General features: G+C 35.6%; 1 protein-coding gene and 1 pseudogene across 2 annotated transcripts; one reads left to right on the plus strand and one right to left on the minus strand.

Annotated features, from left to right (window-relative positions):
• Positions 1 to 461: 461 nt before the first annotated feature.
• Positions 462 to 109,482, minus strand: FOXJ3 (forkhead box J3). Of its 2 annotated transcripts, XM_016139996.2 has the most exons (13): positions 109,301 to 109,482; positions 89,649 to 89,709; positions 70,042 to 70,366; positions 59,362 to 59,436; positions 36,877 to 36,960; positions 29,492 to 29,593; positions 23,314 to 23,442; positions 22,103 to 22,277; positions 18,931 to 19,347; positions 15,486 to 15,587; positions 14,916 to 15,107; positions 5,445 to 5,552; positions 462 to 3,459 (listed from the first exon to the last, which is right to left on the minus strand). In XM_016139996.2, the coding sequence occupies exons 2-13, from the start codon at positions 89,690 to 89,692 to the stop codon at positions 3,344 to 3,346; spliced, it is 1,869 nt and encodes a 622-aa protein (XP_015995482.1). In that variant the 5' UTR covers positions 89,693 to 89,709; positions 109,301 to 109,482; the 3' UTR covers positions 462 to 3,343. The 2 variants fall into 2 exon arrangements, with proteins under 2 accessions (XP_015995482.1, XP_015995483.1); XM_016139997.2 differs by lacking the exon at positions 29,492 to 29,593 and having other exon boundaries at positions 109,301 to 109,481.
• On the plus strand, positions 86,076 to 86,195 carry LOC118606779 (annotated as a pseudogene).
• Positions 109,483 to 128,865: the final 19,383 nt, after the last annotated feature.

Raw genomic sequence — 128,865 nt, forward strand, 5'->3', positions numbered from 1 at the left:
ACTGTTCTCTTGCCTCTCACTTCCTGCTATACCACCCTGTTCCTAACATTGGCTCTACCACTTGCCAACGAAGGATCTGGGTAAGCCACTAGACCACTATCTGCGTTGTTCCCACACTATAGGACAACAATATCTACTTAGCACAGCACCTGGCACATACTAGTACTTTTCTATGTTCCAGGTGTTGTTCTAAATGTTTAAGTGCATTAATCTCATTACAACTCTAGGAGGTAGGTATTATCCTCATTTTAGAGGCACTGTAAATGAGAAAAATGATAGAAATTAAAAGAAGTCCCTAAGTTCACAGAGCTAGTGAGATGTTCAATAAATAGCAACAAAGACTATTCTGAGGCAGCAATACATGAGACAGTCTCTGAGACCCCAAGGACTGACTACGGGGACTAGCTCCAATCTTGTCCCCTTAATTGCAGCAAATGACACAGACAAATCAATGTTATAAATAGAGTTAACATAATATATTTATTTTAAGTGCCATTCATGCATATCAGTTCTGGCAGCAACAATCCTAATGACACTTGGAGTATTTCTTTACAGCACTAAACAGTTACAAAGAATGGGTGCCGTTCATCATAGAGGCAAAATATGAAATCGTGCAATAGCAAAACTGTAGAAACATTAAAACACTGACTGTCCAACAGCAGTACAGAGAGCAGGTTGTGTTTGCACAAAAAGCCAATGCATTTTCATCACATATATACAATATAGATATGTACACATCACCCTCTGAATGAACAATATCAAAATACTCTATTCCATTTGAAATAATCCCCGATTGATTCCCTCCCATTTCAAAGGACATCTGAGAGACATGTATTTACAAGAACACACATGAATACATTTACATTTCGAAAACTGCCACAAATGCCAGTCGGATTATTCTCCTGGACAGAGTACTCCCATTTGATTATATGCATTTATTATTCTTTTCCCCAAAAGTCTCCAGTCAATTTAAACCCCAAATAGAATGTACTCTGCACTAACAACTACCAACTGAAATGGCCACCAGAGGGATGCTCTGCACCTCACCAGGTAGCCCTGTCTGGCTGGAGCCCACTGAGAAGACCTGTCCTGGGCTCCCAGGTCATCTGAATCACAAGAGCGAGATGGGTCTGGATAGAAGCTCTGCCTCCAGGGCCATTCTTGGTAAGTTTAAATTCTGATAAAAATATTGATCACTGCAAATCAGTAAATGATTGCTAAATAGGAAATCAGCTTCACACAATTTATAAAATCTTCATTAGGGGTTTCTACTCAAACCATTCAATATGAGACCACATATCAATGTCCAAATTATTTAAAGTGCACATTGCTACCCAAGCAATTAGAAGTTTCAAAATGATTATTCTGGTATCTAGAGAACAGTGACTTAAGCAGACCATTGAAAATCACCCACTTTTTTTTTCAAGCTTTTACTCTGCAGGCTATCTCATTTTGCCTATGTTATCCATCTAAGAGGGTCCTGTTGGCTACCTTTCCAGAATCCTCTGATTTTCACCGATCCAAGGGGCTGGAACTGAGTTTCCTTTTTCATGCCAAGCAGGGTCCAAACAACAGGAACAAAAAGCCCTTCCTTCCTCCCCAACCTCACCAGCCTTTACCATGGCTGGATTCCCAGTGATTCATCATTCAAGGCAACACTCCATTAAAAAAAAAAAAAAAAATGCCCATACACAAACGGTCTCACATACACATGTACAGAAACAAAGATGTCTGTTTAGTTCAAGTAGAGATTTACTAAGAATCACTAAGGCTAATTAAAGTGATTTAAATATGGCTGATAGAGATTACAGATGCTAAAAAGCAACCAGCGAGCAGTTATTAGTTATTACTCCTTGATTTGATGGAACATATTTATTTCCCTACTAGAACTGAAAGAAATTCTACTTTTTATTTGGTCTAAAGAACCAATTTGAAATCTATTCATTTTTTAAAGTCTCATTTCTTTTAGTTTTATTATAAAACTAAGACAATCAATCCATGCAAAGTAACTGTGATATGATATGAAACAATAAACAAACTACTACTAATAACCCCTAAGAAGCAGGCTGCATTCCAAAGAAGAAACCAAATATCAGGCAATCACAAAAACACAGGACAACAGAAACAGTAGGCCACGTAACAAAAACTGCACTGAAGACTGAGGCAAATAAAATCTGTGTTGCTCTATCCTCCTTTGAGTGCTTCCTAAATGGAAAGAGAATGAGTGGGGAAACTTGCTTTATAGACAATGCCTTTCCATTCTGTTGCCCAAATGAACTCTGATTTAAACTCCAAAAAAAATCCTATTTAGCTAATAAGTCTCAATTAGCAGGAATGCTAAGATAGAGAAATATAATCACATGGTATAAAGAGTGACAATAAAGAGAATAACAATCTGTCTTGCCTGTAAACTCTTTATCAAGAAAAATAATTCTGTGCTTTCAGACACTGCATTTCTCCTTAATGAACCCAGTAAGAGCTGAGCATTCACAGAAAGTAGCAATAAATACTAAAATAACACTTTTGAATAATAAATATATAAGTGAAGTGGAGACATTGACTTGTTTAAAGGGCCACGCAATGCTCAGCTTTTAATCAATCAAATAAATTTTAGAGTTGTGATAAGGCAGATAAGGCAGATTTAGGAAAACAGACATTGATAAGATATAACATAAACTCTATAATCCCCTACCATCAAAAAAAATTTGGTCAGTTCTTTATGCTGCTCAGGAACAACAAACCCCTTTGGATTGTTTGGAGAGTAACTCTGGGTTCTTTGATTTACTGGGTAGAACTCAATACCCACATTTCTGAAAAAGATCAAATAAGGGGAACTGGGCTTTGAAAAAAACTATTTCTTTCAGTTGCCTACATCAGTTAAAAGCATCCTGCAGAAAACAGCCTAACGAGGAATAAAAACTCACGGTAACTTTCAAGATGTAATAATCCAATTAGAAAAAAATTGAAGCCTTTCGGTAAATTTTGTACATATATTTACACATATGTATCTATAAACTGCTTGCAGCAAAATAGGCTCTGTCTGAAAAAATCAGTCTGGCACTTGTGGTCAACATCAAATTGACACAAATATGCAAAAGCTGTTCAAATCACACAACAGTTAGGAGCTACAGAGGGCAGCTGGCAGGGAGACAAACATGTAGTACTTGTCTGGGTCAGATAAAAGCAGTAAGTTATCCAGCTAAAATCTTTTTGATTGTCTTCAAAAGAAATTTCAATAACATTGGTAAAATGATTAGCAACTTTCTTAACTGGATTCTCTTAAATTTTCCCTTCACTGCACAGAAAGGTGATGCTGTGGTCTGGTGCCTTGCAGAAACAAGTTCTACACAATTGAATCCCAATCAAAGTCATCCTGGATGTCATCTGGAGGCAGAGAGCGCCGCATCTGGAAGGCTGGGGAAGGCATCATGTGCTGCTGGTTCATGGCTCCGTGATGGCCTGGAAGAAGGCAATGTCGGTAGTGACTCAGCAAAAAAGAAAGGGAGAAGTAAACAAAAGCCTATATAGAGCACTTTCTATGTGTCAGGCACTCAGGGCACGTTATCTCACTAATACACTCAGAAGCCTTCAACAAGACGTCTTTTATCATCTTCATTTCATAGGTAAAGATGAGCAAGTTACACGAAGTCATATAATTAGTAAGGGGAAGAGAAAGGATTTGAACTCAGTTCACTTGACTCTAAAACCAACACTCTTTCCACGAAGCCTGGCTGCAGCAAAAAGGCCATAAAAAGAATGCTAGAGTACCTGATGGCTGATGCAACCATTTCTCTTAGTCTGTTCAGCTTCAATACATGTTTCAGTAACATGAATTGGCTCACATGAGACTGATGTCAATGTACCACTGAAGTCACACTGGGTGGTCACAGTGAATTTTCCCTGGCAAGTTCATTTTTGTGCCACCAAGTAGAAGCAGGTAAACATAGAGACCATCTACACAGCTGAGTGCTGTGTAGGAACAGGAGGAACACAGCAGACACAGGATGCCGACTCTCCCCATGCTCCTCTTCTTGGATTAGTGTGGCATGTGCTGTTTGCGTTCCCCAATTTGGTGCCTTCTATGATATCTCCATAGCTCTGACAGACCCCCTTCCAAACCAGATTTGATTTAAAAAGAAATAATGATCTTAATTTGTAGAATTTATCCTTTTATTAGGAATTAAACATATACTTTTAACTGTTGTGGAATTTTTACTGATTATAGTTTTTGTTGGTACTCTGATTACAAAGATTCAAGAAATATGCTGCTATTTTTCTCATAAGTCCTGAAATTTTTAATGTACAACTATACAAAATACTAGTAAAGTTTTTTGTATATCACAGTACAGCAGAATTGCCTGTATGTATTTTTAAAAAACATATAAATTCCTTATTATGTGCCAGGCACTAAGTAAGTGATTTATATAATTCTCATTTCTTTTAACCACCTTGGTTGTTAGGTATATTTATTAGCTCCTTTTTAAAGACAGGGAAGCTGAAATAGGAGAGTTGGGCAGTTATTAAGTGTCAAAGCACCAGGATTCAAACCCTAGGAATCTGGCTCCAGAGTCTTAATCACTGTGTCTTGCCACCTGCAAGTTACTGGTGAGTACTGAGGACAGATAACATTTATCCTTTCCCTTTCATCAAAGGACATGTCACTTGATCCCAACTCTTCATTCACTACTGCTTGACACACAGTTCTTTTTAGGGTTTTAAATCTACTCCTCAGATCACCTGCTGTCTTCTCAAACAGCCTAAGTAAAAAGTAGCATAGTACATGAGAAAAATACACTCTGAATCCAGATGTCAAGGCTTAAGTCTTAGTTTGGCCACTATACCAAACTGGTGGCTCCAGGCAAGCTCTCTCCTTTTCTGAGCCTCCGTTTCTTCACCTACATAATCCTTAAGACCCCTTCCAATCTCTAACAATGTGTCTCTGCTGCCCTACTAAATATAACATCTTACATTCAGGAACCTAGGGGAAAATACTTATCAACTAGTAACTCCTGAAACTTACGTCCTGTATAGGTACTTCTCTGGAAACTATAGCCAGAGGAACTTCATCAGAATGACTATATAGGAGCTAATCAAAGTAGGTTTTTGAAGCCTGTGGAAATCCTATCAAAGTCAAACAGACTTTACCTAAGACCCCAGGACAAGCTCTATGTACCCTACCTCTTGGAGAGACAGGACAATAATTAGAATCAAAGATAGCATCATGGGCTAAAATAGACTTCAGGTCATATGGTTCAAACACTTATGACACTTAAAATCCCTTCACCAGGACTGGAGCCAAGTAGCTGTCCAGACTTTTGTACCCCACCTCCCTTTAACAGAGAGTTCACTCCCTCCTTAGGCAGCTGCGTTTACTGTTGGGACACCTAAAGCTTTTCAATATTAAACTCTGAGTACCAACTTCAACATACCACACCCCAAATTACCTGTAATTGTCGTTCCTGGAGTGCTGAGTGCCTGTGGGATGTGAGGATAACCGGGGGGTGGCATCACCGAAGGAGGGAGATTTTGCCTAGAGTCTATGTACAAATTTCCTAATCAAATTAAAATGCAGAAAAAAAGAAAAACATAAGTAAAACAAATCAAGCAATAAAATCTTAATAGAACTACTACCTAAAACTAAATTAAGCAAGTAAAGTAAGGAAGAAAGGGAAGGAAAAATTACTCCTTTCAGATGCTAAAACTGCCAAAAAGTAGTGCTGGCTTTTTGAACACAGTGCCAGGCTGGGTGTGAATATAATGGTACTAATTCTGGCACTGCCTCTAACTCTCTGGAAGCTTGCAGGCAAGTTATATCTATTACTGCTGTTACCTCATTACAGTTCAAGAGCATTTTTATCACTTCATCTGAGCCTCCCACTAAAATCACAATGAGGGCAAGACAGAGATTATCCCTATTTTATGTATAAGGCAACTGACGCTCAGTTTGACAGGGCTAGGGCTAGAACCTAGCTCTCCTAACTCATGGGCTCTTTCTATTAATGGTTGTTTCTATATTGTCCTGACTCTCTCAGCCTCAAAGTAGACCTATGTGGGCCCAACAAACTGACTAGGGGCATGAAGTCATAGGAAAGATTTGCAGAAGGTAAAAGAGCTATATATACCAAGCAAAGGTGATTAAAAATGTATTATTTAGAAGTGTGGAGATGGGAAACATAGACCTCATTTAAGTGGTACTTCAGAAGGTTCTTGAATTAATATATTTTTGTTGACAGGAGCCATCAAGTGTAATAGCTCCAAAATGTCAATTATGTTGCATCCTAATGCAAAATAAAAAGGGAGGGGAACATACATCATTGGCCTTCCCCCAGTAACTCCTGGTGCATATTAACACTGGTGCATATTATACAGAGCATCTGGAATGCTGGAAAAGCTGTTGAGTTTTATACAAATTACACACGCATTCTAGCAATGCTGTAATCAAATTAGAAAAGAACAACCATTTTCCCAGAGGAAAAGTAAAAAGGGGAGAAAAATATTCCTATTCCTTTTGCATTCAAGGCAGGGCACACTGCTGGCACATTGGGCTGGTCACAAGTTTTTACTTGCAACTGGAAAGTCAGACTGTCCAAGCTTGAGATAGATAGCCTCAGAGGTCATCTAATCCATACCTATCTCTAATCATGTAGATGAGGAAATGAGACCAGAGAAAAAATGAGACAGAAGCAGGAACAGAACCCAAGATTTAACTTCCAGCCACTGCCTCCTAAGATGACATGCTTTTTTATAGTACAGTTTAGAGTCAGAACTGAGCTCTTTGACCAATTTACCATACGGAAGATAAGGAAAAAAAGAACAGAAAATTAACTAAGTAAAGTTATACTATGCTACAGCTCTAGTATATTCTCACCAGGGGGTAGAAACGGGGAATCTTGCTCCCCAAGTGCTTATCAGTCTTAACATTTGTGGCTGTTGTACATTCTAAGGGCTGCACCACGCTGGAAGGGTCACACTCTGAGTAATATGGTCACACATTAATCAACAACTTCCAAGCCTCTGTCCTGAAAAATCTTAGCTCTCTTTTACAAATCATCCTTAGAAGCTCAAATTGCAATCAAAAGATAAAAACTGATTTTTATTGGTGATTAATTTATTTTTTCATTTCTCTTTTTTGGCTTAGTAATTCTTACCTTAAAGGGAGAGAATGGGAAATACAGAATTATGAGAATAAACAAGGATTATGGGAATAGATACCCACGTTAAACTGTCGCACTGCTAACACTTGTCCTTTCAGATAGAACTTTTCATTACGCCTCATTTTTCCCCCCACATTCTTATTATAGTCTGAATAATGGGAGTCCAGCTAAACTCTCTAAGCAAGATATTAACTTCCAATGCAGTTTCCAGAGATTTTTGAGATCTTGTAACACTTAGAATGTAGTTATGAGAATTTAAAAATTTAATCATTTATTTAAAGCAGATATCTGTCATATGACTTATTCATTCAACAAGTATATTATGTGCCAGGCCCTGCTCTAGCCACCAGGGATACAGAAATGAAAAATCAAAGTCTCCGACTTTTTTGAAGCTTATTCTTGGGTGGGGTAGGAAGTGGAGGGAGGCAAACAAAGTACATTAAGTAGTATGTTACACATGATATAGAGAGAAATAAAGCAAGGAGAGGGGACAAGGCCTGCTGGACAGTAGGTGTCATTTAAATAGGATGGTCAGGTAAGACACATCACTTGAATAGGTACTTTTTGAGAAAAAAATTGAAAAGGATGAAGACATGACTCCTGTGTATACTGAGAGAAAAGCAAAGGCCCTGAGGTAGGTAAAGTGTACCTGGTATGTTCAAAGAACAGCAAGGAGGCCAGTGGTGTGGGAGCAGGAGGGTGAGCCGAAGAGGAAAAGAGACAAGGTCAGAGAGTAATGGGGGACCAGACTGTGTAGAGCCATCCAAGGTACAATAAAGACTTTGGTTTTTAAAAATAAAAATGGGCAATCAATAGAGGGTTTTGAGGAGAGAGGGCCAATGATCAGACTTTTCTGTCTTATAAAATCCCACTTATCCCAAAAAGTCCAGCTTAAATGTGCCTTCTTCTACAAAGATTTTCTATTTCCCCAAGACCATTAAGCAAGCCTCTCTGTCTTACTTCTATTGCCCTACGGGAGAAGTGCAGTCCTCATCATACTATATTTCTTGATAGACCTGTTTCACCTATCGGGCTATGAGCTCGAGATTAGGGGCTATTTTGGAATCATTTCTTTATTCCTAGTGCCCAATACATAGTCAGGCATAGGAAAGGTATAAATAAATGTTTGCAAAGTGAATGCATACCTACCCTTATTTACTGACCTTTAACTGAAGCATAAAATGAAGAACATAGCTAGGGGACTTAAACTCTACTGAACAAGGCAAATTGTAAACACAGATTAAACAATTTAGGAAGAAGAGGTAATACTGTGTGCAATAACATCCTTTTTTTCCTTCCCCTTTCCATACTAACACATTACAACACTAATGTCTGGTGTCCCTAAGGAGCTCAAAGGAGTATTTACCAAAAGGGAAGTCTTGAAGACAGAAGTATGACAGAAGGTTTGAAGGATATAGAGAGGCTATATTCTAGTAGTTAAGAATTACACCCAAATGAACTTTGTGATTTTAAGCAAGTCACTTTCTTTCTCTGGATCAGTTTCCTTATCTGTTAAATAAAAGGATAAAATCAACAGCTCTCTGAAGAGTCCACTCCTATACTACATTTCTAAGAAAATGTGGCAAAGAATTACTGAGGATACAGATGAGGGAAGTGAGATATGAGGGAAGTGAGATATCTGAATGAATCTGATATAGAGGAATGCAAGAAGGAGAATAAAGAATGACTGAAAAAAGACTAGGACTTAAACAAAGAAAGTAGGCTGAGCATATTTAAAAAAAAAAAAGATGTTTGTGAACAGACATCAATGGGGTATGAGGTGATGAATAAATACTTAGAGCACCAGGGTTGATCAGAAAAAGTGTCAACAGAGGCCAACATGGCTTGGCAGGCGAGGGCTGGCTGAAGTTCGTTTGACTCAGAAGAAAAAGACTAAAGGGGAAGGGGTTGGGAAACTAATAAAACACTGAGGTAAAACTACAGTTCTTCTGCATGTGACAAGCTGTGAATGAAGTAGCACTGAGAATCAAGAAGGAGCTGTGGTACTGGCAATAAAAAGGAAAAGGTGGCAGAAAAAAATTAAGAGAATCACAGAACACTAGAACCAAATAATCAAGGTCAAGGATCAAGAGATGACCGCAGAAGTCTAGTAACAAACAACTTTAAGAAAATAACCCAGGATCTCTGTCTAGAGAGAATCCAGAACAGTTACTTGGCCACTCTGACAGAGGACAGCAGATGTACAATAACTTTTTCCATGAATGAGGGTACCAAGTTCCAAAACTAAAAGGTATACCTGGACCTTTTTTAAAGTTAGGTCACAAAATTGAAGAAAGTCTTGTTTCACTACACGGCTTTAAAATTCCAGAAAGGGGGAGCTACTGGCTCTTGTGACTGGTCTACAACTTCCTCTACTTGTCTTCCTAGAACTCCCTAATCCTATGGAGGCAATAATCTGTGAGAAATAAAGGTACGCACCCCTAAACATATATGGCATACTGATGTACATATAAACCACTCATATTCAGTTAGCACGTTTAAGGCTCATTGGTTATGTGAGATAACAAAGTACAATTTTGGTTGAATAGGAAAAGAAAACAGAGAAGGAAAACCAAGGGACAAAGTGATCTAAAAAAGAGAAAAGTGATGTATCCAGAAGGGGAAAACTATGGGCTTAGAACCTACCAAAGGATCAAAGAAGATAAGCTGTCCATGTAGAAGAGATAAAAATGAAATGGAAGAAGGCAAAAACATGAAAATACAAGACAAGTTATACAAAGCTTGGTACTTAAAAACGAATAAGGGAGGATTCTGGAAGATAGTAGAGTAGGATACACCAGGTATCTGTCTCCCAACCTAGACAAAACTGCACTGGTGAAGGCTAATGTTAACTACTTTGGAATTTTGGAGACTATTAAGGGTTTGTAACTTGCAGAGAAAGACTTGGATAGTAGATTGCAATTAATTTTGGTCAATTCCAGCTCTTAGCATAGGAGTAGCTACCTATCCCTTACCCCTGCCCCCGTAGCAGATAGCTATGCATGTTCCTGGACAAGTTTACACACAGCTTACAGGGCAGAAAGGACAATGTCCTTCAAACCAGTGGGGATCTGTACTCTGATCAACAATTGTTGCTTCTTTTCCAGAAATGCAGATAAAAAGGATAGTGAATAATGCTGTTGCATCTCCCCTCAATGCTGCAAGCCCCTCACCTCTGAATGAATTGATTCCCAGGGGACTTAAAGGGCTGGTTGGTACCCCTTTTATCCCTTCTGTCATTTCTATTTTTTCCACTTCGGGAGCCAGACATTAAAGACCAGGACATTGTAAAGCAACTACACATAAAGGGAAAATTGGAAAGTGACTACCCATGCCAAGAGAAAAGCACAGTTCAGAGATGACCTGAAGAGACCTTAAGTTTAAACCTTAGGTCGAACCATGGCACAAGGACAGCCTACAACTGTTGGGGGGTGGGGGTGGGGGATAAAAAAACCTATATAACGAAAGCCAGCAAACCCTGTGGAAGGTAGAGAATTTGATACCCAGAGGTACATTATTAATTTAAGTGTCTACCTTTCAACAACAAAAAAATCACAGGGCATACAAAATAAGCAGGAAAACACAGCTCATTCAAAGCAAAAACAAATCAACAGCAACTGTCCTTCAAAAAGATCTAATGGCAGATCTTCAACAAAAAGACTTAAAAACGACTATCTTAAAAATGCTTAAGGAGTAAAGGAAGATAGGGAGAAAGTTAAAAAAAGAAAGTACAAACAACATGGAACTATCGGTAAAGGGATAGAAAATCTAAAAAGAAACCAAAATAAATTCTGAAGATGAGAAGTACAATAACTAAAATAAAAAATTCACTAAAGATAGTCAAAGGTAGATTTGAGCAAGCAGAAGAATCACAACAAAAATTATCAAGGTTAAGTAACAGAAAGAAAAAGATTGAAGAAAAGAAACAGAGAGCCTATAAAGGAGACTATGCAATGGAGGAGTCTCAACGAAGGAGAAGAGGGACAAAAAGGGGCAGAGAGAATATTTATGAAATAATATCTGAAAACTTCCCCAATTTAATGAAAGGCAGGAATATAAACATCTAAGATGCTCAACTAATTCCAAGTATGATGAAGTCAATGATACCTACACCAAAATGCATTATAACCAAATTTTCAAAAGATAAAGAGAGAATCTTGAAAGCAATAAGAGAAGTAACTTGTCACAAAGGATCCTCTATAAGATTATCAGATTTCTTATCAGAAACTCTGGAGGCCAGGGGGCATGGGCCAATTTATTCAAAGTGCTAGAAGAAAAAATAGTGTGGACCAAGAACACTATCTAGCAAAATGGTCCTTTCAAGAGTGAGGGAGAAATTAAAACATTCCCAGATAAACAAAAGTTAAGGGATTTCATTATCATTAGACCTGCCATGCAAGAAATGCTCAAGAGCGTCCTGCAGGGTAACATGAAAGGACACTAGACAGTAACTCAAAGCCATATGAAAAAAAAAGAGAAAGGTCTCAATAAAAGTAAATACAGGAGTAATTATAAAAGTCAGTATTATTGGAACAACAATTATAACTCCACTCTTTATTTTATACATGATTTATAAGTCAAATGTACTTTCTAAAAACTATTAGCCTAAAAGCTAGTATTTTTGTAACTTTTGTTTGTAACTCCTCATGTTGTTTTCTATATAATTCAGAAGAATTATTAGTGTTATGTTTGGGGGAAGCACATGATGTATACAGATGTAATTTGGTAACATCAACAACCAAGAGGGGTAGGACAGAGCTATAAAGGAGTAGAGTTTTTACATGTTATAGAAGTTACAAAGATACTCAAATCCAGGTGTTAAAACTTTAGAATGTTAAATGCAATCCCCATAGTAACCACAAACAAAAGAGCTATAGAATATATACAAAAGGAAATGTGAAAGGATTTTAAACATTTCTCTACCAAAAAAAAAAAAAATCAACTAAACACAAAAGAAGACATAATACAGGAAATTAGGGACAAAAAAAAAAAAAGCTGTAAGGCATATAGAAAAGAAACAGCAAAATGACAGAAGTTATTCTTTATCAGTATTTACTTTATAAATGTAAGTGGATTAAACTCTCCAATCAAAAGACAGAGACTGGCTGAATGGATAAGAACACATGATCCAACTATATGCTGTCTATAAGAGACTCACTTTAAATCCAAAGACACAATAGATTTAAAGTGAAAGGATGGAAAAAGGTGTTCCACACAAATAGCAACCAAAGGAAAACAGAGATTGCTATATTAACATTAGACGAAATAGGCTATAAATAAAAAAGGTTCCAAAAGACAAAGGACATTCTATTTATTAATAAAGTTCACTACAGCAAAAAGACGTAAGTATTATAAACATGTATGCATCTAATAACAGACTGCAAAATACATGAAGCAAAAGCAGATAGAATTCAAGGAAGAAACGGACAATTCCACAATAATAGCTGGAGACTACACTACTTCACTCTCCATAATGGATAGAATAATGAAACAAAAGTAAAGAAACAGAGGACTTAATACCATAAATCAATTAGATCTAACAGACATTCTACTCAACAACAGTATACATGTTCTTCTCTACTGCACATGGAACATTTTCCTGGATAGACCATATGTAAGGCTACAAACTAAGTCTCAATAGACTTTAAATGATACATATAACAAAGTATCTCCCCCAACCACTAGAGGAAGTTAAAAATCAGTAATGGAAATAAAACTGGAAAATTCTCAATTTTGTGGAAATTAAATAATACACTCTTAACCAATGGAACAAAGAAGATATCATGGATCCCTTATGACTATTGATGTAAAAATCACCAAAATACTAGCAAAATGAATTCGATACCATAGTACTGAAGGATTATATACTATGATCAAGTGAGATTTATTCCCAGAATGCAAGGATGATTCACTATATGAAAACTGATCAATGTAATATATACCACCATAACAATTAAGGGGAAAAAATGCACATGATCATCCCAGCTGATGTAGAAACAGTATGTGACAAAAATCAAACCCTTTCATGACAAAAACATTGAACAAACTAGAAATTGAAGGAAACTGCTTCAACATAATAAAAACAAATCTAAAAATCCTACAGTGAATATCATATTCAATGGTGAAAAATGGATAGCTTTTCCACTAAGATCAGGAACAAAGTGATCATCTACTGGCTATATATCCAAAAGAACTTAGAGCAGATTCTTAAAAAGATATTTGTACACTCATGTATAGCTAAAACATAGGAGTAATCCAAGTGTTCACTGACAAGTGAATGCATAAGCAAAATGTAGTGTCTATATGTGTGTGTGTGTATACACACACACACGCAAATATACAATAAAATATTATTTACCTTTAAAAAGGAAACTGGAACATATACTTCAACAAGGATAATCTTTAAGACATTATGCTAAATGAAATAACCCAGTCACAAAATGATACTGTATGATTCCAATCATATGAGGTACTTAATCAAAAACAGAGGCAGAAAGTAGAAAGGTGGTTACCAGGGTCTTGGCAGAGGATGAAATGGGGAGTGGGGATATTGTTTAATGAGTATTTACTTTAAAAGATGAAAAGGGTTAGGAAAACGAAGGGTGGTGATGATTGTACATTATGAATGTTATTTAATATCACTGAACTATATACTTATGGATGATTGGGATACCGAATTTTATGTTATGGGTATTTTATCACACAAAAAAAATTTTTTTAAAGAGTATATATTAGGAAGATATCAAAAAAGAAGTGACAAAAGGAGAGAGAGGGAGAGGGAGAAAGAGTTATCAAAAAATTAAGTTAGTGTCTGGCACACAGAGAACACTCAATAAATTTAGCTAATACTTAGCACTTCCTATATTCCAGGCACTGAATGAGGCACTTGTATAAATATAATTCATGGAATGAATAATTTACCAAAATCAAACAGCCACTGAGGGTTTCAATTCAGGTTAAGTTATTTGAAACAGAAGCAGCAAAGATGATGGAAGATTTCTATAATAACAAAAGACAAACAGATTTCACAAAAAGAAAGATGCAGACTGACTGAGGATCTTGAGAATATAGAAAGACCAAATATATGAAATAAGCTAGGATAATGGTTGAAGGAAACCACTCAGGAAATAAAAGAGAGGGCTTATTAGCATCAAATGCAAAACCAAGGTAACATACAGAAAAGAAGTCAACTCGGGGATACAAGGCAGCAAGAAATTGAAATGGAGAGAAAAAACTTGGATATTAGACTCATATAGAATGGAAACTTGAGACAAGAAAACTGTAGGCGCTACAATCAGAATAAAAGAGATAGCTACAAGGGTAAAGAAAAATACAGAGCACAAATTTTGAGTCCAGAGTGAAACATAAATGAAACTATTTACCATTATATTCACTCTTCAAGTAAATTTTCAATTTTAATTTTAACATTCTTAGAAGATATATAAAAATACAATTTTCACTGCAAGTATATACAAATTTAAATCAAACTTCGTAATATGTTCTTATAAAAATGCGTATTTTGAAGACATTTAATTTGATAACTTAAAAGGTCACAAAGTTAAAAGTCAATTGTAAACAATAAAATAATCATATACGTCATGACGAAAAAATTTCTTTATCTCAATTTCTTTAAATACATACAATTATTTGATTTCATTCATTTCTTAGAAATGAAAAGAAGTAAATGGATCCCTCTAGACAGTTATTAAATGTCATATAGATGAGTAAAAGAAATAATCAAGAAGATAATTAAACTCATACCTGTTCCAATGTGTTGGGAAGGTTTTGTTGGATGCATGGCACCATGACAGACATTTTGCTGAACATTACTCTGTGAATGGATAAGGCCAGTTTGTGTAAAGAATTGGTTAAGAGAAGAACAAAGATCAGCAAATTGAACCTGATCTAAAGACCAGTTCTTGAGATCTGCCTGTCTCATACTCTCCATCAAACCTATGAGGAAAGCATTAGAAATACGGTTAGCATAGTTCTGCAAATATTGCAAAGAAAACAGCAAGACACAATTTTTTTCAGCCTTCAAAATTTCCACTGGTAGTGAATTGTCCATGCAATGAATAACATTTTAAAATTATTCGAAGTCTCATTCCTTTAAACGTGGCCAAATTTCTTTCAGAACTCTTGTCTGTGACCCTCTGCTACAACTGGCCAAAAGACTAAATTATGAATTTTGCAGTGCCATTTTCAAGCATACTACTAACTGCAAATAAAACACTATATAAGGAGGCATTTATTTTTATTACAAAGAAACTTAATCTCCTAAAGAAACCAGGATATGTATTTGGTTGTATGTCAAAAAGAACCAATACTTGCCTTGGAACTGTGAAAGGTCTACATCTGACCAATTAACACTGCTGGCAATTCGACAGCTTTCTTTCAGCATATCGAGTGTTGCATACCAATCATTGGAAACACCTATAAAAGTAATATTGAAAATACTATGAATCTTGGAGATTGGAAGTGTGAAGTACGTGGTAATGGAAGACAGTGAGCTGACCTTATTCCTGACACTGGTAGATCCCTCATCCAGTTTTACAAGTGAAGTCACACCCATTATATCATGTGTTGGGGCAACCTGCTCTGTGAGACAGGCAGGAAGAGTATTATTTCTCTCCATTTTACAAATAAAAAACCCTGAACCCAGAAAGGTATTATAACTTAGTAAGGTCACCATAATGAATATAAGACTTGAACCCAAGTTTTCTAAGCTCTAGTCTGGCATTTGCAAACTGTCAAACTGCTCTTTACATTTGTACAGTACAAATAAATGACCAGGCAATGTAAGTCATAAAAATCAGTATACCCCACCCCTGTATAAAGTTCATTTTACTGTCTTGTGACCTTAAGAAATATGTTCTTTATAACTTAAATGCAGATACACGTTTAGAAACAATGCACAGTATAACAATGTACTGACTTAAGGGAGGTAATCACATGTATAGCAAGAGGACATGTTTCTTACAAGGCAACCTTAGGAGTAAGAAATGCCTTAACACAGTCCTCATGTCAAGGCAGCAAGAAAGAGGGCTGCAACTTCTGTAAGAAATGCTGATGAATCCAAACAAGGGCATTTCTAGTCAGGAATAGTATCCTCTAATGCAACATCATCAGAAGAGTTAACACTCCACCGTCTGTATGTCAGCAAAGTGGTCACCACTCAGAGGCACGGGGCAAGAGCTGCACGCAATGAGATAGTGCCGAATTGAGAAAGAATATCCTCCATTCAGTGACTGTTGCCCAAATTATTCTATTTTCAGGATCATCTCTATAGAATGGATAAAACTAAGACTAAAAGAGGTTTTTTGCTACATCACAGAAAATTCTACATGAACTACTGACTACTTGGGTTTACGAAATTCTGCCAATTATGGATTTTGAAAAAATAAACAATGAACCAGAGACAACATGACCCTACTCTCAGGCAACTTATAATTCAGGGAGAAACTTGCTGGGGGGGGGGGGGAGGGGAATTAAATTAATGCCCCAAGTGAGCCACAAACATCCAAGTCTATGAGACTTTCAGATCCTATAATAAATGCTGACTTGGCTACACAAAATAAGGCAATCTCTGCAAAGAGAGTGGCTGGGCAAACCCTACACACTCAGTAAATGTTTGCTTTTTAATCCTTTTAGAATAGCTGGTATTATGGGCTCTTAACTCTGATACGCCAGGATACAAATAAATTCCAGTTTTACCACTTAGTGGTATTATCCTTGAACAAACTGCCTAATTTCTTTGAGTTACACTTTTGCTATCATGGTAATTTCTATTTGATTTGAGAGAATATGAGATAATGTATCTAAATTGCCTCGCATATAATAGGCACTCCAACAACTGTTAGTTTCCTCCATTCTTTCCCTGTCAAAGATAACCTGCTCATTAGTCCCACTTATAAAGGACAATTTTATAATTCAAAGAGATTAATTATTATCACAGTCACAATAATTTTTCCTAACTTCACAAGGTGGAAGTCTATTTCCTTTCTCTCCCAAGCTACCATTGGTATAACAGGACATTAAGGGCACATCATGAGTCAGCTGTTTTCAGCTATAATAGTACTTTTTTCTACCGTGACAAGCAAAAGACTTAACAAAAAGAAAGGTATGACCAGAGCATTGCAAACTTCTACCGATACCCAATCTCTACAGTCATTAGTCAATCCTCAAAATCATATTAAGAACAAGCTTAAATTTCTGAAAAATGTATTGACATTAAAAGGCAGGCAACAGTAATTGAACTGAGAGTTACAAAAGGGGGGCTATATTATACACCTTTTTTCTCTGGGCATAGATCAAAAAATAATCTCAAGATGTTTTAGTAGATAGTCCATCAAGGCAGAAATGATACCCAATTTTCAATTTTATTCCACTTAGAATTTGTAATGTGAAACAAAAAAATTGTTCAAAGAAACTTACTAAATTCCAAGTACCACTTTGTAAATAAATTAAGTTCTAGAAAAAATTAAGATTTAAAGCAAAATCAGAATATGAGACAGTATGCACTCACTACCTAAAGCTCATTTCCCTGACAACAGCAATGGTCAATATTTAATTGGTGAATAAAAACTAGCACTGTCTAGCACTTAGCAATTGCGCCTTCAGATAAAGATCTCACCAGTGATATGGCTGGTAGGTGGACAACCAGGCAAGCTGAGGGAAGGACCTGTACTTTGTGTAACTCCAAGGGGTCCCATTCACCTTGTAGTCTATCTGTGGCACCCCTTAGGGTTCTGCAGTACAAAGACTGCCTGGTCTAAGAAATGAAAATTAAGCACCTCACCAGAAACCATCAAGACCTAAGTGGAAAACAATATATTTTTTAAAAATCAGTATATGAACAACGTTTTCTTCCTGTGGAACCCTTCATTCTCAAATAAGAGAGTTGGCAGGAATTAAGCAAAGAAAGGAAGAGTGGGAATAGTCACTGAATACTTAAATGCAAGATACTACACTAGGTATTTCATATTTGTATTCTCAATATGACCCTCATAACAACAATACTGTCATAACAACAGAGGGTATTTTACTTTCATTTTTATAGATGAGAAAGTAACAAGACTAAAAAATAGTAATTACACCTAAGGTTTAAAAGCCATTATGAAGATTCAAACACAGGCCTTTCTGACATAATCTATGCTTTTTATTCTATACCACACTGAATCACAACAGATTGTGGACAGACTATACATTCCATTATTTCAAATACAGCTAATCCTGGAACAATATGAGTTTGAACTGTGTAGGTCCACTCATACACAGATTATTTTCAATCCTTAGCTGGGGATCCATGGATGTAGAGGGCCAGCTGTACGCATTATTCTATGCCATTTTAAATAAAGGACTTGAGCATCCATGGATTTTGGTATCTGAGGGGGGCCCTGGAACCAATCTCCACTGTGGATACTAAGGTATAACTGGAGAGTCGACAGTTATACGCAGATTTTCAACTGTGTGTGGGTGGGGTTGGTGCCCCTAACCCTTGCACTGTTCAAGGGTCAACTATATTCACAAAAACACTTGTTTTCCAGAAAGACAAAATAAGAGTTAAAATGAAAACCTACAAGGGTTGCTGAGTTTGCCTATAATGCCAAAAAAATTTTTAATCAAGAAAATCTCCAGGTCAAGCTATGGACTAAATGAATTACAACTATAGGATAATGGGAAGAAAGTTGGTAATAAATATATATAAGCCCAAGATAACAAAGGACAGATCCTAATTTACAGTTAGCAAAACACAAGTCAGAAGACAAAAACTTACCAGAATTACAGGATACCTGTTGTGGGGGTGGGGGTGCCTGATGTGTTAACGTCTGATGCTGATGGTTCGAATGGTGCTGCATGTGTTGATGTGGAGAAGGGTGCTGGGGGTGAGGGGACTGGAGCTGGCTGTGTTGCTGTGGGTGAGGTGCTGGATGCTGGGGACGCTGCGGATGCTGTGGTAAACCATGCGGTCGATGGGGCTGATGTGGAGACGGCTGTGTGTGCATCTGGGGGTGGGACAGCGATACTTGTGCAACCGAATTACTGCTCGTGGTGTTGAGACCACTACCATGACTGTTGGACAGGTTGCTTTGGTTGCTGTGTGGGTGAGAGCTCACTGTACTGCTAGGAGAGTGCTGATAGGAACATGAAGTGTGGGACTGCTGGGAAGATTCAGAAGGGATGTTCATCAAACCTAAAAAGTCAGAGAAAGAAAGATCATTTATGGTCAGACATCAGTTATATTTTATGACAAATATTTGCAAAATAATTTAAAGAGCAAAGGTATATGAAGTCAAAAAGCAACTTTGATTTAGTAACAAGCATTGATGGACATCCACCCTACACTGGGTTCTGGAACTGAGTAAGAGATATCTTTCCCTGCCTTTGAGTAGCTCATGGTCAAGTGGAAGACAGACACTTAAAGAGATTATGTCTAACAGTAAAAGTAGTCAGGCAAAAATTACAGAGGAGTTACAGGAACTTTGCTTCTTGTCTGTTCAGGTAGGAAGGGACTAGAGATACAGAGAAGACTTCCTTGAAAAGCACTATATGAGTTGAGTCTTAAAAGATGAGTAAATGTTAAGGGAAAAGTAGGAAAGGTGTTGAGTCACATTCAAGATGGTCTCTGTAGGCCTAATGACCAAAGCTTCGACAGAAGAGGAAGGGATTAATAAAGTTCAGTTACTTCTGATCTCTTTCTTTGACTACTCAAAAAACTTAAAATCTAAGGTGACTAGGATCCTTAAAACTAAGCAAAACAAACAGCAATCTCCACTGTTATTTTTCATTACTCTTATGGAACATTCTTGAGACACAGAGTGTAGGGGTTAAGACTGCATACTTTATAACACCAAAAGTAGAGATTAAAGTCTCTGCACTGCTGTTTACACACCTGGAAACTCTCCAAGCCACAATTACCTCAACTATAAATAGGTATGATAACAGTACCCACTTCACAGAGTGGTGAGGATTAAATGCAGTGATGCAAGTACAGGGTGCAGGATGAGCTCAGTAAATGTTAGCTACTATAATGAAGACGATTAGGCCATAAGTGCCTAAAGTTAAAAATAACATATATGTTTGGTCTGCACACAGACATTCACTTTAATAAATATATTGCAACATTTGATTCTATAATTAGGTTTTTATATCTAAAAGGATGGCTCATACCATGTTTTGCTGACATATACACCAAAAAAAATGTTGTTAAATAAAACATAAAATCCTGCAGCATAGTGTCAGTCAGTAAAATAATCAGTTTTTAAATAAAAATAAAATTATTCTCATAGTTGTCAAATGGTAAAATTGCATTAGAATATATTGTAAGAAAATTTTAAAATGTAGTAAGTTGAGGTTTTATAAGTAGAAGAGCTAATAAAAGTTCTTGCTTTGGCCTTGGAACACGGTCATTACAGGGAATCTACAGTTATTACAGTAAGATGAAAGAGAGCAGTTTTTTAATTATCTATTTCCAATAAAGTCCTATCATTTTAAGATGGAATCCAGATATAACCTATATCGACGTTTTCAATCCCAAATTATTTTTAAATGAAATAAAACAAAATATCTTTCAGAAGTCCCATATGTAAAGCTGGTAAATATAAGGCTGCTTTTTTTGAAGCCAGGGAAGAAAGCCTGCTGGATCTGTTCATTTGCACATTTTTACTCCCTGAGACCATCACAAAATCCAAGGACTCCAAAAGAACAATTTGAAAACCACTGATATAATCTAATCTTATTCACTGTACAAATGGGGATGCTGAGTTTTAAAGAGGTGAAGTTAACTCAGTTAACTTCATGGTAGAACCTGGAGTAGAACCCAGAATTTCTATCAATGCGCGTGCGCGCTCTCGCTCGCGCTCTCTCTCTCTCTCTCTTTTAAGTTTGTTGAAACAGTATTATGGGTTTCAGAAATCATCACCAAGGTTATTTCAAAGCTAGCAAAGGCTGGATCTGCTTAGCAAAGTCTTATATTATTTTTTTTGTACCCTTATAGATAGAAAATGTAAGATAAAATTTGAGAAAATACATGAATCTTACTTTATCCTGAAAAACCAACTTCCTATACAAGCTACTGATATTCATTGATATATATATATGTAAAACACTTATATATAACATTAATTTTCGTAATATCTGACACGGACAAGTATCAAAATAAAAACTCTCTAAGATTTTTGTCTAAAATATTTTGTTTACTGCTGTGAACAGGTAAACTCTGAGCTGGGGAATAAACAGTTAATCTGTCAAACAAAGAAACTAGGAAATGCTTCAACAGTTGAGTTTCTAAGACTACTGACTAGTGCTCTATGGGGGAAACACGATGTGACATCTTGATTCTAACACATGCCTCTGACTAAAGTTAAACCAGCAGCTAATGGCACAGTAACACATAATAGCAACTACTTAGCATTTGGTGGAGATATAATACTGTATTCTCAATCAAAATCATGTTTAGTGTTAAAATCTGATTTAAGTATGTTGTATAAAACAATGACCCAGAGCATATTACTAACCAATGTGTTCACTTGTAAGTATCATACAATAATTACAAATTTGGTGCTACCATATTCCCATAGTTCTCTCTTTCCTAATGCCAGTAAGAACAGAACATTTACTACAAAATGCTTCACATGCCACACATCACTAATTAACCGTGACAGTCTTTCCCACATAGCACAGATGCAGTGTCAGAATTCTTTGATGCAGTGGTTCAGGATACCACTGGTAATCATATGAAGTAGGCATAACAGATGATATTTGTCTTCCATTCTTGTGCCATGAGATACACAGAGCACATAGTAAAGGCACAAAGAGCACTCAATCCTGATCATGATGATAATGTTCTAAGATTAAGGAAATACAACAGCTGCTATGTTAAAATAATCCTTAAAAGAAAATTTTTCAATAAAAATTGACTTTACAAAAAATATTTCTAAAAACCTCACCTTGTTGACTAAGTGACTGCTCAAAAACTGACTTATAAAGGCTCCGAAATGAGGCACTGAGATCTTCAAAATTATATTCTGAGAAAAGCAGTTGTTTGTCTCGCTCTGGAAGGTTGTACTGTGGCTGCTGTTGAGGAGTTAACGACTGAGAGACTGGTTCTGGATGATTTGTCACCTAACATTAAAAGAAAATAGTACTAATTTAATAGATCTACATCAGAATTGGCTTGTTAACATAAAATATACAACTGAAAATATTAGAATAGTTTCTAGAATGCAGGCTTTCCAACCTGTTTAAGTTAGATATACATAAAGTAAGACCATAAAATTAACTTGGAATGTGAAGAACCACAGAAATCTAATCCAATCTCCACAATTCACAGAATAAAGAGTTCAAAGAAGTAGTTGAATGAACTTCCCAAGATCATAAAATAAGTGATCAGCTAGGCCTGGAACCCTTCCAGTTTCTGTAGTATCTTCATCTTGGTTTTTACAGAAGCAATTTCATCTTAAACATCACTGTACTATGAAATTAGTAATATTCCTCATTCATTTACTCAATTAATCTTTAAGTATTTAAACTTAAACAGTGTGATCAGTTTGTCTGACACTGCCGGAAACAGTAAGAAACTTCAATACACTTAACTCATTTGTAGAGGAATTTTTTTTTCTAATGAAATTGAGGGAAAATAAGAAATGAAAGGTAAAAGACAAAGGAGATTGTGAGAAAAACAAAATAGGCCAGGGGTTTGAGCTATGTGGAGTGGGGAGGGAAAGAGGGGGAAGGCACCATAAACACCTATAAAATAAGAATATTCTTTGAAAGCAAGGCATCTAGAAATAAAATTAATAAAAAATTATTAACTGCATCTCTTAAAGGTTATAGCAAATGGTGGTAAACTACACTTGTTTCGTGTTTTTGTAAAATTAAGATATGAACACTCACTGTGAATTTATACAGCCATTCAAAATAATGCTTACATGGAAAAATATGAATTTTGTGTAGAAGAATGGCTCTGCCACTGGCACTCTGGCAAACTTTCTCCATACAGGCCATGTAGACAAGACTCAACAACAGGATGACCTAAGCCTTTGTGGAACACCCTGTGATTATTCTGGAACACTTTTTTATTTGCATTTTAATTATGTTTGGTTTAGTTTTAAGCACTAAATGAGTACGCAACAAAGAAGTTCACTTCACCAGGACTTACCGGTGTATAACTATGCACATTTCCAACACTGTTCAAATTAACAGATGCCAAACTCTGGTCTGAGAGACTGTTGTTAAGGCTACTGCGTGGGCTATCGCTACCATCCTGATCGGTGTTGTATAATGTTACCTAGAATGAAAAGAAAAGTAACATTTGAACAATTATTATAAAAGTACTATAAAGAGCACTTTTAAAGCAACTCTATAAAAATACAACTAAGCTGGGATATGGTAGAAAGAAAAAAGGTTAGTGTAGGGGTCCTTCCTTTGGTCCCTACCTACCCCAGTTCCATGCCCTTCATCAACTTCAGGTTCACTACGAAATAATTTACTCTCCAACGAAAAGATATACCTATCCAGAAGTACATATGTGCAATTTATTATCAGGTATAATTAGTTTATCAACATTAAGTGAGAAGGGATTATAATAGATTTTTACTATTAAATATTTCTACAATAAATTTATTTTTATTCAAGCTTTAAGCAAAAAGTGCTATTCTTTTAACAAACTCTTAGGCATTAAAAAAAAATAGAAAATATTTTTAAAATTTCTAAAATCGTAGGTATCATATTCTATAATATGGAAAACTGGGAACTCAACTATCCAACACATTTGCAAAATCACAAATATATGATCTAATTTTAAAAAATAATAATACGCTAACACATACATGAGATATGAAAGGCTATATATCACACTGTTAACAATGGTTAACAAGCAGTGGTAACTAAGTGGGTATTCCTGGTGACTTTCATTGCTGATAATATATATTTTACAATGCTTGAATTTGTTTATAATAAGCATTATAACTTTCAATTAGAAACAACAAACATATTCTTAAAACTGGCCTAACTATCCTTCAAGGTCCTATTCAGATGTTACTACTAACTTTTCTGTCTATGCTCCAACTTCCATGGGAACAATAAATACACAGCTTTAAGTCTAATTTTTATCAAATTTTAATCCACTACTAGACTACCAATAAGTAATCATAAACAGCATAGTGCTTTCTGCTCAGTATGCAATTAATATATAATTGCTGAATTTAATAACCAACTGAGCCATCACCATCCTCCTGTCTGTGCTGAAAATGGAGTCATGCTCAATGCTCACAAACATTACCAAGAGGCTGAAAATGTGGAAAAATAGGCATATACACCTCCGTACTTAAGGCTAAACCAAACCATCCACATTCACATCAGCTAGGAATAATTACGTGTCTAGGACCTAATAAAGGAAAAGAGTATAGCAATTTCTGCCTTATTCAGTTTCAGTTACCCATAGTCAACTGCAGGTCTGAAAATATTAAATGGAAAATTCTGGAAATAAACAATTCCTAAGTTTTAAATTGTGCACCACTCTGAGTAGCGTGATCAAATCTCATGCCATCCTGCTCTGTGACATTCAGGATGTCAATCATCCAATATAATACTTTGAGAGATCACATTCACGTAACTTTTATCCTAGCATATTGTTATAACTGTTCTATAACTGCCAGTCTCTTACTGTGCCTAATTTATAAATTAATCATAGTATGTATGTATAGGAAAAACATAATATAGATATATATATATATATATATAGGGTTCAGTACTACCCATGATTTCAGGCCTCCATTGGGGGTCTTGGAACATATCCCCCATGGATAAAGGGGAACCACCATATAAGAAAAAACGAGAAGAAATAAAGAAAACTGGCAAAGATTTTTCTGGTACATACTTCCAGTGCAAACTTCATTTTAAAAAAGAAATCAACCTTATGGCCTTACAGGAATAATCAAAAAGCTATAAAAGATCAGTAAATCACAAACATCCTATGGTCATTTTCTAGGCTGCTCATTCTCTCCTGTCTAGGCTCTGTTGCCTATCGCTCAGGTCAGAAATACTTTCCATCATCTTGGATAGATCTTCACAGCTTATTTTATTTGGAAGGAGGATAAATATTTTTACTAAATGTATAGAGAGTTAAGTATACAAATAAATTACTAGTTTACCGATTACAAAATGAGCATACTCATGTCACCACCTACATCGAAGTATAGAACAGTTCTCAAACTTTGACCTTAAGAACCCTCTTACAGTTTTAAAAATTGAGGGGTCAAGGAGCTTTTGTTTATGTTAATGTATGTCAATAACTGGAATATTAAAAATTAAAACAAAAAATTTTAAAATATTAATAAAGTTTAAAATAATTGTAAATCCAACTATATGTTAACATAAAAAAATATTTTCTCCCAATAAGTAAAATTAGAAGAGTACCACTGTTTCACATTTTTTAAAATTTTATTTTATCATTAGTTTTAAGTATACAGTATATTGGTTAGACATTTATATAAAATGATCCCCCTAATTGTTTAATTTTTTTTTTTTTTTAATTTCAATGCCTGGCTTAATAGGAAACAGCTAGATTCTTATACCTGCTTCTGCACTCTATCTGTTGGTGGAAGTATAGAAAGAAAAGCCAGCATATCTCTCTCTCTCACACACACACATGCACACTATATATATAATATGTATTATATGTGCATTATATATATGGAAAAGAGAACAATTTTAGTAGACTTTTCAGATAATTGTCAATGGTCTTTTTTGATACTACATCAAAGCATGACAATCGATAATTTTTAAGACTGGTTACAATGTGGAATCTAAAACCCTATCAACAAATTTTTCATACTGTTATATTAATATTCCTTGTTCTACCTTGTACTTTGAATGAATCATTTATCCATGCATGATTTTGCAACAAATTATGCACTGATTATGTGGAAAACATGAGTTTTCTAGGTGTCAGATCTTCCAAATATTGACACATTCATTATAAAACGTAAAAACATCACACTTGTACACATTACCAATAATCTCATTAGAAAAGACTAAGAAGCTATCAGAGCCACTATGGTGAGTATAGGTTTTCCAAACTTCTAGCCTGAATTATCATTGGCAAGAAATATTGTCAATTGTTCTCTCTGAAGTGACAGACTTTGTTCATTTTCAAGAAAATTACTGCCAAATACCCAAATCTAAATAATCAGTGTAAGTTGTTCTTTCAAGTAAAAACAGTGATTCTCATGAACAAAGCAGCTACTTCAACATCCAACTCAATCACACAAATGCTCTTCCTTGAAGCAACCACTGTACTGCAATTAAGTGCTTTATGCATACTTCCCACTTCATCACACAGAATATTAAAAACACGTGTACTCAAAGGTCACGACTTAAAATAACTTTCTGCCTCACCAAAGATATTAATGTTGTTGTTGTTTTTTTAATGTGAAGTGTGTGTGGCAATGAAGAATACCTACCAGAGTTAGATGGCATGGCCTTGATTTGTGCTAACATTTCTATATTGCTTTTACTATATCAATGAAAATACAAAAATAAAGAAAAAGGCAAATAATATTTTAATATTATCATAAAAATAGTTTTGACCTCATAGACGCTCTAAAAGGATCTTGGTTACCTAGGTGTCCACAGACCACAGAACCGCGGATATAGACCATTATCAGTATCTCCAGACAGCCCACTCATGTACTTCCAATCATCATTCACCAGCCAGTCATTATTTATCTCCATTCTCCTGTCACAGATAACCAATATATGGACTTCTACCACCACTGAATGGTTTTCTTAATTTTTTTTTTTTTAACTAAGTATAAATGAAATCATATATCCTTTTCTGTCCTCAGGGAGTAAATTTAGCTAAAGGATTAAATTTTGTTTTCTACTGCATTACTATCTGTTCTCAATCTTTATTACTTCCTTCATTCCATTTATTAAAGTTCCTTTTATTCTTTTTCGTCCAATTGACAACTTTATTGTTTTATCATTTATATTTATGTCTCAGATGCATATGAAATTGACTTTTATGAATGGAAAACCTGATTTTTCCATTTACCCGGCACCATTTGTTGAAAGACGTCACTGAATTGTTTAATAAGTCTGTCTATTCATGTGCCAATACAGGGAGAAGGATATAATAAAGGCAACTTTAAAAAGTTCATATATGTACACTAAACATATAATTAAGAAACCTCTACGTTAAAGAGGAAATCATGAAAGAAGTCAGAAAACAAAATTAAATTACAGTGAAAACACTACCTGCCAAAATTTATAAGATATGGTTAAAACGGTATTTAGAGAAAAAAATTACATCATTAAAACAATAAATGCTGAAAATATATATTCAAAATATTGCTTATTTTATATCAAACACAAAGAAAAAGACAAAAAAAATTTTAAAGATGAAAGCAAGAATCAATGATATATGGTAAAGAGAGAGCCTTGACAAAACTAGAAGCTGATTCTTGGAAAGATTAATATTATAAGCAGAACTCTGGCAAGACGGACCATAAGAAAAAGAGAGAAGATGAAAAAAATGAAATTGGAGAAATGTAAAATGTAAACACGATGCTACTTTATGACAATTAGAATGGCAAAAATTAGAGAGGTAACTACGGTATTGGTAAGGATGTGGATAAACAGGTGCTCAGTACTGCTGGTGGGGTGTAAAATTACATGGCCACTTTGAAAAGCCACCTGATAGCATTTAGTGAATAAGAGAATAAGTAAATGTGCTGTATGGAGAGCAATACAGACAGATCTTTAAAACATAGTACTGAGTGAAGAGTAAACAACAGCATGGAATGTTACAGAGGCAGCAAATCCCACATAGCTGCTTGGTAATTTTTTACTAGATGCCAGACCATTGTGAATTTTAGATTGTTAAGTGCTGGATATTTTTTTCAGATATAATTCAGAGACTATAAAATTCACCCTTTTAAAGTTTATAGTTCAGTGGTTTTTGGTGTATACACAAGGTTGTATTCCTATAAGTGTTCTAGAGCGTCATTCTGAGACACAATTAAGTTACTTGAAAACAGGAATGAAAGATTGATACATGCTATTAACATGAATGAACCATGAAAACGTGTTTTATAAAAGAAGTTACACATAAAAGTTCACATATTAGATGACCCTATTTACATGAAATGTCCAGAATAGGTAAATCCATAGAGTTAGAAAGTAAAGTAATGATTATCAGGAGATGGATGGAATAGGGAATGGGTATGCGATGGGCCCTATCCACAAGGATAAAGTAACTTATTTGGTAGCCCTATAATGGAATCTAGGAATTACCATCACCCCCATCACATACACACCTAAAGTGATTCTGATAAAATCATTCCATGCATTGATATTTGGTTACAATCATTACTCTACACCTTAGCTGCCAGTTTCCTTTCTAAATTGGAAATCTAATAAGTCACTCTATTTCCATCTTCTATTTATTCATTATATTGCTGCAAATAAAAATTCCTATGTATACTATATTAGTGTAATTGTGCATGTAGATGTGTTTGTGTTTATGTGTCAGAAGAAAGTAAAAGAGTGAGAGACAGAGATAAAATAAAGCAGGAGCAAGTCATAGGAAGAGAGAAGGAGAGGGTAAAATCAAGATTGAAAGAGTTTGAGCATGAATGTGAGAAATGTACGACTTCAAGTTGCTTATGGTCTAGCAAGGAAGGAAACAGATGCATAGGACTGAGTTATTTCATGAACCTCCTAAGAGCCATTTTAGGGTTTTGAGATATGAGATTAAGAAATTACCTTGTAAAGAAGAGATATTTATATCCCACTGGGTATCTAAAGAGTTGGCACAAAGTTTTGACCCTTGCTTCAAAAAAGAAAAGAAGAGAGAAGAGCAAAAAGGGGGGGTGGGTGCAGCAAACTACCAAATACTATTTCTGGGTTTGTTCCTAGACTACCATTTCGATGAACTCTGAGTTTGTCCAACTCATTTATTTTAATTCTGTTGATTCCCTGGAAACTTGACAATCGTTTTTTCAATCGCATATTTAAAAGGACAGTCAATGATTTTGAAACAAACTGATTCAATAAAATGCTGACTCAAAAATCTTATTGATGGGAAATGGAAAGTGTCAAGAATTTAAAATAGAACTTCCTAATAAACATTTACCAGTTTCTCCAGAGAAATATTTTCTTCTAACTTGTGTATACTTCAGAACATTGTGGATTCAGCTTCCAAGCTGCCATGTATGGATTAGCCAAATTTATATCATCTTTAAACTCAACCATACAGAATTCTATTGTTATGAAGGCAAATTAAATGTATTACTCAATGACATTTCAAAAGTGTTTAAAAAAAATGTAATTACTTTGTTAGTCACAGTGTTGATTGCCAGAGTTGGAGAGGCACTTCCCGAAATAATACACTCCATTCCCAAAGAATCTGAATCTATGCTATAAGGAGTTGAGGCCTAAAATACAAGAACAAAATAAATAATTATTAGCTCATATATCCAGCAACTTTAACACACTTTGAAGGTATTGCATCAAATTCCCCAACATTCAGTTTTGTGCTTTGTTTGAAAATAAATCACTGGGGAACACTGGAAAGACAGGATTAGAAGGAACATAGGTATCTGAATGACCTTGTGGAACAGAGCTGGCTATCGGTCTGATCCATTATTAGTCTGGCTTCTACCTGAGAGAGAAATAAATCTCTCTGGTTTAGGCCTCTCAGTTTTTTTCCTTTATCTGTTACTGCAACTGAACAATATTCTAAATAATACAACTTCACATGCATTGTTTAAAAAGCTAACACAAATGTCAAAATCAACATAGAAGGTTTTCTACATTTAGAATTTTGAATATAGATTGTAACGACTTCTCTCTGTCAAAAGAGTTTTTACTGCTTTGGTGAGCCCTCAAGATAGTTTTAACTTCAATGTGGAAAGTTAAAGAAGGACAGATATAAACGATTTGCAACTAGGATGCTAGTTCCATTTATGTTCCCTCTCTGGGAAAAAAATATTTGTCCCACATATGATCCCAACTGAACGTGCATTAAAATATATATATATATATATATTGGATGAGAAAGAGAGCTGAGACATTTCTAACATTAATCTATCACTTAATTCCTCAGTATAAATTTCTTTTATCAGGTAATCTATGAAGGTAAGGAACAGGCATCTTGATTGAAATTAAAAAAGGAAAAGACAAGGATCATCCCTAGAAGGCAGAAATTAGCAATTAGGTGCTCGGTACACATTTGAGAGTAAAGTGAAAACAGAAAAAGACTCCTTAAATATAAATGGAAGAACTACAACTCTGTTTATGCCTCAATTTTGGTCCAGCCAACCTAGCTATACCTAAATTAACACAAGATTACTTTTAGAAAGTTGCAAAGCTCATGTTCTTGCTACCTCAGCTCAGTCACTGCAGTCCAGACTACTGTTTCACTATTTAATTCTAATTCCCGCTGGTAGGAATAGGCAAGCCTGTGTTGTATGGTTTCATGCAAATTACCCGACTTTACATATTTATTGAGACTTGCTGTGTAGCTCAGCATGTGCCATATCTTGATGAATGTCTGTGTGCACTTGAAAAGAATAAGTATTCTATAGTTGTTTGGTATAGTGTTCTCTAATATCAATTAGATCAAGGCATTTGATAATGTATTCCAATGTTCTTTACTGATTTTTAATTGTCAGCTCTTCCTGTATTTTGAAACAGTCACATTTATATTTATAATTATGTTTTTATCAATTATTCTTTTACCAAATGTTTTTAAAATCTGACATATTGTTTTAAAGTCTGTTTTACCTGATATCAATGTAGCCACTCCACCCTTATGGTGTTTGCATGATATATATTTTACTATGTATTACTTTCAACTCATATGTGTTCATGTATTTGAAATTTTGACTCTTGTAGGCTGCATTTAGCCAAGTCTTGCTTTTTCAGCATTTCTGACAATCACTGCCTTTCTTTGTAGTGTTTAGTTCATTAACATTAATGTAATTGTTCATATTGTTACATTTAAATATAAATTTTGTTTTCTGTTTCACCTCTATGTTTTTAGTTCCTTTCTTCCTCCCTTCTTGTCTTCTTTTAGATTATCTGGGTACATTTTAGTATTCTATTTTAATTTATTGGCTTCTCGGATATACTTCAAACCAGGCTTACGAGAGAATGTCCTCAATTTGAAAAAGCCCTAACAGCAATGTCATACTTAACAGATGAAAGACTGAACACTTTCTCCCTAAGAATGGAAAAAGACAAGGAAAAAGGCAAGTAAGCATGCCTACTTTCATCACTTATATTCAACACTGTACTGGAGATTCTAGTCACTTTAAAAAAAAGGTGGGAAGGGACAGGGGAAGAGGAGGGCAAAAGACAGGAAAACTGTCTACTTGCAGATGACATTGTTTACACAGAAAACTTCAAGGCATCTTCAAAACAACTACTAGAACTAATGAGATTATAGAATATAGGGTTATACAAAAATTAATTATATTTTTATAGACCAGCAGCAAGCAACTGGAAAATGAAAAATGAAGTTTAGAGGGGGGGAGGAGAGGAGGGGGGAAGAGAGAGAGAGAGAGAGAGAGAGAGAGAGAGAGAGAGTGTGTGTGTGTGTGTGTGTGTGTGTGTGTGTGTAAGTAACATCCAAAACAAAATATTCAGGATTAAATCTAACTGGAAACATTCAAGTCTTCTACACTAAAAACTGAAAGACATTCCTGATTGAAATTAAAGACATAATGAATGGAGAGACAGTACAAGGCCATACAATCTTTCCACCTGCCCCTACCACTTACTTCTCTAATGGCAAGTCCTACCACTCTTTCCTCCTTACATTAGTTCATCCATTGTGGCCTCTTGTTTCTCATGCCAAGTATGTTTCTACCTCAGAACCTTTGTACTTGTGGGAGATTCTTTCCCAGGCCAATATATCTGTCAATCCACTTATATTTATATATAAGGAAACTATGGTCATATAATAAAACTATGACCAAAAAAATTAAACACTAAGTTGTAATGTCTAACTTTAAAACTAAGCCTCCTAATTTCCAGGCTATTATTTCCCCTAAATCTTGTACTTCAAATAAAAGTGATACCTCACGACTTTGGAACATGACTTGGTTTTGCTCGTAATTTTACTATGTTCTTAAACTAACAGAGAAACTTCAGATCATAAAATGCCGGTAAACTATAATACATTTTAAAGTGGTTTTAATTTTTTTATTTTTTAGAATTTTCATTTACTACCACCAACTTCACCCCCCATCTTTATCACCACCTTTAAAATGTTCAGAAATTTTATATTTCTAACAGGAATATTATTTCCTACTTACAAGTCTTACAAAGCACCTTATCTGTGCTAAGCATACAACAGAAACACAGTAAATCACCTCCCTATCCTTAAAAACCAGGCTTTTCATCCTCTTACATATAGCCTTCTTCTGTAAAAATACTAAATTTGTCCACTTATATTTTAAAACTTAAATGAGGCACTTAGGCTTACACTAAAGCAGTGACCAGGAAGAGTCTTTGAATAAAAAGAAACACTATACTCCAAAAGTTATTTTTTAAAGGATTTCCTGGGTGGGAGGAGAGGGGATCCAATTTAAGAAATAAGTCAAAGGCTATGAAAATGCAGGAGGCTGTGCAAAAAAGGAGGCAGGGATAAGCACAGATCTGAACACACACATATACACTCCACCAACAGAAAAGAAGGCATGCAGCAAACATTGTCAGACCATATTCCCTCTGAATTCACATCTACACCCTGAAGGCTGTTTATTACACATATCTGCAACTCTCTGCCTGAGGGTTTTTTTCTGGTTGGGGAGTATGCTTTGGCTTCGTGTAAGGCAGGTCAAAAGGACAGGACAGTTAATGTCCCCGGCAGCATTACTTATTCAATGAGGGGGTAAGAGCTGATGAATAACTATCCCAGCTCGCTGCCCCACAGTTCTAAACTGCCTCCCACAGCTCCCCAGTTGGGACTGAGCTCCAAGTGCTCATAGTGGTAACAGATCTGATAAACTGCCCCACTTTACTAAGACCACCCCTCAACCTACTTGGGTTCAACTCCTTGTCTACTTCTGGGGGAACTCAAATCATGACAGATATCTTTTCCTTTCTCAAAAAGAATGTATACTAGGATAGACAGAAAATCTTCCTTTAGCACCACAGTTTGCAAACTTTTTGGTCATAGGAGCCCTTTACACTATTAAAAGTAGTTGAGGACCCCAAAGAACTTTTGTTTATGTGAGCTATACGTACTGATGTTTACTTATTAGAAATTAAAACTGAGTCAAAATTTCATTAATTCATTTAAATTAAATGATAAATGAACTGTATGTTAACATAACTATTGTTTTGTGTCAAAAATACAGCTTCCAAACAAAAAACTTAGTGAGAAGAATGGCGTTACTATAGATTTTTAAAACTGCTTTAATGCTTGGCTTAATAGAAACCACTGGAGTCTCATATCTGCCTCTGTATTCAATCTATGGCAAAATCACAGGTCCTGTATGTAACCTACGGAAAATGTGAGTAAAAAATGGCAAGGGACATTTTAGTATTACTAAGTTTTGTGAAAATTTACTAAGTATTATTTATTACATAGTTTTGACCTCGTGGACCCCCTAAAAGGGCTTTACACACTGCTTTAGCATGACAGGTTCCTACATGCAAAGAACTGAACATTACATAATAACCAAGACATGTGATTTAAGGTTTTTTTTTTTTTTTTTTTTTAAAGAGGGGGCGATCAAAGAATGAACAAAGAAAAATATGTTTTTCGGTTTATCAACATAAGAGAGAGAAACTGCACTAATCTGGAGCACTCAAAGCATTTAACAAAGAACTGCCTAGGACCCAGTTCTCTCTTCTATTCTTTAACATCCGTTCCCTTGGAATAGTATAATTGCTTGGCAGTCTTCAAAAAAAAAAAAAAAAAAAAAACCACCATACATAGAGGCAATATCAAGCTAATTTTGTTTTTTTTTCTACCCTAAGCAGGTTCCAGTGGATAGGGCACTTTTCATTAATAAATAAGCAATGTACCCTTTGGTTGACTGAACAGACAAAGCCAAATTAAAAAAGCAAAATATAAATGTTCAAAGAGAATATTTATTCATTAATTAATATAAAAACAATCTAATAGGATAGGATAAGTGAAAAGAAGAAATTATTGTCCTTCTTGGATTCTATGTTCCAGCCATATTAACCTGTCAGTTCCTTGAAATTTGGGGCACCAGCTCCCCTTGCTCTTTCACACTGCCAATCACTCTCATTATCTGTCATAATTCTATTTAACAGGCCTCCACTGAAATACCAGTTCTTCAAGGAAACCTGTCCTGACTCCTCGACTAAATTATACCTCTCTGCAATATGGTCCCAGAGTTCTCAAAACCCTCATATTTAGGGTGACCACATAATTTATTATCCAAATGCTATTTTGAGAATGAATGAGGAACTATTATACGCTGAGACAAGCAACATTACTGTCACCCTACATTACCAATTTATCTTTCCTGCATAAGAGCTTCATAAGGAAAGAGTATGGCCTGTCTTGTTTACCACTATTTTCTTCAACACTTAGCTCTATGCTTACAATGTAAAAGGTTTGAGCTCACACTTCCCTCCTTCCCCCTTTCTTTTCCTCCCCCTACCTTGAATGGCATGAATAATGCAAATTAACGTGAAAAAGGAAAAACTCATCCAGACAAAATGAATTACTATATTTTCTCCCAAGTCCTGATACTTTTCCATCCCTATAAATCTTAACTTTGATCATAAGCCTCTTATCTCATGCCTCCCCTTCCCACTCCACCCCTCATCAGAATATAAACCATGAGAGCAGAAAATGTGTGTTTTGTTTATTGTTGTTTTCCCAGCACCCAAAACAGAGTCTGCTCATGGCAGGCACTCAATACTAAATAAAATGTGTTCAATGAATGCTAGTCTCTCTACCTTGCCTTGTCTGTCTCCACTTCAAAGCCAAGCCGCATAACCCATGTTCCCAGATAGTTACAATAAAACATAATCTTTCCTTTCTCTGCACACAGTATTTTGTATCTTTCTTATAATACTTTCTACACATACTTTGCCTTTGTGCTAGAATTATGTGTCTTATCATGCTTCATTTTGCTTGGTATATCCCACAACATCTTAGCACAATGCCTGCAACAGTATCTACAAAACAAAGATTTGTGAAAATAAACTGGTAACATGACAGTACTATATACAATTGCAGGTATATATTTAGAAACCTAATACCATGTTAATTTTCCAGAGGAGTTTCTCCTTCCTGCATATATCCATCCCTAGCCCAGGTCCTTACCATTTCACAAACTAGACTACTGCAACTCCATCTACTTACTCAGCATTGTGGGAATTCAGAACAAACCACCCTAGAATGTGCCAATTTGGTATATGGACTAGTTTAAACTGAAGGTAATAAAGACCCAACAGACTCCAGAAAAACTTTTTACTTCTTCCTGAACTACCTTAAAGAAATCAGAAAGGGGACGTATACAAGGAAGAGAATTATTACCAGAGATAACTTTTTATACCTGAGAGATTTACCTGAAGAGCAGGGCAAACATTTAATTACCAAACGTTCGCTCTTCTCACCTTCCTATGAACTGCCTTTCTCCCTTTTGAAGCCCCAGACCCGTACCCCCTTCCTTAGCCTCAACTGCCTGGCTGCCTTTGAGTCTCATATCTTTGTAAGGCTCCCATATGTATCTAATTAAATTTATTTTTCTTATTAACGTCTTATTACAAATAGAATAAATTTATTTGACCAATTGTTTATTCAGTTTCCTTCATCTTGTCATATTCCTTTTGCCCTGAATTAGTCTGTAAACCTATTATATAAGCTGTGAAAAACACTAACACCAGAGATATGTATCTTCTCTGTTCTTAGGGGATCACAGCCCAGCAAAGGAGACTTAATATAGAAACAAATAATTGCTACACAGTATGAGAAATTCTATAAATTTGTAAAAATTCTATAAGAATATTAATGAAGAAATTAGGAAAGGCTTCACAATGTAGTTAAAATTTGAAATGGGTCTTGATAGTAGTGTGTGTGTGTGTGTGTTAGCGCAGATGCTGGAAATGTGCAGTGAGAAAAGCTGAAAGGTAAAGTTAATGTTTGGGGACAGCCAAAGTACTGACTAAAAACATGTTACAATAAACAACTTAGTATATCAACTAGTGCTCCTTTTCTCCTTCATTCTTGCAAACTAATTTAAAGTGTAAATTCACAAGAATTATCTTAAAAACAACACATGTACACTTAAAAATTCTGTGTACAAAATAATTATTACATGGTTGAGGAAAAGCATTTTAAAGACAATCAGGAAAATTCAATGTAATTAGACTATCTGCAGTGAAAGGGAGTAGTTTACTTATATAAAAAATTCACAATGTTGTATATGCAGAGGAAAGAGTTCCAAATAAAACACAAGAGACCTGTATTCAAGTCTCAGACAACAGCTGTGCCCGAATCACAAAAACAAACAAAAAACCTTTTACTTCCTAAACTGCCCACTTCAACTCAAAGAATTAAGATCAAAAAATAATGAACCTGAAACGATTCTGAAAAAACAGAAAATGCTATACAAACAAAATATCACCTTTACTGTGGTTTACTTGCTGTATTGGAAATAAACTTTAAAACCTATATTTCTGACATTATAACTCTGTCACATATTAAATAAAGAGCTTTTACCCGTTCTACAGATCGTGCCCTCTTCTTTGGCCGAGTAGGCAGCGTATCTTCCTTAGGATTGGTGTCTATTGCCCAGTAGGACCCCTAAAGGTAAAGAAATAAATTATATTAACAATGTATTACAGCAACTTTACAACATTAAAATGAATTTTTACAATCTCTGCTCCAAAAGCAAACATTTTGGAGATACAACAAATGTAGCATGAGAAGAAACACTAGTTTTGAACTGAAAAAAGTAAAGTTTATATAAGGAAAAAAAGTCTATTTATAACTAGATTAAAGAGAATAAAATCACAACCTGAAGAAGCCAAGTCCAAGAACTTCTGCCAGGGCCAAAGTAAAAAGAAAAATGATCAACTGAACACATTTTAAAATATATGCTAATTCTTAATTGAACACAGGATAATTATAACAGCACATGACATTCGAATCTAATAGAATTTTATGCATAAAGATACTATAGTTTCTGTACCCTGGATCTCGCCAATCGAAACAGTAAATGAAACAATTTACAAAGACAAACTGCTTGATCACATTTTATAAAGTAAGTGCATCCTGAGAAGCAACATAAATTTTTTAGTGCTTATTGTCACAATTCATTATAACTATTTATCCTGTCTTACTTATTGATAGTTCTCGAACCGCCCATTCAAAACTACATATGAACACCTACTATGTTCCAGGCACCCAGAAATTGTGATTCCTTCAAAAAATATTTTGAAAAGCACAGAGGTCTGCACATATTATACAGATGAGGAGACCAAAGCTCAGAAAGATAGTCGTTTGCTCATCCAAGGAAAGGAGGTCCAAGACCTGAATCAAGGTCTTGATTCTTAATTCCTTTTTCTCTCATTTATTCTTGTCTACACACACACACACACACACACACACACACACACACACACACACCAACCCCCTTCTCCCCCCCCACACACACACAAAGAGGAGGGTAAGAAAAGAAGGAGAGGGTAAGGGAGGGAAAAAAGGGGAGACAGGTATTTCGGAAAAAGAAATGCAATGCATTTCTTTCAGTTTATAATTAATCTTGGTGATGGTATTAAAGTTTATTTTTTGCCTATATTATTATTTCATTAATATTCCTAGGCTACTTTTTCAGGCAATATTTGACAATGAGAGAAAATACAGCTCATCTACTAATCCTCACACATTGTGCCTAACATGAATTATCGGTTTCTAGTTCCTTAAACATACCATGTTATTTCATGCATATGTGCCTGCTCTACATGCTGATTTCATTGCCTATAATATCCATCCTACTATAATGCCCTATAATGTCCACCTTGACAAACTCATATTCCACCTTTAAAATTTAGCTCAGATGTTATCTAAAGCAATCCTTCTCTGACCATGCTCAAGAATTCATCACTATTCCTCTGCAAAATCTCTTGTACTTTTTATACATTTAGACCATGGATTGCGCTTAACATTATTTACAGGTCTACACCCCTTCTAGGCTATGAGCTCCTTAAAGGCAGAAATTCATTTCTATATCCAGTATGACAGACACATGTCAGACACAGAGCAAATACTTATTTGTTGAAATGGGAAGAAAAAAATATTAGAGTATGATGCCAGGCCTTTCCCAATCCTAGTCTATTCAGGCACTTGAATTTAGCATGTAGCCACTTTCATTACCCAGCCATAACTGGGGCATTTTTCCATATTATCTTTTCAAAGTGGTTACTCCATGTCAGCTGATGAGCCTACCAGACTGAAGTAAACTTAATCAAAGAACAATGTAAAATGTAGATACTACAAAAATTAAGCACTAAAAATGAAAACAATAATTTTATAAGTAGGTTCAGCTAGCAGTTTCAAAATGAAGTAGGAAAGAGTAAGTTTTACACTGTTTTAATAAAAGTTGAAAATAAATCATAACGAAGAACTGCAAAACTCTGGACAATAGTTTAAAAACCACTGTTTACAGAAATAATAAACTCCACTGTTTAGTTTTGTTTTGCATGGGTATGTATATATATTAATCTGTGGAAACCACTCACTGTCCAAACTTTAGGCTAATGTGCTATTAAATATTTTAATAAAATTGTAAAAACAAATAACTATCTGTTCTTTCACATAAAAATGATTGGCTATGGCTTCTCACACATCAATAACAGAGAAAAAAATTCTTCATAAGCGTAACACTATCCATTATATATTCACAAAACCCTGAATGCCCAAATGCAAACACTGATAGTTAAAATGATCCACAGAAGGAAGTTGTAAAATCTTCCACCTAGTTGCTTTTGCGAATCACAGGTTTGGATTAAATCGCCTTAAAAATTCCCTTTACAAATCAAAACCACAGGTCACTACTTCACACCCATTAGGACGTCTATTTTCAAAAAAAAAAAAAAAAAAAAGGCAAAATACCACGTGTTCACAAAGATATGGAGAAATTAGAGCCCTTGTGCACTGCTAGTGGGAATGTGAAATGGTACAATCACTATAGAAAATGGTATGGTTGTTCCTCAAAACTTAACAAAATTACTACACACACACACACACACACACACACACACGAAGTTTCACTTCTAGGTATATACCCAAAAGAACTGAAAGCACGGACTTAAATATTTTACACTCATGTTCATAGCAGCATTGTTTACTATAGCTAAAACATGACAGCAACCCAAGTGTCCACTGATGGACGAATAAATAAAATGTGGCATATACATACAATGGAATATTAGTCTTATGAAGAAAGAAAAATCTGACATATATGAACCTGAAGACATCATGCTAAGTGAAATAAGTCAGTTACAAAAAGACAAAAGCCATGTGATTCTATTTACAAGAGGTTCCTAGAGTAGTCAAATCATAGAGATGGAAAGCAGAATGGTAGTTGCCAGAGGCTGGGGGTAGGGAGGATGAAGACTTACTCTTTAATGGGAACAGAGTTTCAGTTTGGGAAGATGAAAGAGTTCTGGAGATGCCTGGTGGTGATGGCTGCATAACAATGTCAATGTACTTAATGCCAATGAATTGCACACTGAAAAATGGTTAAAATGAAATTTTTATATGTATATTTTACCACAAAAAAGTTCCTCTCAGCTACCTTTAAAAAGCAGTTATCTCTGCTCTTCCTTATTAAACAATTTCCCACAAAATCTGCAAACTGCCTAAATACAGCCCATAAACACACACACGTTCCATCCAATTTCTTCCCAGTTCAGGGCTTACTCCTCTAGGCTCATATGGAGAAAGTAGGAAACAAGTTTTTTGTGTGTCGTTTTATTTTTAAAACCAGTTTTATTAAAGTATTATATTTTTTAAAAAGTACACTCACTTTAAATATAGAGTTCAAAGAATTTTGAAAAATATATACATTCATACTACACCAAAATCAAGATACAAAACATTTCCATCAGCCTTTAAAAGCTCCTTTGTGTGGCTCAACAAGCAATCCCTGTTCCTTTGACCCCTACCTCCATCCCATACAACCATTAATCTGTTTCCTATCATTGTAAATTAGTTGTCTTTTCTAAAATTTCATTTAAATGTACTCAAACTGTCAAACTTTTTCTACTTCCACTAGCAATGTATGGGGTTCAGCTGCCCTATGTCTTTGCCAATATTTGTTATTTAAAATATTTTTAATAATTTTTATTTTTCAATTATATTTGATATAAAATCTTGTATTAGTGTCAGGTGTACAACACGGTGATAAGACATTTTATAACTTATGAAGTAATCGCCCCGATAAATCTAGTTCTTACGACAGATCTCTATCACCCCGATAAATGTAGTTACCACAATACTGCTGACTATATTTCCTGTGCTATACTTTACGATCTCATGACTACTTCATCCATCCTCTTAACCCCTCCTCCCATCTGGCAACAACATGTTCTCTGTATCTATGAGTTTCTCTTTTGTTCGTTTGTTTTTTAGATTCCACACGTAAATGAAATTATATATTTGTCTTCCTCTAGCTTATTTCACTTAGCATAATGCCCTCTAGGTCTATCTAAGTTGTTGCAGATGGCAAAATTTCATATTTTTATGGCTGAGTAATATTCCATTGTATATATGTACCATTTCTTTATCCATTAACCTACTGATGGACACTACGCTGCTTCCATATCTAGACATTGTAAACATTGCTGCAATAAACATGTGGATGCACTTAACTTTTCAAATTCATGTTTTGGGTTTTTTCAGATAAATACCCAGAAGTGGGACTACTGGGTCCTTCTTTGTCTCATTATAGTCTTTGTTATAAAGTCTATTTTGTCTGATATAAGCATTGCTACCTCAGCTTTTTTATTGCTTTGTTTCCATTACCATAAAATATCTTTCCCCATCTTTTTACTTTCAGCCTGTGTATCTTTCTATCTGGAGTGAGTTTCTTATAGGCAGCATATGTAAGGGTCTTGTTTTCTTATCCATTCAGCCACCCAACGTCTTTTGACTGGAGCATTTAATCTATTTGCATTTCAAAGTGTTGACAGATATAATACTGGTTTGGTGGCTGTGAACTCCTTTAGCTTTTTCTTTCTGGGAAGCTTTCTACCTGTATTCTGATCTAAATGATAGCTTTGATGATAATCTTGGCTGTAGGTCCTGGCTTTTCATTACTTTGAATATTTTGTGTCAATCCCCTCTTGCCCTCAAAGTTTCTATTGAGAAATCAGCTGAAAGTCTTATGAAAGCTCCTTTGTAGGTATCTGTTTTTCTCTTACTGCTTTTAAGATCGTCTTTAACCACTGACATTTTAATTATGGTGTGTCTTGGTGACAGCTTCTTTGGGTTCATCTTGTTTGGAACTTTTTACGCTTCCTGGGCTTGTTTATCTATTTTCTTTGTCACATTAGGGAAAGTGTCCTATCATTATTTCTTCAAAAAGGTGTTCAATTCCTTGCACTAGCTCTTCTTCTTCTGGTTCCCCTGTGACACAAATGCCTGATACACTTGATGTTGTCCCAGAGGCCCCTTAAACTATCCTCATTTTTTTGGATTCTTTGTTCTTGTTACTGTTCTGATTGGGTGTTTTCTGCTATCCTGTCTTCCAAATCGATGATTCAATCCTCTGCTTCATCTAATCTACTGTTGATTTGCTTTAATGTATTATTCACTTCTAATTAGTTCTTTATGTTTTCTATTGCCATTTTTGTTTCCTCTTTGTTAAAGTTCTGAGTTCAGCTACTCTTCCACTAAGTTCACTGAGCATCCTTATAACCAGTGTTTTGAACTCTGTTATCTGGTAGGTTGCTTGTCTCCATTTTGTTTCTTTTTCTGGAGCTTTCATTTGGGACTTTTGCCTCCTCATTTTGACCGCCTCCCTGGGTTTCTTTCTATGTATTAGGTAGAGCTGCTATTATCTCCCAGTCTTGGTAGAGTGGCCTTATGTAGTAGTTGTCCTAGGGGCCCAATGGCCCAATCTCCTTGCTCATCTGAGTCAGGTGTGTCCCTTGTGTGAGTTGTTTGTACCCTCCTGTTGTAACTGAGCCTTGATTGTGATTAGCATGTCAGTGGGAGGGACTGACCCTCAGGCTGATTGGCTGTGAAGACTGGCTGTGACTACAGCAGAGCAGTTGTTGTGCAGGAGCTGACCCTACAGAGCAGGATTTGCTTTAGCAGGGCTCTGGTACCTACCAAATCTGCCTTTAGGGTATGCCATTTGTGGAGGTGGTTGGGTGGTGCTCAGGTGTGGTCTAACCTTGCCACTGGGTATGTTGATTCTAGGGCCTTCTGAGAAGGGCTCTGGTGCATGCCAAGATCAGCTGCTGCCTATACCCTACACAGGACCACCTGGTATGAACTATAAAGTGATCTACAGATGGTTGCCACCTGTGCTGGGTTTGGAGGTGCCTGGGGAGAGGCTAAGCTGCAAACTGGGGCCAGCTGCCAATAGTGCCAGTCTTGGGGCTCCTTAGCAAGTGGTAAGGGGCATGCCGAGGCCAAATGCTGCTTACTTAGGGTTTGTGACCCTTTGACAATGAAAGTCTGCAGCACAAGCCAAGATAAGCCATTTGTAAGGAAAAACCACTGGAAACAGCTTGAGTGGGCCAACAAGTTGAATGATCCAGGGTCTCAGGGAATCGCCAGGGTGGGGCAAGTGGTGTTAGCTAGGTTGACAGAGACTCAGATATGGCACCTATCTGTGTGTGCATGCTAGGTAGTGTGACTCAAAGGAACAATGGCTTCTGCCAACACTTATGTCTGGGAGAAAGCTGCCCCTCCAGCCCTTACTCTGAAGCCAGACAATTTGATTCCTCCATGTATGCACCTGGCACCTTTCAAACTGCTGTCCCAGTGCTGGAGCTCAGAGCGAGTGAGTCCATCAGCAAGTAATTCCAGGTGCAGACTCTCAAAGAGGAATGTCTGAGACTCACTCTCTGCCGGTTTTCACAGCTGGAAATTATAGGGACCTCTCTTCCCAGGACTGGAAACTTGGGCTAGGGAACAAAAATCTTAAGTTCATGAAAGTTAAATTTATCAATTTTCATTTTGTGGTTTGTATAGTCTGATGATTTTTTTTTTTTTTTTTTTTTTTTTTTTTTTTGCCTACTCCAACATGGCAAATACTTTCTCCCATATTTTCTCCTAGAAGTTTTATAGTCTTAACTTTTATGTTTAGGTCTCTGATCTACTTAAGAGTAACTTTCTATAAAAGAGTAAGGTGATCATTACAAATTTTTCTTCCACCCAGATATACATCATTCCCTGAAAAGACTATAACTTTTCCTCAATGAATTACACTGGCTTCTCCAAAAAAATAAATAAATAAATTAGGTGTGTGTGTGTGTGTGTGTGTGTGTGTGTGTGTGTGTGTATGACTATTTCTGAACTCTATTTGGTTCCATTAATCTACACATCTATCATTACGCCAATACTATTTTGTCTTGATTACTTTATCTATAAAGTCTTAAAATCAGGCACTCTGTCCTATAACTTTAGTTTTTTTCAACGTTTTGCCTATTCTAGGTTCTTCGCATTTCCACATAACTATTAGACCCAGCTTGTCAATTTCTTCAAAAAAATTAAAAAAATAAAAAGAAGTATGCTGGAATTTTTATTGGAATTTCAGTAACTCTATAATCAATTTGGAGAAGACTGACATATAATGAGTCTTCTAGACCACGAACATGCTACATCACTCCACTTATTTAGATCTTTTGTCTTGGAAATGTTTTATAGTCAACAGGTCTGCATATACTTTATTAAAATGTATCCATAATGTTTTCACTGTTTTGAATGCTATTGTAAATGGGAATGCTTTTGTTAATTTTATTTTCCAATTTGTTTCTTGGTAATATAAAAAAATACTGACCTAGTAATCTTGTGACTTTGCTAAACTAGTTCTTGTAGCTTTTCCATATTTCTTATGATTTTCTACATATGTAATAATGTTTGCAAATAAAGACGGTTTTACTTATTTTCCAGCCTAGATGCTTTTTCTTTTCCTTGCCTTACTCCATTGGCTTGGACCTTTAAGAGAATGTTGAGTAACAGTGAATGCAAACATCCTTGTTTGTTTTCAATTTCAGAGGGAAAGCATTTAATGTTTCTCATAATTAAATATGATACACATTTCATGTTTTCCATAGATGCCTTTAATCAAATTAAGGAAATTCCTTTTTATTCTTAGCTTGCTAGATGAGTACCACATTTTGTCAAACATTTTTTTCCTACAGTTGAGACGATATGATTTTTCTGTTTCTACTCACATGGTAAGTTACATTAACTAGTTTTCTAATTTTAACCAGCACTGAATTCCTGGGACAAATTCCACTTGGTCATGATGTTGTCTCCATTTTATGTATCAATGAATTTTCTATTGTGTTTATTTTTTGGGTCTATGTTCATGAAGAATATTTGTAATTTTCTTTTCTTGTTTTTTCTTTGCCCGACTTTGCCATCTTGGTGACGATGACTTCACGAAAGAGTTGTAAACTATTCCTTCATCCTCTTGCGTTTTAAAAGACAGTATGTGTAAGAACAGCATTGCTTTTTCCTTAAATGTTTCAGTTTTTGGTTTCATTGCTTTTTCTTTGTTCATTCTCTACTTTATTGATTTCTACTCTTACCCTCATTATGTCCTTCCTTCTACTTACTTTGGATTTAATTTACTCTTATTTCTCTAAGTTCTTAAGGTACATGCTTAAGTAATTGATTTCAGTCCCTTCTGATTTTTCTAATAAAAGTATTTAAAGTTATTAACTTCTTTCTAAACACTGCTTTACCTATGTCACAAATTTTTATATACTCTGTTCTCATCATTCTGCTTAAAATATTAATATCCCTTATGATTTCTTCTTTTACCCACAGATACTTTAGAAATGTTATTTAATTTATAAACATTTGGGGCTTAAAAATATTTTTTTGTTACTGATTTCTAATTTAATTCTGCTAGTCAGAAAACATACTTTTATCAAACTTTAGAAATCTACTAAAACTTGTTTTCTAGTCCAGTATATGGTCTATCGTCATGAATATCCCTTGCATCTTTGAAAAAGACAATGAACATTCTGTAGTTGATGAGTAGTGTTCAGATCCTTAATTTTTTGTTGTTCTATTACTTGCTGAGAGAATTGTGTCAAAATTTCCTGCTATGATTATAAATTTTGTCCAATAATTTTTAGAGTTTTGATTTCTTTTGTTGTTTAATTCTTTTGAAGCTCTGTCTTTAGGTACATACATTTATAGTTCTTAGGGTTGATCTTTCCTTCTGTTGTCTCCAATATGCTGTTAAGGCCATTCGATGAATTATTCATTTAATTTTTCTGTACTTTCTAGCTCTACAATTTTCATTTGGTTCTTTTTAAAGTTTTAATTTCTGTATTGAAATTCTGTATCTGTTCATTATTTGAATATATTTTAATTCTTTAACATATGTATAATGGTTGTTTTGAAAGTCATATGTGTTAAATCCACTATCTGGACCACCTGTTCCACCTGATTTAGGAGCTAAGGTAACTTCAACTCTTACCTGAGCTATACTGACATGTGTTTATTTCTCTTCCTACCTGTCTAAGCAAACTCTCCATGAAGTTTTCTCTGAGTAATGCACCATGCTGAATTCCAACAAAATTACTACAATATTTAGAAGGTCGTGTGGTATTGTGAAGAGAACATCTATTAACCCACAGACCTGGATTCAAATCCCAGAACTGGTTCAGTAATCTTGGGCAAGTTACCAAACCTTTGATCCACTTTCCTCATATCTACTTCATAGAGTTAGCATGACAATTAGCTCTCTAAGTATGTTCCAGGAAAACAAGTTATTACTATTTAATATCTGTATCCAACAGACACTTCCTGTTTATACTTAAGTCATTTTACAAATAATTTACAGAATAATAAAAGTTGGAAACAACCTTATGAATAATTTTAACAGAAATTTGAAACATCGAAATCAAATTTTATTTTATATGTAATATATATTATTTTAGTATATTCAAATGTTTTTGGATTTGAAGTTATATATACCAAAATAGTTAATATCTTCTGAAAGCAACTAATTTCTCATCACTATCATACATGAAACTAAATGTTCTATTTTATTATTACTTCTCATTCTTTTTGCTATATATTACTATCAAAAGGCAATATTGGTTCATATTTCAAATATATATTTAATAGATTATAGTACTTTATTAATTCTGGTTCTTCTTATATTTGCATTTTCAAAGTGTAATACTTTTAAAATTTTTGATGGCTCAGAATTTTGTTGAAGAATGACCATCTCTGCTCCACAGCTGTAAAAACTATTTTCATATCTGGTTTAAGTAGAATGATAAATCCAATTAACTTTTTCATTTCTTAGCATCTATTTCCATGCAAGTATCAGACTTCAAGATTTTGTATACACATCAGACTTCAAGATTTGTTCACTTATGAATTATATCAAGTGACTATTGGTGCACAAACATATAAAATGAAAAATACTGTTCACATGACTATCTAGAAAAAAAAATGATGATTCTAGTCACAAAATAATGCAAGATAAAGACCTTCTTGCTGACTAAATGGATGAGAGAATAGCACATATCTTTTTGTCCTTAGAAATTTATCATGAAGTCAACATTTCTTTGGTCTGGCAAAATTAATCTAGGATATCATCCACTCAATTTCATCATCATACTTAGAGTCTAGAGTGTTGCTGTCTGTCTTTATGTTCATCTTCTGTGTCTACTGAAAATACGTATCCATTTTCCTGTCAATTTTCATTGCTTTGTCATATGAGCAGGAAGAAAATCTAAACTCTTGCCTATGTTCAATGAAAACTAAAAGAAAAAAAAAACAATTAAGATGGCATCTATAGATTTTTATTATGCCTTCTTGAAAGATCTGATACTTTGAGCAACACAATAAGAAAAATGAAGGATAATAGTGATGATTTCATTACTGTATCATCCTTCTAAGTCATTCAATCAGTTTTCTGTATTCTTGTTATTTTAATATTTGGGCATTACAGTAAAAATCTGATGGGCAATGGTGAAATAATTCTTAAGATGATGAAATTATTTCGATACCAGAAAAATGAGATTAAGATCCCATAATGCGAGTTAGATTTAGAAAAAACTCATACATGTTAATTTTAATATAGAATAAGTTTTATTCTATTTTTTAAAATAAATTTTCTATTTGTTCTTTGGAAGAATTCTAAGAAAAGAATGTCATAAAATAATCATCTTTACAAAGTAGAACTGCTGAAAATTGATACTCAAAAACTAAATTGGGTCTAATGGACTGATGGTATACTGAGGGTTAAATAAAAAATATATAAAATATTTTCTTCTCCAGTACTTGGCAAAATATTCTTTTGTATTAATCTTATACTATGTTTTCTCACTTCCTACACCTTCTATCAAGGAGCAAGCCCACAAATATATAAAAAATGTTAAATTTCAAGGGGTGCAAAGGATCTTTAAAATAACTGATTGTAACTTTTATTTAATTATTGAAGTTCTGTCTACAAAAGTTAAATATATGGGTAACACTAAAAAATATGCCCTTTATTTAACATCTGCTGAATTCCTACTCTGTACAATGTAAATAAAAGATAAATAACAATAGCTAAAATATTTTTAGTGAATCTTATTATCAAAAAGAAAATGTAAGAATAAGCTATACTTGAATATAAGCTATATATTATCTAATCCAACAACTGGGAAAATGACACACATTGAATTACCCAAACTGGCTTAACTTCTCAAGCTTTAGACAGGTATCAGAAAGGTAACAAGCTTTCTCTTAATGAGAATTCATCACGGGTTGACCATGTGCTAGTCATAATGCTAGTACTAGGAATACAAATAAAATCGAAGTCTCAGTCCTTAAGTGTGGTCAGGGAGGTAGAAAAGATACCTGCATGGTAAACTCTCACCACCTTCATGTCTTTGCTCAAAAATCACTTTCTCAATGAACATGCCTAGCTTATTCCTTGGAAAGTTGCAGTCTACATCCCAGTCCACTTTATCCTACTGTAATTTTCTACAGCATTTATAACTGTCTAACATTCTGTATAATTTATGTATTTTGTTTATTGTCATTCTCCCATAAGGCTGTAAGTTCATCAAGGGCATGGATTTTTGTCTGTTCTGTTTGTTGATGCATTCCAAATGCCTGGAATAATGACTAGAATATAAAAGGCAAATAAGCAGTCACCATACAGTGCTAAGATGAGGTAAGCTGAATTTTTGAGAATGATCATGCTCAGATATGGTAGAAGGAAGAAAGGAAAACAATTTTAGGGCAGAGGAAATGGTTCATACATAATAAGAACTTTTAACATAGCATTCATGAACTCCCAGGGGTTTTGTGGACAGGACTCAGGGGTTCCATGAACTTGGTCGTTCATTATGAATATAAGGAACCACAGTATTAGCAATGCCTAAAAGCCAGTTTGTTTCCTATCTCATTAATAGTCTTTGTCTCAAAATGTCACTCATTACTACTCATTATTTCTAATTTGTTATTTAAAGTTACCATATTAAATTTTGTTCAACTTTGTTATTTAAGGAAGTATAGATTACTGTATCATGAACTTGTTATAGTAGTTTTATAACTATTTTGATTTAACTGCTTATCTTTTTAATCCTATATATTCTGGTTTATGTCTTTAAAATATTATCCAGGGTTCACGGGCTTCAACAGAATCGTCAAATGAAGCCATGGCATAAATAGGTGTAAAGAATTCAGGTGCTAAAGTCAGAGACATATGAGAGAGAATAAGACATTAAGGAAACTGTTCATCTCACTAGGTTAAGAAGAAAAAAAAAAAGGACACAGTAAGAGATGAGTCCAGAGAGCTAAAAAGAATTTAAAAACTCATTTTTGCTTTATTTGAATGTTATTATTTCCTTACTTCAATATTTTAGGTAACATGCTGATTCTAAGTTTCCTTGTAATTATTAATTCATAAATCCTGAAAAATTAAGAATACATTATTGATATCAAACAATCCAAAGTTCAAAGTCTTAGGAACATTTACAAAGTCTTAGGAACTTATTTTTTAACTTCTCTACAAACTACCAAAACTAGGCAACACAGAAAGGAGATGTGCTAATACACAATTTATAATCATTTTTTATGTAGTAGAAGCTTTACACAATGAAGAGTGGGCCAACAACTTTCAAGAAATCTTAATCTCCGAACCTAATATACCATATGAAATGTCCTGTTTATAAGTGATTTCCTCACTAGACCAAAAGTTTTAATGGCAGTGATATCTTATTCATCCCTGTATCTCCAGAGCCAGGCTTACTATTAACCATAAAATTATAACAGTTGCTAAACTTAACTCCAATGACTGTCATGCTACCAAAATCTTGAAGTCTGATACTTGCACAGAAATAGATGCTAATCCAATTAAAAAATAGACAAAGATCTAAACAGACATTTCTCAAAGGAGACCTATGAATTTCCAATAAGCACATGAAAAGATTATCATCATCATTTGCCAGGGCAATATAAATCAAGACCATAATACAATGAAATATCATTTCACATCCACTAGGATGGCTATAATCAAAAAGACAATAAAAAATGTTGGCAAAGATGTGAAAAACTGGAAGCCTCATAATTGTGAGAATGTAAAACAATGCTACTGATTTGGAAAACAATCTGACAGTTCTCAAAAAATCAAGCATATGACCTAGTATTCCACTCCTAGAGAAATGAAAACATATCCGAGAGAAATGAAAAATTAGATCCACATAAACTTTTACACAAATGATCACACAGCAGCATTTTTCATAAGAGCTAAAGTGAAAACCCAAATGTCCATCAATTGCTGAAAAGATAAATAATTTGATATATTCATACAACAGACTATCATTCAGTCATATTGCTACATGCTAAAACAGATGACCCTGAACACCTTACGCTAAATCAAAGAGGACAGACACAAAAGGCCACATATTATATGATTCCATTTATATAATATGTCCAAAATAGGTGAATCCGTAGAAACGGAAAGTAAATAAGTAGTTCCATTAGCTTGGGGAGTGGGAAGGAGATGGGGAGTGACTGTTAATGAGTATGGAGTTTCTTTCTGGGGAGATAAAATGAAATTGTCCTGGAATTAGATACTGGCGATAGTCGTACAACTTTGTAGATATATTAAAAACTACTGAATTATACACTGTTAGATGGTAAATGTTATGGTATATGAATTACATCTCGACAAAAAATATTCTTAATTAAGAAAAAATAGAAATCAAGGATCTCTCATCTAATATAGCAGTAGGTTTGACAGTCAAAAGTCACCTGTCACAAAGCTAAATCTGTGGTACTGCCCAGAAAGAACACAAGTCTCTTGATTTATAGCTGTTTCCTGACTTTACTGTGGACCACGTCAGTCTTCGATAAAAGTCCTAAATAGTCATTAATGTCAACAGAAAGTCAAGCAATACACTTACTTGACAAATAAGAATTCCAAAGAGGAAGTGAAAAAGTATGGAGGTGAAAAAGTAAGACAAAGTAATCCAAGTTATTTATCATTAAAATAATTTTATTTTTAAAAAATCTCATTTCTTCTAATTATTTGGTTTTCATATAAAAACCCAGGATCTCAAAACATCCCTGATAATGTAAGGGATCAGATGAAAGACTGAATTAGCTTCATGGGGTTCCTAAACTTTATATAGATCAGGATGCAACCTTCTTAGTATAAAAACCCACAGTGAAGCGAAGTCTTCTGATGCCCAGGAACTAGCTGGGGACAACCCAGAAGCCCTAATGTCCTAGTATCAAAGCAACTGGTTGAACACATTTCACCAATTATCTCTTAAAATACACAAAAAAGACGAAATGGAAATTCTAGAATTAAAAAGTCCAATGACTGAAATAAAAAGTTCAACATATATGCTTAACAACAGGTAGGATGGTCAAAGAGCCAGAGATCTAGAAGACAGATAAGTAAAAATTATATCATTTGAGGAACACAAAGAAAAAGAATAAGGAAAAAATGAATAAAGCCCTAATGACCTGTGAAACAATGTCAAACAGTCCATCATATTTTAATTGGACACTAACAGGCAAAAAGAGAAAATGGGCCAAAATTTTTAAAAAGAAAATAATAATAAAAAATATCCCAAATTTGTACAAAAACCTCTTCTTATTGATCCTAGAAGTTCCAAGCAGAGAAAACACACGCACACGCGCGCGCTCTCTCTCTCTATGCTGAGATACACCATAGTCAAACTGCTAATCTAAAGAGAAAATTCTTGAAAGTTGCGAAAAAAAGGGGATGGGGTGGAGGTCGAAAGGTGCACATAACATACAGGGCAATAAAAATATGAATGACAGGTGACTTTTCACCAGAAATAATGGAGGCCAAGGACAACAAAACATTTTCAAAGTTCTAAGAGGTGGGGAAGACCCTGCAAACTCAAGATTTCACATTCAGAAAAGTATTCTGAGGATGAAATAAAGATCTTTTCAGATAAACAAAAGCCTACAAAATGTGTTGCCTACAGACCTGCACTTTCTTATAAATGCCAAAGGATACTGTTAGGTTATAAAGGAGAAAGATACCAGATTGAAACCTGGATTTACAGAAATGAAAATTAGAAAAGGTAAAAAATTAGGAAATTATTTTCTTCAACATAATTTCTTTTAAAGCAGTACTGTTTAAAGCAAATAAAACAAATCTTAAGGTGGGCTTTATGATATAACTAAAAGTACAAAGTATGACAATAGCACAAAGAAAGAGATAGGTAGATCAATGGAATTATATTGTCATAAGGTTATTGTGTGCATAAAATAGATGGGAAGAGGTAAATAGTAAGTAGTATGAAGTGTAAGGTGTGAAGTGAAAGGTGGTAATATTACCTCTAAATAGACTTTGATATGTTAATAGTACATTGTTAAGCCCCAGAATGACTACCAAAAATTAATAAAAAGAACATAACTAAGAATTCACTAGATAAAATAAAATAGAATAGTATATACTTTTGATTATCCCCAAAAGTTGCAGAAATAAAGCAATACAGGAACAAAAGAAAACCAGCAATCATACCACTAGGGAAAAATTTACTATGGATTTAAAGATCACGATCTAAAATTGGGGCCTATCAAGTTGTCTTAAGGACAAAGATAATGCATGTAAAATAGCTCCCTAATCTGTAAAGTAATATACAAATACAGACATTATTATTAATTCATATCAACAATTCTGGTTCAGCCAGCTGATGTCCTCCTGAGGAAGAAAATTACAACATCTTAGTCTGAAGAATCAAAAACTACAATTGTGTGGCTTTGAAAACATCTTCCAAAAACAAATTAACTGCCAACTTCACGATATCCTAAAACAAAGATTAATTTTAGAGAGAGAAAAACAGTGTGTCCAATTGAATAATAGGCAGCATTCTTAAATGACAGTGATCAAATAACACAGATAATTTAAAAACTTCAGGAAAATGAAGGTAATCAAAATATAGAAAATGCATCAGAAATAAAGGTATGTCAAAGACCAACAATAGCCTAAATGTCATTAATTATTACAAAACATTTATCACTTCAAATAAAATACATTTTAATTTATTCGATAGAAATTTTATATCAACACAAAATACCCTGCTTTATCGCACACTGTCTTTTAACAGCCCCTAGATTTAACTAGCCTAGTAAAAATGCCATTGTCTCGATAGGTATAAATAAACCCAAGAAGCTAATTATTAATTTCATATTCCCGGGGAAAGCAGTCCCTATGATAAATAGCCTACTATTCCAAATGGCTAAATCTGTATGTTTTGTGTTTTAACTAACCCCACTGCCAAGTACATATGCTCATTGGTAAAGGGAATCACCGTAGACTATTCGCTACTCTTCCTTAGCTCTCAAGCATGCCATTTCAGAAGCCTAACATAGTACCGGATCCCATTTGCCCCTGACTTCTTTGGTTCATACTATGTTTCAATGTTTTTTTACTCTTCCAGTTTAGATTTAGCAATTCGGTTTAAAAGAGATTTTTAAACCTTCGACATCTTAGAATGCTGCTCCTTGTAACTGTCTATAGCTCCAAGGCACAGCCTTTGCATGCACCATAGATAGAGTGAACATATTTCCCAATCTCAGTCTTGGTTTATGCCTGCTGCCTAAGCATAATTAAGAATAACACCCTCTTTCATTCTCAGAAGTTTCTAGTTGGGACAAAAGGTCAGACAGTCACTTTTCTCAGGCAACAAAAATTGGTTATGAACAGTCAAAATACACAGGAGGCACTCAAAGGCAGGCAGTTTGGCTGGCCAGGTGGCTGAATGTATAGACATAAACTATTCCAACGCCAGCTCAAGTCCCTGAAACATCAAACGAATGGATGTTTCTATTACTTTTAAATATATTGACTATCAAATTACCTTAAGTGTTGCCCAGGAGAGATCATTAAGGAATTTAACTCTTGTCTTATATCTCAGTATATGTCAAATTAATTACTAAGTTTGTTTAAAAGAACTTGATGGTCAAATGAACTTATGACTGGCAACAACCCACGTGTTTCGAATGTTGATTAAACTGTGATAAATCCATCTAATGGAATATATAAAATAAAATGGAACTGCTGATACAACAACATGGATGGATAGCAAACGCATTATGCTAAGTGAAAGATGCCAGACTTGAAGAGCCACCTACCTACTGTATGAGTCCTGTTTATACGAATTTCTGAACAAGGCAAAATTATAGGGACAGAAAACAGATCAATACTAGTTTTGCCAGGGCTTGGGCAGGGGATGGGGATGGGAGATGGGCTGACTACCAAGGGACAATACTGTTCTGTATCTTGATTGTGGTGATGGTTACACTGTATGTATTCGTCAAAACTACTGAATTTATACACCAAAGAGTAAATTTTACCATATATACCTTTTAATAATTAATTTGTGGGCAAAATATTATTTTAAAAAAGTAGTTTAGATGGCGGGGGGGGGGAGGCCAAAAACCATAACAAAATGTTATCTCCCACCCTCAGGAAGAAAACAGAATACTGTGTATGCAAACAAAAGGCAGCTTTAACTAAACTGTTGTGACCAACAGTGTATATATTGTCACAGCTCTGGGCCAGCACTTCTTTCCTTTCTGTGGTGTTCTCTCTGAATTGGTCCCTCATCTCTTATCTAACTCAATCCTTCAGACCATCTCTGAATGCCTATACTTACTCTAGGCTTTCTAATCTTGGTTTGTCTGATGGACTGTTTCACATTCATAATACACCTTTGCCTTAACATGCACTCCTTGGCACTGATTCATTTCTTCATTCTTGGACCTCATTTTAATACTTACATTAATTCCCTTAATTCCTTATTCTCTCTCAACTTTGTTCTGATTAGTCCCTCAGTTAAACCTGATCATGTCTTCTCCTCAGCCTTTAACCACAATTCTTACTTACCATGAATTAAAGTCACAAAGGTTAGTAATTTCAACTAACCTTAAAGTGCTTCAGAAGAGGCGAAGTCTAAAGCCTCCCTTGGGAATCCTATCAGTGTTTTTTCACCCCAAGAAGTACGATGTCCTTATTTCTGTCCAACCAAACTCTTGCTTATCTTTAAATTCTACTTCCTATCTGGATTTATACAAAGACACAGAAAAGAGGTCAATTTTTTCCTCACAAAAATCATGTATCAAAGATAAGTATTAAAATTACATTCATATCTTCCTTCTTCAGGGTACATATCTATGATTCCTGCAACACCATTTATCACTTAATGTTATACCTTATGTTCTCTTAAACTTCTCTGGTTTCTCTACATCTTCCTACAAATAAAGTAACCAAAACAGGATACCAACAAATAACAAATTATGAATAAATACAACACAATACTAACAGGGCCAAACACACACACACACACACACACACACACACACACACACACACACTTTGGAAAAAAGAGATCAATCATGTTATGGTCCCTACACTATGAAAGAGGACAAGAATAAAAAAAAAATCATGCTCTCAAAACTTCCAAAAGTTAATTCTCTAGCAATGACTTTGTTTCCTCACTAACCAGAAGACGCCAATCTTCACAGCCACTGAGCCTTTACAACCTTCCTGTTTCCAGGCAAGAAAAAGCTACCCGCCCCCACACACACACAAAAGGGGCTATTATAAATCCATTATAGTTATCTCTCCAAGAACAAGCAGGTGGCCTTCATGAGTTCTTAAACTTCTTTCCTATCATCTTGGCCCTATTAGAGCCCACTGCTGCCAATTAACTATGCAATTGTTGAAACTATTTCCTATCATCTTTTCTTTCCTTTAAAGTCAAAAGTATGATTTTTCTGAGCTGGAGAAGAGGGATTAAGGTTGAGAAAAGATTAAGTGGAAAGCAAAGAAAAAGACCTCTATATTTTTAAACTAAATTTAGCTGATAGAATTTATTTTTCCATAATGTAAGCAAAATATTTACCTTCAAGATAATTAAGCAGGTGTATGTAAACTGCAAAATAGGAAGACTTTAAAAAAAAATTAGATCAGAAAACCAGACCAAAATACAGAAAATAAAGCTAATAAAAAGAGAGACGATAAAAAAACAGGAATAAAAAAATAGAGACAGACTGCAGGATGCAGAAACAGGGTTGTAATCAAGAAAAAAGAAAATAGAAAGCTGTCCCAAAAAACATAGTGGAGTTATGGGTGCAAAATATAATTTTATGTTCCTTTTTAAAAGAAACAATAATGTGGTTGTTTGAAATTAGTTCCAGGGAACAGAAGAAAATGAACGTCAGACCGGTCATCATACACATGGGAGGATATCAATTATTAAGGGCTTTTATGACAATAGCTTCTGGAAAATGAAGTATTATGTTAGAATAAATAGCTGTATAAAAAACATCTGTAATTCAATAATATGCTTTAAGCTTAGGCTGGCTTTTAAGCTTAGGCTACCTTTCAGTTAATACACTGAACAGGAAGCTATATCATAAAAATACAAGAAAGATTCTATAAGAGCTACTTCTGCTTCTACCTCTGGGACCCATCTGGGTCATGGCAGTAGCTAGCAAAATCCTAAGGGGTTAAAGTCCACCCCATACCCAAAGACCCAAAACTACTCCCACCCCACCTTGGCTCAATGGTTTTCTCCCACTGTGGTGAGGGTGGTTTTGGAAAAGCTCCTCAAATGCCAGGAAACACTGTAATACAAAAAGAAAAAACAATTCATAAGTACCAAAATTTAACTAACATTTTGGCCTCCCTCTCAAGGAAGATTGAAAGGTTCCTACACTAGTAGAAAAAGCACTAGTCTAGGAACCAAGAAACCAAGTGTATTCTGCTTGTTCGGCACTCACAGACAGTTCCTGTACTCCAGGTGGCTTTGGGGGAGGACACCAACCAGTCTCTTTCTGCTGAATGAGCAGACAGTTAAGACAGAAGCTGCCGATGGCCCTCTCTGCCACTAAATTGGCTGAAAATGCAACCACCAAAGAAGCTAAGGGAGGGAGAGAGACATTCCTAGTGACAAAATTTAAGAATGAGGCTCCAGTTCTTACTGCAGGCATTTTTTCCCTTCAGTTGATCTGTTATAGGTTTCTGTGACTTGCAAATAAGTCTGGCCAATACACTTGGGTTTTAATTCCACCCTGAACCTGGGCAAGTCATTCCTCATTTATTGGCCTCAGCTTTCCTCTTCTACAAAATGGACTAGATCTGAGGTTTTCAACACTTTTTAAACAAAATAATGATTTTATTCATATAAATGTATTTCATAAGGTCCTATTTACTTCTTACCAAAATCATTAAGTATAATGGATATTTAAACCTCATCAAGACTGAAAATAAAAATAACTATATTAGTATAAATGTACTTTGTAAGATTAAATGTGTGATTATGACCAAATTCAATAACAAAGATCTGTTTTGATAAAAACAAAGTCTAAAATTGGAGACAAATGTAAAAATTGAAAGCTTTTACTAACCTTTCGGGGTTCAATTTATCTCTGTACATTGTTTGGGTCGCACATTAGTAAGACAATTGATTCAAAAAGACTAGTTGCAAAAAGTAAGATATGTTCTCCACACCTGCCTTACCCCATGATACTATTTAATTAAAGGTGGAGAAAAGCTTTAAGTTCTGCACAAAAGAAACCTGACCACACAATTAAAAAACAAAACAAAACAAAAAAAAACAGGTCTCCGATTGGTTAGAATTTAGTACAAAATATACTTAACTGTTCATGCACGGGCACTTTACATTTTTTTAAATGATTTAAACCTCATTTAAAAATTAAATCTGAACCAAATGTCTACAGAATCCAATTAATGCCTTCATAGAACTCTAGTAAAATAGATAAACTCTTAAGAACATTTTCAGTCAGATTTATATGTACTCACTGTCCATAGGAAACTGTAATGAAGCAACTGTAAAGTTAAAATTCTTTTTTTTTTTTTATAAAAAATAAAAATTTCACCAACTCCTAGCCACAACCTTGGAGAGTTATAAACACAGACAATAATAAATTGGGTCAAATAAGAGGACTATTATAATAATCTATTCAATCTTATTAAGAACCAACTTGACAGGGCAAATCATAGATGGTGCTATAAAACATTCGTTATTTAAGAGTGCCTGCTTTACAATAGAAATGAGTAACTTTCCATCTCTAATTGTAAATTAACCACCTAGCAGAAGATATTCATTCATTCAACAAGTGTATCCCTTCAGTCCCACCAGCCACTGTGTAAGCAACTGAGGCTAAAAAGTGAACAATATACACGTGACCCCTACCCTCATAATTTAGACTTTGACCTAAGGTCAGTAGGTAACCAATGAAGATTTTAAAGAGTACATACATGATTAGGTTTACATTTTTGAAAGATTGCTGGCCACTATGTGAAAGTTACCATAAACTGGAGGTAGTAACTCCAAGGGTAGAGAGAGATCAGTCAGGAGCTACTGCAATGATGACAAAAAAAAACATTCAAAAGAAGGAACAGCAAACTCATTTGAAATATGTGAGAGGAAAAAAAGCTTCAGAGAAGTAATGCTGCAGCCAGATCTTTAAGGACAAGGAGTAAGTCGGACAAGGAGAAGAAAGGAGTTTGTACATTAAGAGAAGACCATATGAAAGACATGTCTGGGAAACTTCGAGTAGTTCCTCATAGTGGGTCTTGAACGAGGTGAAGCACAGCTGAAAAGGTAGATCAAAAAAAATGTAGTAAAGGGTATTTTGTAAAAGAAACATCTCGAGAACACTGGGGAATACTTTTAAGCAAAGTGATAACATGACCGGGATTATATTTTAGAAAATTTTTTTTCCCAGGGACAGTCAGCTTCAAAAAGACAAGAAGTCTAACCATTCAAACAAGAATGCATGCTTGCTAAGAGATAAAATGATTCAAAGTGCTAATCTTTGTGACAACCAAATATGGTCCAACCAAGTACTCTGGGCTTAGAAACCAAGTAACTAGTACTGCAGTGTAGTTGACATGGCTATTGAAACAAAATAAAACAACAAAAAAGGAAAATCTGTCGATAAAATACTAAAAATGTAATGATGGCTGGAGATAAATGGAATGAAGAAGAAAAAACAGCAACTAAGAAAACAGGGAAATAACAAAGAATTTTATTTTAGGGTGAGAATTACTTCCACTTGTCAATTACACACAAATCCACTTCTTATATGTAATAAGATTAATAAACTGTGGTTCCTGACAAACAGTTCAAAAACCAAATTTAATTTAATACATACACTTAAGAAAACAACCAAACAAAAACCATGTTAGAAACAGCAAACTAACACAGATGACCAGTTCAATACTAGCTAGTTTCCCACAGCTTAAAAAGAAAGCTCTCCCTGCCTGGCTGGTCCTTGAAACATACCAACTAAAATAGGGGTGGGAGTGGGGGTGGGAGCGTAGAATGGGGTGAAGGACTTGCTATTTCACAAATGTTCCTAATCAATGAACTTGAATTATCTCATTCCAATTCTTTCTCTTTATTTAACAGATATAGCTTAGATATAAACGTGACAAGATATAATGAAGAATCCAATTATTAAAAAATAAATAAATCCTACCTTTCCGGGGTCATCCTTGGATCGAGGCACTTTAAGGAAACACTTGTTCAGCGACAGATTATGTCGTATGGAATTCTGAAATTAAAGAAGAAAAACCATATATTGTCATTGGCATCCAAAAACAACACCCACCTTTAAAAACAGAATCAGAAATCTAAATATCTCTATGCACTGGAATACAATTTAAAATGGAATAAGCTTTTTAAATGAGCTTCAAATTCACACCTTTCTGATTTTCAAACCATGGATGAAATGCTAAAAAGAGAAGTAATTATTGGAAAAGAGTTTCTAATGGATATTACCAAACTCCAAATAATAAAACATGTGTCACATTTTAAATGTTTATTAAGACCTTTTAATGATGTAGGAAGATGCCTATGATTAATGCTAAATATGAAATGCCAAATATAAAATTATATATATTATGACTTTGTGATTCATTCATTTGTTCATTCATTAATTCTCTGAAACAAGCCAAAGCTATTCTAAATGGAATTAAAGGTGTTATTTTGCTCTTTTATGCAATGTTTGAATGATCTATAAAGCATATGTACTATCACTTTTTAATGAGTTAAAAAAAAAAATTCCACTGCTCCATTACAAGAGGATATAGACACCAATTAGGTTCTCAGTGCTACCTGTAAAAAAGAAAAAACGGAAAGACACTGGCTACAGAGAGCTAGCAAGAACATTTAGGTTCCACGATGTAGTAGAAAGAGTCACCAACTTAGATGGCAGGAAAAGGCACTTGGAGACCTGGAGAAACTGTGAAATAGGAAATTTTCCATGAATAAGTAGGACTGTATCACCGTTTTTACAAAAAACACCCAAAAGCCATTTCTTCTTAATGAAATGCTCCAAGATCCATTCCATAATTATGTTTGTTCCAAAATGGCCAAGTTATGTGGTGGAGAGATCCTCCAATTGCATTTAGCCACCACTCAGAATTTTGGGAGGTTGTTTTTTGGCATAATGTCTATTTTATTTTTAATATAAAATTCAAAACTCTAACAACAATGCCTATATATTAAAACTTCCCCTCAAGAGGCAATATTGGGATTAAAGAAGTTTTTAAAAGATGAATATAAATTCAATTCTAGCTTATTACCAAAACATCAATTTAAAACATGAATGGGAGTTCCAGTTCTGCTTAGGATATAAACAGCTACAAAGAATGATGCTCTCTCCTAAACAATGAAAAAATAATGAGTTAGCTAAAAAAAAAAAAAAGAAGAAAAAAAAAGATCATAATTATTTTTGAGCTGCATCAGAGCTGAGGTTGCAAGGCAGTTCCAAAAAATGAAATTCCTAAGAGGGATAAGCCCATACAATGAGAAAGAGGACAAACCTTTTGGCAGAGCATGGGAGAAAGAAGTGGCCACCATGCAACCATGCAAGAAATTAAGATAAAATCTGAAAAGCCAAGCTGGGGTAGTGTGTCAGTTTAGGGCCCCAGACACAAGAGAAGTTCCCACTCACTCTCAAGCTCTTCCTCATGGCCTCCACCATATGCTCACAAGAAAGACTGGGGGGTAAGAAAGAAGACCAAAGACGGTCTTCTTTATGACACAGGCAAGAAAAGAAATATTGACAGCCACAGCGGGAGACAAAGTCCCACCCCCTTCTATAGATTTTACGAAGCCAAAAACTTAAGTTTGAGGTAGAGGAAGCAAAACCTTTCACTCATAAGACTCTGGCAAAGATTGCTTCTGAGGAAAGAATGAAAACAAAACCCTTTTGCTTCTAAGAATAGGAAATCCTTTCCCAGGACACAGGCAAAGATCTACTGCTAACAGAGGAAGATAGAAGCAAAATCCTCTTACCTCCAGGACAAGTGTCAGAAACTGTCTTGCTCCCAAGATCCTATGCCAATATACTATTCAAGGTTGAGGTCAGCAATAGCTGAGGGAGGGGCAAAAAACTCCCACCCAAAAGTAACAACAGACATAAAACTAGTTGGCTGAAGGAAAGAAACACTGAAAAGGCCCCACTCCCAAGTCCAAGGGCCTGAGTAAGACTAAGGCTGAACAAAGACAACAGAGAAAACCTCTAGCCCCTACCACAAGTCTAGCAGTGAATAACAAGAAGTCCACTGATAGAGAAAGGGCAAGAGCATGGAGAGACCCATAGCTGTAGCAAGGTGAGGAGAGACAATTAAAATCTGACAAGAAAGCAGGAAAACTGAGAAAGCCCTATAGCACATAAGCCCCCTACTCCAAGCATAAGGTAATAGGAGCCTACTGGTAGAGGAATGTAAAGTCTGTGGTACACTGAAGGTAAAGATACCAACAACAAAACCCAAATCCAGCTCAAGTACTGATAGATTAATTCAACTACCCACATTAATGACCTTGGACAATTGATGCCTATCTATTTACAAGTATAAATACTATTTACCTCATTCTCTACCATTCTTCTACACATATATCTAGTACTCAGTCAAAATCTTAAGACATATAGAAGAGGGGGGGAAAACCCACTGTCAAGAGATAATCGATAAAAACCAACTGAGAGATGATTCAGGTGGTAGAACTATCAGACAAGAACTTTAAGATAATTATGACTAATATGCTCAAATGCCAAGAAGAAAAAAGTAGACAACTTGCAAAAAGAGATGGGTAATTTCAACAGAGATGTGAAAACTATGAGTCAAATGTAAATGAAAGAAGTAGAACACATGAGCAAAGATCAAGAATTCCCTAGATGGGCTCATCAGCAGATTGGACACAACTAGGGAAAGGCTCTGATATCTTGAGGATAGATCAACAGAAATCATCTAAACTGACACTGACACACACACGTGCATGTGTACACACACACATTTTTTAAAAAATCATCCAAGGCTGTGAAACATACAAAGTAATGAGTCTCAGAAGGAGAAAAGAAAAAGAACAAGGCAGAAAACCATGTGAATTAGCAACCAAGACTCTCCCTAAAATAATGCAAGGCATCAAATCACAGATGTAGGAATTTCAGAGAACACTAAGCAGAATAAATTAAAAATGCACACACCTACATTCATTACAGTCAAAATGCTTAAAATCAAACTGAAGAGAATATCTTAGAGGCAACGAGGGAAAAAAATAAAGATGTACATGGAGAAATAAATTATGGTACCAAATGGAAACTAAAATTTACAAAAACAAAAAAACAAAAAATGAGGAGTTTCAGAAACTCTAAAAATGAAAGTAAATTAAAAAAAACACTTTGTTATTTATAATGCCTTGAAAAGATGATTGTCTACAACAAACAAAAAAATTAATTATGGGGTTTAGAACATGTAAAAGTAAAATGTATGATACTGCAGCACAAAGGGGGGGGGGTCAGAAGAATTAGAATTTTAAGGTTCATAAAGTTTTTACACTGTACAAAAAATCCTGTATTTGAAGGTAGAATGGAACAAGTAAAAGATGTGGCAAACCATACAGCAATTACTAAAACAAAATTTAGGAAGAGGTATAATAAAATAAAAGTGGAGATAAAAATGGATTCATAAAAAATACTTAGTCCAAATCTAAGAGACAAGAAAAAGAAAGAACCAATCAGACAAACTGGAGTTCATCTACCCATCTTTAAAGTCCCAGATGGGCTGGGGGCGGGTATCAAGATGGTCAGAAGAAATCAAGACAGTCATATTTTCAAAATGGTTTCAGGTGAAGAACACATTTCTACTTTGGTATCCTCTTCTAAAACGCTGAAATGTTAGAAATCTTCATGGCTCTGCCCTATGTCCTTTTTTCATTTCTACATTTGCTACCTAAGCAATCTCATCTACAGTCATGGCTTCAATGACTTCAATGACTATCTGACACTTAAATCTACCTTGATCTCAAAACTAGACCTTTCTCTTGCATTCCTAACGTATTTTCAACAATCTTCTAGATATCTCCAGAAACACCTCAAATTCAACATGTTTTAAACTAAACCAATCTTTAACCCTAGTGTGATCTTCTTCCAGTTTTCCCAACTCTTGTTATTACCCCAGTCCAGGACACCAGTCTCACCAAAACCAGTACGACAGCTACCTAAGAATCACCCTTTGCCTTCCTCAATTTGTCCCATCTCCACCACTCTCCACCTTGCAGGCAGTTATCTCTTCACAAAGTGAATCTGATGTTACCCTGTCACTTAAAACTTTTCAATGACTTCCCATTGCATTTCAGATATAATCCAAAATCCTTAACAAAGCCTCCAAAGGCTCTTCCCCCTCCCGTGTTTTCTCTCAACTCTAGGCTTTCCATTTATTGCTCCCATTGCAAAGACTACTACCCTCAGCTTTATTTACTTCATCCCTTCATCTGAGTCTACTCGACTTTCAACTTTCCTTGGTTTAAATATCAGTTCTTTAAGGAAGTCCTTTTTGCTTTCATATATTATTAGGTTAGGGCTCACTGCAATAAATTTCCTTATTGCCCTGAATTTCTCATCACACTTGCAATAATTTGTTTAATGGTCTTCCATCTCCACATTGTATTCTATACTAAAATGTAAGTAGGCTCCATGAGGATAGGGACTTCGTCTATCAACTCAGAACTCAGAGTACAATGCTTTACATATGGTAATCACAAATGTGTTTTTAAAAAATACAAAAAGTTTATTTAGAAAGTTAAAAACAACCAGAGAAATACAAAAGCCAAGACATGTACACACACACACAAAAGAAAAGAGATTACTTCAGATCTCACAACTTGGGCAGATCCTACCTCTAAGAATCCCAAGAAAAAAAGTTGGAAGAATAGAGAGGTAGAAATAACTAGGATGGTCCAGGTTAACCTGAAAAACATGACCCAGGTTAAATAACTGATCAAGGCATACTGGTTGGCCTTGAAAACACCAGCCCCAAAAGGAGTTTCTCAAAGGACAATCTACTTGAACTAGAATCACTTGAGATGAATTTAACACAGATTCCTAGGCTCCATCCGGTATTATTAATTCAAAATCTCCAAAGTTGTTGAAACAGGAATCTAAATTTTAAAAACGCCCTAAGTGATTTTTATTTTAAGGTTGAGTTTAAATTGGCACTTCCAATTCCAATCAACCACCACATTCCTACCTGTATTTCTCTTCTCGTACTGAGAGCCCTGGTTCTCCAAAACATCAATACATGTACTCATCTGTTCTACTCCACCATGCACATAAAACAGTTTTAGAATTGCTTGCAACTTCTCCACTTCTTTTCTTTGGGTTATTATTGGAGGTAAAGATTGACTCTAGAAAAATATCGCTACCAAAGACAATCTACTACGTTCGTGATTTCTTTGTGATTCTTTTCAACTTTTAGTATATATCCCAAGAAGGTATAATCAGAACGCTCATTTCGAAGTGCCTTGATTTTTTTTGCTGTGTGATTATATTACCCATTTGATATGATGTAAGGCTTATTTGTTTCTACTTACATTCAGTTTTAAGGTTTCTGTTTTCCATCTTTTTTTATTTTCTATGTATTTTGGGGGTTTCTTAAATGTATAAAACACTTATATGGTTCAAAACTATACAAAAAGGTATACTCAAAATCCTCCCTTCTATATCCCTTCTATCTCAGTTTCATCCATCCCCTATAAGTAACTATGTTTATTTCTACTTTATTATTCCTAAATTTCTTTTTATAACAATAAGCAAATACATAATACATTTTTATTTTTCCCTACATAAAAAGTAGCAAATACACCCCCACATACACATACCACTCTTATGTATTTTTCTTTTTATTACCCTATACTCCAGCAACACATTAATTTATGGAAAATTCAAAGAGTGTTTTTAAATTCTTATGGAATATTCGAAGTTATTTTTAATATGTAATCTCTCTTCAATGCCCTGGCACAAAATGAAAGGGAGTTTTATCTACATTTTAAAATTCTATTTGAATCCTTTTGGGTGACCATGACATTTTATCCTCTGGGTGACTTTAGTTGCCTCTCCATTTCTGGGAAGGTGGTTCACAATTACTTTAGGATCTTTTTTCCACCCTCCTTCAAACAATGCAAACTAACTTCACGAATACTAAATGACATCTCATTTTCACCTAACTCATCTCCTCTATACCTGAACAAGATATAGTGAGCAAAGATTGCAGGAGTGTACTAAACAAATCTAAGGACAGTGAATGGGAAGTAAAAACTGAAAAGAAAGCTAGGACCTGAACAAATGAAGAGAAAAACCAGTTTTCATTTGTCTCCATTTGAAATGCTCAAAACATTTCTATGTTTACAAAAATAAATCTAAAGGTGATCATGGCAAATTCTAGGTACCTAAAATGGTGTGGAAGAAACCTTTTAAAAAGAATAATTATTAAGCAGCAATCTCTGGAAACATCAAGGTCTGCCTAAAGCAACAGAATGGACCAGATAATCTCTCTGGTGTGTTTTATAGTTCTAAAAGTAACACGATCCTTCTCCATCTATCCCTATTTCTTCTCTTTTACTTCTTTCTTCATTGTATCTAAACCAAGTACCTTCCAGTTGAAACTATTACTTATTTCTAATCCAGTTTCAGACCATGACCTGGGCTGGCCAGCAGCAAGAAATTCAGCAAACTGGATCTGACACTCTCAGGTGTATTTACACTTCAGCAGAAGCTGTGGTCAGACAGGTAAATGAGCTATATAATCAAACTTTATATACTATTCAAATCAGACCAAGCTCTTAGCTTAGCATTCATATATTCATGGGATCTCTACAGTTTGGTTCCATCTTAATTCTTCTGCTCTCTACTAAGAACCCCTATAACCAACTATTTCCTAGGAGTTATTTAAAAAACCTCCTCAAATCTTAGTCTTCTTCAAAATATAGCTAAATACCATTTCCTCAATGGTTTTCTAATGCTTCCCTTCCTTGTAGTCTCATAGTACTCAGTCCTTGTGCCGCTTACTTTAAAACCTCATCACACTTCCCATAAGTTCTTCTAAACTTACAGCAATTAACTACACCCTTCGTTTAAACTTTTTACTTGGTCACACATATACTGGATATTTTTATGACTTACACACAGTAGGTGCTCCCAATTAGTCAACTCTAGCACAGCATTCTATATTTCTCTATAACAGAGCTTTTTATATAGCATCATAATTACTTGTTTATATGCATCCTCCTTATTCATTCAGTATAGATTTTAAGCTTCCTTCGGGGCCCTGTGCTAAGTTTCTCAGTACTGCCAAAGACTAAAATACCGCTCACAAGACTATATAGTAAATAAATTCTTTTCAAATTAATAAATGAAAGACTAAATAAGCTGAAAAGAGGATATAATCTAGACCAGAGATTGCAAATTAGTAGTCTGTAGACTGACCCCAGCCAACAGACTTATATTTGGCCTACACAGTATTTAAGAAAACTGGAATTAATTAATATTAAAAAATTGGGAAATCATACACAAAATACAGATTTCTGACTTTTCTAGGGGAAAAAATTGTAAGATCTGCCATGTGCCCTAAAGGGGAACAAATGACTAGAGCACAGCTGCCCTACATAGATGAGACATAACCTCTTCACATTAGACATGCACTCTTCAGTTGTACCTTTTTTGCTTTACTCACTTGCCACCTGTCTGGCCCCTGCAGGTATGTAGGTTTATAACCAATGATATAGATCCAGGAATTCCTGATGGACTTTCTAAGCTATTTATCCAAATTTTGAGCATTTCTACTACCTAACCAGCATGTTTTCTCAATGCTAAACAGGTTTATCAAATATCCTAGTCTTCCTTCATTCCAAATCTCAATAAAAGGAGTCTACGAACATTAGTGCTTAGTGGTAAAACCTAAAAATACAGCTTAGATGGATTATTACTACTTGCTGATGTTTCTTGATTCATGGGTTAAATTTTATTAAATATTTCTTCAATGAAATATTCTGTTAAGAGTGGACTCTTATTCAAAGTATACTTTTAACAATCATTTCTTATACTGACTGAGTCAGCCAATTAAGAGAAAGTTTACCCTGGCAAACTGAATTCAATAAATATTTATACAGTGTTTGAAAAATTACAGGCCTTGTGTATTGGTTAAGACATGAGCTTTGACACAGGAAATATAGTCAATAATACTGTAATAACTATGTATATTGTCAGATGGGTACTAAACTTATCAGGGTGATCACTCTGTAAGTTATATAAATGTCTAACCATTAGGTTGTATACCTGAAACTAATATAATATTGTATGTTAACTGTACATGATAAATAAATAAACAGATAGATAGATAGATAGACAGACAGACAGACAGACATAAGCTTGAAATCTCCAAATCTACCAAGTCTGGTACCAAATCTTGGCTCTTCCATTCGCTAGCTGAGAAACTCTGAAAAAATTACTTCTCTAAGCCTTAGTTTTCTTGCCTTTAAAATTTAGACAGTAACAGTACTTGCTTCATAATACTGTTGTGTGACTTAAGTAGATAATGATATAAGGTACTTTAGTATATAGTGCCTGGCACACAGAAAATAATAAAAGCAGCTAACATTTGAGTATGAGTACAGAAACAAAAACTAATGAAACAAGATCTCTGAACAAAATCTTTAAGTTCTATAATACTGTTATTAATAGACCATATGGAAAGACGAAAGAGATTACTTCTATAGGGAGAAGAGAGGTAATATATGAGCTGAAAGAATACACAGGATAATGTCAACTAGAAAAAGGACAAAAGAGAGAAAGTCCAAAGAAAAGTAAGAGAAAAACAAAAGCAAGAGAGAAATCAAAATGTTTATTTCCAGGTACAGCTAGTAGGCTGGAATAGGAAGAAGAAAGAATATATAAGAGAGAATTAGCAAAAAAAATAAAGCTAAGAAAGTATCTGGGACCAGGATTCAGGATTTCATTCAAACCACATTTACTGACATTTATTAAAGAGAAGCACTGTGATGGGGCATGGAATAGAATGAGAAAGAGAAAAATTCCCTTCCCTTAAGACACTTTGTTTTCTGTCATAGTGCACCAAACATCATTGGTGCACAATTAATCAGTAAATGTCTTTAATAACTAGCAAAAAAGACAAAGATGTTGAGACAGGAAGGCTTAAGGCAAACAAGACTGACTACCATCTGATGGCAGACCTAACGCTCTATAAACCTCTTCCTCCATTGCACGCATGTAAACCCCACACAGCATACAACTGGGTAATTATTATATAAAAATATAAACATAACATGTGCAGGTACAAAAGAAAATACATTGAATTATTTGTTGTATAACATAAATTAGGCAGGTAATTAATTTGATGATATATAAAAAGCCTAGAAAAGTAACTAGGGATTTTTAAAGAAGTGGTTGATTCTAGGGCTGCAGCAGGTAAGGTAAAGATAAGCCTGGAACATCTTGTGATGCCAGAAAGTTAAAAAGTGCTAAACCAACAAAAGAATGGGGTCATGTCAAAAGGACACAGGAGTCAACCAACCTATAAGAGCTCCCGATGGCCAAGGCTGTAACAATTTGAGTGACAAATAACGGCACAAAGACAAAAATAACCATGAGTGCATACTATTGAGAATAAGTGACTGAATAAATAAATAAAAGGGAAAGGGGTAAGTCTTCTTTACAGAAGATTCCAAATTAAAAAATAGGTAAGGTATGAAGAGAAAAAAAGAAAACCACCACAAGAAAACAGTAAAAACTACTGTATTTATAATCTACCAATGAATGCTAAAATTGAGCAAAAGTTCAAAAAGAAAAGAGTACTTGAATACCCTTAAAATATCTTCCCAAAACATTTATAATTTACAAAGTGAGAAACAGTAATTTTATAGTGGAGAAACCTGGCACATATCACCTTGAGCAAAGAACCAAGGTTAACATTGACAGTAATAAGACATACTGACATCAAGGATGTCAACTGGATATGATACACAGACAAGGGGGTAATACCTTTGCATTATTTTTCCCAAAAATGCATTACCTCACTCTAATCATGAGAAAACATCATATATTTCCAAACTGAGGATCATTCTACAAAATACCTGACAAGTACTCCTCAAAAGTGTCAAAGTCATAAAAGATAAGAAAAGGCTGAGGAACTGTTATGTTACATATTAGAGGAGACTAAGAAGGCACAACAACTAAATGCACTGTGGGATCCTGGATTGGATCTTGGAACATAAAAAGAAATTAGTGGAAAAAGTGATGAAAGCTGAATAAAGTCTGTAATTTACTTAGTAGTTACTAGTACTATTTAATCAAAAGCATGTACCAACATTAATTTTTGGTTTTGTTAAGTGCACTATGGTTATATGTGATGTTAACACAGAGGAAGTGGATAAAGCACATATAGAAACCTTCATAATATTTATGTACTCCCTCTATAAATCAAAAATTCTTTCAAAAGTTTTTTTTTTTAATCTTAGATGATGAAAACAACAGTACTAGTTGCAACACTACTTTTTTTGTTTTGTTTTACATTAGACTCACTATCAACTTAATCTGAACTGTGGGTATTTTTTCCAGTGAATATTACTTATCTCTGCTCTTACTTTATGCTATGTCAGTCCTATAACATAATAAAGTTCTACTATTCTACAAAAAATGGTTTTCCACTTAATTAAAAACACTTAATTTCCTTTAATACCCTGAAAATGACTAGTAATCATAATTTCATCTTTAATTATATAAGCCTCAACAGAGCTTTATCTTCAATAGAAGCCAATATTGTTACTGCTTACAGCATAAAAATAATTTAAATAAAATCCTTACCTTCCAACCACTGCCAGCCTCTCTATAATATGGGAAGTTATCACAAATCCACTGGTAAATCTCACTTAGCGTCATTTTCTTTTTGGGTGAGCTATTAATTGCAAATGTAATGAGGCTGGCATAACTGTATGGAGGTTTCCCATCTTTGTGCTGTTGGACTTCTTCCTGGTCCAGGGTTGTATTTGGGTCAAGGAGTGCATTCTTCTTGGAAATTCCTGCTCCATGTGCATTTTGTGTAGCATCAGATTTTTGGATGGCTGCTCTCATGGTAAGCTGTGGTAACCAGTCCATAGATGTTAGGCTGCTCTCCAGTTCAGATGTCATCCTGAAGGTAAATAGACTCTTTAGTCAGTATCAAGGAAAGAACCCCTGTTTCTCAAAATATCCAATATTCACGAATCTAGGAGTTCCGAAGTGAGGGAAAGCCTGAGTTAAATCTGGAGGGAAGAGACTGAATATGTTAAAGACTAAACCAAACATTTAAGAGATCAACATTTCCAATCGATCTTTTTTCTTAATTTTTTTCCTCTCCAAAAGAACAAATTTGGTTTTTAAATGTTTAAGATACAGAACAATACATACACACAAAGTGTTTCTGATGCCAATCTTTACTCACCAACACCACAGGGCCTTTAGAAACTTAAAGCTATACATCTGGAATTTCTTTTGCACAAATTTAAAAGGAGTCACACAAACAAAAGAACACCAAAAGTAAAGTACAGACAAGAGGTCAGAAAAGTAACTGAGAAATAGGCACAGGAATTTGCCTAGAGGAAAGAGGGTAGAGTTGAGCAGGTGGGAGGTAGGAAAAATAAAGCAGGATAGACAAGAATATCAAGGAGACAAACTAGCTGTGGGAGTAGATTGAACGCAAACTCAAAGACACTGATAAAACAAGAGAAAAGGAGGATAGGCAGTACCAGGCAGTTTCTTTTAAAAAAACAAGTCAGGGAACAAGGTTAAGAAAACTAAAGATCTGGTAACATTGGGTCTAAGAGAGAAAGAAAATCACATAAATGAACAGCAAGAAAAAGAAATATTAAATGCTTGAGGACAGGCTTAACACAAATATCCAGTGATTTGAGTTCTATATTTCACTCCAAGGCTGAAAAATGCAGATCATCATCACCCAAAGAAAGAAAAAAGAAAACCAAAATCTGCCAGGTTAACACATTCTGGAGAAGGGAGGAAGCTGTTCTAAGAATTAAAGATAAAAATACAGAAACTAAGTATGACACTTTACACTGGAATCACTGACTTTCAACAGAAGGCACAGACCATGTTATCCTAAGATCAAAGAAGCAGGAAAAGTGACCCTGACTATAGAGAAGAATGAAAGACTTCTAAGTGATATCAAAACAAAGGAAAAAAATAAACAAACAAGCAAGCAAGCAAGCAAGCAAATGAATGAATGAATGAATGAATGAATGAATGAATGAATAAGAAGCTTAAAAGTACCTCAGTCAAGAGAAAAAAAAATTTGTGGCTAAGAAAATCCCATATAGGGCCCTCATCCCAAATGGCTGCAGGCAAAAAGCAACCTGGATATATGTCCTTAGGATCCTAACCTTGGAGGCAATATAGAATTGATAAAGAGTACGGGCTCTTCAGTCAGGCAGACCAGAGTTCAGGTGCTGATTCTACCAGTTACTAGCTTGAGACAATGAAAATGTTAGTATCTCTAAACTTTTATCTGTAAAATAAAACAACAGTACCTATAGTTAAACTACTACTTTGAGAATTAAATGTGATAACATGCATAAAAGAAACATTCAATGTGTCAGTTAATAATCTTACGCTAAGAGAATCTTGAGAGTGTAGTTATGTACCATAAACCAGATTAAGCATTAGTAATTATAAATCAAGACACAACTCTGAGGATTCTATCTGTACTGTCATTAGAGCCCAATTGTATCCTGTTTTTCAGATATTTGACCCACAGTTTTACCTTTCTCCTTTTCGCAAATTGTTTCCATCTTATATGCATTTCTCTAGAACATGGACTTTAAATTCCTCTATAAAGTGCCTTCGGAAACCTTAAAAAAAAATCTTACCAACCTTCTCTATCTCAGCCAGAAATGCTTGCTCTCAGCATGAAATAAGTTAAAAGAAGTTGTAGAACAAGGAGACAAGAGAATTTAAAGAACACAGAATGTCGACAGAGTAGGCAAAGTACCCTAGAGATTAAGGAGACCAATCCCTTCAATCTAAAGATGAAAAACTAAGGTCTACTGAGGTTAAAGACTAGTTAACAGAAGAACTATAACCAGAGCCCAGATCTGATGCCCAATCCAGTAGTTTTTCTACCATACCTCAACTGTAAAATGAGCTTAATAATCGTACCTACTTCACTGATACACTCAGAACAGTGAATGGTAAATAGTAAGTATTCAATAAATGTTAGCTACTGGTAGTGGCAGTGAGAATAGTAGTTGCTGCTATTATTACATTTCATTCGATAAACATTGGCTATTATTATACTATGCTGTCATCCTATTTGCCTCAATTAAGTCTCCACTGAGTAGCTTTATTTTGTTTAAATTCCCAAAGCAGCCAGTCACATATATTTTCAAAGTTAATACAAAAGCACATTCCAAATTGAAATAGTGCAGAGGCCCCCTATTGAGAACCATCTTTACTTTAACTTGTTTCCTTCCACCAGTGTCACTGAGTTTACAAGAGTCTCAGTAATATAATATAAACATACAATAAGTACGTACTTAATGTGTTATGACATTTAACAAGAATTTAATATTACACATTTGTAAAGGGCTATGCTTGAGTGAAATTTTATATACACACACATACAACACAGGAATAAGTCGTGGAACAAGGAAGAAAGAAGGTAGAAATAGGATAAAATTCCTGTCCTTCAGGGACTACAGGCCAATTAAGAAAGTCAAACACAAGAAATGCCTAAAAAAGAAAGAGCGCAATGCTGGGCTCTTGGTGCCATAATAGTTCAGAAAAGGGAGGACAACATAGACTGCAGCCTTATAAGGTAGAGAAGGAAAAATAGGTAGCGAAGGAAGAAGTTCAGCTAAAACCTGAAGATCTAAATAGGCTGTAAAGCCACTGAAGACATAATGACTAAAAATTATTCCACTGTTGTGCTTATTTTCATCAATTCTGCTACAGCAGATTTGAAGTGCATTATAAAATCTCTCTTAAATTTAAACTCTGAAAAAGTGAGGCTTCTGTTTTGCTTGCAATTTGTCAAATTTTATATATTCTTGGTAGTGAGCTAAAAAAAAAAGCCTCTATTGTTAGTGCTTAGGCTGGTCACTGCAGTGGTTCTCCATTAAGCACTGAGAACACAAAACATTAGATTTGGCCAGATCATCAGTAACTTTAGAAAGAAACGTCATAGTGGAATGCTGATGACAGAAGTCCACTTGTATAAGACAACAGATGGTAGTAAATTTTAAAACAGCATGGTAGGCTCTGAGGAGTCTGGTTATGGAAATCTGATTAGGAAATGCCAGGCCCTCATTACCTCACGTCATTCCAAAACCTTCCTGGTTGGCCTCCTAGACTGATTTCTCATCACTTCTCCTTGCTAATCACTTCCAGAGTCCATGTATACACTCAAAGAGAAATCTGACAACATTGTTTTCAAGTCATCACGCCCCACACATTCAATGGTTCCCTTTCTTCTATTATACTAAATTTAAACTCCTCATTTCCAACTACCTTAGCTTGTATTAATCTTTTATTAATCCTTCTCCAACTGCTTCTTGGCCTTTTAGCTAAGATCAAGTGTATTAATCCTTCTCCAAATTCCTAGAGCATAACTTCAGTTTGGCATTTACCATACTGTTTTATATGTATAACTGCACCATATGTCTAAGCTTTCTACCTTCGCTTCCTCATCCACCACCTTCCCCATTGAGAACAGTGACCTTACACTAGTACTTCAAATGCTACCTAATACCATGCCAGATACACATTGCCTGACAAATGACATAATAGTTAGATAAGGAATAACAGTCTTCCTTTCTGGAGTGCCTTTCCCCACTTATTCTGCTTCACAGGCTTCTACTTTTTCTTTAAGACTCAGACCAAACATTTCCCCCTCCAGAAAACCTGATCGATCCATTCTGTCCTCCATCTCCTAAACTGAACTAAATCCTGTTCCTATAGTAAAACATAAATACCTCTATTACAGGACTTATCAATAATTGTAATTATCTCACTCCCATAAGACGAGTTCCTTGGAAAAAACTTTCTTATTCTCTTTTGTCTCCCCATGCCTAGTAACACGGTAAGTAATGGGTCAAAAAGTGGTGGTTAAATAATTGAAATAGTGACTATCCAATGATGTATAGGTGTTCCTCCCCAAACAAATGGGCCAATACACATTTAAAAGCTAAAAGAAGAACTGAAAGAAAAGAGGACTCAACAGTATGAAGTAAGGATAATCACAGGATCAAATTCCTTTACGAACTGGGAAAAAAGTATGACTCAACAGACTGACAAGTAACACTACAAAGAACAGAAACAGTTCTATTGAAATAGTAAAGAAAAACAGGAAGATGGAAGCAAAGACAAAAGATAACATTATTTGTAGGAGAAAGCAAACATGGAGAACTTATACCTGAAGTTCTTAAATCTATGATGGTATCTGCTGCTTAAAAGAAGTTACATGAGTAATTTTTTCTGCATAAAATGAAAAGGTAAAGAGTACCAAGATGTAAAAGCACTCAACACTAAATCATGAGCCGGGGCGGGGGGTAGGGAGGGATGGGGGAGTTCTAATCCCACTTTATAAAGCACTGCCACTGATATGACACTACATAGCTACTTTAGCACACTGTTCAGCAACTTCTCTAACTCTCAAGGAGTAGCCAAGGCTTACTAATAAAGTTTTCAAAAAGTGGGTAAGTGGCTAAGAGATACTGTTGACTCCCTAAAGGGAGGCAAGAGGAAGACATCAAAGAAAATAAAAGGAATAAGAATAATGAGGGTAATAAAGTTGCGATCTAGATATTCCTGAATCTTCCCACTCCATTCCAGACACTTGGCATTTTATCTTAAGATTTGGTAGCACGTGAAAAATTAAGCAACTGAGAACTCAGAAGAAATCCTTGTAATGATCATAGCAATAATTCTAGTCACATGCATCTCGGGAATTATTTTTTAAAATATGTATTTTATATAATACATAACTTTTGTTACAGCTTCTCAGCACCCAAGGAAACCAGAAGTAAGGTCTATGGCAGGCACTTCTGCCACCTACTATCTGTTTTAACTTTCTTCCTTAAGAATACGACCCCAATTTTATCCTGGACAGCACTGCACCTTTTGCCCTTCCTGCTCTCTGGAACATGGACATAGTAACTGTTGTTCCAGCAATAACCTTGGATCAAAAGGTAAGCCACACATTGAGGATATAGAAACAGAGAGAAGAAATACTGATCCCTGATTTTTTGTAAAGCAACTGTGAAGATGCCATCCTACCCCAGAACTGCTTACCTGGTTCCAGACTTTCAATGTATTTAACTACTATAAAAAGATCTCTACCAGTGGGTATCTACGATTCCTAAGAAACACAAAATTTTGAACATGGAAGTGAGGTGATACAAGCAATAGAATCTAAAATAAGACACTCTCTTAAAGTAGAAGTGGATAAGGCAAATGTTAAGAATTCTGATATCACAGGTTGGAAAGCTGGTGGCGTTTATCAAAGAGTGACATAGGATTTGGTCAAACTGTCAACTATAGAAGTTGGCAAGCTAACCATATACCAACCAAGGCTATAGCAAGGAGAGAAATGTAGGAAAAATTTAGAATGTTGGCATGTGTCGGCTCCTTCTTGCCACCTAAAGTTCTAAGAGAGCAATAAACTTCAATTAGAGTTGCAAGCAGAGATGGAGAAAACTCGCATTTGCCAAGTGAGGTGTTCCCTGCCTATGGTCTGCAATTGAAGCTGAGAGTCCTATAATTTAAAGCCTTGCATGGTTGAAAAAACACCACTGCTTCTGAAGTAGCAAACTGAAGTAATTGAGCGGTAGCAGCAAAATTGCAGCCTTAGCAGTAGAGAAGACTGGTGCCTTGCCACACAAAAGCAATGTTGTAAGGGTGTTGTCTTTCTACCCAAGACTGTTTCAAATGGCCTCGCCAGAGCCATCATTCCTTCAGCAGCTAAAAGAGGTCAATGAACTTAAATGGAGGAAATATTCTTCATTTCCACTAAAATTTAGCATTTCTTTTAAATATGAAAGTAGATGATAACAATTCACAGTAGCATGAACAGTATCTGTGACTTTGCCATCAATAAAAATCACAAATATATTCATGTCACACAAGTGTTGCAGCATCTCAAATTTTTAAACTCACCTACTCGAAATTATAATAGTGTATTAGACTTGCCACTAGATCTTTTATTTATGTGTTAATTTAAAGGCACATCCATTACTGTGTTACAAAGTTATTACTTTGCTAACCACATTTCAATATAATTCATTGAGTTCCTTTGTAATCCTTTAGGCATTTTATTTTATGAATTTTGAGACACTATTCTGAGAAAGGTCCACAGGTTTCATCAGACTGTTGAAAGGGTTGTAAAACAAGGTTAGAGATCCCTGGGGTAAGCAGACCACAATGGGCAGGGTCTGTCTCGGCAGGTCCTTTGACTCAAAGCAGAAAAAGTCTAGAAACTAAGTTTTTTAAGATAACTGTATGGGAGGACGGGGAGAGAAAGAGTTCTGACTGCAAAAGCCTCCTACATTTCCAAAATAATATCCATCAATAAGCTCAACAAGAAGAGAGTTGTGAAAGCAATACATTTCCCAGAAAAAGCATCTTCACCAATATCGATCTCAGATGTGGACATGGAAGATAACAGACAAGGTAAGATCTTTTAGAGGGCAAAGGGGACAATGGAGACCCTACAAAAGAGTAGAATCAAGGAACTCATTACACTGTCAGGGAGTCTCTGGCACTACTACCCAGCAGAATTTTATAATCTATATGGACTAGTAACTACTTAGTGTTTCTGAATAATAGCTTTTATTGCTATTATCCTCTTCCTTCTCCACCACTATATATTAGGTTTATAGCATGCGGATTCGATTTGTAGGTCTCTGAACAAGAAGCCACTCTGGGATCTGATGAGAGAGACTGCACCCAAAGAACCTGGATATAATTACTAGATGAAACTCTGGGTTATCTCCCTTGGGAAAAGACGAGTGGGTTCTATATATAAAAGGACATGTGAATATTTATTACCCAAAGAAGTAGATTGTAGTGGAAACCTAAAAAGAAATGAAATAATCTATTACTGATTGAATTCACATTTTGTAACCATGTGATGTTAAAAAAAAAAAATTTAATTTATAAGTGAGGTAATAATTTAGGCTATTCACAAGCAAAAGTAGCCAGTGGTACTTTTTTCAAAATTAGTTATCATATAATACAAGCCAAATCAAAGTTTACATTCTTAGTTCAATTCCAGCAAAATAACAGTGTCATTCATTGGAAAAGATATGGCTTAGTGATTAAGAAGACAGGATCCAGACAGAGCAAGATTGCCTAAATTGGAATCCAAGCTCTTCCACTTTTGGTTATGTGACTTTAAACAAGTAAATTAACCTCTTTGTGCTTCAGTTCCCTCATTTTAAGATGAGAATAAAAATAGTAACCACCCTCCAAAAAAATGGTTGTGAGGATTAAATGAGTTAACATACACAGAGCATGAAGAAGTTCTAAAACGTAGTAAATAGGCACTCAATAAATGTTTAGCTATTATCAAATTCATACTCTTCAGAATTTTCTAAGTTTTAAATGGCTGTCACTCTTATTCAGTGGTTTTAGACTTACAGAACCTAAATCCCTCAATAATCATTTAGCAACCTCAATGGAAATCAGCCCCTCATTCAATTATTTACTCTAAAGAAGTGACTCAAAAAGGATTATTTTAAAATTTTGTCAGTTTGCATATAAGAATTGAAAACATACTTTTTCTATAGAAATACGATCATATGAAGCAGTCTACAAAATCCTATTTACTCTATAAATGAAATTCTAAGTCTAGAATTCTAAGACTATAAAAGCTCTAGTTGGATAGCTTGTAGTAGAGAAACAAAGGTGTAACAGGGGGGAAAAAATAATAATTTTTTTCATTTTCCTGATGCAGGACAGCTTGTTCCTAACAAAATTTAAATAGTTTATATCTGGCATACTACTTACTACCTTCTATATCTTGGATCTCCCATCTTATACTGCCCTAAGGCATCAATATTGGCCCCCAATGTTGGTGTTATAAACTCCAAAATTGCTTGCTTTTCTTCTCCAGTAAAAACTCTCACTTTTTCAAAGCTGTTGGTTTGTGCTCCATTGAGGAGGAAAGCAGAAAGCATCAAACGAATATCCACTAAGGTATGAATAACTGAGCCTTTAAACCTTCTATGAGCAATGACCTTTTTAAAAGATAAACTGAAAAAAATCTTCGATGAAGTGAAAATACAGGTGGAAGAATCACAACTTAGGATTGGAAAACTGATATACAAATAGTAGGTCATTCTTCAAACTCGACTTTCACAACTTCTTTCACCGCCAAAATTTCAATATTCATAATACAGCTTGGGCAAAAATTGGGGGCAGTTAGGTGGGCAACTGCCATTTGTAAACACAATTGTAATTTCAGAGCTATTTGTCACAAAATCAGAGATAAAAAGAGAACCTCACTAGATCACTTTTTAAAGTCCTGATATTACTTCTTTTGAAGTCCAACAATATTCTTTAAAATCGCCAAGGGAAAGAAAGTTCACAACTTGTTCAAATTTGATTTAAGGTATATAATTCATTGTGGTTTAAAAAAAAATTTTAATAGGTTAATCTATATCTCTCTTGCTATATATAGAGTAGAAAATTTCTTTAAATTCTTAGAAAATGAGAACTGGTCAGAGTTCTCTTCGTAATGATGCATCACATTTTACAATGTTAACATTACTTGGGGTCCTTCTCTAAATTTAAGGAGTCCAGAACTTCTCCCAGCAGACCTGATTTAAGAATCATAGTATGTTTATTGATCTTCTTTAGATTCTCTCCAAATTACTCCACAAATATGTCATCTTAGAGTCATAAAATCGTATCCTAAATTCATACGAGCCACACTCACAGTTAGAACTCCATTTGGGGTACAAACTTAAGGATCATATGGTCAAAAAGATATTTTTATGTTATATATGTGTAATTCTCATCTTAAAAATATTTTACTCTATAATTTAAGGAGGAAAAAAATATTTGGGGGACTAATCACTGAACTACATTCTATCATTAAGTAAAGACTGTATTTTGCATTTAAATCTCACTCTACCTACTAGAATCTCTACCTGAGTAGCTGGAAAAACTGATGAACACCAGTTCCTTTGACATAAGAACACTCGAAGTCTTCTTTGCAGCTATTATCTAAAAACCCAGACAGAATCTACTATAAATACTTCTTATGCTTAGCTTAAAAAAAAAAAAAATACACACACACAATACATTCTGTCCTTATAGTGTTTATCCTGACCTGTTTGCAACCTTACTGCTTCGACTCACCATACGACATTTACTGGATATCCTACCTACATCAGTTTTATCTCCACACATTCTGCTTCCATGGCATTATATCAGCAGTATGGCATCAGTGCTTGCAGAGGATTAACGTCACTGAGGATGATCCCATCTTACCTTTCAGTGTTAAGTATGATATACAGAAAAATTAATAAACCCAGCTTAACCTGCTACATGTAATGTCTATGGTTCAGTGGTCCTCAAAGTGTGGTCCAGAGACCTTTTCAGGGGATCTGAAGAGTCAGAACAATTTTAATAAGACTTTTTTTTGCCTTTTTCATTCTCATCTTCTTGTAAGCGTATAGTGAAGCTTTTCAGGTGCTATGTGATGAGTGATATCACAACAGAAAGAGGCCAAACTGAGAATCCAGTTGTCTTTATTAAACCAGATATTTTTAAATTTGCAAAAAATAAGCAATACCAATCCTCTAATTCTTTGTTTCTGAAAATAAGTTAATTTTCATAAAACATTAAGTTACCTATGTTAAGATGTGACTTTACTGTCATTTCTATGTAAAATAATATTCTAATATTTAATTTCTAATACAAAAAAATTTTGATAGATATAATTCACATAAATAAAAGCTCTTTGAGTACTAAATAAATTGTGAGAGACCACAAAATTTAAGAACTGTGTTATAAGCGATCACTACAGAATGAAGATCACTGTTTCTAATATAGTATAATGTAATGGAAAGAGTAAGGTCTTTGAAATCACTCAAATGAGCTTGAATTCTTAACTCTTCCACTTATTAACTGCATCCCTGAACAAGTCAAACAAACCTCTAAGCCTCAGAGAACTGCTCTGAGGAGTAAATGACAAAATATACGTGGCACACTCTCGTACACAGTTAATGCTTGGCACATTGTAGATAGTCAACAAATGATAACTACTGGAAACTCTTTTTTAAAAAAAGACATGCTTGCTTGTTTTCTTGTCAATAAAGTCTCCGTGGTATACAGCACACAACAAATATAGTTGAATTCAGTTCTACAATATGATTTAAAAAAATATTTGGTATCATGTAATTTTCCCTGTCCACAACAAACAACAGCAGGCTTTTCAAGAGATGCAGAGAAACTGAAAAGGCCAAAGATCAATCTCTAAATTACCTGAGTCTTCACAGGTAGGCAACAATATAGAGTATCTATTGGGTAGATCATAGATTTATAGATAAACTTGAGTTGCATTTGTTTTCAGACTATCACAGATGCATTCTTATAGCTACTTTTAGATTCCTCGTTACAATTTCAAGTATGGCTAGATTAAAAGAAATATTAAACTGAATTAATTGTATTACACAACAGACTTTAGTTTTTATAAGAAATGAACCAAAAATTAAAAGGGGTAGGTAGAGAGGGAGTGATCTGGGTAGGGATGATAATTCAATTATAAAATTTAAGTCATTGAGGAGAGAAAAATTACAGAACTATACCAGTCAAAGGTATATTCATGGAGGGAGTTCAGAAAAAGTAGGAGTGAAGCTAAAATCCTGATGAACTATGAATTTCACCATGAATCAACTGACTATACCTATTAGTTAAAATCTAAATAACCACACCTGTGTTCTAAGAACACATCAACCATTATCAATTTACACAATACATCAATATTGATTATCATTCCATGGTGTAAAAAGATCTGAAAATTAACTTCCACAGAAATCCCAGTGCTACATAGGGTGAAATGTTTACTAATAGTCTTTAAAAATGTTACAGCTTAAATTTTTTAGACTCTAGGGGAGTCACTGTGCCCAGAGTCTTATCTTCCTTATTCTACTACTGGCGCCTATGTTTTTTGTTTCTTGTTAACACTTCAAAGCTTTTCAACTGTCCTGTCTTTAACACAGACTTTAACTATCTCTTCCTTCTCATCGAGCATAGTAATTTCTTCCATAAATTGTCACAATCTTTTCTAGATGAAATTGCACATTTCCTCCCATATGTTCAAGGGATCCATACTTATCTGCCATCTTCTAAAATTTTATTTTTACTTACAAATGTATATATAATTTACAAATATGAATTTTTTTCTTTACACCGACTTTCAACCCACCACGAAGCAGATATGGGATTATCAGGTTCTTTCCTCAACTTGAAAAGCATGGAGTACTTAAGACTTCCACATTTCAAGACTTACTACTTTAAAACCACTATAATAAAGACAAGTAGTTTGGGTGACAGAATAGACATATAAACCAATGGAACAAAATCCAAAAATAGACCCACATATACTTGGTCAACTGATTTTCAATGAAGGTGACAAGACAAGTTAATAGGGAGATGAAAGACTTTTCAAAAATGACGCTGATACAACTGGTTACCTGTATTAGGAAAAAAGTTAACAACGGCCCTTTACCTCACATAATACACAAAACTTGAAAAATGAATCTCAGAACGAAATGTAAAAGCTCGAACTATAAAACTTCTAAGAGAAATCATAAGAAAAAATCTGTTACATTTGGCTAGGCCAATATTTCTCAGATATGACATGAAAAATCACAATTGATAAAACTGTTAAGTTAGACTTTATCAAAATTAAAAAAACTTCTGTTCTTCAAAAGACAGTGTTATGAGAATGAAAAGAAAAGCCACAAACTGGAAGAAAATGTTTGCAAAGCACAGATCTTAAGGACTGTATCCAAAATATATAAAGATCTCTCAAAACTCAATAGTAATAATAAAGTAAACCCAATTTTTAAAAAATAGGCAAAAGATTTGAACAGATACTTTAACAAAGAAGATATGAGATGGCAAAGCAGCACGTGAAAAGATGCTCAACATTATTTGTCATTAAGGAACTACAAATTAAAATGTCACTATACACCTACCTGAATGGCTAAAATTAAAAGACTGATCATATCAAGTACTGATAAAGATATGGAGCAACTGGAACACTCATATGCTGCTCGTGGGAATCTAAAATGGTACTACCATTTTCGAAAATAATTTGACAGTTTCTTAAAAAGTTAAAGCATACACCTATCATATGATCTAGTCATAACACTTTTAGGTATTTAACCCAAATAAACCATATGTCCACACAAAGACACATACACAAATGTTTATAGCATTTTTACTTGTAATAGCCCACATCAATCCAAATATCCACCAATGAGTAAATGAATACACAAATTGTTGTGCATAAATCCAACAGAACAAAAAGGACTGAACTACTGATGCATATAGCAACGAAGATGAATCTCAGAATAATTATGCTGAAGAAGCCACACCAAAATAAATAAATAAATAAATAAATAAATAAATAAATAAATAAATAAATACTGTATAACTCCATTTCTATAGAACAGTAGAAAATTCAACAAACAGTGACAGAAAAGCAGACCTGTTGATATCTTGCAGAGAGAGGGACGAGAGAGAAGAATCACACAAGGATACTAGGAAGCTTTGGGGAGTGATAGTTATGTTGGGGTAATGATTTTATGTGTGTATATATGTCAAACTTATCAAACTGTACTATATTCATTATACCTATATATTTTCTTTAAGAAAAGAAAACTAAAAATATTTGTGATTTGGAGTAGGTAAGGATTTCTCAGCTAAGACCCTAAAAGAAAAAATTGATAAGGTGGATCAAAACTGGAAACCTTTTTTCCTCTAACAATAAATTTGCAACCATAATATTTAAAGAGTTCTTAAATGCAATAATAAGACAAAGTACCCAGTTTTAAAATGTGCAAAAGTTATGAACAGACATACAAGTAGCCAATAAGCACATTACTAGATGTTCACCATTAGTAGTCATTAGGGAAATGCAAATTAAAATCACAATGAGATATCACTCCATACCCATTATTAGAATGTCTAAATTCAATCTGAAAAGTGGTAATCTTCCTTCATGAATTTAATTTACACCACACAGGATTCTTCTTAATATTAATAACAAAAATAATTATGTGTGTGCTTTAGGGTAAAGTATGAATGATTATTCCCATTTTATATGGCTTCCAATTCAGTGCTCCTCTCATTACATTACCTGGGCTTCTCAGTTTTCTATTTCTTGAACTATCCATAGACCTACCTGTAATGTATTAAAAAGTACTATCTTTTTCTCAGCCTCTATTTACTCAGTCTCATATTTCCATAATCTCCATGAATTGTATATTTTTACATAGCTAATATATCACTCTGCAAGCTCCATATATATGTGGTGGGGTGGGGATATAACTATGTTAATGTAACTATGAGAAAGTGTATTCCTAGGCTTAAAATCTCCATTCAGCACCACAGGACTTCAACGAAGACCTGTCCATAGCATCTATCCTTGAGATTCTCAAGTAAGTACTAGTATGGGGCAGAATAACTTTTTTGTTTTCCTTTTCTTTTGTTGTTTTTATGAGAATCGTGAATACTAGTAAGCACATAAGTATTCAACATGTATCTCTCAATTTGATAAAATTAAAACAGAAGTCTAATTTCAAATTTGCAATTCTAAAGCTACTCCCTTTTTCTTTGGAAGTGGGAGTCAAGTCTCCCATTCACTACTCACATGACTATAAGGGTCTGCACCCTGATCATCACTCTTGAAATCCTAACTCTTCTCATTCAACATTGGATACACGTCTGCTTTGTATCAGACATTTTTGTAGTATTTTGCCTTGTTCACTATGCCCTTTCTCAGAGTTGTCCCCATCCTGTCTCCATCCCAAGTTACTAAAAGTTGTATCAATACCATGTCTGTACCAGTACTACGACAACAAATTAAAGGACTTGAACCAGGGACGATACCTCACCCAAGTTGTTCACAGGTTTTTCTACCTCAGGAATTTAGAATTAGGACAGAATCTGTCTGGGCAGATCTCCTGAATAAAGAAGCTATGAACTTGGAAGGCATCAGATGGCCAAGGCCAGAAAGGCAAAGAAAGCTGGTTTGCAGAAATAGAGAAGTAAATTACATATGGAGAAAAGCAACAGAGAAGAGAGTATACTGCCTAGGTTCCTAAGAACCTAAATTCTGTTCCCTCAGAGGTCCAGCTATCCCTGCATTCTGTGAAATACCCCAATATTTTCCAAATAAATTTTTTGTTTTTCTTTTTCATTTGATATATCTAATGCTGGTTTCCTTTTCTTGCAACCAAGCAAAGCTTGATGAAAAGAAACTTACTAAGTCAAATAATTTTTTTTTTATTTTTCAGTATTATTATTTTATATTATGAGCCCTGTTGGTAGACACGGATTTTATATTTAACTCCTTTCATACTCTGTATATTCACCAATGCTTTTTACCTTCTATTACCACTAATATTATTTTTCCCTATGTATATGAATTCATGACAACTCAGATTTCACCACCACCTCCCCCTAAAACAACTGCTGTCTTTCATAACTAGATTTTTTTTCAATTTTAGAGAATGTATTTAAAAATTAAATTACCAGTTTTCTATCATTTTTTCCAGTCTCCTGATTTTTTCCTTCTGCATTTTTTTTTATAGTATCCTCAATTAAGTGAAATGTTTTTTGGCACCCCTCATTTAAGAAAAAGCCTCAAATTATGATGAATACTGACAACCAAGAGGCAGAATTTAGTAATCAAGAGCATGAGTACTGAAACAAGACCTATATAAAAATCTCAACTCTATTCTTTATATGCTGCATGCTCTTGAGCTGCTTAACTTTACCTCAGTTTCCTAATTTGTGAAATGAAGGCAACTGTACTGACCTAATAGAGTTGCTGGGGGAATTTAATTAATATACCTTAAAATGGTTAAATAATGCCTTGTCTAGTAGAAAGAACACCATAAATGCTAGCTATCAAAGTCAATACTTGATCACAAAAGAACTTTTATAATGCCCTTAAGTCAATGAATAGTCAATGGTACCCTTTAATACTTGACGTTCAGAAATGGAAGCCAAAAGGCATTAAATCATCTAAGAATATTGCCGACATTTAATACTATATTTTTACTTAATTTTAATTTTTATTATTATTTTTTTAGACAAAGCACCCTTGGTTGACCTCACAGATTGCAAGGACCTTTAAATTACATTTAGGATGATCTAGACCAGAATTGTCTAACAGAACTTTCTGCAATAATGGAAATATTTGTGTGCTATCCAATGATAGTCACTAGCCATGTGTGGCTACTGAGCACTTAAAATGTTGCTAGCGTGATTCAGAAACTGAGTGGAAAATCTTATCTATTTTTAATTAATTTAAATAGCTACATGAGACTAGGGACTACCATTTCAGACAGTAAAGCTTTAGAAGCTAAGCCAGAAAAGTTCAAAATACATTTTAGAAAAGTTTCTGTAATGGTCAAAATTAAGAGGGTCTCTCATTATTCTCCATTTAATTAGACATGCCATAAATAAACATGAAAATTGATAAGATTTTTTATCAGTCCAAAAAAAGTTTGATAAAGATGACAACAGGATAATGCAAAAGCTATTTCTGCTACTGTGGGGCAGACCTAAAAGCATAAAATTATATTAATTATAAAAATAAAAATAGAGTCTATGGCCATGCCACCATGAACAAGCCCGATCCCATCTGATCTTGGAAGCTAAGCAGGGTCGGGGTCTGGTTAGTACTTGGATGGGAGACCACCTAGGAAGATCAAGTGCTGTAGGCGTAAAAATAAAAAATAAGAGATTGTAAATTGACAAGGTCCTTGCAATCTGTGAAGTAAACTTTAGGGTGCTTTGCCTAAAAAAAAATAATAATAAAAAAATAAAGTAAAGTAAAAATATAGTATTAAATGTCGGCAATATTCTTAGTCTGAAGACCAGTTGCAAACATGGACACTACTGGTGGAAACTGTAGAATCTAAGTATTTAGGGTAAAAGGAAAACAGAAGGAGAAAAAAAATCCTCTTCTGCCCCATGTTTTTAAGCTGACAGCAAAGGATACGAATCTGTCCTCTTTTATTCTAAAAATGATGGTTTCTTTGCTTTCTATTATTGGAAAATAGAGAAGAGGAAAAAATATGCCAGATGCCTTATGTACATATTTAATCATATCAATCCTACCAGATGAGTAAGGTAAGCATCAACAATCTTATTACAACAACATTTGGAAAACTGAAGTAACTTGTCCAAGATCACATGGGTAATATGTGGCAGAGATATGACCCTCTATCTACCTGATTCTAAGGGTGTATCTCAGAGCTGCCTTATCAATACTGAGCCTGCTATTAGAAACAGGCCACCAAGAAGCCTTAAAATAAAATCTACCCACCTCTGGTCATTCTAAAGAGCAGGGTCATCAATATCAACAGGAGGAAAATGAGGAAACAGATGGACAGGAAATTCATCTGGGACAAAACACACGAGCTTCTCATGGTTAAAATATCCCTGTGTTCTCTAGCATATCCCAAACAGATATTGGATCAATAATAAAAAGGATTTTTAAGAAAGAAGCATAACAAAAAGGAAAAAATGAGTGTGAAAAGGGGGTAAAAAAACAGAAAAGAAAACAAGAGGAAGAGATCTCAATAAGGAAAGTAATGAATGTTACCAGAAACTAAAGTGCTACTGATAACGCAGTATCCCGGGCTGAAGACATGGATGAACCATAAAATAAATCATCTAATTGATGTTAGCCAATTTAGAAATGCAGGAAAGGCCCCATTTTAACAAGTCCAAAGAAATATCAAATTTTATTTTGCTTTGATCAAACCAAATTATAAAAAGTCTATTGCTACAATATGTGAAAGAAGCGGGTTATATAAATATATGTGCTAACATGTCTAAATAAAGCAAATGTTCTAAGAAAGCTTTTGCTTTGTCAGTAGGCTTTTTTGCTCTTGCTGAATCTATACTTGGATATAAAACAGGTATACCTAGGATTCAAATCCATCTTATGCAAACTCGAACCAAATGGATACTGCTAAATTTTTAAGATTCTATTGTTTGACAGAAACTGTATCCATCATTATCTAGACTCTCACTCTTGCTATCGAAAACTGAGGAACTAAATAGAGATGTAGATGACCCAGTATTCACTATCCAGACTCTTACTATTCAAACTCAGGACATAAATGTAGTGGATTCAGATTGCATGGCATACTTGTGAATTCATGTAAATTTTTAATATAATTTCACGAGTTACAAAATTAGGGTTTTGTTTTTTTAGCAACATGCAAAGTACTCTACATAAACACTGGCTTCAAAACAGATCTGAGAAAACATCTTTTTATACTATATTTCTTAGTAGTTTGCTGGGACAAGTTATTAAGTTATTGCCCGTCAGCTCCAAACCCTCATCCTTTCTTCCTATTCAGCTTTAATCATACTGGAACTGGGACTCTGCACATCACACTTCTGCTTTGACAGCTGGTTCCTATAAAGCTCTCCTGTAGGGATGAGAAGCCTTTGATGGAGTAACACTCTTATGAAACACAAAGAATAGACAGGAAGGCACAAATATCTTTTCCCTTTTCCAGGCTTGCAGTCCATCTTTAGTGCCCCCTCTTGGCAGAGCAGCTTGGTTAAAATTAAACGGTATACTTAGTTACTGGCACAAAATCTTTTGTAACCTTCTTTTAAAGGAAATTTCTTGGGCTTTTTCTAATTCACGGATAGTACCTACTGGTATAAAATTACATAATATGAAGATATGAACAACAGCTATCTCTGTCTTTCCAAATTATCTATAAGAAATATGTATCACCTTTTATTCATAAAAATAGAACAATTATAATTTTTAAAATAATCCTAACACATTCCAATTAAACTAGGATCCAATATCATCAATAGAAAATACTTGTTTACCTTAAATATTTAAAGGCGGGGAGAGGAAAAGTTTTAATTCATTTACTAAATACCCTTTTCTACCCAACAAAATTTTTAGATGTCACGTGTATTCATTCCACCCTCTAACTTTACTTATAAATTGTCAATTCCCATTTTGTTCCTCTTCACTGTTACTACTACATACTAGGCAAATCTGCCTTAGCACTTCCTCAGTTCCCTCTGCCTGGAATACATATCATCCATATACCCAATAAATGGCTTGTTCCATCACTCTTTCAGGTCTGCATTCAAATAACATCTTTTCAATAAAGCTTTCCATAACTACCCTATCTAAAAATACACATACATACACACATACACACAGGCATCCTATATTTTCTATTACCCTTCTCTATTTTATTTTTCACCTTAGTCCTTATCACTGTCACTAACAGATACTTACTAATCTTGTGTATTAATTGTCCCTTCACCAGAATATAAGCTTCACGATCACAGATTTTTATCTATGTTCACTGCTATCACCTCAGCATTTAGAATAGTGCTTGACAATATATTAGGTGCTCAACATGCTGAATGAATGAATAAATGATACAGCTAGCTGCAACACCAAATGTAACGAGCAGATGCTGCCATCAACACTTCATGTACTAGTCTGAAAGATTTCAATTTACAGATAAGATTTAGGTTATTTTACCAAACTGTGCTCTGGGTACTGTGGCAATCCCTCAGGGGCAAGTGTGAGGGTAGAAAATGAAAACCTAAGCAAGCAGAAAAGTCCCACATTCATCTGTTTTAATCATTAGATTTCACGTAAGATTTAATTTGTAAAGGATTTAGCAACTTCAAAAACATCTAAAACCACTGAGTTGTATACAATTTAGTTTCTACTTTTTAGATTTTACTTATTTATTATCAATGAGGATAACCTAGGTATGATGTTTATATTATCCTTTAGAAAGAAGTCAAAATTAGTATCTAGTCTTATTTAATAATCTGCTACCAAAGCAATCAAAATTTACTATGTATTTTCTAATTAAACAAGCAGAGAGCAGATTAGTTTCTTTAAAAAAAGAATGACAAAGTGTAAAATCATGTTATTTCATGTAAAAGAACATATGTAAACTAAGTGGAGATTAAGATCCAAATCCCATTACCATAAATACCTCTGTAAGCAAAAATATCTCCCAACCTCACATCAAATAGCACTATTTGACAAAACAAACTATAGTATTTTATTCAGAACCTCATCCTGAAATTCATTCTAATGTGACTTAACTGGCATAACTTTTTAAATGTTACATATTCCAATAAAGAAAAAGAAGAGTACTCACCTTAATGAAGTTACAGATGGACAAGCTTGTCCATACAAACCCATCTGGCCACAAAGAGAATCTGAAAAGTAGAGAAGAGTTAGTTATCAGATGCTCCAAAGTAAGTGAAACTATAAATCATAATACAGTTCTAATTAAAACACTCTGAAAACAGAAATAGAAGGCTAAAATATTCGCCATTTTCTGAACACGTACCCACGTGAATCAAAAATGTGATAAGAGGGATTACACTTAGGAAGACAGACATATCGCCAAGCCTAAGAGAAATGGACATATTGTAACTATAACATTCCAAGGAGCTGAAAACTCATATGCTAATGTTATAGAGATAGTGTGTCCTAAATGTTTAGTAGAATCCTAGGAATTCCAGAGAGTTGCCTAAAGACTACTAAAGAGCTAAGCACTCAGATTCCAATTTCCACATAACTGTCCCCCACCCCATCTACTTGTCATCAAAGCTGTGCTATCTTTATTGGTTTTACATACTGGACTTCACTAAGACTTCATCTGAAACAGCTCCATTGCTTAAAAAAAAAACAAAAAGTTAAGACTAGCACTGAAACAGTAGGAGCTTTGAATAAGACAGTTCTAGGTTCAAATTGTAGCTGTGACACCATGAGACCTTGAAGAATTTATATACCCTCATTTAACTCAGTTTCTTCATCTGTAACTTGAGGATACTACTACATATCAGGAATAAATTGCAGGTTTCTTCTTAGAATTAAATCAGTGAACAAATGTGAAATTATCTATTAGCACCACTACCTGGCACAAGGATAATCCACAAATGTCTACACGTAACATGAATGAGAGAAGTTGGAATGGTATGTGCAAACATATATATATATATATATGTTGCACAACTGGTGGAGATTGTAAGCATTTGAAGAAAACAAGTTCACTGTGAAGAAATCAGCTGCTATTCTCAGTTCTAGCCACTTGCTGCTAAGCATGATTACAAGCCCAGTGTTGTAAGATCTTCTAATTTTTCAAAAAGAAAAAAGATATTCAGATTTTTATTTTAAACCTGATTTTTATTTTCAAAATACTATGTAGGCCAAAAAAAAAAACATTGGATTTTGTCCCAAGTTTATAATCTTTGATTTAGAGGCTGACTTTCCTGTATCTAACTGTCCTGTCCCTCGTGCACTGAAAAGAGACACACACATTCCTTTTCTGCCAGACTGGCAGCATAGATATCCACATGATCACTGAGAATAACAAACACTGGATAAAGTATCTTTAAATCTTTATAAATCAATAACCTGAAAGAAAATAAGGTACAACCAAGGCCAAAAACTAAGTGAAAGAGGAAAATTAGAAAAGTATGCAGAGTACTTAAACCAGCTATCATTCACCTTCAGGGCTTTTTGCCAACCCCTATAAATTTCAACTTGCAATTCCAAAGCCTACTGGAGCCCAAAGTATTAGTGGCAAAGTCCAGGTGTTACCTAAGAGAACTGGAAGGAAAACTGCTTCTTAATCTTGGCACTGAATGCTGGTGAGGGGATGGGGATATGATATCTTACAACAGTATCTCTCCTGATATTGACAACCATGAGCTGACTCCCATCTAGATTATGGTTCAAAAAGCTTTACACCTAGAATTTTGTTTAGGATAATTCTCAAATGGTAGTGTCCCCCACCCAACCTTAACAGAAGCAAAAGCAAATCCTCTCTGAGGATCTACCTTTGCTCTCAGCCTGGAAGAATTCCCACAAATAAGGTTCCAAAATTAATAAATTCACAATCAAAAATCACAAAACTCAAAAGGAAACAAGTCATTCAGAGTGAGATACAGCTGAAATATCAGCTGGCAGAATCAAAACCTTAAAGATTTTAGATATGGAAATTACTAGACACTTTTCTCTACTATTTTACTTTACAGGTGATTTACCTACTCCTGCATGCAGATGAACCTCAAATTTAAAGCTCTGGCAGGGATCAATTTCCTGATCTCCAAACATTATTATCCAACACTCTCTCCTGGAAAACCCAAACTTACCATGTCCAAAACTGATTTAATTCATCATCTTACTGTGCCACATTAAGAATGGCTTTCAGGTTTCTAGCCTAACCCCTTTCATTATTACCTTTGTTAGAGCAGTGCACTTCTTTCCAACTCTTGAATTCTAAGCGTAAAGACTTTTCTGAACACTCCTGGGCTCTTAGCCCACACCTCACCAAAGAGGTAAGTAAGAAATGTGGTTAGTGGGTACAGCTAACTCCAAAACTCTACATCCAGACTCTAAAAGGCAGTAATCTAGGTGTGTCTACTCTGCTGACTCTAACAATCTAGTCATCAGGTGGGCTGTCCCATGGTCTAAATTAAAGTTCTGCTGGGTGGGGACAAGAGAATGTGGAGACTTAGCCAGCCCATTTGGCTCGTATACCTAAGCCACATTCTACAGTATCACCTCATCAGAAAAAAGCTATTCCTCCAAAAGTTACCATATGATCCAGCAATTCTACTCCTACGCACGTGTATGTGTGTGTATGTGTGTGTGCGCGCGTGTGTGCGTGTGTATCCCCAGAATTTACACATATGTTCACACAAAAACTTGCACGCAATGTCCATAATACCATTATTCATTAATAGCCAAAAACATGGAAGCAAACCAAATAGCCATCAACTGGTAAGTGGATAAAAAAAATTGTGGCATATCTACACAATATTTATATAATATACAATGAAATATTATTCAGTCATAAAAAGAAATGAAGTACTATTATGTGCTACAACATTGAGAGCCTCATGCCACATTAAAGAAGTCATACACAAAAGACAAAATATGGCATGACTCCATTTATACAAAATGTACAGAACAGACAAATCTTAGAAATGGAAAGTAGATTAGTGGTTGCCAGGAGATGGCGGGGTGTAGAGTGAATGCTAACAGGTTTCTTTGTGATATGATAAAAATGTTATGGAATAGTGGTGACAGTCGCACAACCTTGTAAATAAAAACCTTTAGTATAAAACCACCGAACTGTACACTTTAAAATGGTGAACTTCATGGTATGTGAAGTTTTATCAATAAAAAAATAATTTTACAAAAGGTAATATTCCATTTTTCACCTGTTGGTTCTTGTTTTATTCCTCTGTCAGTTCAGAATTCAGAATATTATATACTGAGTCCCCTAAATAACAACACCTTTAGGGTCCCCAAATAACTACCATTTACTACCAACTCTAGTTCCTAGATATCTTTCTAATCTGCTCTGGCCACAATGCCCTAGTTTCTGTTTTCTTCATTTTAATCTAGATTACTGCTCCTAAATGGTGTCCTGAACCCCAGGCTGGTTAACTGAAAAATCAAACATATGCCAATCTTCTCCCTACTCAGGAAATAACCAGCAACATGGAAATCTCACAAAAGACAGCTAAAGTTCACAGTAAAGTCAGGAAAATCTCAAAGTGTCCTCCAAATTACAAACTCAAATCTCTGGAGCAACTACTGTTGAATAATTATATTAACTTATTCAACTACATCCATAATTTATACAGTTTAAGTTGGTGCCAACAGCACCTCATAGCATTTTCTCCAAATCCTCTGAAAACCAACATGCAAGAAAGTAATTTGTGTTGAATGACACAACAGAATATAGGTAGTAAAACCAGTCATTTACTGATGGGTACGCTTCAATAGAAGCTAATGTATTAGAGCCCATCACCAACAGAAGAACATGGAATTCCATTTTAATATGAGCAGTCTTCAAGTGTATATTAAACTGAGTGACAAACTATTCACATTTAGGAAAATGTTTAACAAACTAAAAGTTGTATAATAATACATTATTTGGGAGCGGGAGGTGAAATGGGACTGAGTATTTTGAAAAAGCTCCCAAGTTATTCTAACAAACACTTCTCTCTTCCCTCCCACCCACACAGAGGTATAATGCTTTATAGTTTATAAAGAACTTAGAGTATTTATGCCTTTGACTCAGGATCTAGACTGGAATCCCAATTGTTACCGTGGTATATTGTTAACTTCTCTAAGGCATAATTTCCTCCTCTATACAAAAGGGAAAATTCATGCCTCAGTGACTGTGACAGTAGCTTGAATGAAAGCACAAGGGTAATACTAGACAAAAGAATTAAAAAGTTTGTTGAAAATCAGTGTTATAGCACTACAAGTCAAGAGACAATTGCTTTTTTTTTTTTTTTTTTTTACTTCTGAACTGAACCGATCTTTTAAGACTTAAAAGTAGAAAATTTACTAGCATCCACGAAGGAATAACCCCTTTGATTCAGGTTGACTGAACACTGAATTGTTACACCATGAGTCACAGGTGATCATTAAAGCAGTACTGGAAATAACCTATGTGTTAATCAGCCTGAACAGGAGAAATATGCCAGAGAAAGGACTAAGAGGAAAAGAATCCTGCTAAATGAGTAGCAATCAGCTGTTCACCTTAGCTCCACTAACTAAACTGGAAGACAGCAGTGCAGCTTGAGCTAAGAATTTAGATCTCAGTCATGTGCTCTCAGAAAGCAACTAAAATCATGTGAGATGATCAATTCACTACAGGAGTATTAAAGGGAGAAGAGAGGCCAAACTTAACTTTAGAGAACTCTAATACATAATTGAGAGAGAAGGAAATAGTTAAAAAAAAAAATGAGAAATTGTACTAGAGATACCAACACGTGAGCTAATAGGGGAAAAAGGCAATAAATAGCTTTACATGTAGATCAAGATGGCTGTAAACTGAGAAGGGAATATTGGCTTTAAGATCATTAATACTATAGAAGGTGGGTTTTGTGGACTAGCAAAATCAAAAGTTAGACTGCAGCAGCGGGGTTAAAGATTAGGAGTGAGAGGGAAATAAAAGGTTATCTTAAAAAAGTATACAATGAAAATAAATGGAAAGTGAAATAGGTCAAGCAGTCAGAGCAGAGGAAAAGATTAAGAAATCAGGAAAGATTAAAATATGCTAGAATGCTCATCACATTATTTCCCTTGTTTTATCTTATCTCTTGTCACCATCTGACATGACTTTTGTTAACTATTTCTCTCCTACTAGAATGTAAGCTCTATGAGAACAGAAACTTTTATCTGTTTCATTTTGTTATATACCCCAAAACTTGGTAGATACAGTCAGCAGTCATATTTGTTCAATTAATGAATAAACCAGGTTCAGGTTCCTCAAGAGTTGGAAGAAGATAGTAAACTTAATATAAGGACAATAAGATATGACTGAAAAGTCACCAGATCTTTTCAATATAGTCTTTGTATCCATCACTTCTTTCTGCCTCCAAGCAAGTAATGTAGGACCAATCCACAGTCAAAAGAGCAAGTGTCCAGAATATAGAAATAACTTACAACTCAATAATAAAATGACAACCCCATTAAAAACATGGACAAAGATTTTGATATACAGTTCAGGGTAGAGCATTTGACTGGAAAAAAAAAAAAAAACGAGCACAGGTTTGAAGAGACAGTTCTCCAAAGAAGATATACAAATGTCCTATAAACATATGAAAAGATGTTCAACATCATTAGTTATTAGGAAAATGCAAATCAAAACTACAATTAGATATCACTTCACACCATCTTAAGATGGCTGTAATCAAAAGGACAAACAATAACAAGTGTTGCAAAGATGTGGAGAAACAAACTCTCATACATTGCTGTCGAAAATGTAAAATAGTGCTGCCACTTTAGAAAACACTTTGGCAGTTTGTCAAAGTTAAAAGTTACCATATGACACAGCCATTCCACTCGTAGGATATATATCCCAGAAATGAAAACATACATCCACAGAAATATCTGTACACAAATGTTTATAGCAGCATTAAATCACTAATAGCAAAAAAAGTGGAAATAATCCAAATGCCAATTAACCGATGAAAGGATGTGTTACACCTATATAATAGAATACTATTTGGCAATAAAAAGGAATGCTATATGCTATGACATGTATGACTCTTGAAAATATACTAAGTGAAAGAAGCCAGTCAGTCACCAGAGTACATATTATATGATTCCATTTATATCCAATGTCCAAAACAGCCAAATTTATATTAGTAGTTAGACTGTGGCTTAGTAGTTTAAATTAGATTAGTAGTTTCTTAGGGTTTGGGTAGTGGGGAGAGGTAAAAGGGACTGACTGCTATTAGGTATGGGGTTTCTTTCAAAGGGAGAGGAAAATGCTCTAAAATTAAAGTACAGTGATGAATATATAAACCTATGAATATACTAAAAACCTATGAATATACTGAATTTTATACCCTAAGTCGGTATGTGAATTACATCTCAATAAAGCTGTTTAAGAGCAAGTTTAGAACCATCACACACAAATGTTCTTGTTCTGTTAAGCTCCTGCTTCTTCCTTCACTAGTGTCAAGGAGCCACCCTCATTCCCTAAACTGAACAGGGAGGGGAGAGCAAAAGTAATGACTTCATCAGTAAGCAACTCTACTATAGCAACTGTTTTCAAATCTATAACCCCTTGAACTGCAGGAAAGTTTGTTTATTAATTAAACATGTTTAATGAAGATACACTTATGGTTCATAAAAAAGTTTTATATACCTATATAGATCCTGAAAAAATTCCACAAGAAACCACTCTACTACTGTCTACAAATCAACTACTTAGGCTATACCCTTTCTCCTAATAACAGAAGATGAAAAAAAGCATGACAACCAAGAATCAGCTTTAGCTTCTTAAGACTGTTTAAGAGTAGGAAGTCTAAGTCTGAACTGCTTCTTTACCCTTCACAGTTTAGGACTAGTGTCAATAAAACAGATGGTAAATGTGGGGGAGGGGAAACTTCTTGGCCAAACATCAGAGAGATATAACTTCTTTCAAACCCCAAACCTTACTTCCTGCGATTTATGTAAACAGATCACGGGCCACCTTCTTCAAACCAAATCATAACCCAAGTAAGTAACATAAGATTCTATTTCTGGGTCTGTCATTAACTCACTAGATAATCCTGAAGCTTCAGTCTCTCTACTCTTCTTAATACCTTAACCACAATTTCCAGTCCCAAAATCAAATCATGTGGACTAATAAAGAACTTTCCCCCAATTTGTAGATTTTTTTGTGGAAAATGACAAAGGTATATGAAATTAAATCACATTATGTTTAAATCACCTTTATTCAATATACGTAAAATGTGAAAAACTCAAAAGATTATTCAATCCAAAAATGTTGAGCTCTATTTTAAACTTTTAAAGGTATTCAAGAAACAGTGAGAATAAGCTTTCAGAGGGCTGATGGGTTTTGAGGCTTTAAATTTAAACTCAGTTATTTTTAGAAAACCAAGATGCCACCTCTCTGGATCTTGTATCTTTATATTGGGCATTTGATTCATGTGTTTTGCCTGATGTAATTCAAAGTAAGAGATCCTACCATATACCTGAGAAGTAAACTGAATATATCAGAACATACTGTCAGAGACTGTCAGAGGAATAACATGTTGTACCACAACTGAAAAGAAAGGAAGGTATAGTCTACACTAATAGAGCTGTTTAACCAAATAAAATTACCTGTCTGGTCTCCAAAGCCAGTCTACAAACCACTAGCTTCGTAAGAATCATTTCTAACCTATTATCAGAAACAAAGGGAATCAATTAAAAATATCTCAGGTGATTCTGATACACAGCTTGTTCAGGAACTACTGGTTTAGAACAAGGATATAGCAAACGCGTTTCACATCACTTAGTCAATTATGCTTGACAGGTAGTGGCTATCTGAAGTGCTACACTGAGAAAGTCATGTCTAAACACAACCAACCATCAGTAGTTTGCCAGGCACATGGTGATGGGAAAGGGACAATGTGTAAACTATATATCTGTCATCTGAGTTTTTAGATAACTGAATGGGTTTTTTAAAGGAGGCTTTTGGGTAACAGAAGAGACCCAGATCTAGATTACTGACTTTTTACCAGAAGCTGCAGCTGACACTGGGAGGGTAGTAGGCAGCAAGAATGGCCCACTGACATATGTAGTAAGACTCTTCAAAAGTACTTATTACGCTTCCCAGTATATGCAGAAAAAGACAAGATTTCTGTTCTTAAAATGTCTATAATCTTGTCTGAGAAAGGAAAATTCTACACAATACTATAAATTGGGTTTAAAAAAAAAAGAGGATGTTGGTGCCTTGAGGCGTTCCACTTCAGGTAAAGGTGAGAGCTACTAAGAGTATTGAGTGCCAGGCCAAAAACTGTATAGTTTGGATTGGTTCAAGAGGGTTCCTTATCTGTGGGCTCCTGACCAAGACATGATTAAAGCAATGAATTAAGAAAAGATTCCATTGGCAGCAATTTCTGGGGGGAAAAAATGTGAGGCTATATAATCAAGGCATAACCCATTGGAAGGCAAATAGTCCGCTTCATATTGTTTCTATATGCGTCTGTCTCTACCATTGGATCTCTGGCTCCTAGTGGGCCGGGTTCATGTTAAATTAAACTTTCTATCTCTCACAATGCCTAGCACATTTTGTACATAATAAATATTTTGAAATGTTTGCAGAATTGATGTAAAAAAAAGTCTTATAGATATTATCAAAGGGAACAGTAACAGAACTTGGTAGTAGAGACATAAAGGGTCAAAAGAATGAATGGAGTGAAATTATGCCAAAAAGAGTAGACTGTGTTAGGTTAAAAGAGACAAGAAACATAACTAAAGGTAGTGTGTAGACCTTGTGTGGGTATTGATTCAATTAAGAACCACCGTTAAAAGACTTTTGTAAAAAATTGAGGACATTTTATTATGAAATGATATTTGATGACATTTAGAAAATATTGTGAATTTTGTTAGATACGATGATGGCATGTGTAAGAGTATTTGCTAGAGACCTATACTGAAGTTTGTAGGGGTGAAAAGACAATGTCTATGATTTTCTTTAAAATACTTAAGCAAAAAAGACAGTGAAGACATACGTGGCAAAAGTTGTCTATGACCATGCCACCCTGAACGTGCCCTATTTGATCTGATCTCAGATGCTAAGCAGGGTTGGGCCTGGTGCTGTAGGCATTTAAAAAAAAAAAAAAAGTGGCAAAAGCTTAATAATGGTTGAATCTATAATGAGTATATGGGGAGTCACTGTATTTTATCTACTTTTGAGTATACTCAGCAATACAGATGGACTTTCATGTTACTTGATCAAATTCATCATTGTACAATAATTTTTTCTTTTCTTTCTCAGATTTCGGGAAGCTTAAGAATGACTAGTACTTCTGAGAAAACAGACTAGACTTAATCAGAAGAAAACGGGCATTCATATATTAGCTCTAGCAATAGGAAATCTCTCTGAATCTACTCAAAGAACTTCTTGTAAATTAATATGAGAATTGAATATGAGCCAACAAAGTGACTCAGCTGCTACAAAGAAACAAAATACAATCTAAGGCTTCATCAGAAGAATATATTCAGATCAAGGAAGGTAACTGTCCCATGAACTCTTCACTGGTTAGTTCAAAACTGGAGGAGTGTGTTGTTTAGAGCACCTCATTTTAAGAACATTTACAAACTAGAATGCTTGCAGGGAGTGATATTACACTAGAGAGGAGTTTAGGATGGCTGAAGAAACTAAATGTGTTTAGCTTGAAGAAGAAAACACTTCCCAGCTTTCCATGTCCCCTCTAGCACAGAGACCCCTGTCTAATATTTACCAGAGGACTTCAAGAACTGTTAATAGGTATTTCATAGCCAAAAAGTTTGAGATAAGCAACTTTTTTTTTTCTTCTAAACGACTTAATCAGAGTGTTTAATATCCTGAACTGCCTTGTGATCCTTTCAAGGAAGGACGTTTGGTATTTCCCAAATGTGACCATTTATTCATTCATTCGACAAATATTTACTGAGGCCCAATCATTTGTCAAACACTCCTCTGGGTACTGAGGCCATAATAATAAATATTTTTAATATCCTAGAGGATAGTTTGTGAAACAGCCAACTTGGGCTTCTTGCTACTCCTCTAACTTAACATCGTGCTCCTTTATCTCTAGGTTTTTCATTATGCTCTCAGCCTAGAATGTCCCATCACTAATCTTAATTCAAACATTATCACTCCATATATCTTTCCTGATTATCATAAGCAAAAAATTCTCTTTTCAACAAACGCATGGCTCTTTCTCTGTATCAGTTCTTTGCGAACAGACTATGCATCTTAGTTACCGTTGGATCTCTCACAAAGCCCAAGACAGTGCCTTGCATACGTAGGTGTAAGAAATATTTGCTGAATGAGTAACACATTCAAATATTTGAAGGGTTATCTTGTTAAAGGCAAACTAGATCTCTTACTGTTCTATAGAGGATTAGAAAAGAGATGAAGTTAGAAGCAAATATTGTGTCAATGAGAGCTAACAACAGACACCTTACGGCGATCAGTTGTTCTAAGAGCAGCCAAATGACTATGTATCACATGTTTTGTGGGATATCTCACTGGCCTGAATAAAAGATTACCTCTTAACAATCTAGGAATTATTATATATCTTATTAAATATAAGGTAAGTTACAATATACTTACACCAATATTAAAATCCTTAAACATGAAACATCCTTCCTAGTATGATGACTATTATGTGTCATGTACAGTGCTAAGTATAGAGGATAAAAGACAAAAAAGACACTGTCTCCATCCTAGAAGACGCAATACAAGGTTTCTTAATTATGGTCTCAAAGCAAGTTTGATATAAATCTGTATGCCGAGGTCGTCTACCTCAATAAGAAATGCTTCTTATGTGGGAAAAAAAAAATTCTTTAGATTATTTTCAATATTTTGCAGTCAGAGAAACAACTATGAAGCCATGAGCTCCTCTTAAAGCTCCACAGCACTAAATGCATTAAGTTCTTCAAACAAACAAGCTAGTCATTCTGCCTTTCTAGATAAAAACTAGAAAACAGAAGATATCCCAGTATACTTCCATATTGCTAAAGATAGCTCTGTGATGTCTCTCCAAAGCTAAAAGCAAGTTTCTCTGCTGGCAGGGACCCTGCCTTTTACTTGTGTCCATAGCTCTTAGTACAGTCCCCATGACATAGCAGATGGTGAATAATTGAACAAACAAGTGAGAAAAATTAATGAGTCTAATGTCACTGGATGAAAACAGTACTTTAAAGAAGCACTAACAATTTGGTTTTTCTTAGTAGAAACCTGCCAAGGAAATAAAAGCATATAAGCAGATCTTAAGCCTAGTTTTCATTATAAATCAATGTGCTATTTTTTACTTATTAATAAGTAATTACTGTATGTAAACCTAAGGTTTTGGTTGCTTCTGGAGGACTAAAATTAATTTGATAAGCAGAACTAAATTACCAAATTCTAATGCAAAAAAAAAATCCAAAGCACTTAAGACATTCACAATTTGACCCATAAGCTTATAATCAAATAACTTACCAAACTGATTTATTAACATAACTGCCTAGAAAGCAAAATACTGACAGCAGCAAGTATTTAAACTGCTCTGCTACAGTGCTATCATTCATATTTTCCAAAATTTCATTTGAACCACAAAAATCATACATGCTTATTTTTTCTGACTATAGAATATATGCTCATTGTAAAGAACTTAGAAAATATAAACAGGTTCAAAGGAGACAATAAAAACTATCCATTGTGGTGTTTGCTTGCCCAGTCTTTTTTCCTACACATATGGAAATATACTGTCACTCTTCCTACCTACCAAGCAAGAGATAATAATACTCTATGGCAGTAACGTAAGCATTCTCAGTAGAATCATGTTTTAGACAATTTCCCAATGTCTAAATTTTAAAGATATACAATTCCATAAAATAGACCAAATTTGCTAATTAGTAATCCTTAAAAGTCACCCTTCTGATTCCATCTTCTCCTTACCTCTAGAATTCTGCAAAGACAAGGAATGCAGGCTCAAGTGAAAATACATCCAATGACTAGAAATGGACTCAAAGTTAACAAGGCAAGAAGTTGCTCTCAATAGTTTTATATTCCCCATTCTGATATTATTACAAGACAAAGGCTGTTCCAAGTAGCCTAGGTCCTTTGGAATCCATAACCTTTAATTTCTACCATAAAAATTCAATGTTCTTTATTAATAACCTTTTCAGTTTTCTAATACAGAATATAAGATGAGAAACAATGCAGGAGGTGGGTCTCTGCTCTACTACTAAATGATTGAGTTATACTAAGTAAGTCTTAGCTTGTATCTCATTTTAGCCATTTGTCAACAAGAATATTATTTGTCCCACCTATATCACAGGGCTATTGTGAGGCTCCAAAATAAAACAGATCAGAGAAAATGCTTTTCAAAAAGTATTATTCAAATGTAAGATGGAAATCTTTCTAAAACACATATGCTCTATTAATAATATAAAACATGACTTCCTCCAATATGCAAGGATGCCATTTTAAATGGTGTTTACTTTTTAGGTATATACATAGTGGAACAATACCACCTTACACAGAATAGACAGGTAAAGCACGTCACAGACTCACAGACTCAACCACAGTAGCAGAAACTGATGCCATATATTGTTTACCTCCTCCCATGACAGTCTGTTCCATCTTCATTCAGAAGAGTAAACAGATGCTCCTGATTGCAGCAAATTTGACTGTTGTGTCTGCAATAAAATTTCTTGAAGTTCTACAGCCAAGCCGCAGAAACTTCCAGTTATCTTTAATAATTTAACAAGCACAAGCACCTATGTACCCACTGCCAAAATCTAGCATCTTAACAATAACCTATTTCTACCATACTGTACTTGCCTCCCAATTCCACCTCTCTAGAAGTGAACAAAATTTGAAATTGTTATAATTTATTCTAGCAGTCTTCTCCCTCATCCATCCCTCTCACAAACCAATGTTCAACACACAGTTAAAGCCAGATCCCAGCCTTACAAAAAAAAGTTGATCCCAACTTCCAATATCTTTAATAAGGTCACATGGCACCATACCCTACCAATCAATCAGAAGGTCAATCTTATTTCCTTGATACCACTATACCACTCTGTTTAGATAGGAGAATTCGACTACAGCTTTTAAGTTTGTACTCTTGGAGAAAACTTAATTAAAAGTCAGTTTACTGAGTAAAGCATCCTTTAGATACAGGGTCATCCTGGAATAATCAGTCAATTCATCAATGGAATCCATGACTCTCTACATATGATTTGAAGACAATTAAAAAATAGCCAACACTATAATTTGAATGTCTGTGTCCCCCCATCCCCAAAATTCATGTTTAAATCCTAACCTTCAAAGATGACAGTATTAGGAGGCAGGGTTTTTTTTGGAGGGGCTTGGGTCATGGGGCCAAAGCCTTCATGAATGGGATTAGTGTTTTCTAAAACTCCCACCCAAGGACTTTCCCCACCTCAAAATTATCAGCAGTCAACTCAGAAGAAAGTTCTCTTTTTAAGACTATGTTCTAACAACAGTTCTACTTACTGCATTCCATAAGTTTGAGTCCATTACAGACTACTTCACCCATCGATGATGGGAAATAAGTCAAGCAGGGCAGTGTTATTAATGTAGGTGTTTATGGCAAATGAGATCAATTTAGATATTCTTAGAGAAACCAGGGTAGTTTAGTAATTATTGCAAACTAGGCTTATTAACAGTGTCAAAATAAGAGTTTCAATTGAATATGGTCCTAATTATCTTATATTCATATTTACCCTATATTTCCTCTTGTTACAGTACTAAAGTTTGACACCATATATAAGTCTCACTTGCTTTGTTTCAGTTGTTTTATCTCAATTCTGTAAAAAATAATAACCACTTTGAAAGACATCACATTCTCAGATTATCAGCTGATATGTCAAGTAGAATAACAGCGGAAGGTACCTAACTACAAAAGGTTACTTAAAATAAGTAGAATGCCATTGTTATAAATATAAATGCAACATCTGGTTCCATATAACAAAGCTATTTCCATATCCCAACAGATGGCCCACAGTAATAATGCCTTGCTGATCTGGTTATAACAAATTCTATTAAACCCAAAATCCTGTACAGTAGATGCCTTTTCCAATTTCAGTATAAGTCAATCTCTTTAACCAAAACACTGTGCTTCATTTCTTGTTATTTGTATACTAAAATTGAGTTATGCCAATTAAGGTGGTCAAATTTTTTGACAGTTGTTATAAAATGCCACTGTGATGTTTTCTGAGTTTGGGGGTAGAGGAGGCAAAGAGTCCCTTCATGTAAGACTGAAAGCTACCTGTTCAAAGTAGAAAACAAAAATTCACAGTTAAAGGAAGACAGAGAGGTAGTGAGCTTTAGCCAAGGTTTCTGAATAGTGGCAATGTGGAAAGCTAAGTGACTAACAAAGCCGACAGTGAAGGGCAGAAAATAATGCAATTTCTGAGTTGAGAGGCTATTAGCAGGGAAAAATAAAAATAAAAAAGTACCTGAATGCCAAAACAACATGTATCTCTGTACACTGTAGTGTGAGTTTCCTATTTAAAATGAATGTGGATGTAATGTCAACTTAATCTTGCTGTTTGCCTCTCCAACTATATTCAAAATCCAATCTTCATATTCTGGTCATGTCTTTATCTGAAATAGTGCCCTCTATTAATTCATAACAGTAAACAGTACAGTGTAGTGATTAAGACCCACTGAGTTCTGAAAATAGACTGTAGGGGTTCAAATCCCAGCTCTTTCCACTCCTACATACCCTTAGGCAAGTTACTTAACTGCTGTGTGCCTGTTTCCTTACCTGTAAAATTTTTCTAATAAAATCTACCTTTTAGAGTTTGAGATTATATGAATAATAAATGTACTTAGAACACTTTGAGGCCCATACATTGTAAGACTTCAGAAAATATTAGCTATTATCATCACTACCACTATCATCACACTAATTCCCACTAAAATTTTGAAAGAAAAAGCAGAAATGTAATAACTTATCTAAACCAAAGAACAAATAAGTGACAGAATCTAGTCAGAGAAATCTCTTCCTAAATCCTGAAGATTAAACATTAAAAATTATTGACTCCTTACGTAAGGGCATTTCCAAGTCCCTCTTATTATCTAGGAATTCACACAGGGATCCTTTAAGTTAGAATAGCAGCACAGAATAGTGGAAATAGCAATGGACATGGACTAAGATGCTCTAATTACTCTATCACTGATTTAAGTGTGCAATCTTGGGCAAGTCACCTAAACTAAACTTCATATTGCTAATCTTAAAAAATGCTTTACCTACATTACATTTTTCATATATTATCTCACTTGTTGTGTATGAAACATCTGAAAAACATGTAAACCATAAGCACACTATACAAATGTTCAAGGGCCATCTCTTACTCATTGTTATACACCCAATACCGAGCAGACTGCATTGCAGAGGTTATAATCTAAAAGAAAAGCCATGGAAAGGGTGGAGTTGGCAAGGTGAGGATTAAGATGAAGATAGGGGAGGGTTTTTAAAAGACTAAGAAATCCAATTGCCCATCGACAAATGAATGGATGAATAAAAGGTGATACAATCATACACTGGAATATTATTCAACAGAAAAATGAGACATTGATATGTACTATGTGAAGGATAACCCTTGAAAAATTATGTTAAGTGAAAGAAGCCAGACACAAAAGACCATTTATTGTTTAATCCTAGTTATATGAAATGTCCAGAATAGGCAAATCTATAGAAATATTAAGCACATTAGTGGTGGTCTAAGACAGGATGGGGAAACAAGGAGTGACTGCTAATGGGTACAAACATTCTTTTTTAGAGATGATGAAATATCTAAAAATGACTGTGGTACTGGCTGCACAACCTGGTAAATATACTAAAAACCATTGAACTGTATACTTTAAATGGATAAATTGTACAGTATGTGAATGATCTTAATAAAACTTTAAAAATAAATTTGAGAGAACCATTAAAGTATAAAAATCTTTGGCTTTAGAACACAAGTTTTCTTTTTTAAAGAAAAAAAGTGAGTTTTCAGATATCTAAGTAACTGTGACATGTGAACAAAAATGAGACTAGAGGAAGCAATAGGAGAAAATACTATAAATTACCACACCAGACCATACTGTCTCTACAAATTTATCTGTGAAAAATAAATCTGGCATCTATCTATTCTTATCCCTCCTTTCAAAAATTCTAAGTTTACAAATTACTTCTAGTCCTAGTTCAATAGTCTTTTCATCATTATCATTGTTTCTGAACTTCAAGACAACATCTGATAATGTCAACCACGCTACCTTTCCTATCCTTGGCTTCTGTAGGGCAGATGTACTTCCTGGTTTTTCTCAGAATGCTTTACCTATTAGGCTATAATGTCGCTCAAAGTCCCAAACCTCAAAGCTCTTTCACCATGATGCTACTAACCTCCCAACACTCTCCTATTCACATGTTTTTTACTACCATCTATAGTCCTGGCCAATGCAAATTTGTATTTCATCTCTATTCATCCCATAGGAATGTAGTAGATACTTCAACTCCAGTCAGTTCTTGATTATTTTCACTAAGGCTGGGAACCAGTGGTGTGGCTCGACCAAAATAAGTAATTCTTATGCTATTTCCATGTGTCTTTGCAATGTGGTATACATTTTTTTTCTTCTGAATAGATATGTTTCTAATTGTTTTCCTTAGATTAATACTAAACTAAGTCTGCATTTCCAGAGCCAAACCAGCTAGGAAAGAAGGCTATCAAGAGTGGCAGGAGACTAGCCTGCTCTTGAAAAATTGATTGAACACAATCTAGTGTTGCCCATAACCAACTTTAGCTCATTTCCCTTCACAGTGATACTTTCCTAATTCCCTCACTATTATCAGCCATCCTCCCAGGATTCTAGACTTTAATCTTTTCATGTTTTATTTGCTCTCTTCTCTTTGCCCACATTCAATCATCACTGAGTCCAAATTAATTTTTACTCACACATTTTATCTTCCTATATACTTTATACACTCTTTTTAAGGGCAGTATAATTAAATAATTAAACGCATAAACTCAAAGGCCAGATTGCCTGGGTTCAAATTCTGGCTGGCTCTGCTGCCAACTCTTACTCCATTGGAGTTTAGGCAAGTTATTTACCTTCTATGTAACTAAGTTTCTTCATAGAATTAAGACCTTATTATGGAGACTTAATAAGTTAAGTACATGTAAAGAACTTACAACAAATACCTAGTATACAATAAGTACTCGATCAATGTTAGCTATAATTTTATTCCCATAATCACCATCTTATGTCAGACACTCATCATCTTATTCCTAATATGCTCCAAGAGCATTCTAGTCAGTCTCCCTACTCCAGGACACTCGGCTAATACAAAAATCTTCCTCAGAAACGATATGCAACATCTTACTCCCATTCTTTAGAACCCACTGTGGTATCCCATCAAACTAAACCTGATATCCTTGCTAGATCCTCCACCAATACCAGCGCAGCAATCTTAAATTCATTTATTATTATTCACCAATATAGATTCTCCTTGCCAGGAAAGCTGCTTGGGATCTGCTGTACATTGCCATTTGTCTTTGCAAGCACCCCTTCACTCTCCTGGAACACAGCTCTTCCCCTTAAAAAATGTCTTTTTCAGGTCTCACTTATACCACTGACTTTGGTTGCATTTTTATCCCAGAAGTTTGATGTTGCTTGGTAAGTATGAATGATGGACATTACATATTATTTTCTCAACATAAGTTTAAGCATTTGAAGAAACCACATATTTTATTCCTTATGTCTCTTCATACTGACTACTTCACACATAGCACAGTATTTTAAAGTACACAAATGCTGACTTGACTTACTAAAAAAAATGCCTCAGAATGCATCAGAACAACATTCTCTATTTTCCACTGCCCCACCCATACTAAGCATGATGAAAGGAGATAGAATCTGTATTTACACATTTTTATTTTACATAGACTATATTAACAATTGTACCAGATAAAAAAGAAAAGTATATCTAGAGAATACACATGTGGGCCGGGGACCTGAAAAAGTGAGAATGTGGGCCATTTTGGAATCTAAAATGGGACTTCAAAATATTGACTTTTTATTTCACCCAAATTAATGAATAAAAAAAAAAAGCGAAAATAAACGTCCTCACCCTAACCAAAAAATGCCTAATAAAGGCATGAGAGTCTCCAGTATCTTCAGCACAAAACCAAGAACAAGAGTCACCTCAACTCCCAGAGACACAAAAAGAAAATAGAAATCCTCAGGTTTATCTTAAATAACAAAAAAATCAATCACATCTAAAATATGCCACCAAAACAGAAAAATGGAGAGGAGTTACTACTTCTCTATAAATATTTGCTAAGGCCTAAGAGGAATAAAAAGCTTCTCTCACTGCTACTGTATGGCCTGTTCCCTGTTAAGGGAGCAATCTGCGGTCACAAAAGCAAGACACAGGAAGATGGAAACCTTAACCTGGAAGAGAGATTAAGGAAAGAAACTATTCAAAACACGTTTCAAAAAAACAACGCAATGATACTCAAGAGACAGAGAGGAAAAGTGAAATAAAAGAGCTCCCACGAAGTGACTCAGTGAAACTATTTAGTGCTGCCTTGCAAGTAAAGAGCTATGCATTTAACACTCCCATGACTGACACGCACGCTTGTTATACTAGGAAACAAAGTAGAAGGGAAAAACTAAGTAAAGGTCAGGGGGGGGAAAAAAAAAAAAGATGCCCATCAATCTCTAACTCCCTGGCCAACCCAATTTAGCTCATTCAGGAATCCAACCAGGAGCAACAGAGACGTAGATTGCACAACACAGAAAATCCTTCGCCAATCATACCCACAAAAAGTAGAACGGAGAAGTGAAAACTATACACCTCAATACGACAGTAGCTGGAGTTTATTTTCTCTTTAGGATTAAAAAAGAGAAAAGAATGAGAGCAGCTAAAGGGAGAGGAAGAAAGATGTCAATTAAACTAAGCCCTGTTATGTCCCCTACTGGTGTCAATTTCAGAGGGTGCAACTCTTGCTTCCAGCTAACCAACAGTCGGCCCTAGCAAAGAAAACTGACCCTAACACCTTTCACACCACAAGAAGGAAATCACAGTGGAAAAACCACCCCGTTAACCTCCCTCCTCACCAGCTGCAAAAATGGAGCGGAGGGGAGGGAACACCCTACCACGTGGGCAGGATGCAACACATACAGGACAGCAACACGTCGCATGGAATGGGTGCCTCTGCCCCAATGCTGGTAAAGGACACGGCGACAGGATGGGTGGGAACTCAGGCCCCTTGCACAGGCCTCCTCACCCCAAAGGGCACCCCCGAGGTACGAGGTAATGCCCGCTTCGCCCGCCGAAAAGCACCCTCACGCTAGACGGGAAGAAGCTGCATCGAGCTGGGGTAGGGGGCTAGCCCAGGCAAGGCGGCATGTCATAGAGAGACGGAGACGACCGCTGTCTTCGGACTCGGCCCCCGAGGAATCCCGTCCGGCTCCCCCGGGCCCCGCCTGGGGGAGGGGTGGGAGGCGCGGCGGCGCAGAGCCGCCGCTTCCCGTCTGAGGGGCAGCAGCAGCTGAGAGGCGCCGCGGGGGAGGGAGGGACCCAGCCCTCACCTCCCTCCAGGCCCCAGCTCCGGCCCTGGCCCCCACCCCGCAGCCGCCCACCCCGCAGCGCGGCCGTGGCTGAGAACAGGGAGAGGACGTATCGAGGAGGGCAGCCCCAGCCACCGTCCCGGGAGATGCCCCAGCCCCGCCTCCTCGCCTGCCGCCCCGGCCCGGCCGCCCCAGCGGCGGGCGCTCACCTCAGGCTGCGCAGGCCGGGAGGGCCCGGCCGAGCCCCCGGCCGCTGCGTACGTCTCCGCCCCCCAGGAAAGGTCTCAACGGCGCCTGGTGCGAGCGGCCGAGGCCCCGAGCAGCGCCCAGAGCGGCGGCGACAGCGGGAGCAGCCAACATCCGGGGCCGCGCACCCGGAACTACTTCCCGACCCGCTCTCCCTCCTGTCTCCGCCGCCACCCCCGCCTCCCGCGACGTCGCTGCGCCACCGGCACGGCGTCGGCTGCATGACGGCCCCTCCGCGGTAATGACGGAAGAGACGCGTGCAGGATCCCTCCGCTGGGACAAGTAGTGCCCTGGGACGCTGGGAACGCTGCCTCCTCAGAGTTGGTGTGATCGAGCGGCCGCCGTCTCGGAGCAGCTCGGAACCTTGCGCCTCAGAGTAGCGGGTCTGTAGTTGAGGACAGCAAGGACCTGTGGCGTTGTGCCTTGTCTACGGATTACCAAGGGCCCCATGCTCTGAGGAACTGCGTCTCATGTACCCCCGCCCCGCCAACTTCACCACCTCACCGTAACGACAGGCACCTTAGCCTCTCGGAAACCGGACCCTTTTTCCTACTTCGCATACTGCGGATTCCAAAGAACTTTAAAAGCCCCAAGTTCTAGACCCATCTGTGCCGAGGCCTTCCTCGTGCCTAGCCTTAGTTTTTTTCTCGTTAAAACAGAAGTAAACTCTGAAAGCTCTTCTGATTCTAAAGTAGCTGCCCAGGTTATGGTCTTTACTATCAACAGGTGGAGCGTTTAGAAGGATAATTCGGGCGACTTGTGAACTTTGGAATTTTTACTGGCTCTTTCTCCAAACTATTAGCACTGCTAATCCGTCCTGTAATTTCACACTTAATTACGTTCAGACGCATTTGGTGTTGGTTCACTTGCATTAGGTCGCCTGTGTAGCACCAGGCATACTTTTGAACTCAGAGTAGGTGCTCAATATTTGGATACTCAGATATTTGTTAGATAAATACTAACTAGGTCGATTCAATGGTAGAAAAAGGAGAAACATGAGTGAATTAACCCTGGGAACCTTTTCTGACAAAGTCTCATAGGGATCATATAACGACTTCCTGTACTCAAAGAGCTGAGCGAATATTTAACACCTGCCAGTCACCAAGCATTTCTAGGCCCTGGGGATTCAAAGTATTCCTATATTCCTTTTTTGATATAAGACTCTAGCAAGATTCTAAAGATAAAAAGATCTGTTGACTCATCCATAACAGATATTTGCTAATCATGAAGGTTGTCAGGCGCTTTAGTGCTTGGGGTGTGTCAGTGAACAGAAGAGTAGGGGGAATACCTTCTCCTCTTGAAGCTGTCATCTGGTATGGGGAGAAAGATGATAAACGTAAAAAAAAGGTTATTTGGTAGGATAGAAAGTGTTTAGTGCTATGAGAAAAAATAGGCCAGGGTTGGTGGTATGAAGGAAACTCGAGGAAGGGGAGCATGAGGTTTTTTTTTTTGTTTTTTTTTTTTTAACATCTGCCATTTATTCATCAATAATAAGCTTATTTGTTCAACAAATACTTCAGTCAACCAACCATGTGTTAGGTACTGGGGCTTCAGCAGAGAATTAACCCAGCTAGTGGAGACCACATGCCAGGTGCTTTCACATGTCTTCTCATTCAATGCCTTCACCAAGTCCCTGACATAGGACTATGTTCATCTTTACGGTTGATGAAGTTGAGGCTCAGAAGAATTTAAAATTTGAGCCACGATTCAAACCCAAGGACTTCCAAGTCCAACTCCCTTTCTAACTTCACCTCAGTTGAGATCTCTTTTTTTATTATTATTATGCCTCACCTCTTCCATCAAGTAAACTCATGCATTAATCTAGGTGAATGGCCTTAGGCCTGTACTGGGGCAAAAGGGAGAGAGAAAGGAAAATACTTAGAGGAAAAGGGAGCATGTGGAGCAAAGTAATAGGGCTGGCAAAGACAATTTAGTGGAAGAGAAATGAAAGTAGATTTATATATAACATCTTAATTCAATTCTAGTTTACGGAATGGGATTTTAAATAAAGCCATCGGGGAGAGCCCAGTTCATAAGGTGACTTTAATGAAAGAGTTAAGGGAGTAAGATATGCTATTTTCTAGAAACAGTGTCCCAGACAGAAGGAACAGTTAGTGGAAAAGCCCTGAGGCAAACACATTCCTGGAAGTATTAGGAATAGCGAGGAGGCCAGGACAACCAGAGCAGGATGAATAAATGAGAGAGGACTGGGGAGTGGGGCCATTGTAAAGATACTGGCTAAAATGGAGACACTACAAGGCTTTTAACAGAGGAGTGATATGATCTAATTTGTACTTTCAAAAAATTGACTCTGGCTACTATGCCAGAGTAGACACCAGACAATGGTGGAAGCCAGGGCCTCCAGTATCCAGGTGCAGGATGGTGGCTTGGACCAGGCTGGTAGCAGTGAGTTGAATAAATAAGATACAGTCTCTATACTTTAAGAACTCACAGTATATTAGGAAGTAAACAGATTAAATAATTACAATACACTGTGATAAGGGAAATAAAAGAAGAGGCCACTCTTGCCAGTTTTCTGAGACAGAGTAGAAGGTCCCTCTTCTACCAAGTTGCCAAGGTAATTGGAAGTTACTGGTTCTTTGTTGAGATCTTGGGTAAATTCTTGATAACACAGTTATCAGTCAACTTCCCAGTCCTTCAGGTCTCAAACTGCACCAACATCCGAGTGGAGCTCTAGGCAGAAGAGTACTAAAACCAGTCTGCATCATGTATCTAAGTAGATGGGCAAAGCTGAGGTTATCGATTATCCCTATTTGTCAGAGGAAGGAACTGAGGCTAATAGTCACCAAGCTTTAACCTGAGACTGAGATCAGAATCATCAAAGTCCCAAACCAGGAATCTCTCTGAGTCACTTGAGTAGAGTCAGCCAGATGATAAGAGTAAAAATGTAGAAAGACTTGTGTTCGGACTTAGCTCCAAGTCTGGAGATTTTGGGCTCCCATTCATCACCACCTCTTACAAATCTTGGGCAGCTCCTCACCTCCCATCTGTTCGGGATTCTAAGGTGTTTATCTAGAGTGCTTGTTCTATTTGGGGGATAGGACTGAGGAAAGAACAGGGTTGGATAGCTGCCAGAATGGAGTGGGGGCTTGGGGATCAGAAGCCTTTGGGAAGGAAAGAAGCATGAGCTCCAGAGTATAGAACAGAGGAGCACCCCTCTCACCACTCCTGAAAAAAAGTTGTAATGAACAAAGCAGCAGAAGAGGATTCTGGGACAGGGTGAGAGAAGGAGCTTAAAGCCCAGATTAGGAAGGCCAACCTGGTTTCAATCTGATCTTCCATAGCATACTTCCCATGTGCCTACATCAAGTCATATAACTTCTTTTAGCCTGTTTCCTTGCCTGTTAAATGAGAACAATAATCATAGCTACCTGGCAAGAGATCATACACAGGCTACCATAAAACAAAGGCCCCCAAAACAGTTATTTTGTACAAATGTCAGCACAGAAAAGAGTAATTCACAATCTTAGGTGTTGAGAGTGGGCTGGGAGGAAGGGTGTGGGGCACCCTCAAAGAGGAGATGGTATCTAACTCAGGGGACAGATCCTTAAAAAATGTAGATTGTTCAAAGCAATAAAATAGAGGTTTTGTTGTATTATGTTGTTTGCAATCTTTTACCAGCCTCATCTGGATTATAAATTCCCTGAAAGAAACAGTCTCCCGAGCCAGACTGCAACAGCCCTACAAAATCCTTGATTCAGCACTGGCAGAGCCTCAGCAGCAGGGTGTTCAACACTTCACATGACCCACAGCCACTTAGACAAATGAGGCTTTACCTGATCCTTTATTTATTGTAAGAGGAAAGCAGAAAATAAGAAATGAATTTTAAATGAGCCCAGATCTGCAAGAGGGAGAAAGAAAAACATGAGAGAACACCACCTAGTCCTGGAAGAGCCTTCCAGATTCCCTGGGTATCTTTATATAATATTTTGTATTTCATGTGTCAAGTTTTTTAAAAGCTATACAGAGGCCACTGGGAAACTCTCAGTACCACAGCTATTTAATAAAAACTTTTAACCATGGGGCGTTGGTCACTATACATGCTTAAATAGCATTCAATAATCATCTAAGCATTGGGCTAAATACTAGGGAGTTAAAAGGGAATAAATAAGTTCTCTACCTTCATTGGGCTCCTAGGCTTCTGAAGAAACAGACATGTAAACAATTAATCTCAATGCAATTCAGTAGAGATTTGTACTTGCGCCAAGGGAACAGAGAAGAAGCAAAGCTTAATTCTATCAGAGGACAGGGATGCGAGCACCCAAGAAAGTTTCACCCTTAAAGGTAAGGTTAAGGCTAATTCTAAAAAATAAGTAGAAGTTTGCCATGTTAAAGACAGAGCAAGGCTGGGAGTAGAGAAAGAAAAACTTGGGTAAAGAACGATAGTTTATACAGTTAAAGTGGTTGGGTGAATACAAAAAAAATGTAGAGTCCATGGAAATTACAGTCTTATGAGTAGTCACTAAACACTAGTGGCTAATGGGAATAACTAATTCATGAAACTAGACCTAACCACTCTATGTAAACCATAAACTGGGTTCCTGCCCTCTAGGAGCTTGGTATTAACTTCAAATTTTATTAGTAAGGCAAAGTGCAATCCTTCCCAGTCTACTGCTTAATCATTCTCAGCAGGAAGTAGCTTAGAATATTTCTTCCCAGTAGAAGGGAATAGCCTAATTTTTTCCCCTAGATCTGGTAATGAATTTTCACTAGTGCCCTCATACCAACAACTTCCCCCACGCCCACCCCTTCCATCCATCTTCCTTGTAACTACGAGGCTCAAACCTTGGCTTACCTCCACTCTCAGAATCAACTGAGCTAATGAAAAGACACAGGGCACCAAGACAGCTGAACAAACATTAACACGCATAGATTAAATAAAATATTTACATTATGTGCAAGCAACGGTGTAGATGAAACTTGGGTGGTGCTAGGAAGGGCAAGTCAGAAGATGTTCAAATAAAGTGGGTTCAAAGGAAATCTGTCTTCCGGTTAGTATCTTTTGAAATTATAGAATGAAAGGGACCATCAGGAAAAAGCAGCCAAGGTTTGCAACTCAAAGGAACTTCAAACTCTGAGTACAAACATGGAAGTTACAAAATTTGTTTGGTTTCAAGTTTTAAAGTTACTGACCTACTTTGTGCCTAATGAGCTGAATAAGAATGATCAAGAAACCCCAGTGCTGACGAGGAGAGTGGTGAAGCGTGGCTAATATTGTTTTCCTTGTGTAACTGGGAATGTGATAGACCCTTTGCATCACTTAGTCCTTAGAGTAAAACGACAAGGTAGTCAACTCCATTTTAAAGAAAAGGAAAGAGACATTCAGTAGTTTGAGAGTGGTAAAGTTAGGAATTGAACCCAGAACCGTCTGGCTCTAAGATCGCCTTCAAAGACCACTTTACGTTTACGTAAGAATCGTAACCTACCGGATGCTAGCCACCTAGCCACCGAAAGGGTGTATTTACATCCAAATATCGCTTCAGTAAACCTTTCAAACCTTGTCAGAAATACAGCTGAGATTGGAACCTACACACACAAAGTCCCGAAGAAATTCTTTGTTTTTTTTCTATAGACACAAATACAGTCCAGTCTTTGCTGCATGAGAGGACAAGAGCCAAAATTTGTTTGTTTTGCAACTAAAAAAAGAGTAGAGAGACCCTGTGGTACACCATATTTTTGTTCTCTAACATTTACTGTGCCTCGCAAGGACAGATTGTACTACTCGACTCCATCAACAGCAGGCTTGGTTATATGACTCACGTTAGTCAATGAAACATGAGTGGCTACAGGGGACTTCCAGGTGGAAGCTTTAAAGGTCAGTGTGCTTCACTATGTTTTCTTTTCCTGCTGTGCTGATGACCAGCAACATTCAAGATAGAGGCTGATCCATCTGTTTTGGTTCCAGAGTGAAGGCAATGTGCAGCAAAGCCACAGCTGACCTGGAAAGGACATACGACATAAAGTGAAAAAAAACTACATTTGCTGATCAGGCCATTGAGAATTGGGAGTTGCTACCATAGTGTAACAGAGCCCATCCGGACTAATGCAGACCCTTTCTGTTTCCTTTGGTAATCCAAATTGCTGGTGTCACCCCCAGGTAAAAGAGGTTGCTTGGGAAGTATGAGAAGATGTAGGAAATGGGATGATTGGTGTCAGTGAAAGGCTTTAAAATATAAAATTTGAAATTCAGTCCTGATCTGTAGGTTCAGACAAGCTTTTGTAAGATAGGTACTGTGGATCATGTCATGTCCCAGAGGAAGTTACAAAGAAAGTTAAGCTACAGACAGTGTTCTTGGGGCAAAGGCCATGCTTATTCATTTCTAAACCTAGCACCCTATTGGGTTCCTGGCATCCACTAGGCACTTAATATATTTTTATAAATTTTTGTTAAATTAATGCTACAGAATGATCTGGAACCATAATTCAGGTCTCCTAACACCCCACAATGGCTTTTCCTATGTTGTGGTGTATTGCTCGCTTAGGCTAAGGGATTTTGTTGGAGAAGGCTATGGTAATATTAGCTAATTTTTACCTAGTACTTTACAATTAATATGTACTTCATTTATTTGAAATGAATGGACATAATATCAGTTTATTCTTTTATTCAAAATATCTGATTTTTTACATAAATGAAAAATATCTGGAACATCAAGATCTGTGTGCTGGAGCCTAGTAGGCATTCAATAATGGCACAGAAACCTTTCTGGGGAAATCCCGAAAGGTAGAAAACTTTGACGAAGAGCCCAAGGGATTTGGCAATGAGAAATCTAGCTTGAGGTACACTCTGGATGTAGTTTTATGTTTGTTTGTTTGTTCGTTTGTTTGTTTGTTTGTTTTTAAGATGAGGCAACCCTTGGTTGACCTCACAGATTGCAAGGACCTTGTCAGTTTACAATCCCTTATTTTTTAAAAAAATTTTTACAGCTGCAGTACCTGGTCTTCTTAGGTGGCCCTTGCTTACCTTGCTTAGCTTCTGAGATCAGATGGGATCAAGCTTATTCAAGATAGCATGGCCATAGATTGGATATAGTTTTTTAATGAGACCCGATTAAAAGAATATGCAGGTAAAGGTCAAACTCAGACAAACAAAGGTGCAGGAGTCAAAGGCTGAACACTTGCCAGGCATATCCAAAGAGCACAGGGTGGTAATTGACAAAACTTCCATGGAACATCCTTAAAGCAAGCATTGAAGACAGTCCTGAAAATGAATTAGGACTGTCTAAATCTGTGGATTGGTTCTTCAGAACTAGGAAGAGATTCAACCTGTTATTACTGCCTTTCACTTATAAAGTTATGCTACTGCAAATATAACATGCACCTGATTTGGAAACATAACAGTGTCAGGCCTAATTAGAATATTCAAAGGGCTAACACAAAGCAGAGCAATAACAAGTTATACAGTTATCCTACTAGGGTTAACCTTCACCATCTAACCAAACTGAATACCTGTGCAGAAAGATTCTCCTCCTCCCACTTTTCCTCCTGTTCCTCCTCCTCCCCCTCTCTTTCCTCCTCCTCCTCTTCTTTTGCCAGGAGATTACACTGGAGTAACTGAAATCTTTGCAATTGAAATATTCAAGATGAACTGACATGACCCCTAGGATTTGCTTTGAAATACTCCAGAAAAAAAAATGTGTGGGTGATCTATAAAACAAGACTGGAAAAATGTTCGTGTCCATAGAATTCAGAGGAGGGAACGATGACTTCTGTCAGAAAAGGGGAGTTGAAAAGAAAAATGATATTTTACCTTACTAAATTCCCATAATGACCAGAGATCAATGTCCCCATTTTACAGGTTAAAAAAAAAAAACTGAGGTCACATTGCTAGTAAACACTTGAGCCTCAATTCTATGACTTCGAAACCCTTTCTTTTACTAATACCCTGCACTGTGATATTTTAATGGAAATGAAGAGTTGTTTTTCTATATAATGGAAACTTATTTGTAATACCTTTATCTTCTACCTTATAAGTTCTCATCTCCACTTTTGAGCAATATTTTGAATACTTCCTCACTCAAGTTATTTTAATTTCATTTAATTTGAATTCATGATCTACCTATGGCCTGCTCCCACTACTTAGCTTAGTAGAATGAATGTGGAATGTTTCTTTTTGCAATGATTCTGAAAGCAAAAGATGCCAGAAGGCTGCAGGCATGCACATACACACAAAAAGCTTATGTTTAACTATCTAAGGAGTGTTTCCTTTTTAACCATTTAGCAATTAATGCATGACCTCCTATGCCCACTTCCCTTATCAATCTCTTTTTCTACCATGTTAAGTATATCTAAGTTTAACCCTTCTAGGAGTGTTTCTTGTTCCTTGCTACCATGAACTCTGTCATTCTTGTGTCTATAAATTGCATCTGGGTTGTATCTGTTTCTGAGATGAAATTTGCTTGAAATGTTGATGAGCTGGCCATTCATTCATTTATCAAATGCTAACTCTAGGTCTGGTACTGTGCTCAGGGTACAAAGATAAAAGTAGTAGCTAGGGGGCAGTACAGCATAATAGTGATTAAGAGAGCACATGCTAGTGGTAACACGAGAAGGATAGTAATAAGTGAGTAAAGTGTGAGCTCCCTTGCCTGGGGTTAAATCCTAACCCTGCCACTCACTAACTCAAGACTTTAGTTGGGCAAATTGCTTAATCTCTCGGAGCCTCAATTTTCTCATCTGTAAATGGGGATAATAATAGTACCTACTACATAAGTATGTTGTGAGTTAACAGAAACAAGGAACGTGTAGTGCTTAACAGCATGCTTAGCAGAGAAGTGTTATTAATGTGAACCCTTCCTATTCCCCTGTATGGTTCATAGAGAAAGGAGAGTTGAGAAAGAATTTGATCTGACTGGGGTTAGACGTTTCAAGGATGAATTCTCAAATACAGAAACATTTGAGCTCAATCTTGAAGGATGAGTTCAAATTTGGGGGGACAAGATACACAGAAGGGTGATTCCAAGTGTAAAGGCCTGGATTCCATTGCTCAAGGTGGAACATATTTGGAGGGCTTTTCCATCTCCTCAGCTTCCTAAGGATTGGGGTGGGGAGGACTGAATCAGGTGAGATATGTTTGACAACCATATCACACTTCAACTCCTCCCTCTGCCCATTCCTCTTTATTTACTCCCCCACTAGGACTGATCACAAAAGCACACCTCTCCACCTCTCCAGAAAACATCTTGCCCACAAACTCTTTCTTGGGGTCTGTTTTTTCAAGGAATCAAACCTACAACATCATAACTGATGCTGTATGTGATGATACTACTTGAAAAATATCTTTTATGTGTACAATGTAGAAACCTTATAATGGAGAACTGGTTAGGGGAAATATACATTAATTTATTCATTAAACCATCACGATGCATTTGTCCAACACTGTACTAAGAAATATGCTGTATTTCCTTACATGTAAATATCTTTATTGTATGAGCAGTCTTGAATAAATGCACTTAAAGTTTTAAATTATACCTTAATCTTTTTCAAATTATTTTATATGGAAAATTTCAAATAGATATGCAAAGAGACAAATAATTCATGAATCTATGTATCCATCATCCAACTTCAACAGTTATCAAGTACTAGCCAATCTTTTTCCATCTAGATCCATATCCTCACCCTCACATTACTCCTTCTGTGTTATTTTGAGTCAAATTCCAGATATCACACATCATTCCATACACACATTATTTTAAAACAATTTCTTCAAAAGATAATTACTCTTATTTTAACAAAACATACCCTTACCTTGTCTAAAGATTAATGAGCATTTCTGAAGTCCCTGGTGTTGATCGATCTTTGATCCATCTTATGTTTAAATTTCCAATCGCCTTATGAAATTTTTAAATTTTTGTTTGCTTGAAGCAAGGCTCAAGTAACAACCGCACATAAAAATTGGGTAATATAGCCCTTAAATATTTTTTAATTTGTAAGTTCCTGCTCTGCTCTTTTTTCTTGCAGTGTGTTTGTTGAAGAAACTGCATCATTTTTTCTGTAGTATATCCCACAGAATGGACTGCTTCTCTGGTGGTAGTTTTTAACACGTGCTCTGCACTTCTGTGTTTTCTGTAAATCAGTAGTTGGGTCTAGAGAATGAATCAGATTCAAGTGTGATTTTTCTTTTTTTGGCACAACTACTTTGTTGGTAGAATGTTCTTTCATTAAAGAGGCACAAAATATCTAGTTGTCTAGTCTCTCCTTTTTCTTAATTGAATACTTAAAATATTTTCCCCCCCAAGGAGTTACTTTACAATCAGCGTAACTTGGTTTGCAAGTTAAGAAGGGCAGTTGATATGTAGTTGGGCAACCATAAGACAACTAACCTTTAAGGACCCCCAACATTAAATATAGTCCAACCGTTATCCTATCTGTCATTATTTTATTATTCATCAGGTATTACTAAGTGCTAATCATGGCATCCAGGACTGGTCTGGGCACCATGTTATAGAAATCAGGATCATTGACTGAATCCCTATTATAGGCCTGTTGCTTTATTTACATTATCTGTAATCATCACAGCAATCCCAGAGTGCAAGTTTTATTATGCCATTTTATGGAAGAAAAAGAAATCTCGAGAAGGTCAAATGACTTTCCTAAGACCACACAATTGCCAAATGGCAGAAGCAGAGGTTGTATGTAGACAAAGATGTTCTGGCTCCCAAGCAGCTGCTTTTTTCCGCTAACCCCAAGTCTTTTGAAAGCACAATTGAATTTTAAGAATGATCCCTGCCTTCAACAGGATTATAGCCGTGTAGGAGTAAGACAAATTACTAAAACAGTTAAAGACTGTCAGATAAGAAAATACTATATAGTACACGAACAATGAAAATGTTAAAAATTTCCAAGCGGTGATTGCTATAAATGAACAGGAAGAAGAAGGGGAGACATCAGTGTTGATTGAAGTTCCTGGGGGAGGTTTCATCAAGCAATGCAGAAATTATTACAAATATAAAAGCTTTACCAATGAGCAAAGGGTCCTTTGCACAAGCATCCTCTCCCTTGGGATCCATGTCATACTGACACAAAGATTTCATCACCATGGCAACTGGTCATTGGACCAATGAAATAATCAGTTGTCATGGTAACATCATCTCCATCTTACTCCCACCAGGCACCTGTTCCAAATCATCACATCCTCCAACAACCTCATGCCACCTCAGTGCTCCTTTTTTCTTTTCCCTAGTCACCCTGTTATCCCCAGCTACCCACGTCTGAGCCCCTAAATTTATGACTAGTTGTATATATGACACTATTGAAGCCAGGGCAAAGGAAAGTGACTTTGTACTGTAGATCTTCACTATAAACAGGAAGAAAACCTCTGAAATATGAGTCAAATGAGTCAGATCATTAAAGAAAGAGAACACGTGATACTTTCCCGCCACCTCCCCACCCACGTTTCTCTAAGCAAAATTTCTTTGAATTTTGAAACATCGCATGATCCTGATTTTCCTTCTACTTCTGTCTATTCCTTATTGGCCCCTTTTCCTCCTTCTGTGTTCTGAGTGCAGATGTCTCTCAAGGCCTCACCCTTTGTATCTGCTCTTTCTCTAAACTGCACTGTCCAGTACAGGAGCCGCTAATCTATAACAGCCTGGTTATAGAGCCCTTGAAATTAATTATAGATGTGGTGAACTGAGATGTGCTGTAAGTATAAAATGCACACTAGATTTTAAAGACTTCATACTGAAAAAATGTAAAACCTCACTAATAATTTTTATAGTGGTTACATGTTGAAATGATAATTTGGATATATTGAGTACAATAACATATATTAGTAAAATTTAATTTCAACTATTTTTTATGTTTTTAATGTAGTTATTGAATTTTTGTTTTGTTTTGTTTTTGTTACTGAAAATTTTAAATTGTAGACGTGGCTCACATTCACAACTCGCATTATATTTCTGTTGGACAGCACTGCTCTAAACTTTCTCCCTGAAGCCATCTCACCCAAGCTCCAGGTGTCAAGTATCTCTTTGAAATGATTCTAGGATCCAAAATCCCAAAATTTTTCTGAGTTCCAAACTCACATTTCCAATGATCTTCTGGCCCTTTCACAGATAACCACCAGCTCCTGAGCTCAGCACAATCAAAGCCATGAGCTTTTCCTCAAAATCAGTTCTGATCAGCGTTATTAACCTTTTGTGCTACTTTCTTATTGTTGCAGCAACAAATTACCACAAACTTGGTGGCTTAAAACAACACAAATTTGTTAATTTACAGTCCTGCAGGTCAGAGTCTGAAATGGGATCAACTGGGCAAAAATCAAGGTGCCTCAGGACTTTTCTCTGGAGGCTCCAGGAAAGAATCCATTCCCTCCTCTTTTCCAGGCTCTAGAGGCTGGCGACATTCTTTGGCTCATGACCCCTTTCTATCTTCAAAGCCAACAATGACCGATCAAGGCTTTCTCATGCTGCATTTCTCTGGCATTGACTTGCCCACTTTCCTCTTTCACTTCTAAGGAAATTCGTGATTACACTGGACCCATCAGGATAGTCTCCCCCATCTTCAATCTGAATTCTCCCTTGCAACATAATATATTCACAGATTCCAGAGATTAGGGTACGAACATCTCATTTGAAAGGGCTCGGCAGAGAGGGAGAATCTATGTGCCAGGCCAACAAGAAAAAGAATGCTAATCAGAACAGATCAGAGTACAGCTCTCATTGCTTTCAAGGCAATTGCTGACAGACATTGAGCAGTTGATGGGGTTGACTAGTATGGACATCAATAGTCTAACAACTTTCATAGTTCACTGCAGAATCTACTCTTCTAAGGCTCCTTTCCTGGTCAACTTTTTCTCCCAGTTACACCTTCCATCCATGTTAGTTTTTGTACATCTTTGGACATCTGTGTTACTCTTTTTTAAAAAATCATGTTTATGTATATAAGCACTTGATATTAACCTCTTGACTATGTTGGAAAATATTTTGTGAACAGGAACTGTTTATTTCACCTTCATGTTTAACCATGATGCCTAACATGGAACTTAATGTATATTAGTTTCTCAGTAATTATTTCCTGAATTTAGTTGAATAGATACAACTCATGATGACTTATAGAGTATCTGCTTTGTCACCATAGCTCTAATTTCATTAAATAGCGAACACTTTCTTAATTGACTTTTACTTAACTGCTAATTCCTTTCTGTCTTAAAAGAACCATCAGGGTAATCCTTTTAGATAATAGGCTACTGTGCACTTGAGTTTTATGCTCATCCAGGATCAGTTGTATTTTATTTCATAACCTAATAATGCCAGGTGTACTCGATTCACAGTTATAATTTAAATTAAACTTACGTAAAGCAATGTAATATGAATGTCAAAAGAATGAGAATTGTTTCTGTAAAGACTAAGTTGATTATCCTGGAAATGCAAGGAAGTATAGCATCCTAAAAGCTATTAATGTAATATACTATTTGAACAGATTAAAGAAAAAATCAATCATTCTAATAAATGCAAAAAAAGCATCAATAAAATGTAACATTTATTTATGATTTTAAAACTGGGATTTGAAGGCCACTGTCCTTATTTACAGATAATATGATTGATTACATACAAAATCCCAAGATCGTCCATGGAATAGAATCTAATAAAATTAATAAGGGAGTTTAGCAAGTTTGCTGTATTCAAGATCAATATGAAAAAAACCAATAGTCTTTCAACATCAGTAAATAATTAGAACTTGTAATAAGAACAAAATCCTATTCACAAAGTGACAAAAATAACAAGATTCCTAGAAATCAATCCGACAAAAACTGTATAAGATTGTTATGAAGAAAATTACAAAACTGAAGAACACACGCACACACACACAGAGACTTGAATAAATGGAGAGATCTACCAGGTTCATAAATTAGAAGATTCAATATCATAAAGATATAAATTCTTCCCAAGTTAGTTTATAAATTCAATATAATTCTAAATAAAATCCAAATATGACTATTTGTGGAACTAAACAGACTGATCTTAAAATTCATGTGAAAGAGGAAAAGGACAAGATAATTTTGAAGATGTAAAACAAAGTAGAAAGATTGTCCCACCAGATATCAACTTATTTTAAAGATATAGGATTCCAACTGAAATGTCCTATGATAGATGATTGGATAAAAAAGATGTGGTACATATACACAATAGAATACTACTCAACCATAAGAAAATATGAAATATTGTCATTTGTGATGACATGGATGGAACTTGAGATCATCATGGTAAGTAAGTCAGACAGAAAAAGTTGAAAACCATATAATTTCACTCAAATGTGGGATATAAAACTGAAAGCAACAAACAAAGACTCATGGACATGGACAGTGGATTACCAGTTATCAGAGGGAAGGGGGAAGGGGGGAGGTGGATAGGGATAAAAGGGGTCAATTATTTGGCGACGGAAGGAAATCTAACTTTGGGTAGTGAACACACAATGCTGTATATATATTATTATATATATTGCATTGTTGAATTGTACGGTTGAAACTTATTTGGTTTTATAAATGTCACCCCAATAATTTTTAATAAATAAATAATGATACAGGATTTAAGATGGCATGACATAGGCTTAGGGATAGACAAATTGGTGACTGGAATAGAAAAGAGACCCCAGAAAGAGATTCATGAATATCTACAGACTTGATATATTCAGAGGTGGCGTTATAGATGTGGGGTTGCAAGAAGGAATGAACTATTTGAAAATGAGGAAACTTGTAAAGGATTCAAATAATACATCTGGGCCCAACTGTCCCCTGGAAGCTGCAGCATCTACTGACATTTCATCTCTTAATATTCCTAGTTTTTCCAATTTTATCATAGAATGAGAGCCTGGCTTTGGTGTAACTTCCATTGCTGCCAAAACAGCAGAAGACATATGGATCTGGTGCCCAGGTCCTAGCCTACCAAACTCACAGAGGATATAGGTCTTCCATCAAACTCAGATAAAGCATAAAGCATCACATAACAAACAGCACTAAAGATTAGCTTGCCTACTGGCTGCACAGAGAAAATGTGTAACTCAACCCAGAAGCAAATTAGTTTCCAGTGGAACAAACGTCAACCAAGAACAAGGAGGAGAAAAGAGAGGCAGCAGATAAATTGTTTACCCTTCCTTCTCTCTCTGATGGACTGTTCTGAGTTGTGGTGCTTCTACAGAACCTGTTGAGAAGATGTCCTGGGTAACCAAGGTTAGATTTCCTTGGGAAGCTATAGCCAGCTTCATAACATACCAACTTGTGTTTGCTTCTTTTTTCTTTTATACCTTACTTCCCTTTTCACTAACTCTTGCTGCCCTGGGATTGCCCTTCTCTATATACATTAGCATGTAGGTGGTGCCTCAGCCTCTGATTTTCAGAGAACGTGGGGTAAGACAATTGCACAAATAGAAAAAAAGAAAGCTAGGTCCCTGCCCCCACACAATATTGAAAACCATATCTAAGTAGTAAATGAAAAACAAAGCTATAAAACATTTTGAAGAGAATGTTAGGAGAACCTTTCTCTCAGAATAAGAAAATATTTCTTACAATCCAAAAGCAAAAAGCATGACAGAGAATAGTGATAAATGTGATTACCTATAATTTAAAAACATCTATCTAACAAAAAAATGGCATGAACAAAGATAAATTACAAGCTTCAATTTGAGAAAGATATTTGTGGGGGAGACAGACAGGGGGAAAATTAAAATCATTTCTTCAATTAAAAAAAGATATTTTCAATTCATTTAATTGACAAGTATAGGTATACAGAATTTAACAAAATTCCTACAAATCAAGAATAAAAGATAACAGAAATGAGCAAAGGACTGAAACAAGCAGTTCCTGGAAGAAGACTTCTGGATGGCCAGTGAACATAGGAAAAGATAATGAACTTCATTGTTGATTAGACAAATCAATAAAACCACTTGAGATACCATTTCACATCCATCTAACTGGAAAAAAAATTGAAAGAATGATAATAACATTGGCTATAAAGCAATGGACTGTCGTGCCCTGCTAGAAAGTGCATAAATTGTTACAATCATATTAGAAAATAACTTGACAATATACTTGTGAAGATAAGCATGCCCTTTGACCCCCAAATCTCATCTCTTGTTATATTTGCCAGGCTATAGAAACTCTCATGTATATATATGAGGAGATGCATGGGAATGTACACAGCAGTATTGCTTGTAATAAGAGGAAAAATGGAAATGACCCAAATGTTTAACAAGAGAAAAAAGTAAAATAAATAAATTTTAGAATATTTACAAAATAGAATACTCTACAGCAGTTCAAATGAATTAACTAGAGCTGTATATGTCAACAAAGATAAATCTCAAACACATATGATGAGAGGAAAAAATCAAGTTGCAAAATAATGCATACAGTATGATGTCATTTAAATATATATTCAAACAGGTAAACAAAACAAAGCCATATGTTTACTGGCATATGTATGTAATAAGTATAAAAACACATATAGGAAAGTTAAACACTGAGTTCAGGATAGTTGTTATGAATGAGGAAAATGAGATAGAAATGAAATCAGTGTGAAAGAGATTTCAACTCTACTATAACATTTATTCCTTTTCAAAAAATCTGAAGCAAATATGGCAAAATGTTAGCATTAATGCAGCTGAACTTAGGAACAGATGTTTATTCTGTTTTTTTTTTCTTTATTTGCCACTTTTCATTAATTTTTTTTAACTGAGTGGAGTGCTTTGAAAAGATTCAATAAAGGCTGAGTTACTAAAAAACAAAAACTATCATTGCAGTAAGTGTGGGCAAAACAAATGTAAAAATTTGGTAAATAATTCTAAGTAATCTAAAGTCTTGTACACAGATTTCTTTACCAGGTGTGTTTAAGTTCTTGCTCTACTATAAAGAAGCTCAAATGGAAATTGTAAAAATGTGTACTGTGAGTGAGGTTTGTCCAAGAGAGATAATACAGAGCTCAATATTGTACTCATCCTTGACCTTGCCTTACATTAAAATATTGGTATATGTTACAGTAACAATATGGATTTCAAACTTTTGGGGGTTAAATAAGGTAAATAGTTGAGTTAGTAAAAAATGGGGTCCCATCCATTCTACTCCCAACCTCCCTTGCCACTTTCCAATGAGTTTGATTTAGATGCAAATATACAAACCAGGAATGAACTTTGTCTCTTTATAGAAATGGATGAGTCTAGGATTGGGACAGGAAATATATGTGATGAGCCTGAAGCATCTTGTAGCTCCAGAAAGTAAGGAAGTGAGTGCTAATAAAACAAAACAAATAAAACAAACAAACAGAAAAAAAAAAAAAAGACAATCATAGGGATTTGTCAAAGAAACACAAGAACCAACTGAAAGAGCTCTCAATGGCCAAAACTGGAACAATTTAAGAAAGAAAATAATCACATCGTTTTTGGGTTATACCTCAAGTATAAAATAAATATCTGTGAGAATCCATAGTGATTCTTGCCTTCTAAATTCTGAGCATGTGTCCAGGTGAAAAACTGCATGCAAGTAGAAGTCAATGATTGAATACATAAGTAAATAGGGAGAAGAAACAAATCTCCCCTGCAAAAATAATTCCAAGTAATTTATGTAGATGCTGCACCCTCAAGGAAATGAAGTATAATTCCCCTCCCCTTAAGTGTGAGCTGCACATAGAGACTTCCTTTCAAAGAGTACAGTATAAAAAGGGGGAATGGGTAAATTTATGGTGGAGAAATCTGAGACTCTATTTCAACCAGGTGATCAAGGTCAACCTCAGTAGTAATAAATCATATTAATAGCATGTTTCCTTAATATGACATGATGAAAAATGGCTCCTAACCTATCTATTTGGTCTTCCTCCCAAAAGGAAGTCTACCTAACCTTGAGAAAAACAGACAAATCCAGTTGAAGGACATCCTACAAAATTACCTGACCAATTTTCCTCAAAACTGTCAAAGTCACCAAAAGAAGGTAAGTCTGAGAAAGTGTCACAGCCAAGAGGAGCCCAAGAAAACATGACAAGTATATGTAATATGGTATCTTGGATAGGATCCTGGAACAGAAAAAAAGGCATATGGTACAAACTAAACAAATCTGAATAAGGTATAGACTTCAGTTAATAAAAATGTGTTAATATTATCTCCTTGGCTATAACCGAGTTATGTTACTAATGTAAAATGTTACTAGAAGGGGAAACTGAGTGTGAGGTTTATGGGAGCTCCCCTTGGCAAAATCTAAATCTTTCTGTAAATCTAAAATTTTTCTAAAATATGAAGCTTATTTTAAAAAATGAATCTGGTTATTAACGTATCCATGGGAGAATGAACCAATGATAAGCAAGTCCTTAATTTTGTATCAGTTGGCCTGTTGAACCCCATACTCTTGGATGGGGTCCTAAAATCCCACTTCATACTATGTTTTTTCTCTAGAACAAAACCTCCAGGGTCTCTGGTCGAAATTTAGCAGCTTAAAAAAAATATTCAGCAGCTTAAAAAAAATATTCCAAGTAACGATTCATGAAGAGTTACTTTACCATCACCATACCCTGTGCCAGCCATGGTTACCCCAAAGGAGGATTGCAGTGTTGGAAGAAAGCAATGCGAGCACACTGTTTTCCTCTTTGTCCACTGCACCCTTAATAAACAGTTTTCTGCCTGATATTATGAGCGCTTAATTTGTTCTGTCCCAAGGGGTAGAAGAGGGGAAATGTGCTGTTTTACTGCTGAAACTTAGGCCTCCCAAAGAGCCCAGGAAAAGTTCTACGACTTTTGTTAATGTGAAGAATGGCTGGGTGCAGGGAGCAATGCTTCCTCTCAATTTCCAACATTCCTTCCATTTGCTCAGGAGCAGTGTTATTAGCATAACACTGGGGAGGGGAGTAACTTATCTGATTAATAAGTTTGAAAGGAGAAATGGCATGCACAGCAAAGCCCCTTTCCCATCTCCTTCCTCTGGGGAGTGGGCCTGGCCACAGGTAGCAGGCTCTCTGCTCTGTGCCTTCATGTTGTGTGGTTTATAAATGTCCTTTCCTTGTGGAGGAGCCCTGTGGAAAATCAGTGATTTCTCTGACCAGGTGGTAAATTCGTCTAATTCTGAGGTCCAGCATTAAGAAAACAGCTTGACTATCACATCTAAATCACATTCTCTTATATGATAGAAATGAATGGTATTTTGGCTTTTATCTATCAGCTCTTGTCTTGTTTATTAAGTGGTTCAGAACTTTGACGGAAAAGAGAAATGTCAGCAATGACCCCCCAGAAGGTCTAAGCTTTGGGTAATACTCCCCAGGGAAGCTATGGCCATGGTGTATTGAGCTCAACTGAAAGCAAATTACTCTAGGAATCCTGTATTGCGACATAAAACTTCATACCTAGATGAGACTATCTCTTGGAAATGGTGGTATTCAGAAAGACTTGCTAAGCATCTCATGTCTTGCCTGCGATGCCTGGGAATGTGATGTATATTGCCCAGAATTAGACTAAGCTTTATCTCCTATAAGCCAGGGCCCTTCCTCCTATTCTTGTAGACAACTAAAGGGGCATTTGGAACCTAAACTGTGCTCTTATG

The sequence above is a fragment of the Rousettus aegyptiacus genome, unplaced genomic scaffold, assembly GCF_014176215.1.
Source record: "Rousettus aegyptiacus isolate mRouAeg1 unplaced genomic scaffold, mRouAeg1.p scaffold_m13_p_1, whole genome shotgun sequence".
NCBI classification, from domain to species: domain Eukaryota; kingdom Metazoa; phylum Chordata; class Mammalia; order Chiroptera; family Pteropodidae; genus Rousettus; species Rousettus aegyptiacus.

Excerpts from the sequence above, each read along its gene's own strand:
- FOXJ3 (XM_016139996.2), bottom strand. The coding sequence starts at position 89,692 with ATGGGTTTGTATGGACAAGCTTGTCCATCTGTAACTTCATTAAG. Across the intron at positions 22,278-23,313 it reads ATGTGCATAGTTATACACCG|GTGACAAATCATCCAGAACC; the intron begins GTAAGTCCTGGT and ends TTTTAATGTTAG. Across the intron at positions 19,348-22,102 it reads GCAGTCACTTAGTCAACAAG|GTTTGATGAACATCCCTTCT; the intron begins GTGAGGTTTTTA and ends CTGACTTTTTAG.